Source organism: Molossus molossus, unplaced genomic scaffold (assembly GCF_014108415.1).
Source record: "Molossus molossus isolate mMolMol1 unplaced genomic scaffold, mMolMol1.p scaffold_m16_p_20, whole genome shotgun sequence".
Lineage (NCBI taxonomy): Eukaryota > Metazoa > Chordata > Mammalia > Chiroptera > Molossidae > Molossus > Molossus molossus.
In genome coordinates, this window is record NW_023425356.1 from 19,921,047 (window position 1) to 20,065,225 (window position 144,179).

At 41.0% G+C, this 144,179-nt stretch overlaps 2 protein-coding genes and 1 long non-coding RNA gene across 3 annotated transcripts in view; 2 read left to right on the top strand and 1 right to left on the bottom strand.

Annotated features, from left to right (window-relative positions):
* LOC118637440 overlaps positions 1–1,755 on the bottom strand; it is a 7,217-nt gene extending 5,462 nt beyond the window's left edge. The window contains exon 1 of the long non-coding RNA XR_004960944.1: positions 1,415–1,755. This is a non-coding gene — a long non-coding RNA (uncharacterized LOC118637440). The remainder of the gene's footprint in view (positions 1–1,414) is intronic.
* A 15,946-nt stretch (positions 1,756–17,701) lies between these two features.
* FLG (filaggrin) lies at positions 17,702–98,828 on the top strand. Its single transcript, XM_036273234.1, has 5 exons — positions 17,702–17,839; positions 18,659–19,808; positions 19,848–21,329; positions 86,508–97,142; positions 97,429–98,828. Exons 1-5 carry the CDS (start codon positions 17,702–17,704, stop codon positions 98,826–98,828), a joined length of 14,805 nt encoding a protein of 4,934 aa, XP_036129127.1.
* Positions 98,829–133,346: 34,518 nt separating this feature from the next.
* On the top strand, positions 133,347–138,265 carry LOC118637677 (hornerin-like). The gene is made up of 6 exons (XM_036273235.1): positions 133,347–133,484; positions 135,067–135,543; positions 135,812–135,903; positions 137,046–137,666; positions 137,739–138,031; positions 138,138–138,265. Exons 1-6 carry the CDS (start codon positions 133,347–133,349, stop codon positions 138,263–138,265), a joined length of 1,749 nt encoding a protein of 582 aa, XP_036129128.1.
* The last annotated feature ends 5,914 nt before the right edge of the window (positions 138,266–144,179 follow it).

Here is a 144,179-nt window from a genome sequence, read left to right on the forward strand (position 1 = left end):
TTAGCAGGGACAGTCCTGTGATCTAGGAAACCCCTCAGTCCTGGGCAAACAAGGATGGTTGATGACCCTGTGAGAGACATGATTTGATCAGCTTACTTCCCATACAATTTGCTGGGGCTGACATGAGGAGGGTGGGCTACAAGTCAGCAGGATGGACGAGAAGAAACTGATAGGAGGCCATTGCTATACTCTTGGGGAGAGATTATGAAGACCTAATCTGAAGCAGAGACCACAGTGGGGATGATAAAGTCGAGAAGAAGAACTCACAAGGTGTTTAGAAATCAAAATCTACACAACTTGTTGAATGATTGGATGTGGAAAATGAAGAAATAGGAGAAATCTAGGATAACACACAGGATTATGAGCAACTGAATGAGTGATTTTCTTGCTGACAGACAGAAGAAGTACAGGAGGCTAAGTGAGTATATTGGAATAGGGAATTTCTGTCTGGGACAATTTGATTTGGGTTTGATGTTTCCGTAAGAGATGCAGATGAAGCTCTCCAGGACAATGTCCAGAACTTGGGGGCAGATCAGAATCACAGAGATAGTGACATTCTGCACAAAAAGTATAGGGGGAGGGATGAAAGAAATATGGGAAGTTGCATGTTTCTGAACAGTAATTATAAAAACTACCACTTTTTCAGTGCCTTCTGTGTGTCGGAACTAGTTGGGACTAACTAAAGCTAATTTAAGCAAAATTACAACGCAGATAAAGGATACAGGTGTGTGTCAAAAGGTATTCAAAGGTTGGGGTACAAGGTACTGGAGCCAGGGAGGACCGTACCATCCGAACTCTTGTCATCTCTTGTCTCCAACCTTCTTTGTGCCTCTGCTCCCTGGTTCATTATTCTCTCTCATTTGAGATTGTTTTTTCCTGCTTCCCATACCTGACTCTTCATACTTCTGGAGTTCATATTGCCTCCATTCAAAGCAGAGACTAAGAATGGAATCATAAAATGCTAATATTGAATTCCAGGGGAAGGTATTCAATGGCCTCACTTGAATCACGCAGATAACCTGAACCAACTAACTGTGGAGAGGGCCTGGAAGAAAATGAGCATCTCCCAGGAAGGGTAGGAGTAGGGGAGATGACCCACGGTATCCACTACACACTTACTTTCTTATTTATCCTTATGAGGTATTTATTATTATTATCTCTCAAAGACCATGAACTCATTCATCATTTTATTCCCAGAATCTAGCACAATGCCTAGTTTACGCTTAATAAATACATTCTGTGTGAGTGACCACTTGAATAAAAGAACCTCAATTTTACATTTGAGGAAACTCGAAGTCAGGGAGGTTCAATCACTTTCCCAGGGGACACAGCCAAGTAGCAGAAAGGAGAATCAAATCCACATCTAGTCCCCTTCAGACTTTAGACCGAGTGCTCTTAACTGAACAAAACTCACCTGCGGTGAGGCCCTCACTACTGCCCTGGAAGCCTGAATTTCCTTGGTCAATAAAATTTTCCAGACACTGAAAATAAATCAATAGTGGAGAAGCCAGCTGTGTCGCAGGCAGCCGGTGGGAGTGCGGGCCAGGGCCTGGCCAGTGCTGCGGCCCGATGAGCACTCCATTGGCAGCAGTGTCTGTGTGCTGAGCCAAGAGCTCGTGACCGTGTTAGCAACCAGGCACAGCACACTGGAACGCTGGGTGGGGGCGTTTGCGGTGCAGCAGCCCCAGGCGGCGCGTCACACATCTCCACCATCTCACAGCTAAAACATCCAGCTGGAAAAGGTCCCAGGTGCATCTCTGCCTACAGGCCCAAGGAGAAAAATGAGATGAACTTAGACTCTTCAAAAAGGCTGTGCAACTTTTAGTCCTCCCAATACAAGAATTCAAGCCGACCAACTAACTCTTCAGCACTGATGTCTACCATGTTAGTTAGGCAACAAGGGAAAATGACCATATTTTCTAAGCCTGTCAACACAAGATTTGACAAAGGACTTTTCTTTTGTTTATTTATATAAGGAAAGATACATGTTCTCAAACTTAATTATATATTTAACAAATCATCTCTTGCTTGCATTAATTATTGCAACTGCTTCATAACTGGTCTCTCTGATTCTTCCTTTGCCCCCTCATAGTCTGTTATAAACAAAAGTGCATAGAAACTTTTAAAAGGAAGTTAGATCACCAATCTGTTCTAAACCTGACAATAATCCCCCATCTTACTTAAAGTAAAAACCAAAATCTACGACCTAAAGATGTGGACCACATGTTCTGAGCACTCTGTCCCTCATTCCCGCTGCTGCAGGCACACTGCCCTCCGGGCGCCTCCGGAACCTGCCACGCACATCACCCAGGGGCCCTTGCACCGGCTGGTTCTTGATTAGATTAAGCAAAAGAACAAAATCATTTTACCAGGAAGAATTTAAAATATATGATATAGAACTATAGTTTCCACTCTCTGAACTTATGATCTAGTTAGGTTAACAAAACATTTCACATTTTAGATAATTAGATCAATGTAAGACACTGCTTAGTTGTATTATGAGATTATCGACGTTATATAAGCGGAGAAAAGAGAAAAGTTGAGTAAACAAAACAATTCAAGGTTGTGTGGATTTAAAAAAGTAATAATAAGGGCCCTTGCTGGTTTGGCTCAGCAGTCACAGCATTGGCCCGTGGACCAAAGAGCTGTGGGTTTGATTCTAGTCAAGGGCATGTACCTCAGTTGCAATTCAATCCCCGGCCCTAGCTGGGGTCGTGTGGGAGGCAACCAATCGAGGTATCTCTCTCACATTGATGTGTTTCTCTCTCTCTCTCTCTCTCTCTCTCTCTCTCTCTCTCTCTCTCTCTCTCTCCTTCCCTCCCACTCTATCTGAAAATCAATGGAAAAATATCCTTGGGTGAGCATTAATTTTAAAAAACTAATAATAATATTAATTCATAAATTATAGAGTTTATAACAAGCTTTTATTTTTTTATCTTTTGCATTGTATCCTCACAATAGCCCTCTGAGATAAATAAGGCACATATTATCCAGGGAACACAAAGAGGGAGTAGAGGTAAAACACAGATCTCCTGATACCACATCCTTCATTCATTTATTTATTCACCTATTCAACAAACATTTGAGTATCTAACGATGTGCCAGGCACTGTGTTAGGTATTTGAAATACAGCAGCAAATAAAACAGATAAAGCTCAACCCTCATAGAACTTATATACCAGTGTGGAGGAGAGACAATTATCATAACAGGTATGTAAGTTATATAGTATATTGGATGGTGATAAGTACTATGGGGAAAATGAAGCAAAGTGAAATGGAAATAGGAGTGCAGACAAGGAGAGGTGATTTTAAATAGTGGTCAGGAAGGGTCTTCTATAAGGTGGTATTTTAAATTTTATTTTAAAAATTTTTAAGATGTAATTTAGATAGATTAATCTTTTAGTATACAATTCTGAAAGCTTTGACAAATGCAAATAGCTGTATAACTACCACCACAATCAAGATATAGAATACTTCCATTATCCAAAAAATACTTCCTGTCTCTTTGTAGTAAGCCTCTCCCTTCAACCCCAGGCTTTGGCAACAAATGATCAGATTTCTGCCCCTAGAACTTTGCCTTTTCCAGAATGTCATACAAGTGTAATTATACAGAATCCAGCCTTCTGAGCCTGGCTTCTTTCACTTAGAAAAATGGATTTATGATTTAGTGATTTTGTTGCATGTAAGTGTGACTATATCACAGTTTTGTTTGAATGGATAATTCACCAGGTGAAGGACATTTTCAGTTGTTCCCAGTCTTTGGCTATCACAAGTAAAGCTGCTATAAACATTTGAGTGCAGTTGTGGCACAAATATAAATTTTCACTTTGCTTGGGTAAGTATCTAGGAATGGGATTGCTAGATCAGATGGTGAATGTACAGTTATCCTTATAAGGAACTGTTAGTTTTCCAAAGTAGCTATTTCTTTTATTCCAGGAGTTGCAGTTGCTCTGCATCCCAGCAGCACGTGGTATTATCAGACTTTAAAAACAATTTTTCTTATGGAAGTGTAAGTGTGACATCACTGCAGTTTTAATTTGTATTACTCTAATGACTGATGGTGTTGAACATCTTTTCACATGATTATTCCCCACTAGTGTATCTTTTTAAATAAAATGTCCATTCAAATTTTTTTCCAGTTCTTCCATTGACTTGTCTTGTTCTTATGACTGGGTTTGGGAAGTTATTTATGTATTCTGGATACAAGTCTTTTATCAAAAATATGATTTGTATATACTTTCTCCCAGTCTGTGTCTTGTTTTATCATTTTCTTAAGGAGTATCTTTTGAATAAAAGTTCTAAATTTGATGAAGCCCAATTTATCTTTATTTCTTTCAAGAATTATGCTTTCATTGTCATATCTTTTAAAAAATAAATCTAAAAAACCTTGCCTAATCCAAAGTCATAAAGATTTTTTCCTGTTTTCTTATGTATTTAGGTTTAATATTTAGGTTTATGATTCATTTTCAGATAATTTTGTATATGGTATAAAATATAAATCATAGCTTTTTTCTTTCTTTCTTTCTTTGTTTTTGGTATATCTTTTCACCTCTATTGAAAATTAATTGACCATATAAGGATGGGTCAATTTCTAGACTTTTTACACTAATGCATTGTTCTATATAACGATCTCTTTCACAATAAGACACTTGGAAGTCAACCAATATGAGTCCTCCAATTTTGTTTTTTCAAGTTGTTTGCCTATTTTAGTTAGTTTTTTTTTTCTTTTCTCTATAAATTTTTAAAATAAGCTTGCTTCTTCCTTAAAAAAAAAAAAAAAACAAGCCTATTCATATTATTATTAGGATCTTATTGAATCTATACAACAATTTGAAGAAAATTGACAACTATATTGAATCTCAAAAGATTAGAATTCATGAATATGAATAACTATTTATTCAGGTTTTTCTTTATTTCTTTAATCAGTGTTTTATAGTTTTCAATACACATATCTTTTTTTCTTCATTATACTTATGCACTTCATGATTTTGGTACTCTTATAAATAGTACTTTTAATTTATTTTTTTGTTCGTTTGTTTTTGTTTTGTTTTTATCCTCACCCGAGGACATTTTTCGATATTTTGTTCAGATAGAGTGGGAGGGAGAGAGAGAAAGAGAGAGGGATAGAGAAATATCGACGTGAAAGAGATACATCGAGTGGCTGCCACCCGCACGACCCATCCAGGGCCGGGGACAAACTGCAACCAAGGTACGCACCCTCAGCGGGAACCAAACCCAGGTCTCTCCGGACCGCAGGCCGACGCTCTAACCACTGAACCAAACCGGCCAGGGCTGTGCTTTTAATTTCTATTGTTTATTAATAGTATATAGAGCCCTGGCCGGTTTGGCTCAGCGGTTGGAGCATCAGCCTGCGGACCAGAGAGTCTTGAGTTCGGTTCCCGCTAGGGGCATGTACCAAAAAAAAAAGTATATAGAACTACAATTGATTTTTGTATACTGACTTTATCATGGGAATTTGATAAACTCACCTATTAGTTCTAGTAGGGTTTTGTTGTTGTTGTTGTTTCTTTGAGATTTTCTATATTGGCAATTATGGCATCTGCAAATAAATAAAGTTTTACTTTCTCCTTTCCCAGCAGAGTATTGCACTGACAAGGGTCTTCACCATGATGCTGAATCTGAGTAGTGAGATCCATGCTCCCAATTTTAAAGGGAAAGCATTGAGTCTTTTACCATTAGGTAAGATGTTAGGTATAGACATTTTCTAGATGCCTGCTATCAGGCTAAGAAAGTTCCCTCGATTCTAATTTACTTGAAAGACTTTTATCACAAATGGATGATGAATTTCATCAAATGCTTTTTATTCATCTACTGAGACGATAATATAGCTTGTCTTCTTTTGTATATTGATACATTACCTTGATCAAGTTTTGAATGTTGAATAAGCATGGCATGCCCATAAAAAATAAAAACCCACTTGGCCATAACATATTATAGTTTTTATACATTGTTAAATGATTGCCAAATTATCTTAAGAATTTTGGTATGTATGTTCATGAAGGATATTAGTCTGTATTTTTCTTTTCTTATAATGTCTTTGTCTGGATTTGGTATCATAGATATTCTGGAAGAGTTTATGTAGAATTGGTATTATTTCTTCCTTAAATGTTTGGTAGAATTCACCAACGAAGCCATCTGGGCCTAGAGTTTTCTTTGTGGGTTTTAAACTACATATTTAACTTATTAAATAGGCATAGGCTATTCAGGTTAATCATTTATTATATAGTGAGCTTTAGTAGTTGGTATCTTTTAGGAATTTGTCCATTTTATCTAAATTGTTGAAATTACTGGCTAGTTGTTCTTTTTTTTTTTTTTTTTTTTTTTTTTTTTTTTTTGGTACATGCCCCTAGTGGGAACCAAACCTGGGACTCTCTGATCCGCAGGCCAATGCTCCAACCGCTGAGCCAAACTGGCCAGGGCTCCTTATTATCTTTTAAGGTCTGTAGACTCTTTGTGACATCCCTCTCTCATTTCTAATATTAAAATTCTGTGTCATCTTTCTCTCTTGTTTTCTCCAAATTAATCTGGCTAAAGGTTTTTCAATTCTTTTGATCTTCTCTAAGAGCCAATTCTGTTTTCATTGATTTTTCTCTATTATTTTTCTGTTCACTATTTCATTGACTTATTCTCTTATCTTTATTATCTTGTTTCTTATTTTTACTTTTGGGTGTATTTTGTTCTTCTTTATTTCTAGTTTTTTTTTGTTTTGTTTTTTTTTATCCTCACCCTAGGACATTTTTCCATTTTTTGTTCAGATAGAGGGGGAGGGAGGGAGGGAGGGAGAGAGAAACACTGACCTAAAAGGGACACATCGAGTGGCTGCCACCCGCACAACCAACCAGGGCTGGGGACAAACTGCAACAGAGGTATGCACCCTTAGTGGGATCTGAACCCGGGTCTCTCTGGACCGCAGGCCGATGCTCTAACTGCTGAGCCAAACCGGCCAGGACTGTTTCTAGTTTCTTAATGTAGAAGCTTAGGTCATTGATTTGAGACCTTTCTTCTTTATAATTTAGGCGTTTTTAGTGCTATAGATTTTTCTCTAAGCACTGTTTTAGTTGCAACTCACAAATTTTAATATATTGGTTTTTTTCATTTATATTTATTTCAAAGTAGTTTCTAATTTCCTCTTTGATTTGTTCTTCGACTCATAAGTTATTTTAAAGTGTGCTTTTGTTTCTGAATATTTGAGAGTTTCCAGATACCTTTCTGTTAGTTTCTAATTTAATTCCACTGTGATCAGAGAACATACCTTGTAGGATTTGAATCATTTTAATGTATTGGGATTTGTTTTATGGTCCAGAATTTAATCTATCTTGATAAATATTCTATATGTACTTTAAAAGACTGTATTCTGCTGTTGTTGAGTGTTCTATACATGTCATTTAGGTCAAGTCAATTGACAGTGATCTTTAAGATTTTGTCTACTTGTTTTATCAATTATTGAGGGAGGAGTTTTGAAATCTCTTAACTATAAATGACTATTCTTGCAGTTCTGTTTTTTGGTTCATATAACACTTAGAATCATAATGTCCTTTTGATTAATTGACTCTACCTAGGTTTCCTCTCTTGTGCTGCAGCCTAGAAACTCTATCCAGGCTTTAAACAGGGGCAATTGTAGTTCTCCTTAATTACCCCTGTGTTGCCTATTGTCCCATAATGAATGAAAACATTTGTTTCCTTTTTCTTTTCTTACTAGATTTAAGTTGATGAAACTGGGAGGGTAAGTGTGATCCGTATTACTGCATCTTGGCCAGCAGTGCAAATCCTGAAAGCAGTAACTGAGCAGAGACTTAAAGGAGATGAGGGAACAGTAACTGGGAAGCATTCCAGAGAGGAAACTCTGAGGTGGGAGTGTACCTGGCAAGTTCATAAAACATCAAGGAGGCCAGTGTGGATAAAGCAAAAATGTGAGGGGAATAGTAAGAGATGAGATCAGAGATCTTTTAAGTCCTCTCAGGCCTCTAGCTTACTCTGATCAAGAAGGAAGTCACTCTAGGATGTTAAGCAGAGGAGTGTCATGATCAAACTTCAGTTTTAAAATGTTCGCTCTGTCTACTATGTTGGCATAGATTGTAGAGGGTTAAGAGTAGAAGCAGGCATGTCAGCTAGAAGCCCAAGAGTATCAATCAAAAAATGATGGCAGTTGGACCAAGATGGTAGTAATGGAGATGGTGAGAATTATGCAGTTTCTGGTTATTATCAAGGAAGAATAAATGGGACTTGCTAGCAATTTACCTTTGAGGTATAAGAAAAAGAATTCAAGAATAATCTAGTGTTCTTTGCCTTACTATATTTATCTTTTATATTTTCACCAAAAATAGTTTGGAGGTTAGCTCTTATATTATTGATACTGTGTCTAGAGAATGATCACTGGATGTTACTTGATACTTTTCCTCCTACTCCTTTTCCAGTGGTCCAGCACAAATCCGCTCTTGTGAATATTTCTTGGGTATAAGAATTAAAGCATATAAGACTCTCTTTTCAAATTGGCTAAAAGTTGAAGTGCAGTCCTCTCCCATGGGCTTGGTGCAGATATGGATCAGAGTACCCAATCTCTGGATTTCCTAGGATAATGGATATAGAATCTATATTTAAATGAATATCAAAGGGCCCTACCTCACTACCATTCTCAAAAGTAGAGATCCAGCCTGCCTTATCTTCACAATGCCTTTTGATAAGTAGCTCAGCTTAGCCCCCACATTGCTGGGTTGTAGTACTAATAGGAAGGGAACCAGTCCTACAGCAAGTAGGATCTGAATTTGGCTGGCATGTACTTGACTCAACTTGCCTCTGGCTTTATATAAAGACATAAATTGGGTTGGGCTTTGCTCAGCCTGCAGGAGAAAGAAGCAGTTAAACTTGATAGTTCAGCTTTACATGTACATAGAAGCAGGTTCTCAAGCTGCAGAATATACTTCAATCAGCAAATGTCACTTAGACCAATTTGAACTACTCAGTACTACCTTGTCCATCAGAATTCAATGGGATAGGAAGGTAGCAGGCAGAAAGTAGAGAAATCCATAAATCTATAATCCATTAGAGATTTCTGGGACTCTGGCTTCTTCATGAAAAAGAAGAAGCAGAAAGATTTTTCTATATATAAAACCCTAAAAGAATCCATTATCTCAAGATTTAGGAAGAGTAACCCTTCCTGGTGAGGATGAGGTAGCTAAGAAACAGACAACTAGGAAGGGGCTTCCAGGAGCTAGAAAATAACCAGGAGAAGAAAGGTTACAGATCAGAAAAACAAGACAAGTGCACTCTAGAACTCCTCTCCCCAATAGGTCAGTCATAGAGTGAATGGAAGAAAAAGAATGAGATAATCTGTGTATACTGCAAGCAGATTTAGAGCCTATGCTTTGCCCTGCTGCTGCAAAATTAAATGTTTGACCTGAGGATTCTACCTCTATTATGAACAGAGTTTGTGTCATCACTCTTATTAAGATTACTGGCATCTGTAACCACCTTTCATCAATGTGGCCTACCAGCCAACTGAGCCAGAACCAAGACCCTTTTTCAATCAGACCAATTACAAGCCACTTTGTACAGTATCAGATGCCCAGAGATGTTGATTAAACCTGAGCACAACATCTGACACATTTCAGCTCTCAGAATAAAACTGGCATGAGTCATCTTCACAATGATATCCACAAAAAGACAGAAAAAAATGTAATATTTCAATCAAATGTAAAAAATAGTATTTTCTTATTTGAGTAAAACATTTCTATCTCTTATTGAATGGCAGTTTTGTTCCAGGCACTTGACTCGACCCTTTTAAGCTTTATAACAACTCTATGAAGAAAATTCCCCATCTTTACAGATATTAATTCACATAACTAGTGGTGGCAGGGGCAGAATTCCAACCCAGATTGTCAGATTCCAAGGCTTATGTTCTTAATCACTGGGCTAAACAAGTTTCCTATCAATTTTCTTTAATTTTTAGGGAGAAGTCAAGAAACATATTCTTTTAAGAGTTTTATCCTGTGTGTACCCGAGTTCTTGTATGTGGACCAGACTTAGGAAACAGGTACGAGAAAGACCCTGGCAGAAATCTAGGCTAATTAAGACTCTCTTCTTGTAGCCAAAGCCCCAAAGGCCCCACCCCCCATCAGTACACCTGCCTCTCAAACCATATACATCTCAGAAACGAGTGGATGTCATCTTGGAAATCTTAAGGAGCTTTATATTAGTCTCCCTAGACCAGAGGCCCTGGAGCCTCAGGGATCAGATTCTGTCCAAGTGTCTTTGACCTGCACAAAACTGGGGACAGAGGGTGGGGCAACTGGATTAAAAACACAGTCAATCCCTGAGACCTTAGTCACCCTATAATAGTGACATAAAATAATGACTCTGTCTTTTGCAATTATTTTGCTAAGATGGTAATCTAGTGTCCCTATTTCAAGAATTAGTCTCTAAGGAAAAAAACTCCCACTTAAGAAAAAGTGCAGCACTGCAGATGTGGCTTTTCACACATCCCACTTTTCTATCCTTCCTTTGAGAGTCCAAATGCTCAGAGGTGATTTAAACCTAATAGTCCCCAGAGACCAGAGCTCTGGAGCATAATTAGTGCCAGAGGCGAGGAATTAGCACATGGGTGGAGTGGCTTTATTTATAATAAGTAAAGTAAACATAATTAATTTTTAAAGGGAAAACAAATGAAATTATCATAGATAATGGCAACAATTAATAAAGTTAATTGATCTAAAATTGAATCCAAGCCTGAGACCTACAACTCATAGAGATCCTAGATTTGTTTCTCTGTAGTCCTATTCAAAGATGTCATCCCAGGCAGCCTAAGATATACTTTTTGCCAATTTTCTCTTCATCCAGAAGGCAAGAAAAATCAGTCTTATTGGGTATTGTAGAGCACGTTAGTCCCTAGTTAAAATTTATGATGATTTAGGGATGAGTAGATGTATATTCACATGTATATTTGTGTATGTGTGTGCACATATATGCACAATGTATCCTGGGCAACCCCAAATGACAAGACCTTAATACCCTTCAAATGGGAGAGTACCAAGGTCATTGAAAGGGAGCTATGGAAAATTCTAAGCTTGTAAATGATCCTAAACCAATGTAATTTCATTGAAGACATTGTGCTTAGCACAGGCCCTTGCATATTACAGATCTTCAATAATATATATTATCTGTATGTGGAAGTATGTGTAGAGGTGTGTTTGTATGTGTGACACACATAAATCGTCAACAGTTTCTCTGATGCCCAAACCCCAGCCAAGCTTCAGTCCTGATCTGCTTCAGTATGCTGTTTCACACAACCTTGAACTGCCTTAACTGGAAGCACATTCCCACAATGAGAAAGATCATGGGATCGCAGAAAGCATTCGTGTAAAATTTGCTTCAGAACTGCTGAGAGCCACTGGACTGGAAAAATTAGTCTAGTTACTTTAATACTTAACACTGGACTCCCTCACCCCACCCCCCGCAACTTTTTTTTAGCCTTCTGAGTTATTCTCTTTATTTATTAAATCTGGTTCCAAATGCTTATAAATGATTCAAAAAAATTAAGTTTGAGCTTAAATGCCAATATTTTCGTCTAAAAAATGATATTCAAAAGCATGAAATGCTTTGAAAAAAGAGATTCCCCCAACATTTTGAAAATATATTCATGGCCTTTCAAGGAAATTACTTTGATTGTACAGGTCCTAGACCATTTTTAAAAATAATCAGCTGCCTTAATTAATATTCACACGTTGCAAATTGTCTAGGTCAAGTTCTGGATCATCTTGGTGAATCCTAGAGTTCCAGTGCTAATCCGAGTGCCTCTCCCTTCACTCAGGTTTATCAAGGGAGCGAGTTTCCAAATCCATCAGGAGTAATCTCTCCTCTATCCTGTTGTCACAGGTTATTGATATTGTGCCCACAAAGACCATTTGAGCTTCTGAGATTTAGTCTGCAGTTACCCTGAGTAGATTTCAGCAAGTGTCTGAAGGTCCCAAATGGTCCTTCTCATTAGATCTGAACCGAACAAGTCTCTGATGCCCCATATTACATACAGCTTGAAAGCCTTGGTGTGTCAGCGGGCATCTCTTCATGAGACTCCGTTGCTTGGATCTTGAGATATCAACAATGATGTGACAAAATAAAAATCTCGGATGGGGGCATTCTCAGCTGGTCTAGCTTGTGGTTTCATCTTCCTCATGAACTTTTTATAATAGAAATGTTAAGTTCCTATGAAGGCCAGGTTCCAACAGTTTAACCCAATTTGCCTCTGATTTCACTTAGGAAGAGAAACTACCAGGAAGGAACAGTGTTAAGAATCATCTCTAGGAACCATCCCCCCTGAAACCTATTGATAACCTTCTCCTAATAAGATTAAAGTTGAGAATAAGGAAATAAAATATACTGAATCCTTATCACGTGCTCAGCATTATCCTAATATTATCTCATCTAATTCTCACATATCTAACATTAGCTTCATTGTACAGGTGTAGAAACAGAGACTCGGATTTAGAAACTCGCCCCAGGTGTTACAGGTGGTTATGTTGGAGCTGTGATACAAAGACTATCTGTCTTACTGCAAACTCAGCATTTCTTCCCGCTTCATCATGGTCAGGGCCAAGAACAGCTTCCTAAACTGCTTTTAGAGAAAAGAGACATTTAATCCATACCAGTGTCCCTGGATCAGCTCTCACATATACGCTCTAAGTTGAGTTTACTGAGAAACCTCAATATAGGGGGGTCCAGCACAGAGAGAATGTTTGGTTTTTATAACACGCACAGACCTTAACTTGAAGAAGGCCCCGCTTGAATAGAATGTGACATGAAAACAAAATTCAGCTGATGTTCTGTGGAAAAAACAAAATCTGGGACTTCCATAGGTACAAAGTGATTTTTAACATTCTAAAATTTTAGCTTCCCCCTCAAGACAATCCAGTAACCAATAATGTACAAGCTTCACCAACTGGGTGTAAAATCAAAGTCTGGTCGTTCCTGAAAACCCAGAGCAGTGTGGATGTGGAATGAGCAGAGGATCATGAGATGAGAACGAGACCCACATCCAGAGAAATGGTGTAGCTGAGACTAGCTCTGGACTCTAGGCCTCTGCTTCATTGGACCAAATGACCTTTCAGAACCCAGGCAGGCTAAAACCTCTGCAGGTGTCATTAAGTTGATCCTTAGAAACCATCACTTTGGTTTCTCTGCAAATGGTGCATAGGTTTCTGGTAGGACCATCACTGTTCTCCAGAATTGCAGCTGAAATGATCTGACATGTGTCCACTTGTACCCTGGCATTAATAACACCTTATATTTATTATAGAGGGAAATGGAAGCATTGAGAAGTGAGGAAACTTACTTAAGGACACAGACACCATAATAACAGTAACTTAATTGCACAGCTCTGTGAATATACTAAAAACCACTAAACTGCATACTTTAAAAAGTTGAATTTCCCCTGGATGGTGTGGCTCAGTTGGTTGGAGTGTTGTCCTATGCACTGGAAGGTCACGGGTTCGAGTCCCAATCAGGGCACATACCTAGGTTTCGGAATCCCAGTAGAGCCACATGGGAGGCAACTGATTGATGTTTCTCTATCACATCAATGTCTCTCTCTATGTGTGTCTATCTGTCTCTCTCTTTCCATTCCTCCCTCTAAAAATCAGTAATTTTTTTAAAAGGTTGAATTTTATGGTATGTAAATTACATCTCAATAAACGTGTTAATAAAAAAAAACAACAAAAAACCAGCCCTGGCTGGTTTGGCTCAGCAGTTAGCACATCAGCCTGCAGACCAAAGAGCCATGGGTTCGATTCCAGTCACAGGCACATACCTCAGTTTTGGTTTGTTCCTGGCCCTGGTTGGGGTCATGCAGGAGGCAACCAGTCCATGTGTCTCTCTCACATCAATGTTTCTCTCTCTCTCTCTCTCTCTCCCCGTCCCTCCCTCCCTCCCACTCTATCTCAATGTTTCTCTCTCTCTCTCTCCCCTCCTTCCCTCCCACTCTATCTGAAGATAAATGAAAAAAATATCCTTGGGTGAGGATTAAAAAAATAAAAACAGAATCGTGACTTACCTTCTGGAGCAATGATTTTGACAGAGAAGTAGTATTTTGCCTTTAAAGGCTTCCTGTTGGATCCTAATTTATTTTTATCAAACATGATTGAACATGTGTAAGGCACTGTGTTAGATGCTAAGTAAGTATTTTTTACAAGGAGCTTATAATAATTATATACTTTATTAAGCATTTGTTATGCCAGGTAGGTACTAAGCAATTTCACATATTATCTTAAGTAATCTCAACCAGTGAGACAAGTATTATTATTTCTATTATAAAAGTTAGGAAACTGAAGTTCAGAGGATTCGATAATTGCCCAAGGAACACAGATAAAAAATACGGCTTAGATTTGAGCTAAAATCTTTCTAACTCCCAAGTTTATACTTTTATTTATTATGCTAAGCAAGTTAGAAGAAGCAGCGAAGTATCAACACAAAGAATACAAGAGCGTGAATGGTAGAGCTCTGTGAATAAACTGTGGAACTACGTTCAAAGTTCTGGCCTAGAACCCTGGGCCTGCTGTGCGAGGATGGTTTTGAAATCTCAGCGTGGAGACTGGGGGTCTGAAAGTCCCCCTGGCACAGCAGTCATTGCAACAGAAACAAGTATAATTCCAAAAAATGCATTCAATGAAAATGACCATAACATCCAAGGGACAACATAACTTTTTGTGTGGTCACTTTGGTCTAGGACACCCTGGCTATGAGAGCAATGGATATACCTCAGTGGTGTGGCCATAAGCATTTTTTTTTTAAATTTTTTTTTTAAGCCATTAGCATTTTCTGAACAAACACTCACCCAAAGTGTTTATTAAGCCCTAGGCATTGTCCAGATAGTGGGGTGAATATGCTGATGGCTCCCCTGAAGGAGTATCCAGACAGGAGCGGATGGATCCCGTGTATGAGGTATACATGTAGTCAAGTGCAGGGCTCTCCCTCAGACAGCATGGGTTTCTATCTCAGTGCAGCTGTGATTTGAGATGAATTACTACATTTCTCTATGCTTTCATTTCCTTATTTGTAAAATGAAAATAGTACTGACTTTAAGGGTTCTTTTGAGGAATAAAAAGACAAGCTTATAAAACCTTCTCGTCTAGAAGACAGTAAGTACTTAATTAATGATCCCCGCTAAATTCACCGTTCATCTCATCATCATCACCTGGTGGCAAAGTACAGAAAAGCTGGTTCTTCATGCCTAATACAGCTTTCTGACTACGCTTGCTTCCCTTGGATATTATATTTGACATACTTTATGTATACAAGTAACACTTTCCCAAAGCTGCCAGATTACCAATGGATAGCAGAAAGCCCTCTCTAAATTCACCCTGAACACTTCTGAAAACATTATGTCTGCATTTAGCCCATTAGCTCACACTTTTATAGTCTAGAAAAGAGCCTTCAAAGGGCCAGAGAATGTGTTTCTTCTCTTCCTGGCTGCCAGCATCTTTATATTATTTTTTCATATATTTTTTTGTGTGTTTGGATAGACCTGACACACCTAAAACAGAGTTTAATTTTTGTGTAATAAGTGGTTAAGAGCAAGGGCATTATAATAAAGTAGATATAGGTTCAAACCCTGCTTCCTCCACCTATTAGCTGTGTAAACTTGGAAATGACTCTTATTCTCTCTGAACCTATTCTTCATCTGTAAAACGAGAAGAAGAAAAAACAATACATATCTTGTAGAAATGTGGTGAAGATTAAATGAGATGATATGTGAAAAGTATTCAGCATAATATCTTGCACATAGTAAATTCTCAATAAATGGCAATTATTACTACAAAAAGACATGACTTAGGTGAGCCTAATGGGCTAAGTTCATTTTCTTTTCTTCTTCTTTTTATTTTTTTAATCCTTATCGATCTTTAGAGAGAGGAAGGGAGACAGAGAAAAACATTGATGTAAAAGAGAAACAAGGATTTGTTTCCTCCCAAACACACCCTGATGGGGGATCTAACCCACAACCTAGGTATGTGCCTTGACTGGGAATCAAACTCACAACCTTTTGGTGTATGGGACAACTCTCCAACCAACTGAGCCACCTGGCCAGGGCACCCACATTTGTTTTCAATTAAATAAGCATTTATTGCATACCTGCCAAGTACCTTACAGTTTGTTCATTTTTGTGGGTACTAGATAAAAAAAATGAATTGCACATCTCCTCTAAAATACAAGTATCTGCTTTTTACAGGTGTATGGTGCTGTATGATGCTGAAAAAAAGTGGCCTGCAACATGTCCTCATACTGGAAGGTGCGTCGATACCAGCCTTTCTGCAATCATCTCAAAGATGAGAATGCAAAGAAGTAGGAAGGTAAACATGGACAGAGGTGGAGTTAGGTTTGATTGGAAATGAATCAGTCCATCCCACAGAGGGAAGGCAGCACCCACATATAGCTATATAAGGGCCACTATTTCAATCATTGTCACCCTGCAAGCTTCATCAGGCTTTTTTCCTACTTGTTCCTTTGGTGAACCAGGTGAGAGAAAATTTATCCAGCTATATCAATAGTTATTTGGTTTGTCATTGTTCACAGCAGAAATCCAAGAGTTTGAGCTAGGGCAAAGTTAATATATATTTGGCCTTTCTTTCCATTGTTGTTTTCCTTTTCTTTTCTTTTCTTTTTATTTGCTTATTGTTTTGTTAGTTTAACTTATTCTGGAACCTTTTTAGAATAAATTTGTCATTGTGAAGAGGAAGAATTCAAATAGAAGTTTGTGTTGTTACAGGCCACTCCACACTCTCCACCTGGTCTTTTTGCATGCCATCTTGTCTGGGCTGCCCAGCTCAAACAGAGCTGTTAGTTCTCAGAGCTCCTAGATCAAATCATTTACGAGCCAAACTGCTGCCTGCATTTCTGAGCCTTTCTCCCTGATTAATGAAAGAGAACAGTGTTAGGCCAAGGCCTAAGATTAGGCTAGTTCCTAAGTTCTCATGAGGGCTATCTCAGGCCTCTGGAAAACCAGGAGAGCATTGGCCCACTTTGCCCATTTTTTATTTCCTGAAAGTCTTGAGGGTCCAGTTTAGCTTTGGTGCCTGAGGTATGCAGGGTAGAAGGTCTGTCAATTTTGACTCTAGAAAAATCAGTAAAACTAGCAAGAAAGACTGGGGAAATATGTCTGGGTGGTTCTGGAAACTTTGGAAGCCCCAGGACAACACCCAAGACACCAAAGTACACAAAGTTTAGAGACATTAAGAAAAGAATTTATTCATCCAGAGCATGGAGACCTGACATGTAGTCCCAGTTTGGCCAGTAACACGCCATGACTAATGTTAACAAAGTTATTTTTCACTGTGTTGAAAGGTTTGGTATCGTCCTGACCATCTTTACTTTTTGAGGTGTTTTCAGTTTTAAAGAGACAAGAGATTTGAAAAATCATGATGATGATGATTAAAATCAGAACCGCTTGTAAAATAAAAGGAAAGAAAATGAGAGGGTGGTGGGCATGGGAAGAGATAAACCACAGAACTTATATGCATGTATGCATAACCAAAGGGCATGGACAACAAAGCTGGGGATGGGGCGGGGGGGGGGGTGCCAATGGGGTAAAAAAGGAGAAACATCTATAACAAAAAAAATAAAAAATTTTTAAAAAAGGAAAAAGAAAATGAATGATAGAGTCTTTTGTTTTTCTCCCTAGGTTCACTTAAACGTGCAGAAAGATGACCAACCTCTTGAGAAGTGTTGTCACCGTCATTGATGTTTTCTACAAATATACCAACCAAGATGGGGAATGTGGCACACTGAGCAAGGATGACCTAAAGGAACTTCTGGAGAAAGAATTTCGGCCAATTCTGAAGGTAAGGACCATGTGCTAGAACTGAAGGCTCCTACAGTCCTGTACATTTTGTGATATAACCAAATATTAGCTAAAAAGTGCATAGTTCCAGGGGTCTTTGAGAAAACTCTATGAGCAGTACCTTTCTGGTACATCAGAAAGTCTGTTGAGGCAGTGTTTACTTTCAGAAAAGTGAATGATTTTTCATTTTTTCTGTGCATTCCCACTATGTAGACCCTCAGACATCTTCATGCCCCCAGGCTTCCCATTCTGAAAAAGTGAAAAATAAAATTTGAAAAATAAAATTTGTACTAAGACATGAATTAATAAATTACCCTATCAAATGGGGAAGAAAAACTATAGAAAGGAAAATCATCTATAGTGGGAGTTGACCAAGTAGCCAGGATAACTAAAAACCAAAAACAAAATACAGGCATTTTTTTCCATCTACTTGGAAAGGACTCATTTATTAACTTCAAAATTATAGAACCTAACATGGAACATATTAACATATAATGTTTAAAATGTATGTAAAACTAAAACTCACAAGGTACCGAACTTAGTTTATTCAAGTCCTTCCTGCATACCGTACTTGAGTACTTAGTTCTCTACCTTAGGTCCTTGGGCTGTATTCTTTTGAGGATCCCAACAGTCTTTATGTTTTCTGTCACTTCTTCACATCTGCTGGGTCCTATTAGGCTGCCTCAGCTTAAAGTAATCCTTGATTGGATTAAAATGTTTAGTGTTGAACATCTACAATTCCATAGTCTTGTCTAAATATTTTAGCTGAGTATGTGGGTTAGCCTGACCAAGACTCCTTTGGTGTGTTGCTTATGTACAGAACCCTGATGATCCAGACACAGTGGATGTCATTATGCATATGCTGGATCGAGATCATGACCGAAGACTGGACTTTACTGAGTTTCTTCTGATGGTATTCAAGCTGGCTATGGCCTGCAACAAGGTTCTCAGCAAAGAATACTGCAAAGCTTCAGGGTCAAAGAAGCAGAAGCATATGCATGGTCACCAACACCAAGAGGAAGAAAGTGAAACAGAAGAAGATGAGAATATATCAAGACACAAATCAGGTTATAGAAATCCAAGTGTGAGTGAGGGAGAGGAGCATGGTTTTCATTCTGAGGGTTCGGGGAGAACTCGGAAATATAGACATGGGTCCCATTCCAGGAGGCTGGGGAGGCAAAGTGGTTTATCTAGCTCAGAAAACCAAGAGGGATTTGAAAAAAAGCGCCGCGGGTCTAGCTCTGGTGACTCACAGAGTAGTGGCAAAGAAAGACGCGGTTCCAGCTCTGGAGAGCTAGAGAAACGAAGAAACAAGCCACATGTTAGCCCCTCCAGGGAATCTGGGGAGGAATACACATCTGGATCTGGGTCTAAGAGTGGGGGAAGAAAAGGTCATGGTGGTCTGTCAGGTGGACTAGAGGCAAGTGGGCATGAATCAAACTCTACTCAGTCAGGAAAGAATGGAGGACAAAATCTTGAATCTAGCTCTAAAGGTTCAGGAGAGTATGGAAGACAGAGCTATGCATGTGGTTCCAGCAACTCAAGTGGGTGTGGAGGAACACAAAATGCTTCTAGCTCCTGTCAGGCAGGCAGATTTGGAGGGCAAGGAAATAAATCTAGCTGTATTCAGTCAGGTTGTCAATCAGGAAATAGTGGAAGACAAAGTCATAAATGTATCTCAGGTCAATCCTCTGGATATGGTCAATGCAAGCCTAGCTACTGTAGCGAACCTTCTTGTCATAGAAGAAGATATGGATCCGGGGCATGTTGTCAACCACAGAACTGTGGAGGACAACATGGAATGAGATCAAGTCAGTCCTCTTGCTGTGGACAATATGGGTCTGGAGCAAGTCAGTCTTCTAATTGTGGTCAACAAGGATCTGGTTCCTGTAGACACTCTATGAACTCTAATCAAAAAGGGTGTGCATCAAATGAATATTCTCAATGTGGTGAATATGGATCTGGCTCAGGTCAGTCTTCTGGCCATGGCCAATATGGATGTGGCTCAGGTCAGTCCTCAGGCTTTGAACAACACGGGTCGGGTTCAGGTCAGTCCTCGGGCTTTGAACAACATGGATCTGGCTCAGGACAGTCCTCAGGTCATGGCCAACATGGATCTGGCTCAGGACAGTCCTCAGGCTTTGGACAACATGGGTCTAGCTCAGGTCAGTCCTCTGGTCATGGCCAACACGGATCTGGCTCAGGACAGTCCTCAGGCTTTGGACAACATGGATCTAGCTCAGGTCAGTCCTCTGGTCATGGCCAACATGGATCTGGCTCAGGTCAGTCCTCAGGCTTTGGACAACATGGATCTAGCTCAGGTCAGTCCTCTGGTCATGGCCAACACGGATCTGGCTCAGGTCAGTCCTCAGGCTTTGGACAACACGGGTCTAGCTCAGGTCAGTCCTCTGGTCATGGCCAACAAGGATCTGGCTCAGGTCAGTCCTCAGGCTTTGGACAACATGGATCTAGCTCAGGTCAGTCCTCTGGTCATGGTCAACACGGATCTGGCTCAGGTCAGTCCTCAGGCTTTGGACAACACGGGTCTAGCTCAGGTCAGTCCTCTGGTCATGGCCAACACGGATCTGGCTCAGGTCAGTCCTCAGGCTTTGGACAACACGGGTCTAGCTCAGGTCAGTCCTCTGGTCATGGCCAACACGGATCTGGCTCAGGACAGTCCTCAGGCTTTGGACAACATGGATCTAGCTCAGGTCAGTCCTCTAGTCATGGCCAACACGGATCTGGCTCAGGTCAGTCCTCAGGCTTTGGACAACACGGATCTAGCTCAGGTCAGTCCTCTAGTCATGGCCAACACGGATCTGGCTCAGGACAGTCCTCAGGATTTGGACAACATGGGTCCAGCTCAGGTCAGTCCTCTGGTCATGCCCAACACAGATCTGGCTCAGGACAGTCCTCAGGCTTTGGACAACACGGATCTAGCTCAGGTCAGTCCTCTAGTCATGGCCAACACGGATCTGGCTCAGGACAGTCCTCAGGATTTGGACAACATGGGTCCAGCTCAGGTCAGTCCTCTAGTCATGCCCAACACAGATCTGGCTCAGGACAGTCCTCAGGCTTTGGACAACACGGATCTAGCTCAGGTCAGTCCGCTGGTCATGGCCAACACAGATCTGGCTCAGGTCAGTCCTCAGGCTTTGGACAACACGAATCTAGCTCAGGTCAGTCCTCTAGTCATGGCCAACACGGATCTGGCTCAGGACAGTACTCAGGATTTGGACAACATGGGTCTAGCTCAGGTCAGTCCTCTGGTCATGCCCAACACAGATCTGGCTCAGCTCAGTCCTCAGGATTTGGACAACATGGATCTAGCTCAGGTCAGTACTCTGGTCATGGCCAACACGGATCTGGCTCAGCTCAGTCCTCAGGATTAGGACAACATGGGTCTAGCTCAGGTCAGTCCTCTGGTCATGGCCAACACAGATCTGGCTCAAGTCAGTCCGCAGGCTTTGGACAACACAGATCTGGGTCAGGTCAGTCCTCAGGCTTTGGACAGCAGGGGTCTGGCTCAAGTCAGTCCTCAGGCTTTGGAAAATATGGGTCTAGCTCAAGTCAGTCCTCAGGCTTTGGAAAATATGGGTCTAGCTCAGGTCAGGGAACTACTCGTGGACACTCAGGAGTCACCAGTGAACATGCACAGGCTGGTCGTGGGCAATCCGGATTGCAAGGGTCTGGCCTAAGTGGAAGAAGGGGATCTAGTCACAGTGAGGCCAGTCAGAGTGAACTTCATTCAGGAAGCTCACAGAGACATTCAGGGTCCCGACAGGGCCAGGCTGGGTCTCAACATGGAGAGTCCGGATCCTCTCTTAGAGGGAGACAGGGAAGTACTCATGGACACTCAGGAGTCACCAGCGAACATGCGCAGGCTAGTCATGGGCAATCCGGATTGGAAGGGTCTGGCCTAAGTGGAAGAAGGGGATCTAGTCACAGTGAGTCCAGTGACAGTGAACTTCATTCAGGAAGCTCACAGAGACATTCAGGGACCCTACAGGACCAGGCTGGGTCTCAACATGGAGAGTCCGGATCTTCTCTTAGAGGGAGACAGGGAAGTACTCATGGACACTCAGGAGTCACCAGTGAACATGCGCAGGCTGGTCATGGGCAATCCGGATTGGAAGGGTCTGGTCTAAGTGGAAGAAGGGGATCTAGTCACAGTGAGGCCAGTCACAGTGAACTTCATTCAGGAGGCTCACAGAGACATTCAGGGTACCGACAGGGCCAGGCTGGGTCTCAACATGGAGAGTCCAGATCCGATCTTAGAGGGAGACAGGGAACAACTCATGGACACTCAGGAGTCACCAGTGAACATGCGCAGGCTGGTCGTGGGCAATCTGGATTGGAAGGGTCTGGCCTAAGTGGAAGAAGGAGATCTAGTCACAGCGAGTCCAGTGACAGTGAACTTCCTTCAGGAGGCTCACAGAGACACCCTGGGTCCCTACAAGGACAAGCTGGGTCTCAACATGGAGAGTCTGGATCCTCTCTTAGAGGGAGGCAGGGAAGTACTCATGGACACTCAGGAGTCACCAGTGAACATGCGCAGGCTAGTCATGGGCAATCCGGATTGGAAGGGTCTGGCCTAAGTGGAAGAAGGGGATCTAGTCACAGTGAGTCCAGTCACAGTGAACTTCATTCAGGAGGCTCACAGAGACATTCAGGGTCCCGACAGGGCCAGGCTGGGTCTCAGCATGGAGAGTCCGGATCCTCTCTTAGAGGGAGACAGGGAAGTACTCATGGACACTCAGGAGTCACCAGTGAACATGCGCAGGCTAGTCATGGGCAATCCGGATTGGAAGGGTCTGGCCTAAGTGAAAGAAGGGGATGTTGTCACAGCGAGTCCAGTGACAGTGAACTTCATTCAGGAGGCTCACAGAGACACCCTGGGTCCCTACAGGGCCAAGCTGGGTCTCAACATGGAGAGTCCGGATCCTCTCTTAGAGGGAGACAGGGAAGTACTCATGGACACTCAGGAGTCACCAGTGAACATGCGCAGGCTGGTCATGGGCAATCCGGATTGGAAGGGTCTGGCCTAAGTGGAAGAAGGGGATCTAGTCACAGTGAGGCCAGTCACAGTGAACTTCATTCAGGAGGCTCACAGAGACATTCAGGGTCCCGACAGGGCCAGGCTGGGTCTCAACATGGAGAGTCCGGATCCTCTCTTAGAGGGAGACAGGGAAGTACTCATGGACACTCAGGAGTCACCAGTGAACATGCGCAGGCTGGTCATGGGCAATCCGGATTGGAAGGGTCTGGCCTAAGTGGAAGAAGGGGATGTTGTCACAGCGAGTCCAGTGACAGTGAACTTCATTCAGGAGGCTCACAGAGACACCCTGGGTCCCTACAGGGCCAAGCTGGGTCTCAACATGGAGAGTCCGGATCCTCTCTTAGAGGGAGACAGGGAAGTACTCATGGACACTCAGGAGTCACCAGTGAACATGCGCAGGCTGGTCATGGGCAATCCGGATCGGAAGGGTCTGGCCTAAGTGGAAGAAGGGGATCTAGTCACAGTGAGGCCAGTCACAGTGAACTTCATTCAGGAGGCTCACAGAGACATTCAGGGTCCCGACAGGGCCAGGCTGGGTCTCAACATGGAGAGTCCGGATCCTCTCTTAGAGGGAGACAGGGAAGTACTCATGGACACTCAGGAGTCACCAGTGAACATGCACAGGCTAGTCATGGGCAATCTGGATTGGAAGGGTCTGGCCTAAGTGGAAGAAGGGGATCTAGTCACAGTGAGTCCAGTGACAGTGAACTTCATTCAGGAGGCTCACAGAGACACCCAGGGTCCCTACAGGGCCAAGCTGGGTCTCAACATGGAGAGTCCAGATCCTCTGTTAGAGGGAGACAGGGAAGTACTCATGGACACTCAGGAGTCACCAGTGAACATGCGCAGGCTGGTCATGGGCAATCCAGATTGGAAGGGTCTGGCCTAAGTGGAAGAAGGGGATGTTGTCACAGCGAGTCCAGTGACAGTGAACTTCATTCAGGAGGCTCACAGAGACACCCTGGGTCCCTACAGGGCCAAGCTGGGTCTCAACATGGAGAGTCCGGATCCTCTCTTAGAGGGAGACAGGGAAGTACTCATGGACACTCAGGAGTCACCAGTGAACATGCGCAGGCTGGTCATGGGCAATCCGGATCGGAAGGGTCTGGCCTAAGTGGAAGAAGGGGATCTAGTCACAGTGAGTCCAGTCACAGTGAACGTCATTCAGGAGGCTCACAGAGACATTCAGGGTCCCGACAGGGCCAAGCTGGGTCTCAACATGGAGAGTCCGGATCCTCTCTTAGAGGGAGGCAGGGAAGTACTCATGGACACTCAGGAGTCACCAGTGAACATGCACAGGCTAGTCATGGGCAATCTGGATTGGAAGGGTCTGGCCTAAGTGGAAGAAGGGGATCTAGTCACAGTGAGTCCAGTGACAGTGAACTTCATTCAGGAGGCTCACAGAGACACCCAGGGTCCCTACAGGGCCAGACTGGGTCTCAACATGGAGAGTCCAGATCCTCTGTTAGAGGGAGACAGGGAAGTACTCATGGACACTCAGGAGTCACCAGTGAACATGCGCAGGCTGGTCATGGGCAATCCAGATTGGAAGGGTCTGGCCTAAGTGGAAGAAGGGGATGTTGTCACAGCGAGTCCAGTGACAGTGAACTTCATTCAGGAGGCTCACAGAGACACCCTGGGTCCCTACAGGGCCAAGCTGGGTCTCAACATGGAGAGTCTGGATCCTCTCTTAGAGGGAGACAGGGAAGTACTCATGGACACTCAGGAGTCACCAGTGAACATGCGCAGGCTGCTCGTGGGCAATCCGGATCGGAAGGGTCTGGCCTAAGTGGAAGAAGGGGATCTAGTCACAGTGAGGCCAGTCACAGTGAACTTCATTCAGGAAGCTCACAGAGACATTCAGGGTCCCGACAGGGCCAGGCTGGGTCTCAACATGGAGAGTCCGGATCCTCTCTTAGAGGGAGACAGGGAAGTACTCATGGACACTCAGGAGTCACCAGTGAACATGCGCAGGCTAGTCATGGGCAATCCGGATTGGAAGGGTCTGGCCTAAGTGGAAGAAGGGGATCTAGTCACAGTGAGTCCAGTGACAGTGAACTTCATTCAGGAGGCTCACAGAGACACCCTGGGTCCCTACAGGGCCAGTCTGGTTCTCAACATGGAGAGTCCAGATCCTCTGTTAGAGGGAGACAGGGAAGTACTCATGGACACTCAGGAGTCACCAGTGAACATGCGCAGGCTGGTCGTGGGCAATCCGGATTGGAAGGGTCTGGCCTAAGTGGACGAAGGGGATCTAGTCACAGTGAGACCAGTCACAGTGAACTTCATTCAGGAGGCTCACAGAGACACCCTGGGTCCCGACAGGGCCAAGCTGGGTCTCAACATGGAGAGTCCGGATCCTCTCTTAGAGGGAGACAGGGAAGCACTCATGGACACTCAGGAGTCACCAGTGAACATGCGCAGGCTGGTCGTGGGCAATCCGGATTGGAAGGGTCTGGCCTAAGTGGAAGAAGGGGATCTAGTCACAGTGAGTCCAGTCACAGTGAACTTCATTCAGGAGGCTCACAGAGACATTCAGGGTCCCGACAGCGCCAGGCTGGGTCTCAGCATGGAGAGTCTGGATCCTCTCTTAGAGGGAGACAGGGAAGTACTCATGGACACTCAGGAGTCACCAGTGAACATGCGCAGGCTAGTCATGGGCAATCCGGATTGGAAGGGTCTGGCCTAAGTGGAAGAAGGGGATCTAGTCACAGTGAGTCCAGTGACAGTGAACTTCATTCAGGAGGCTCACAGAGAAACCCTGGGTCCCTACAGGGCCAGTCTGGTTCTCAACATGGAGAGTCCAGATCCTCTCTTAGAGGGAGACAGGGAAGTACTCATGGACACTCAGGAGTCACCAGTGAACATGCGCAGGCTAGTCATGGGCAATCCGGATTGGAAGGGTCTGGCCTAAGTGGAAGAAGGGGATCTAGTCACAGTGAGTCCAGTGACAGTGAACTTCATTCAGGAGGCTCACAGAGACACCCTGGGTCCCTACAGGGCCAGTCTGGTTCTCAACATGGAGAGTCCAGATCCTCTCATAGAGGGAGACAGGGAAGTACTCATGGACACTCAGGAGTCACCAGTGAACATGCGCAGGCTGGTCATGGGCAATCCGGATTGGAAGGGTCTGGCCTAAGTGGAAGAAGGGGATCTAGTCACAGTGAGTCCAGTGACAGTGAACTTCATTCAGGAGGCTCACAGAGACACCCTGGGTCCCTACAGGGCCAGTCTGGGTCTCAACATGGAGAGTCCAGATCCTCTCTTAGAGGGAGACAGAGAAGTACTCATGGACACTCAGGTGTCACCAGTGAGCATGCACAGGCTGGTCTTGGGCAATCCGGATTGGAAGGGTCTGGCCTAAGCGGAAGAAGGGGATCTAGTCACAGTGAGGCCAGTGACATTGGAGAACATAGGACACAATCAAGTAGCCATCATTACCATTCTGGAAGTAGTCACTCTCATTCACAAATTAGTGGAAGACAAAATCATGCCTGCGGTCAAGGCTGTACACATGGCAGCTTTGGAAGTGCAGAATATGACTATGGGCATTCTGGGTATGGACCTTCTGGTGGCAGTAGAACAAACAGCAGCCATTCTAGCCCTGTTAGGTCAAGGGATAGTGCTGTAAACAATCAAGGATCAGCCCATGGCCATTCAGAATCTAGTTTAACTAGTAGGCAGCAATCCCACAATAACAGTATAGTGCATACAAAATATTCAGGGAAACAGATATATGAACAATCAGGATCTAGGCATGGAAAATCAGAGTTCAACACAGTAGGTATACATGGATCCAGTCACCAGCAGTTTGGAGATATATCTTCTGAAGCTCAAGTGAAATCTAGCATAAGTGTAGCAAGACAAGGATCAAGTCATGGACAATCAGGAAATTCCCAGGATCAATCTGCACTCAACACCAATGAAATACAAGTCTATAGCCATGACCAATCAAGTGACAGTTATGGGCTGTCAAGTGACAGCAGAAGTAGAAGTCAAAGATCCATTTCTAGTCACTCTCTTTATAGTCAAGATCATACAGGACCTGGGGAGTATAGATATAAGTGCTCATCAAGCAGTACAACTGCATGGAATGGGGGAAGGCAAAAGCAAGAGTCTGGATCAAGTATGTTAGGGAGCATCAGAAGATATAGTCTGCAGATAGATGATGAGCAGGCAAGAGACTCTGAGGCCAGAGGTTACCATGGAAGGGAAAGAACAGGCTCAGGTTCCTTTTACTTAGATAGCAACACCCCACTCTATCAATATATCCAAGAACAAAAGTACTATTACTTTGAATAATTAATTAAAGATAATAGAAAACTAACTTAAGATAAGAATTAACCTAAAGAAGAAATGAGACACACGCATGGAATTAAGATATTTAACATGATCCCTTCTTTTGGTAGTGGGGGCATAAGGACTTTAACTGTGGTACTCTTTTGTTTTGTGTAAGGTGTTTTTTTTATAAAGCTCCTTAACCATTGAGCTCTTTCATTGAAAAACAGTAAATGAAAGAAATAAATGTCATTTGGAACTATATTTAATACTATAGGACAAAAGTGATTTGGGTGCTTTGGGATAAAATGGGTATTTTTTAAATTATCTGAAATTCAAGTTTTAGATTTTCCGGTTTTGTTTTAACTATTTACTGACAACCCTATCCAGGAAGCTAAGAGACATGATTCAGGAGCCAAAATTTCTCTAATAACATTGTAACACATTCCATGTTCTGAGCAAAAAATGTTATGATATTGATGATTCAGAAGAATTGCTTCTTTTGTGCCACCACTGGAATTCTGTATGACTACCTTTGAATTTATTGTCATGACCTCCTGGATATAGGATCCAGAAAATTGTATTGCATAAAAATTAACAATAAACTTTTCATCAAGGTGTAGTTTTACTTCTCTTTCATCCTCACAAACACAAACAGTGCTCCCTATCATGAGCTCAGATGCACATTTCCTTCTACCTTTGAACACCTAGATGGCAGTATAGCATACCAATAATAGAGAAACAAAAGAAGGCAAAACTCAATCACATCTGATCTTTTCCTCAATGTAATTACTGTCCAAAGCATTTACAGAAAGAAATGCTTTATATTGATGGGTTGACCTCAGATGCTTGATTAATAATGATCATCACAGCAATCATCGAACATGATCCCAAGCACTATACCCCAAGACAACCCAAGCTCTAGAAATGAGATGCATCATGAACCTGCTCTGTCAAACATATTAATTGAAATACCCTTCCCAATGGAGGCTAATAGCAGGGGAGACTAATGGGGTCCTGAGTTTTCCAGTAGAAAGAGAATGATTCAAAATATACTTCTTGCCCTGACCAGTGTGGCTCAGTTGGTGGGCATCAGCCAGTGCACTGAAAGGTTGTCTGTTCAATTCCTGGTCAGGGAACATGCCTGCACTGTGGGCTTGATTCCTGGTAGGGGGTGTGCAGGAGGCAGCTGATCAGTCTCTCATATTGATGTTTCTATCTCTCCCTCTACCTTCCTCTCGCTCTAAAATTCAATAAAATGATGGGTGGAATATAGTGGCCGGCAGGACCAGAGGGAGAGTGAGTGTGTGAGAGAGTGAGTGAGTGTGTGAGTGTGTAAGAGAGTGTGAGTGGATGTGAGGGTGGACGACCAAACCCGAGACATGGAGAAGAAGGTTCCTGTGCTGTGGACAGGAGCAGCCAGCTACCCCGGTAAGTGGCCCTTCAGGGCCCTTCTCCCAGTGCCAAGGGGAGGTTCCACCATTTTGGAAGATCCCAGGTCTTCCCTGGGAGAAGGCAGTGGGAGCGACTAGAGCCCAGCAACCTGAGCCCACCAGCGCACCTGGCACCATCAAACCAGTGAACACTCTGTGTCAAAACAGACCAGTGCACAGCAGTGGAGCTGCCAAGGTGCTGGTTGCAGAAGCCACAAACGGCCAGGAACCCAGCACCATCCTCCACAGTAGCAGCCCAATCAGAGTTGAGATATACCCCCAGCAACAGAGGCTGGGGAACAGACATCCATTCCCAGGCAACAGAAGCACAGACCAGCAGCTGAGACCCATCCCCAAGAACTACAACAAAAGCTGAGCAGGAGTTGAGCCCCATGGGGCAGCAGCACTCCCCAGCTGCCAGCAGCGGGACCTAGGGCTACACAGAGGCCTATGCAGTCCAGTAGCCCACAAGAGCAGTGAGAAGCCAGAGCCCAAGAGAGAGAGACTGGTGCAATCCAGCTGCCTGCCCACAGAACCTGCCCACAGGACCTGCAGAGAGGCCTGTTCAACCCAGCAGGGACTGTGCCATCCAGTTGCCCACAGGACCTGCAGGGTGCTGAAGCACCAGAGAGGCCTGTGAGACCCAGGAGGTACTGTGCAATCTAGATACCCACGAGGCCTGTGGGGTGCTGAAGCACCAGAGAGGCCTGTGCAACCTAGCAGCCCATAACATAGGCATAGAGCCAGGTTCCCAAAGGGACTGTGAGATCCAGTTACCCTCGGGACCTGCAGGGTGCGTGAGCACCAGAAAGGCCTATTAGACCCTGCTGCACATAAGATAGGCATAGAGGATGTGAAAAATGGAGGCGAACTGAATAGAAGCTAAGTAGACGATCTCCCAGGACCAAAATAAAGATAAATCCTTAGAAAAAAGCAACAGAAAAGCAACAGGACAGGACCATATAACCAGGGACACTGGTAGGATCTATGGAGGCACAAGACGGTGGCAGGCTGGGAGCCCACGGACAGCAGCAGTCTTAGCTGTGAGCAGCGCCGTTGGGGAATAAAGACCAAGCCCACTCCACAGTGCAGAGAGCCGAGACAGAGTGCTAAAATAGCCACAGCCACTCACCTGGGGGCTACAGCAGAGGGAGGGCAGACTGGGCTGGAACTCTGTGGGGACACCCTGTATTTTGAGGACACTCAGAGTTTTTGCTGACTTGCAGCCACAAAGAACGGTGGCCAGTGTGTTCCTTCCCAGAGCTGTAGGGAAAAGCAGCAGTGGCCCCCTTAGAGATTTAGCCTTTCCCAGGTGAAGCAAAGAAATGCAAATTGAGGCTCATTAATAACCAGCATCTATTCCACCCTCTGGAGATCCTCTTATGCAGAACACCAAGACTATATTCCAAGGCACGGAGTAACTGAGACTACTAGCCACCAGGAAAAAGCTAGAGGATAACTGAACCTTTCCTGGGTTTACAAATCTACCCAGGAAAGTAAGACAACAGTGGTGTTTAACGTGGGCCCACCCAGGCTCATGCAAATGCAGCAGAGGGAGCCATGAACAACAGAACATCAACACCCACAGGAAAAATTTGGTAGGCTCCAAAACCCACTAGATAACCATAATGGTGAAACAAGGAAACAAATCCCAAATGAAAGAACAAGAGAACTCTATCAAAGATGAGAGCCATAAAAAGCAGCTAAGCAAATTATCAGAGGTAGAGTTCAGAGCCATGATCTTGAGGAAGCTCAACAGCATGAGTAAGGACATCAGCCCCATGAGTAAAGATATAGAAACATTGAAAACCAACCAAGTGGAAATGAAGAATGACATAGCAGAAATTAAGAACACATTGGAAGAACTAACCAGCAGAGTAGAGGAAGCTGAGGACCGGATCAGTGAATTAGAAGACAGGGTAGAAAAAAATCAACCAATAAAAAAAACAAAGGAAAAAAATAATTTAAAAACAGGAAGACAGCTGAAGAGAACTGTGGGACAACTGGAAACGTAATAACATTTGTATCATAGTAGGCCCCAAAGAGGAAGAAAATGGGCAAGGGTTAGAGAATATATTTGAAGAAATAGTGACAGAAAATTTTCCTAACTTGGTGAAGGAAGAAGGCATTCAAGTTCAAGAAGCACAGAGAGCCCCAAGTAAGAAGAACCCAAACAGGCCCACACCAAGACACATAGTAATTAAAATGCCAAAAATTAAAGACAAAGAAAGAATCCTAAAGGCAGCAAGAGATAAGCAACAGGTTACCTGCAAAGGAAACCCAATAAGCCTCTCAGCTGACTTCTCAACAGAAACACTACAGGCCAGAAGGGAGTGGCATGAAGTAATCAAGGTCATGAAAAACAAGGATCAGAATCCAAAACTACTCTACCCAGTAAGGCTATCATTCAAAATAGAAGATCAAATAAAGAGCTTTCCAGACAAAAAAAAAAAAAAAAGGGCTAAGGGAATATATTAACATCAAACCAGCACTGCAAGATATGCTAAAAGGACTGCTATAACTAGTAGAAGAATAGGAAGAAAAATAGAACTACACTAAACAAAAATGGCAATAAATAAGTACACATCAATTATCACCTTAAATGTGAATGGTTTGAATGCTCCGATAAAAAGACAGAGAGTAGCTGACTGGATAAGAAAGCATGACTCACATATATGTTGTTTACAAGAAACCCAACCACAACAAAAGACTCACATAGGTTGAAAGTGAAGGGATGGAAAAAAATCTTCCAAGCAAATGGAAAGGGAAAAAAAAGCTGGGGTAGCAATACTCATATCTGAAAAAGTAGATTTCAAAATGAAGACCATAACTAGAAACAAAGAAGGCCACTGCAAAATACTGAAAGGATCTATCCAACAGGAAGATATAACCTTGGTAAACATATATGCATCCAATTGAGGAGCACCAATATATATTAAAAATCTTTTGGAGGACTTCAAAGCTTGGCAATCTAATCATAGCAGGGGACTTCAATACCCTGCTGATATCACTGGATAGATCTTCTAGACAAAAAATTAACAAGGAAACACACATTCTAAATGAAGCACTACATCAAATGAATTTATTACTTTTTCTTTCTTTCTTTTTTTTTAAAAAAAATCTTTATTGTTGGATGTAAAATGTATTACAGATGCTCCACATTTTTCCCCCATTGACCCCCTCCTCCCCACTCCCGCCCCCCTCCCACCTTTTCCCACACTATTGTCTGTGTCCATTGGTTATGCATATAAGTTCTTTGGTTTATTTCTTCCCACCCCCCCCCCCCCAAGTCCTTTCCCTTTGAGGTTTGTCAGTCTAGCAATGAATTTGTGCTTCTTAATCCCTTCACCTTTTTCATCCATTCCCCCAACCCCCTTCCCAACTGGCAACCAACAAAATGTTCTCTGTATCTATGAGAATGTTTCTGTTCTACCTGTTCATTTTGCTTGTAGATTCCATTGTTGATAGATATCTATTCATTGCCATTTTGTTTGTTATCTTTTTCTTCAAAAAGACCCTATATCATTTCATATAATAACGGTTTGGTAGTGATGAACTCCTTTAGCTTTTTCTTGTCTGGGAAAGTTTTTATATGTCCATCGATTCTAAATGACAGCTCTGCAGGATAGAGTAATTTTGGTTGTAGATTCTTGCTTTTCTTCACTCTGAATATTTCTTGCCACTCCCTTCCAGCCTGCAAAGTTTCTTTTGAGAAATCAGCTGACAGCCTAATGGGAACTCCCTTGTAGGTAACTAGCTGCCTTTCTCTTGCTGCTTTTAAGATTCTCTCTTTGTCTTGAACCTTTTGCATTTTGATGATGATGTGTCTTGGTGTGGGCCTCTTGGGGTTCATCTTGTTTGGGACTCTCTGTGCTTCCTGGACTTGTATGTCTGTTTCCTTCACCAAGTTAGGAAAGTTTTCTGCCATTATTGTTTCAAACAGGCTTTCGATTTCTTGTTCTCACTCTTCTCCTTCTGGCACCCTCAAGATGCGAATGTTGGCACGCTTGAAGTTGTCCCAGAGGCTCCTTACACTATCCTCATTTTTTTGGATTCTTTTTTCTTTTTGCTGTTCTGATTGGGGATTTTTTGCTTCCTTATATTCCAAATCGATGGTTTGCTCCTTGGATTTACATACTCTATTATTGAAGCTGTGTAAATTATTCTTTATTTCAGTTAATGCCTCCTTCAATTCTAACTGTGTATCCATGGTTTCTAACTGGTCCTTTTTTATGCTCTTGAGGTCCTCCCTAAGTTCACTGAGGTTCTCACTAAGTTCATTGAGCATCCTTATAAGCAGTATTTTGAACTCAGTATCTGTTAGGTTGCTTATCTCCATTTCACTTAGTTATTTTCTTGGGGTTTTGTTCTGTTCTTTCATTTGGGACCTGTTTCTTTGTCTCCTCATTTTGGCTGCCTCCCTGTGTTTGTTTCAGTGTACAGTATTACTTAATGAGAGGTATGGGGCTCGCTGAGACCAGATGCTGCTCATTTGAAAGAATTTAGGAAAAACCTGAAGCAGGATCCAAGACTGGCCAATCGTACGGTTAAGCAAGCGGCAACAGCTTGGGTGGGCTTGAAAGTTGGGTGGGGTGGGGTGGGGCCTCAGGGAGTCACCAGGGCAGGGCTACCAGTGTGAGCCCTGGAGTCCCAGATATGGCGACTGTCTGCCACCCCCAAGAAGGGCTCACCAAAGGAATAAAGGCCTCTTACAGCACGTTTGTCCTGAGAAAGCCCCCTCTCCAGCCCTCGCTCCAGTGCCAAACAGCTCAGTTCTTCCCTGTATGTCTCTGGCGCCCCTGGAGCTGCCTCCCCTCCAAGCTTAGGGGGAGTGAGTCTGATAAGTCCATGCTCGGGCCCTTTAAGAGGAGCTGCCTGGGGCTCCAGCCACCTCAGCCTCCCTGAGCCTCAGTTCCCGCTGGTTTTTCCAGCCAGAAGTTATGGGGACCTCTTTTCCTGGCACTGGAATGCTGAGCGGGGCACCTGGTGTTGGACGGGGACCCCTTAGTCCTCAGAAAGGACCTTCCCAGTCACGGGAGCCTCCTGATTTTTATCCGCCACATGTGGGTGTGGGACCAGCCCGTCGCACCGCCGCTGCCGCCCCTCGTGCCTCCGCCCCTCCTACCAGTCTGGATGTGGCTGCTGCTTTAATTTCGTAGTTGTAGGACTTCCATTCAGCTTGATTTCAGGCAGTTTTGAATGATGGTTGTTCTGTAGTTTAGTTGTAACTTTGATGTGGTTGTGGGAGGATGCGATACCGCGTTTACCTACGCCGCCATCTTGACCAGAAATTTCAAATAAATTTAATAGATATCTACAGAGAATTACACCCCAAAACTGTAGAATTCACATTCTTCTCAAGTGCACATGGGACATTCTTTTTTTTTTTTTTTTTTTTTTTTTTTTTTTTTTTTTTTTTTATTATGAATTTTTATTTATTTTTTTGTTACAGATATTTTACCTTTTTACCCCATTGGCACCCCCCACCCCACCCCCTCCACCCTGTCCCCGGCTTAGTTGTCCATGTCCATTGGTCATGCATACATGCATATAAGTTCTGTGGTTTATCTCTTCCCACCCCCCCACCCCCCATCCCCTCTTCTGAGGGATGTCAGTCTGTGCCCTACTTCCATGTGTCTGGGTCTACTGTATTCCTCAGACTGTTATGTTCATTATATTCCGTATATAAGTGAGATCATGTGGTATTTGTCTTTTTCTGCTTGGCTTCTTTCACTTAGGATAATACTTTCCAGGTCCCTCCATGTCGTCTCAAAGGATAAGAGATCTTTCTTTCTTACCGCTGCATAGTACTCCATTGTGTATATGTACCACAGCTTTTTGATCCATTCGTCTACTGGTGGACACTTGGGCTGTTTCCAGATCTTAGCTATTGTAAATAGTGCTGCTATGAACATGGGGGTACATATATTCTTCCTGATTGGTGTTTCAGGCTTCTTAGGGTATATTCCCAGCAGTGGGATCACTGGGTCAAATGGAAGTTCAATTTTTAATTTTTTGAGGTAGCACCATATTGTTTTCCATAGCGGCTGCACCAGTCTGCATTCCCACCAGCAGTGTATTAGAGTTCCCTTTTCTCCACACCCTCGCCAACACTTGTTGTTTGATGATTTGTTGATGGCGGCCATTCTGACAGGTGTGAGGTGATACCTCATTGTTGTTTTAATTTGCATCTCTCGGATGATTAGTGATGTTGAGCATTTCTTCATATGTCTCTTGGCCATTTGTATGTCCTGTTTGGAGAGGTGTCTATTCAGCTCCTCTGCCCATTTTTTAATTGGGTTCTTTGTCTTCCTTTTGTGGAGTTGTGTGAGCTCTCTGTATATATTGGAAATTAACCCCTTATCTGATACATCATTGGCAATGATGTTCTCCCATACAGTGGCTTGCCTTTCCATTTTGATGATCGTTTCTTTTGCTGTGCAGAAGCTTTTTAGTTTGATGTAGTCCCATGTGTTCATTTTCTCCTTTATTTCTGTTGCCTTAGGTGATGTATCAGTGAAAATTCTGCTCCGTATGATGTCCGAAATTTTGTTGCCTACATTTTCTTCTAGAATTTTTATGGATTCACGGGTCACATTTAAGTCTTTTATCCATTTTGAGTTTATTTTTGTGTATGGTGTAAGTTGATGGTCGAGTTTCATTTTTTTGCATGTAGCTGTCCAATTTTCCCAACACCATTTATTAAAGAGGCTGTCTTTACTCCACTGTATGCTCTTGCCACCTTTGTCAAATATTAATTGAGCGTATTGCCTTGGGTCCATTTCTGGGTTTTCAGTTCTGTTCCACTGGTCTATATGCCTGTTCTTGTGCCAGTACCAGGCTGTTTTGGTTACAGTCGCTTTGTAGTATAACCTGATATCTGGTAATGTGATCCCTCCAACTTTGTTCTTCTTTTTCAAGATTGCTGTGGCTATTCGGGGTCTTTTTTGGTTCCATATGAACTTTTGAAGTATTTGTTCTAGTTCTATGAAATATGTCGTTGGTATTTTGATGGGGATTGCATTGAATCTATAGATTGCTTTGGGTAGTATGGACATTTTAATTATGTTAATTCTTCCAATCCATGAACAGGGTATGTTCTTCCACTTTTTTATATCTTCCTCTATTTCTTTTTTCAATGACCTGTAGTTTTCTGCAAATAGGTCCTTTACTTCTTTGGTTAAGTTTATTCCTAGGTATCGTAATTTTTTTGGAGAGATGGTAAATGGGATTGTTTTTTCAGTTTCTCTTTCTGTGAGTTCATCATTGATGTACAAGAATGCCGTCGATTTCTTGACGTTAATTTTGTATCCTGCTACTTTGCCAAATTCATTTATTAAGTCTAATAGATTTTTGATGGAGTCTTTAGGGTTTTCTATGTACAATATCATGTCATCTGCAAATAATGACAGTTTCACTTCCTCCTTTCCAATTTGGATCCCTTTTATTTTTTCTTCCTGTCTGATTGCTGTGGCTAAGACTTCCAGTACAATGTTAAACAAGAGTGGCGAAAGTGGACATCCCTGTCTTGTTCCTGTTCTTAATGGAAATGTTTTTAGTTTCTGTCCATTGAGTATGATGTTGGCTGTAGGTCTTTCATATATGGCCTTTATTATGTCGAGATATGATCCCTCTATTCCTACATTGCTGAGCGTTTTTATCAGAAATGGATGCTGGATTTTGTCGAATGCTTTTTCAGCATCTATTGATATGATCATGTGGTTTTTATTCTTCATTTTGTTTATGTGGTGTATCACGTTTATTGATTTGCGAATATTGTACCAGCCTTGCATCCCTGGAATGAATCCCACTTGGTCATGATGAATAATTTTTTTGATGTATTTCTGGATCCGATTTGCTAGTATTTTGTTCAGGATTTTGGCATCTATGTTCATCAGGGATATTGGCCTGTAGTTTTCTTTCTTCGTAGTGTCTTTTTCTGGTTTTGGAATTAGAATTATGCTGGCCTCATAGAACGTGTTTGGAAGTCTTCCTTCTTCTTGAATTTTTTGAAATAGTTTGAGGAGAATGGGTGTTAGTTCTTTTTTGAATGTTCGGTAAAACTCCCCCGTGAAACCATCTGGGCCTGGGCTTTTGTTTGCTGGGAGAGTCTTGATTACCTCTTCAATTTCCTTAGTTGTTATTGGTCTGTTCAAGTTTTCTATCTCTTCCGGGAATAGTTTTGGGAGACTGTGTGTTTCTAGAAATTTGTCCATTTCGCTGAGATTGTCGAATTTGTTGCCATATAGTTGTTCATAGTAGTTGTTAACGATCTTTTGTATTTCCGTGGTGTTGGTTGTTACTTCTCCTCTTTCATTTCTGATTTTGTGTATTTGGGTTCTCTCTCTTTGTTTCTTGGTGAGTCTAGCTAAGGGTCCATCAATCTTGTTTATCTTTTCGAAAAACCAGCTCTTTGTTTCATTGATCCTTTGAATTGTTTTTTGGTCTCTATGTCATTTATTTCTGCTCTGATCTTTACTATTTCCTTCCTTCTACTTGCTCTGGGGTTTTCTTTTTGTTTGCTTTCTAATTCTTTAAGTTGTGAGGTTAGACAGTCAATTAGAAATTTTTCTTGTTTTTTGAGGTAGGCCTGTAGTGCTATGAACTTCCCTCTCAGAACTGCTTTCGCTGCATCCCATAGATTTTGTGTTGTTGTGTGTTCATTTTCATTGGTTTCCAGGAAGTTTTTGATTTCTTCCTTGATCTCCTCGGTGACCCATTCATTGTTTAATAACATGCTATTTAGCCTCCATGTGTTGAAATGTCTTTGCATGTTCTTGTTGCAGTTGATTTCTAGTTTCATGCCATTGTGATCTGAGAAGATGCTTGATATGATTTCAATCTTCTTGAACTTGTAGAGATTTAGTTTGTGTCCTATCATGTGGTCTATCTTTCAGAATGTCGCACATGGGACATTCTTAAAGACAGACCACATGTTAGGGCACAAACTAAGTCTCTACAGGTTCAAGAAGATGGAAATCATATCAAGCATCTTCTCAGATCATAATGGCATGTAACTAGAAATCAATTGCAACAAGAACCAAGAACATGCAAAGACATTTGAAAACATGGAGGCTAAATAGCATGTTATTGAACAATGAGTGGGTTACCATGGAGATCAAGGAAGAAATAAAAAACTTCCCGGAAACCAAAGAAAATGAACAAACAACAACACAAAATCTATGGGAAGCAGTGAAAGCAGTTCTGAGAGGGAAGTTCATAGCACTACAGGCCGACCTCAGGAAGCAAGAAAAATTTCTAATAGACTATCTAACCTCACAACTTAAAGAACTAGAAAGCACACAGAAAGAAAACCACAGAGCAAATAGAAGGAAAGAAATAGTAAAGATCAGAGCAGAAATAAATGACATGGAGACCAAAAAAACAATCCAAAGGATCAATGAAACAAAGAGCTGGTTTTTCAAAATGATAAATAAGATTGATGGACCCTTAGCTAGAGTCACCAAGAAACAAAGAGAGAGAACCCAAATATACAAAATCAGAAATGAAAGAGGAGAAATAATAACTGACACCACAGAAATACAAAGGATTGTTAACAGATATTATGAACAATTATACGGCAAGAAATTCGACAATCTAAGCGAAATGGACAGATTTCTAGAAACACATAGTCTCCAAAAACTGAACCAGGAAGAGATAGATAACTTGAACAGATCAATAACAATAAAATAAATTGAAGATGTAATCAAGACTCTCCCAGCAAATGAAAGCCCAGGTCTGGACACCTTCATGGGGGAATTTTACTAAACATTCAAAGAAAAACTAATACTCATTCTGCTCAAACTATTTCAAAAAATTCAAGAAGGAAGACTTCCAAACTCATTTTATGAGGCCAGCATAATTCTAATTCCAAAACCAGAAAAAGACATTACAAAGAAATAAAACTACAGGTCAATATCCTTAATGAACACAGATGCCAAAATCCTGAACAAAATACTAGCAAATCCGATCCAGCAATACATCAAAAAAATTATTCACCATGACCCAGTGGGATTCATCCCAGGGATGCAAGGCTGGTACAATATTCACAAATCAATAAATGTGATACACCACATAAACAAAAAGAAAGATAAAAATCATATGATCATATCAACAGAAGCTGAAAAATCCTTCGACAAAATCCAGCACCCATTTCTGCTAAAAATGCTCAGCAATGTGGGAATAGAGGGATCATATCTCGACATAATAAAGGCCATATATGCAAGACCTACAGCGAACATCATACTCAATAGGCAAAAATTAAAAGCATTTCCCTTAAGAACAGGAACAAGACAAGGATGCCCACTTTCACCACTCTTATTTAACATAGTACTGGAAGTCTTAGCCACAGCAATCAGACAGGAAGAAAAAATAAAAGGGATCCAAATTGGAAAGGAGGAAGTGAAACTGTCATTATTTGCAGATGACATGATATTATATGTAGAAAACTCCAAAGACTCCATCAAAAATTTACTAGACTTAATAAATGAATTTGGCAAAGTAGCAGGATGCAAAATTAATGTCAAGAAATCTATGACATTCTTATACACCAATGATGAACTCACAGAAAGAAAAACTAAAAACAAATTCCATTTACCATTGCAGCAAAAAAATTAAGATACCTAGAAATAAACTTAACCAAAGAAATAAAGGACCTATTCACAGAAAACTACAAGACATTGAAAAAAGAAATAGAGGAAGATATAAAAAACTGGAAGCACATACCTTGTTCATGGATTGGAAGAATTAACATCATTCAAATGTCCATACTACCGAAAGCAATCTATAGATTCAATGCCATCCCCATCAAAATACCAATGACATACTTCACAGAACTAGAACAAATACTTCAAAAGTTCATATGGAACCAAAAAAGACCACAGCCACAGCAATCTTGAAAAAGAAGAACAAAGTTGGAGGAATCATATTACCGGATTTCAGGTTATACTCCAAACCACTTTAATCAAAACAGCCTAGTACTGGCACAAGAACAGGCATATAGACCAGTGGAACAGAACAGAAGACCCAGAAATGGACCCAAGGCAATATGCTTAATAAGTATTTGACAAAGGTGGCAAGAGCATACAGTGGAGTAAAGAGAGCCTCTTTAATTAATGGTGTTGGGAAAATTGAACAGCTACATGCAAAAAAAAAAAAAAAAAATGAAACTAGACCATCAACTTACACCATACACAAGAATAAACTCAAAATGGATAAAAAAAAACTTAAATGTGACTCATGAATCCATAACAATCCTAGAAGAAACTGTAGGCAACAAAATTTCAGACATCATATGCAGCAGAATTTTCACTGATACATCACCTAAAGCAACAGAAACAAAGGAGAAAATGAACACATGGGACTACATCAAACTCAAAAGCTTCTGCACAGCAATAGATACAATCATCAAAATGGAAAGGCAACTCACTGTATGGGAGAGCATAATTGCCAATGATATATCAGATAAGGGGTTCATTTCCAATATATAGAGAGTGCTCATACAACTCAATAAAAGGAAGACAAAGAACCCAATTAAAAAATGGGCAGAGGAACTAAATAGACACCTCTCCAAACAGGACATACAAATGGCTAAGAGACATGAAGAAATACTCAACGTCACTAATCATCAGAGAGATGCAAATTAAAACAACAGTGAGGTATCATCTCACACCTGTCAAAATGGCCACCATCAGCAAATCATCAAACAACAAGTGTTGGCGAGGGTGTGGAGAAAAGGGGACTCTAATACACTGCTGGTGGGAATGCAGACGGTGCAGCCACTATGGAAAACAATATAGTGTTACCTCAAAAAATTAAAAATTGATCTTCCATTTGACCCAGTGATCCCACTTCTAGGAATATACCCTAAGAAGCCTGAAACACCAATCAGAAAGACTATATGTACCCCCATGTTCGTGGCAGCACTATTTACAATAGCTAAGATCTGGAAACAACCCAAATGTCCATCAGTAGATGAATGGATAAAAAAGCTTGGTCCATATACACAAGGGAGTACTATGCACTCATAACAAAGGACGATCTCTTATCCTTTGAAACAACATGGAGGTACCTGGAAAGTATTATCCTAAGCGAAACAAGCCAAGCAGAGAAAGACAAGTATCATATGATCTCACTTATTTGTGGAATATAATGAACATAACAGTCTGAGCAATGGGGTAGTTCCAGAGACATGGAAATGGGGTAAAGGCTGACAGTCCCCAGAAGAGGGGGTGGTGGGAGAGAGATAATCCACAGAACTTATATGCATGTATGCATAAACAATGGACATGGACAACAAAGCAGGGGACAGGGTCGGGAGGGATAAGGAGGGGGGAATCAGTGGGTGGAAAAGGAGAAACAGCTGTAAAAAAAATAAATTAATAAAAAAATAAAAATCAATTAAAAAATCTTTACAAAAATTATATATATATTGCTCTCTAGGAGGAAAAATACATGAATTTATTATGAATAGCAAGAGAAGCAACAAAAAGTAGGAAAATATGTACAAAAGATACTTACTTCAGTAGAAAGTTTACTAGTATAAAATCCACAGAAAATGTCCAGAATGTCAGAGCTAGTAAGGACTTTAAAGATCATCCCCTCAAAGCACATTTAATCTAATCAAGAGAGTGATAATTCCCTGAATTTTGTGTTCCACCATCTTCACCTCCCCCAAAACTCAAGCTATTTTTCTTTCACCATAATTTTTGGAATTCAGAGTAAAGTGAAATTTATTGATGTGTATTCAAGATCACATGCTCCCATTGGGGGAAAAAGGTATATGAAAAAACAAAAAATAGGCTCATTCTTCTGATTAGACTCAGAACTTATTCTATTTAGTTTTTAATATTTTATTTTAAGGACTATATGAGCTTTAAATCATGCTATGTGATGAACTAAACACTAGTCATATTAGTTTATTAGTAAAATAAAATAAAATTATCATTACTATTAATGATAAACATAAAAAAGCTGAGTATATAGTAATTGACCCTAAATATAACCACTCACCATTCATTAACTGAATAAAAGCTAATGATCAAAGAACCATTAGAAATTTAAATATTATATTTAATCTCATCCAATTTATAATGTATGTAAAGTAAACAAGGTTCAAAGACATTGACTTGCCCAAATCATGTAGTCAATTAGAAGGGCATAGGTTTCCTTATTCTCAGACCCTGCCAGTGGGTCCACACTCATTCTATACATCTGTAATTCCATATTATTTAATCTCTAACTATAAATTTAAGAGTGTCTAAAATTTTACCAGTCCCCTGAATCAATGTGAACTTGCTTTTATTATATGTATGCTTGTGTGTGTATATATAAATAAGGGGTGGGCAAAAGTAGGTTTATAGTACATGAAACATAGTTTATCCTTGAATTATTTTGTATTAATCATTGTATTATTTATTTGTATTATTTGTCTTATTATTGTTGTTATTATTTTGTATCCTTACCTATGTTTTATCTTTCAGGTAATGATGGCTGGTAATTTAACGTACTTTTGCCCATGCCTATATATAGGTGAAATATTTATGAGTGATTCCCATAATCACTTGACCACACTCATGTGAAGTTTAAATGCAATGAGAAAATTATGTATTCCAGACTGCTAAGACCCTCATTAATTTGTTTTAATGAAGTTGAAGATTATACATTCCCCTTCTAAGATAAAAGGAAAGATAAAAATGAGAGAGCACGTGTGGTCTACAAGGAAAAAGATCAGCAACTGGAGTGCCCCCATGTGGAACCTCTATGAACAGTTGAATTTCTTAGATGCTATTCTGCTGAGAAGAGAGGGTCACAGGGTAAGTACAGTTAGAGATTTCCCCTCTATCACCACCAAGAGCCAGGATCCTATAGATAAAGCAAAGAATACCAAGTAATGTCAAAGCATTCTTCAGAGCACGGTTGTACTGTCAGGGAGGAACACGAGACACTGAGAAGGAACCCTCAGTGGCCAAATTGGGAGAAACAAAGATAAAATTCTTCTTTTTCCAAATTTTCTAGATAAAAATGACCTTTGAATGTAGGAAATTGAAGGTCAATATGTACTAAACACTTTGCATGTATCAGTTGCTTTTTGGAGTGTAAGTGATCCAAGACTTTTTGATAACCAGATAGGACCTTCAAAAATAATACTACATACTGATTGAAACCTGTGTTGAGCACTCTTATGCAATCAAAGGTGAGTGAGTATATGTATAAGCTGTAGAGGCAATGAGCAAGAGAATGTGAAAAAACAAAGGATGAAGTTTCAGACAACATTGGGTTTGATTGAAAATGAATCAAGCCAGAAGAGGGCACCTTCCTCTCTAATAATAAACTTGGGACACTTCAGAAGGGCATTCATACAGACTCTGAAACCTATTTTAAGCAACATTTTGTCTGATCGTTGGAAAGCATGGTAAGTGAAGGTGAGTGAAGCTCTGCTTACAAGTACATTAAGTTACCAGTAGGAGAAGTTTACAAGTAGAAGTTTACAAGTTGCCTTGCACAAGAAAGTATGGAATTTGCAAGGAAAACATGTCCATTTCCTACAGATTATTTAAATATATTAAATTGTCTCTTCTATTGCTGATTTTTTTCATCTCTCCATATGTACACTGACAAAAATACTGTGTCCTCCTACTGTCTATAAATGAACTACAACAATTAGGAAAAGTGTAAAATGCAGAATCACTCTCTGATTCCCAATCACTTAGATGTGTTTCTAGCTTTACCTAGTTTCTCTAGGATTAAGGCTTTAAGGGTTGACTGGTTGCCAGTCCTTCATTAAAATATTACATGAAAGGCAGGAGAAGTAGTTTCCCACTGGGAGGCTATAAGAGAAGAGGAAATACAGAGCGACTTTGAAATATACAAATGGGATGATCTGCTTGGGCTTAAAAAAAAAAACACAAGATCACTCAGATACCAATGTAGGCAGATGACCCTCAGCTTAAATTCATTATTACTTCTAGGTTCCTCTAGGGCTTGTAATAGTAAAAATAAATAAATAAACAAACAAAACAAAACAAAAAAACGCAGTTCCAGTCTACTTCTATTACTTAATACAAAATATTAAATGTGCGTGTTATTTATTCCACTGTGGATTAAAGGAAGAAAACTAAAATGTATTCAATGCTACTTACTATGTTTCAGACACTTTCCTACAACAACCTTGCAAAATTGAGGGTTAGAGTAGTTTGAAAAACTTCCTGAAATACACATAGGTGGTGACCAGCAAAGTGGCAATTCCAAGTCAGATCCGACTAACTCAAAGCTCAGGTGTCTTCTACTCCACCAGGCTACCCAACACAAACTCTAACACCGAGAGAGCATATATCAAATGTTGGTTTCCCTTACTTTCTTTCCTCTTAAAATTAGTTAATGTCTCTTCTTTTAGATAGGTAGGTAGGTAGAAGACAGACAGATAGATTTAAAAAAATTTTTAAATATTAAAAACTCTAAAAATTTTTAATTTAAATTTCTAATGTTAAAAAATTCTCTGCCTGGACAGTGTGGGTCAGTGGACTGAGCATTGTCCCATGCGCCAAGAGGTCACTGGTTCCATTCCTAGTCAGGGCACATGCCCAGGTTGGGGCCTCAATCCCCAGCAGCGGTGTGGAGGAGGCAGCCAATAAATGTTTCTCTCTCATCGATGTTTCTTTTTTTATTTTATTTTTCTTTATTGTTTAGAGAGAGAGGAAGGGAGAGAGGGAGAGAGAGAGATGGGAACATCGATAAAAGAACATCGACTGGCCGCCTCCTGCATGTTCCCCACTGGGGATTTGGCCCTTGTACAACCTGGACATGTGCCCCAATCGAGAATTGAACTGGCGACCCCTTGGTGCATGGGTCAGTGCTCAACCACTGAGCCAAACTGGCCGGGCTCATCAATGTTTCTATCTCTCTCTCTCTCTCCCTTCCTATCTCTCTAAAAAAATCAATAAAAACCTATTTTAAAAAATAAATAAATATGTGTTTTGTTTTTGTTTTTTTAATTCTCCACACCTTACTCAGCAGCATCTTTCTTTCCCTTTTGTCAAGAGGACTTTTTTTTTTTAATCCTCACCTGAGGACATTTTTCATTTTTTGTTCAGATAGAGTGGAAGGGAGAGAGAGGGAGAAAGAGCGAAACATCGACGTGAAAGGGACACATCAAGTGGCTGCCACCCGCACAACCCAACCAGGGCCGGGAACAAACTGTAACCTCAGTACATGCCCTTAGCAGGAACCGAACCCAGGTCTCTCCGGACCGCAGGCCAACGCTCTAACTGCTGAGCCAAACTGGCCAGGGCTCAAGAGGACTTTAAAAAGACAATTCAATCCTTTTTCTTCCTAAAATTCTCAAGGCAAATTTTGTCAACTCTGATGTTATTGAATTGCTCTGCAGGCTGGGTGTTTTAAAAACCAATCAACCACTAAACAAACAAAAATCACATCTTATTCAAACTAATTTATTTCAAGTAGCATTAAAAAATGCATTAGAGCCCTGGCCGGTTTGGCTCAGCAGTTAGAGCAGCGACCTGCGGTCCAGAGAGACCCAGGTTCAGTTCCCGCTAAAGGCACGTACCTCGGCTGCAGTTTGTCCCTGGCCCTGGTTGGGTCGTGCGGGTGGCAGCCACTCGATGTGTCCCTTTCACGTCGATTTCTCTCTCTCTCTCTCTCTCTCTCTCTCTCTCTCTCTCACACACACACACACACACACACTCTATCTGAACAAAAAATGAAACAATGTTCTCCAGTGAGGATTGAAAAAAAAAAAATGCATTAGAGTCTGCAACTATTTTCAATTGGTGCAATTTCAGGGTCTGAACAAGGGTTATGTTGCCTCCCAACACATACTACATAAGCTCTAGATTTGAATATTTTGGGGAGTACCCAATAGCCTTTATTTTCCAGGAACATTATTATCAACCTCCTATTGCTCTTTCCTTCCAAACCCTTGTCTCACTCCTCCTAATGCCTTTCCTGGTATGTTTTGTCAGTCTGTTAGCCAAACCTGTACGAATAGATGGCTGAACGCCACCTATGACTGACAAAATATTCACATTTCTATAGCTCTCCTTTATCAAGTAATCTGAGAATGTGGGCTAGGCTGATTAATCCCTTTCTGATTAGCTTGATGACAGAATCCAGATGATCCAGATAATGAGGGTGTTGTCAATGGAATATCAGGTCACTCATTCACTCATTTATTCATTTGAGAGTTAATTGACAGACACTGTACTTAGTGCTGAAGTTGCAAATATGAGAAAGATGTCATTCCTGTCCTTTAATAGTTTACATGTTCATTAGGGAAATCAACATAAGAGAAAGCAACACACATAAATACCCTGGCAAGTGCTAGAACAGATATGATCAAGGGATTGTGTTTGCAGCGAAGTGATCAACTAACCGATAAAAAGTAAAGAAACAAGATTTTTAAAAAATCTTTAGAAAAAAAGAGAATTTTGTAGTGGATCTCCAGAAATAGCCAGGAGTTATCCAGATTTACTTGGGAGACTACTCCAGGCTTCCATGTTTTTCAAGTATGTGTAAAGTAAGCACGAAAGGCCATAATGAGCTCAGGGAACCTGAAGTAATTCAGAATAGCTAAGACAGCATCCATGTGGCAGCATGGCCAGAAATGATGTCACAACAATAGGCAGAGGGTGGATCACATGAACCTTATAAGCCTTGCTAAGAACGTTAGTCTTTATATGTAAGCAATTAAGAATCAACAAAGTGGTTTTTTGTTTGTTTTTAAATTTACAGTGCCCAGGCCACATACCTCATTACAATTAAGCCAGGGGTGGGACTGAGGCAGCAGAATTTTTTCTTTATTTTATTGATTTTTAGAGAGAGAAAGAAACATCGATGAGAGAGAACATTGATTGGCCGCCTCCTGCATGCCCTCCCACTGGGGATCAGGCCACCAACCTGGGCATGTGCCCTGACCGGGAATCGAACTGGCGACCTCTTGGTACATGGGTCAATGCTCAACCACTGAGCCACACCAGCCGGGCAGCAAAGTGTTTTTTAAGTCACATAATAATATATTCATTTCAGAAAGAGTATATGTGGGTGGATGGGTGGGTGGAAGAAGGGAAATACTAGAGGTGTGGAGACTAATTCAGAGATTACTACAATAATCTATGTAAGAGATGACAGAGGTTTCATAAAGTACAGAAGAAGGGCTAGATACAAAACATATTTCCGAAAAGATTTGTGGTTACATCATATAGTGCCCGAGTAAGAAGAAGGTGCCTAAGATGACCTAGTTTGTGGTTTGAGTCATCAAGTAGACAGAGCCAGTTTGTAGGAAGGAAAAAGAGAGAGATTTTGAGGAGAGAGTGAACTTTGTTGGTACTTTCTTTATATGGTATAAAATTTGGGTCAGGCCATTTGTCATATACAGAAACCTAGAAGTTCAAAGTGACTAGCAGGGCATAGCTAGTCTACTGATGTGTTTCATTTGTCCAGCATACTACTGGTTCACATTGCTTTGTTTGTTTGTTTCTTTCTTTCTTTCTTTATTGATTTGAGAGAGAGAGAAAAGGAGAGGAAGAGAGATAGAAACATTGATGAGAAAGAAAATTGATTGGCTGCCTCCTGCACACCCTCCACTGGGGATTTGGCTCACAACCTAGGCTTGTGTCCTGACTAGGAATCAAACCAGCAACCTCTTGGTGCATGGGTCACCGCTCAACCACTGAGCCACCCCAGCTGGGCTGGTTCACATTGTTTAAAATATGAATCAGTTAAAATGTTTAGAAACTGGGAGATGACACCAAAAAGAAAAAAAGTCCCTGGATGCTGTTTTCTCTTAAGCCAAATATCCATCAACCCTGGGCCAGCATCCCCTCTGAACAACCAGCCAGATGTGAGTGGTTGTGATCTCACTTTGGACTGGACATGTGTGAGCCAGTTTATCAGAGTTTTCATCATTTTTGAATGCCTCCCCCACACTGAAGCTGACTTCATTCACTTAGATCTGTGGACAGACAAGGATAGTCTTAACAAAATCACTTCCCCAAATCCTCAACTTCTACATGTGTTCTTTCCTAAAATTTTTCTAAGGATGTGTGCTATGCTTACAGGAAGCCCTTCTTTCAGTTAAACACAAGAAAACCACACCAATTACCACCCCAAATGGGTTCACTGTACTTTGCCTGAGGCCATAAAATCCTCTCCAATACTAAAGGGATCGCTTAAATATTAGTTTTACAGATGCCTCCTTTAATTATTGATCAAGGTATTTCCCTGTTTTGTACCCATTTCTGTTAGAATAAAGCAGGACATTAAAATGGAGTATTTTAGGCCTCTATTGAGAGACTCTGAATTTATATATATTTTAGAACAGCATAGAAAATAAAATAAACATTTTTATTTAACTTCCTCACAAGGATCTGAAGAGCCCTCAGAAGATAAAGCAAAAAAAAAGCATCAGTATGATATTCTGAATGTTAAAATGTCTTTTTCCAAGTACTTAGATGTAAGTAATGCTTGCTAATGGTTCTCATTACTCATTCACAGGCTGTGTCATTTACTGAAAAGAAAAGCACCTTTGAACAGCCAAAACTGTAAAAGTTACTGGTGATGAAGCTGTTATATTTAACTGAAATGTATTTGAGGAGTACCAAAACTTCTTAAACATGAAATATAGGTAATTCAGACATTCATTAAAATAAAGTACTCAGAAATGGAGGCAACATGGTTAAAAATCTGAGGTAAGTTTGAATATAGAAAATAATAAAAATACTTTTTAAAAAAACTCCTAAAAAAGTGAAAATATCCATCAAAGATGGGGAAGAGTATTGTATGTCAACTATAATTACAAATAAATTTTAAATGATAAATAAAATAAAATAAATGAGAAAGAGGAGGAAGGGAAAAGAAGTATAAAGCTATTAACCTTTTCATTTTTTACCACAGAGAGTCCATTAATATGGCCTACAACTGTAAATCTAATTTTTAAAAACTCATTTATTATAATCCCTATATGTTCATGCTCTTTTTCTCCTAGCCTTAAAGAGTCTTATAGACATTATTAGTATGGCAAAGAAATGAAGTACCTCATGTTCACACTCACAGAAAGACAAAGTATAGACAGAAAGAGACTTTGGAACAACTACAGGATATGAGAGAACTGAAAAGTGGAAGAAAGGGAATTTTTAAGAGGTGTTATGGTAGAGTCATTATTTAACCCTTTTTAAGTACTTTGAGAGACCCATACAGAGATAAGAAATGCTTTTAAATAATTTTTGTTACACTTTGCTTCTTTAAGTGACTCCATACAGAAAATAGACCAAGTGAGGCAGGGCAATGGATAAGTTTGAGAGATTCAGAACCATGATCTTGGCCAATTTTAAAGAGATAGCACAAGCTTGTAACACATTGCTAAAAAAGAATACTGCCAAGTTTCATAATCAAAACAAATTAGTCATCTTAAATGATGAGGGTGGGGGGAGCAAAATGAAAGAAACAGGTAGAAGGTCACATTCATTTAAGTGAGAGTGCAGAAAAACATCATCCAAATGGACAAAGAAAAAGAACAATTCTTGCTTCAGGGACCTGAGAAATCAAGATCTTTCAAGAGAACAAAGAGAGGTCAGATCAAGAAGGATCTGTGGAGTCAACTTCATATACCAGAGAGGGAGGAAGGGATTGAGAGAGAAAGAGAGAAAGAGAGAGAGAGAGACTGACTCAAGTCAAGTTTAGGTAGTTTTGCTAGAAGGAGGCACGGTGTTAACTCTTTAATCCCCTTGAGGATTTAGAGGTGAAAAGCATTATCTGACTATAAGCTTTCAGAGACTATAGGAAAGAAAGTTCTCTGGTGATCTTGAGCACTGGGAATCAGGAACCATGGGACAAACTTATTAAGTCAGGATAATTTTGAAGACAACGGTTTGAATATAATACCTACAGGTGAAAAGGACACAATCAGGGAATATAGGAAAAGATCTAACTTGGAAGAAAATACAAGCATTGATGAATTACCCTAAAATGGACCTATTTTGTATGGCAGGTCTCCATGCTTTAGTCAACAATTGTTTGTAGGGTTACTTCTCTAGTATGGATTAGGCTCTTGTCTGCCTTCTATTTAGAGAATATGATTGCAAGGAAATCTACTTCACTTACTGAGTGAAAAATATTTTTAAGTTCTTCACAGTACATAGAACCTAGCGATTGAGCACAATGACTATGTTTAGGATGAAGGCTAACTATAGCTCTCTCCTTATATACTTTATAAATGATTTTTTAATCTATTTAATGAACAATTATTACCATAAAAAAGTGATTCTCAGAGTTTTCTGTCTCAGGTCCTCTTTTTGCTCTCAAAAATTACTGAGGTCCCTAAAGAGCTTTTGTTTATATGGATTTTATCTATCAAAAAAAGAGATGTTAAAAATATTTATTTAATAATAATCTAATATATATTAACATATATTTTTTAAAATAACTATTTCTCGCCCTGGCCGGTTTGGCTCAGCAGTTGAAGCTTTGGCCAGCGGACCAGAGCACCATGGGTCCGGTTCCCGCTAAGGGCACGTACCTCGGTTGCAGCTTGTCCCCAGCCCCAGTAGGGGTTGTGTGAGTGGCAACCAGTCGATGTGTCTCTCTCATATTGATGTTTCTCTCTCTCTCTCTTCCCCCTTCTCTCCCTCCCACTCTATCTAAAGATAAATGCAAAAATGTCCTCAGGTGAGGATTAAAAAAAAAAAAAAAACTATTTCTCTGCTCTGGCCGGTGGTTCAGTTGGTTGCAGCATCATTCTATACACCAAAAGGTTGTGGTTCGATTCCCAGTCAGGGCACATACCTAGGTTGCAGTTTCCATCCCCATTTGGGGCACATATAAGAAGCAACTGATTGCCTGACCGGTGTGGCTCCGTGGTTGAGCATTGACCCATACACCAGGTCACCTGTTCAATTCCCAGTCAGGGCACTTGCCCAGGTTGTGAGCCCGATCCCAAGTAGGGGGTACGCAGGAGGCAGCCAATCAATATTCTCTGTCATCAATGTTTCTATCTCTCTCCCCCTATCCCTTCCTCTCTCTAAAAATCAATACAGAAAAAAAATATTTTAAGAATCAATTGATCGATGTTTCTCTCTCACGTTTCTCTTTCCCTTCCTCTCTCTCTAGAAATCAATAAAAACATATCCTCAAATGAGAATTAAAAAAATAATAACTATTTTTCTAAAATAAAAAAATTAATAGAGTATTACTGTTTCACATTTTTGCAAATCTCACTAATGTAAACAGCTACATTCTTGTATCTGCTTCCACATTCAATCTGTTGAAATAGCAACCATCTGAAAAACTCTACTATTCACTTGTGAGAGAATGAGACTGGGGGAAAAAATCAATGTTTTGGTATTATGATGAAAATAATAATATATTTTGACTTGGCATGCACCCCAAAAACACATTTTGAGAACTACTGCCATAGAAATTCTTTTTTTATCCTCACCCAAGGACATTTTTTCATTTTTTATTCAGATAGAGTGGGAGGGAGAGAGAGGAAGAGAAAGAGAAACATCGATGTGAAAGGGACACATCAAGTGGCTGCCACCCACACAACCAGCCAGGGCCGGGGACAAACTGCAACAGAGGTACACGCCCTTAGCGGGAACAGAACCCAAGTCTCTCTGGACCACAGGCCGACGCTCTAACAGCTAAGCCAAACCGGCCAGGGCTGCCATAGAAAATTTTAATGATCAGCTCTATTTTTTTATCTTTATTGTTGAAAGTACTACAGATGCCCCCCCTCTTATCCCCCATTGACCCCCTCCTCCCTGCTCCCACCCCCCTCTTGTGCTCCTCTAACTATTGTCTGTGCCTATTGGTTATGCATATATGCATATGTTCTTTGGTTTATCTTTTCCCAACACCATCCCCCCCCAACCCCGAGGTTTGTCTGTCTGTTCCCTACTTCTATGTCTCTGGATCTATTTTGATTGACAACTTATTTTGTTCATAATATTCCATACATAAGTGAGATCATGTGGTACTTGTCTTTCTCTGGCTGACTTTTATTTTTGTTATTATATTTTTAAGAAGTTTTCTAGGCCTTGGATTTTCTTTTTTTTCTCTCTCTCTCTCTCTCCTTTATTGATTTTAGAGCGTAAGGAAGGGAGAAGGAGAGAGAGATAGAAACATTGATGAGAGAGAACATCGATTGGCCGCCTCCTGCATGCCCCCCACTGGGGATTTGGCCCACACCCTGGGCATGTGCCCTGGCTGGGAATCAAACCGGCGACATCTTGGTGCATGGGTTGATGCTCAGCCACTGAGCCACACCTGCCGGGTAGGCCTTGGATTTTCTAGATGACAAGAAAGAGGAAATATGTGGAATGCAGGGCCAAATATTTTTTGGGGGGACTAACACTGATTGAGTGCCTGTCATTTTCCAGGTTGTGAACAGAGCTAAATCTCTCATTTCATTGAGTTTCAACTGGTTTTCCTAATCTCAGAGGTCAACTTTAGAGCTTTTTCAGCTCTAACCATTAACTATTTCATAGTTGATCACAGTTTTCCAAGGAGCTGAAAAACCACAGGGCAAATTTATTTCTTGGCTTAGGGATTCAAAGTTGCTGTTGTAACAACTTCTATTACATCTCTCTTTTTCCATTACATTCCATTACATCTCTCTTTTTTTAATATCTGATTTTAATAAATTCCATTACATCTCTCTTTTTTTAATATCAGATTTTGGTTCTATGTGCAAACAGTGAAAAAGAGTTTTACATGAATTAGTCCATTTAATAATCATGTTAAAGCCCAGCCAGTGTGGCTCAGTGGATTGAGCGTCATCCCATGGACTGAGAAGTCTCGGTTTGATTCCCAGTCAGGGCACTTGCCCAGGTTGCGGGCTCCATCCCCAGTAGGGGGCGTGCAGGAGGCAGCTGATTCATATATCTCACATCAATGTTTCTCTCACTCCCTTCCTCTCTCAAAAAAAAAATCAATAAAAACATATTAAAAAAATAATCATATTAACTTTGAAAATTAGATATTATTATCATCATTTAATTGTTAATGAAACTTGTTAATTATTTTGTCTTCGTGTTTGTTTTGGGAGTTTGATGAGTGGAAAGAGAAGAAAAAACAGTATAAAAGAGTCTCAATGATTACCTTTAACAAATTTTCACAGTTGAAAGGGACACTGAAGATCATCTAGGTTCAAATTTTTGTTATTTTTGTTGTTCCAGAACCATTTAAGCATCTCTCTCCCAACGCCCTCCCCCTCAAAAAATGCACCTACCTTCCTGCACACACATTTTTTCTATCATTGCAGGGACTGCGCAGACCTGCTGAAGTCCACTCACAGATATTGCCAGGTTAGGAACCTCATGATAATCTCTATTTTTCATTTGAGGAAAGTGAATCTGAATCTCAACTGTTTAATCAGAACAAAGCTGCAAAGCATATCTCAGCCCAATGTTTTTTCTACCATATTCTGTTGTTCTTTTTGGAAACAGAATCAAAGAAAAATGGATTCATGTCAGTGTAGGCCAAGTTTAAGGAGAACTTGGAGCCCCATTTTTAAGTAGTCTCAATGTTTTCTCTTATTTCTTATAAGCATGTTACAAAAACATGCAAGCCTCCTTGTGCAATGAGTCGATTTACCACCATAAATAAAGAAAACTCACATCAAAATTATCCTCACCTCTATTAATCTTATGCACAAAAGTTATTGCGCACGTCATTATCAGTTCACGTGATGCATTCTTTCAACATGGCTATTGTGAAAAATGCTGCTGTGGACATGGGTGTATAAATCTTTTCAAGACCCTTCTTTCAATTCTCTTGGGTATCTACCTAGAAGTGGACTTGCTATCTCTTTTCTTTTTTTAATACGTTTTTATTGATTTGAGAGAGAGAGAGAGAGAGAGAGAGAGAGAGAGAGGACAGGAGAGGGAGAGAAAGATAGAAACATCAATGAGAGAGAAACATCAACATCAATCAGCTGCCTCCAGCACATCTCCCCATTGGGGATCGAGCCCGCAACTTGGACATGTGCCTTGACAGGGAGTCAAACTGGAGACCTTTTGGTGCATGAATACATGCTCAACCACTGAGCCACACTGGCTGGGTTTTTTAATTTTTTTTAATATGTTTGTGTTGATTTTAGAGAAAGAGGAAGGGGGAGAGAGAGAAAGATGGAAAGAGCTACTTCATTTCTTATTGGTTAGAACTATGAAATATTGGTATTGATAGCAGGCATCCTTGTCTTATTCCCAACCTCAATAGTATATTTCTGTAATATTCCAGTATAATAGTTTTTGTTTTTTCAATTTTTTAAAATTAATTTTAGAGAGAGAAGAAGAGAGAGGGAGAGAGAGATAGAAACATTGATGGGAGAGAACATTGATTGGCCGCCTCCTGCATGTCCCCCACTGAGGATTTGGCCCACAACCTGGGCATGTGCCTTGACCAGGAATTGAACTAGCGACCTCTTGGTGTATGGGTCAATGCTCAACACTGAACTACACCAGGTGGGCTCAGTATAATGTTTCCTATAGGTTTCTGTTAGTGCTTTTTTTCAATCTAGTAAGATGATTATAGGAATGTATTCCTTTATTTGTTTTATAAATTATATCTATTGATTTTTAAAGGTTGAAGTGATTCTTCAATCTTATGGTAAGTTTTATTTGGTCCTTATGAAATACATTTGACAGTTTCCTTGATTTGATGTACTAATATTCTATTAGGATATTTGCACCTCTGTGTTCATAAATGAAACTGATCTATAGTTTTCTTTTCTTGGGCTTTCATTATCTAACTTTCATGTCACGGTTATACTAACCTGATAAAACTGGTTGGGAAATTTTCTTTCTTCTCAGTACACTGAAATAGTTCACACAAAACGTGAATTTCTTGAAGGTTTAGCAGCTCTAGCTTAAAAAGTACTGAGCCTCTGCCCTGGCCGGTTTGGTTCAGCAGTAAGAGCGTTGGCCTTTGGACCAGAAATTCCTGGGTTCAGTTCCCTCTAAGGGCATGTACCTCGGTTGCAGTTTGTCTCCATGTGGGTGGCAACCAGTCAATGTGTCTCTCTCACATCAATAGTTATCTCTCTCTCCTCCTCCCTCTCTCTCCCACTCTGTCTGAAGATAAATGCAGAAATATCCTTGGGTTAGGATAAAAAAAAAAGTACTGAGCCTCCTGCCTTTAAAGTCTTTATTGATTGAAACAGAAAGCATCAGAAACAGATTTCTTGGGCTAATTTTGTAGTTTACATTTTCTTAGAAAATTATCTATTTTATGTAGTTTTCAGCTTTATTAGTATTTAGTTGGTAATAATATTATATTTCAAAATATTATTTTATATGCATTTATTCCTATTAACATTTTTTACTGTTTTGAAAATCATTTTATGTTTATATTTCTCATTATGTTATTATTATGTTATTATTCTTTTAAAAGAATCTTCATAATTTTTCTATACCAATTTCTACTTCTATCTTTATTATTTTCCTTGTTCTATTTCTTTTGAGTTTGCTTTGCCATTCTTTTTCTACTTGGAAGCTTAGTCTATGGTTTTACATTTTCTTTGTAGTTAATACATGTATTTAAGGCTATAACTTTTCCTCTGAGTACTTTATTTGTATCTTATGGATTTTAAATATACTGTTTCAGTTGTCATTTCCTCTGTATATCATTTACCTAGAATTACCGAGAATTGTGTTGTTTTCTGTGTGTGATTTCAATATTTCTAGATATGTGGATTATTTGGATTTTACCTTTTAAATTTATCCTTTATTGTTGATTTCCATTTTTTTTTATCGTACTCAGTTACTATATTATGTTTGATATCCAATTTTTGCACTTTGTTGACACTTCCTTAGCAACCTAGTCACGTGGTCAATTTTTATTAATTTTGCATGTGCTATTGAAAACAATATGCATTCTCCATTGAAAGCGGAGTTTGAAACATATTAATCAAAAAATGCTTGTTATCTGTATTATTCAAGTCTTCTATATCTTTTTTACCTGATCATTTTGACTTCTAATAAAGTGTGAAAGTCACCTATCATAATTGTAGATTTGTCCACTTTTTCTTTTTTCAATTAGTTCTTACTTTATATACCTCAAAACAAAGTATTAGGTGCTAGAAGTTACTGGTAGATTTTTCTTTGTGAATTCTTCCCTTTACCAATGTTTTGCCTTTAATTACAGTTTCACCTTTAATACTATTTTATCTGATATGAGTTTTATTAGTGTTTGACTGACATATATTTTCCATCTCTCTCACTCCATCCTTTCTTTGTAATTTTGTTTTAGATATGACTCTAATAAACAATATATAAGTAAATATGGGTAATTTATTTTCTCAATATGAGTTTATATCTGTTAATTGATAAGTTTAATCATTCATTTTATCATGGAAATAAAAACCTACAGTCAAGGGAAAGTATGAAATAAGATGGTATAAATAAGTCTTAATATTATATAATTTCAAAAATGTAAATAGTGCCTGGCCAGTGTGGCTCAGTGGTGGAGTATCGACCCATGTACCAAGAGGTTGCTGGTTCAATTCCCTGTCAGGGTATATGCCCAGGTTGTGGGCACAATCCCCAGTGGGGGGCATACAGGAGGCGGCCAACTGATGTTCTCTCTCATCAATGTTTCTATCTCTCTCTCCCTCTCTCTTCCTTTCTCTCTAAAATCAATAATGAAAAAAACCAAAATGTAAATGATCTAAACTAACCAATGAAATTACAGATAACTGCAAATTTGATAACAGTAAAGATTCAACAACATGTAGACTACAAAAGATATGCTTAAGACAAAAGGCATAGAATGACTGAAAATAATTGAGATAAAAAATTAATCAAATATGAATCAAAATAAAGCTGGAGTAGAGCTCTTAATATCTGAAAATATCTTTGAAAAAGTAAGGTGCAATGGAGATATAACTATCTAAATATATGTGAACTTAATAATTCAGTCTCAAAATAGATCAGACAATGAACAGAACTACAGAAAGAAATAGATAAGTCAATAAGTGTGATTTTAAATTTTAACGTGCCCACTCAGAAACTGATAGCTCAAGCAGGCAAAAAAGAAAGCAGAGATAACAATTATGTAAAAAATATTTTAACAACTCAAGTGTCCATAAACAGATAAAGGAATAAAGAAAATGTGATATGTATACGGGGTGGGGGAAAAGTACATTACAGTTGTCAATATGCAAAACAATTTATTCTTGTACTATTATTTATTAATTCCTGTATTATGTTCCATATGAACAACTGTAAACCTACTTTTGCCCCACCACGTATATACCAACAATGGAATATTTATTATTCAGTCTTTAAAAAGAAATCCTGTCCTGGCCGGTTTGGATCAGCGGTTAGAGCATCGGCCTGCGGTCCGGAGAGACCCGGGTTCGGTTCCCGCTAAGGGCATGTACCTCGGTTGCAGTTTGTCCCCGGCCCAGGTTGGTCGTGCGGGTGGCAGCCACTCGATGTGTCCCTTTCATGTCGATGTTTCTCTCTCTCTCTCTCTCTTCCTCTCCCTCCCTCCCACTCTATCTGTGCAAAAAATGGAAAAAAATGTCCTCAGGTGAGGATAAAAAGAAATCCTGCCATTTGCAACAACATGGATGAAACCAGAGGACATTATACTAATTTAAATAAGTGAGTCGCAGAAGGGGAAATACCATATACTCCACTTACGTGAAGTATCTAAAATAGTTAAACTTAATCTTGCCGGTCGGCTTAGTGGATTTAGTGTCATCCTGTGCATGGAAAGGTTGCTGGTTCAATTCCCAATCAAGGCACATACCTAGGTTTCAGGTTTGATCCCTGTACGGAAGACAACCAGTTGATATTTCTCTTTAACACTGATGTTTCTCTCCCTTTCTCCCTTCCTCTCTCTAAGCATATCCTCAGGTAAGAATTTTTAAAAATAGTCATACTTGCAGAAGCAGAGAACAGAATCACAGTTGCCAAGGGAAGGAAAAGCAGGAAATGGAGAGTTGTTTAATAGATTATATAAAGTTTGTTAATCTAGATGTTTAAGTTCTAGATATCTGCTGTATACATAGTGTCTATAGTTAACAATACGATATTGTGCACTTCAATGTTTGTTAAGAGGGAAGATGACATCACACACACACACACACACACACACACACACACACACAACCAAAGGGACAAAGGAAACTGAGAGATTTTGGATATGTCTATTACCTTGATTGTGGTGATGGTATTACAGGTGTTTGCATATGTCCAAACTCATTAAATTACAGTATATACATTAAATATGTCCAGTTCCTAGTATATCAATTATACTTCAATAAAGCTGTTTTAAAAAACTAAAAGTCATTATCTAGCTCAAGCTATTACAAACATATAGAACTCTTTATTCACTAAACTGAGAATATGCATTCTTCTAGGATACATTATGCAGTCAGAAAATTAGATCATTCAGGCTATAAAGGAATACATTCTGGAAGATCAACATCATATAGCCTATAGTTTCTGACCATAACATAGCAAATATTTAATAGCAAATAAATAGCTTAAAAACCCCTAATTTCTTTGGAAACCAAGTATTCTTTGGGTTAAAAAGAAATAAAGATAATTGAGAAATAGTTAGAACTAAATTATGATAAAAATAATGCATGTCAAAATTTATGGGACAGAGATCAAACAATTTGTAGAGGGAAATGGGTGTGGTATTAAGTACATTTATCAAGAAACAAAAAGGGTAAACACAAATGTGCTAAACATTCAATGGAAGTAATGGGAAAAGTGCAAGAAATAACAAAAGAATAAAGTCAAATATCAGTGAAATAAGGAACAAAACTAATGAGGATTAATAAAAACAAAGCTATTTCTTTGAAATCATTAATAAGATAGACTTCAGCCAAGACTGTTCCAAGAACAAAAATTATATATATGTAAATACATAACAAAGAGGAGGCATGATCACAGAACATAAGCTAACACATTTAAAAACTTAGATTAAAATGATATATATATATGTATATATGTGTGTGTAAACATATGTGTGTGTGTGTGTGTGTGTGTGTGTGTGTATACTACAAAAATATAAATTGCCAAAACTGATGTAAGAACAGAATAGATAAATTCATTAGGTCAATAAGTATTGAAAAATTTAAGTAACAATACGGGCTTCTTACCTTGAAAAAAAAAAAAAAAGCACAAACTACATCATTAGCAAATTCTACTAGACTTCCAAGGAACAGTTACTTCTTATTTTATACAAATTCTTCCAGAAAAGAGAAAGAGTGATAACTACCTAGCTAATTTTTTTGTTGTTGTTGTTAATCCTCACCCAAGGATATCTTTTTCTACTGGCTTTTAGAGAGAGTGGGAGGAAGGAAGGGAGGGGGAAAGATAAACCAATAATGGACTAATATCTAGAACACATAAGGTGCTCCTTCCAGTCAAATAAATTTTTTAAATGGGAAAATTATTTGAATAGGCTATTTATGGAATAAATAATCAAAATGGCTTAGAAATATACATAGAGATACTAAAATTTATTATTATTTTATTATTATTATTTCCTGTAGGGAATTTTTATGAATTTATTTGAGCCAAACTGATGACATAAGCCAGGAAGCAAGAACTTAAATGCTCCTAAAACTTATTATTAATTAGGTAAATGTAAATGTAAATACCCGTGAAATAGCCTAAATAATGCTAGGTACTGGCGAGATGGATGTGGGTTTAGGAAACCATGTGCACTTCTGGTAGGAAAGTAAGGCAGTGCAGCTGGAGGACTTCTGGTCAAGATGGCGGCGTAGGTAAACATGGTACTCACCTCCTCCCACAACCACATCAAAATTACAACTAACCTACAGAACAACCATCACTCATAACCGCCTGAAATCATGCTGAATGGAAGTCCTACAACTATGAAATTAAAGAAGAAGCCACATTGAGACTGGTAGGAGGGCAGAGGCATGGATGGGCTGGTCCCTCACCCACATGTGGCAGATAAAAATCAAGAGGGTACCTCAGCTAGGAAGGTCCTCCCCGAAGACTGAGGGGTCCCCGTCCCACACCAGGTGCCCCGCTCAGGGTTCCAGTGCCAGGAAGAGAAGTCCCCATAACTCCTAGCTATATAAACCAGTGGGAACTGAGGCTGAGGGAGGCTGAGGCTTCTGGAGCCCCAGGCAGTTCCTCTTAAAGGGCCCATGCATGGACTTACTCAGACTCACACCTTCCAGGCTCCGGGGGGGGGGGGGGGGGGGCTTCAAAGGCACCAGAGGCATATAGTGAAGAAATGAGTTGTTTGGCAATGGGGCAAAAGCTGGAGGGGCAGCTTTCTCCCAGACAGACGTGCTGGCAGAGGCCATTGTTCCTTTGGTGAGCCCTTCCCCCAGGGTGGCAGACAGCCACCATATCTGGAACTCCAGCAGCCTGGCTCACACTGTTTGCCCTGCCCTGGTGATTCCCTAAGGCCCTGCCCCACCCAACTTTCAGGCCCACCCACTTCATATTTTCCTAAAATCTCTCAAACAAGCAGCATCTGGCCTCAGCGAGCCCATACCTCTCTTTAAGAGGCCCCAGGCCTGCCACTAGAAGCAGCCAGCCTTGGTTCACAACTTGGCTTTTTCTGGGCACCTCCAAGCCCAGCACAAGAAGCAACTTTGGGTGGGCCCAGGTAGAACACCCAAGATTACTCTGTAGCTTATGCCGGGTGGGCCCAGGTAGAACACAGGCAGTGGCTGACCTTGCCCCAGAGCCAGCACACCCAGTGGACTGCTTCAGACCACATCGAAGCACCACCACCCAACCACCTCCACAAGTGATACATTCAATGAGTGGACTCAGTGGGTACCAAGACCCTGCTGAAGTAAGTCTTGCTCTGTGTGGTGGACTCCCACACAGCTGATCCTCCAAGGTAGTCAGAGACCAGTGGTCACTGGGCATAGCTAGTCCTTGCAGCTGATCAGCTTAAGTAAATCCCTTCCATTGATGTGCCAACAGCAATCAAGACTCAACTACAACAGAAGGATGTAAAGTTCACACAAGGGGTGCACCTCAAGGGCCTAGCTGGGAGATCAGGGAGGCTGTGCCACTGTATCCTACAGGACACCTACAATAATAGGCCACCCTATGAAGCCTAGGAGACATAGCAACTCTACCTAATACATAGAAACAAACACAGGGAAGCAGCCAAAATGAGGAGACAAAGAAACATGTCCCAAATGAAAGAAAAGAACAAAACTCCAGGAAAAGAACTAAACAAACTAGAAATAAGCAATCAATCAGATGCAGAGTTCAAAACACATGTTATAAGGATGCTCAAGGCCCTGGCCAGTTTGGCTCAGCGGTTAGAGCGTCGGCCTGCGGTCCGCAGAGACCCGGATTCGGTTCCCGCTAAGGGCACGTACTTCGGTTGCAGTTTGTCCCCGGCCCTGGTTGGTCGTGCGGGTGGCAGCCACTCGATGTGTCCCTTCACATCGATGTTTCTCTCTCTCTCTCCCTTCCTCTCTCTCCCTCCCACTCTATCTGTACAAAAAATGGAAAAATGTCCTCGGGTGAGGATAAAAAAAAAAAAAAAAAAAAAGGATGCTCAAGGAACTTAGTGAGACCTTCAAGGAACTTAAGGAGAACTCTAAGGAACTTAGTGAGAACATCAACAACATAAAAAAGGACCAGTCAGAAATGAAGGATGCACTAACTGAAATAAAGAATAATTTACGGAGAGTCAATAGTAGAGCAGGTAAAGCCAAGACACAAACCATCAATTTGAAATATATGGAAGCAAAAAACACCCAATCAGAACAGCAAAAAGAAAAAAGAATCCAAAAAAATGAGGATAGTGTAAGGAGCCTCTGGGACAACTTGAAGTGTGCCAACATTCACATGATGGGGTGCCTGAAGGAGAAAAGAGAAAACAAGAAATTGAAAACCAATTTAAAACAATGATGATATAAAACTTCCCAAAATTGGTGAAGGAAACAGACATAAAAGTCCAAGAAGCACAGAGTCCCAAACAAGATGAACCCAAAGAGGTCTGTACCAAGACACATCATCATTAAAATGTCAAAGGTTAAAGACAAAGAGAGAATCTTAAAAGCAGCAAGAGAAAGCAGTTTGCTACCTACAAAGGAACTCCCATAAGACTGTCAGCTGATTTATCAAAAGAAACTTTGCAAGCCAGAAAGGAGTGGCAAGAGATATTCAAGCTGATGAAAAGCAACGACCCACAACCAAGATTACTCTATCCTGCTAAGCTATCATTTAGAATCGATGAACATATAAAGAGCTTCCCAGATAAGAAAAAGCTAAAGGAGTTCATCACCAGTATTATATGAAATGTTGAAGGGTCTTCTTGAAAGAGAAGATAAAAAACATGAAGAATAAAATGGCAATACATACATATCTATCAACAATTGAATCTACAAACAAAATGAGCAAGCAGAATAAAAACAGACTCATAGATACAGAGAACTTTTTGTTGCTTGCCAGATGGGAGGGGGATGGGAGATGGGTGAAAAAGATAGTGGAATTAAGAAGTACAAATTGGTTGTTAGACTGATGAACCTCAACGGGAAAAGGGGAAGGAGGGCGGGATGAGATAAATCATAGAACTTCTGTGAATATATGCATAACCAATGGATACTGACAACAGTATGAGGAAGGCGGGATTGGGGAGGAGAGGAGCAATGGGGGAAAAAGGGGGAGGGACATCTGTAATGCATTCAACAATAAAGGTACATAAAAAAAAATAAAATAAAGCAATGCAGCTGTTTCAAAGAATGATCTCAGTATTTAGTCAAGTTAAGTATACTCATACCCTATTATCCAGCAATTCTACTTCTGTGTTTATAACCACCCAAAAAAAAACTTCTCAGAAGTCAATAATAGACATCTATAAGAGGATGTTCATCATGGCATTATTTTAAGTGCAGGGAAGTTGGAAGCAATCTGAGTGCCCATCACTGGGAAGTACATAGCTATGCTGAGTAGATGCATGACAATGGCACAGTAACAAGCAATGGACTACATAGATATCCATAGAGCAGGATAGAGGCCCTGTGAAAAAATGTAAGAAACAGATTGAGACCTACCACATAATAGTACTTACCTAAAAGCAAACTATACACATGCAAAAATAACAATACATGTTTTAAAGAATCTATACAAATTAAGAGATACACAATAAACTCATTAGAACAATTGGTGGTAGAGAGACAGTAGAATGGGAGTGAAGGGGAATAAAAATTAATCAATGAATCATTTCAAAAGAGAATCTGCACAGTCCAATAATGATAATATGTCATAAAGTAGGAATATGATTAATTCAAATCTCTACAACAAACTTTGATGTTCTGGGCGTTGATAGTCTCCAGTCAGCAAAAAGTCTGGAGCCAAAGTCTATCAGTGGTTCATTTTATAAGATCACAAAGCCATCTGTGAGAAGTAGAGAACATCGTTGGGAAGGGTGAAGACATAAGAAAGGATAGAAGACCTAAGAAAAAATGGGTCTGGATCACTGAATTGAGAAAATAAAAGGAAAAGAAGACAAGAAAAATTGAATAATTTTCTAAAGAAGGAATCATGCTTCAACTGCCAGGTAGTTTCCAATGCTGAACAGGGCTGGGCCCTAAGACACACAATCCTCTTTCTGCAGAAGTTCCTAGAAGCAGGCCTCCAACATCCTCAGACAGGGCCTGCTCTTACCCACCAAAGAACTTATCCCCAAAGAACTTATATTGGCTCAGTCCTTGATTTGGAGGGAAAAGGGAGCCATGGAAAAATTGGAAGGAGGGCTCCCCTTTCTCTATCACCACTTTTTCCTTAACAGTCCCCTAGTTATCTTGCTGTGTTTTCATATGTGTTATAAATGCAGAAGACAGTAAAAAGCAAATAGATATACACAATGGAGTACTGTGCTGCTTTAAGAAAGAAAGATCTCTTATCCTTTGAGACAACATGGAGGGACCTGGAAAGTATTATCCTAAGTGAAAAAGGCCAAGCAGAGAAAGACAAATATCATGTGATCTCACTTATTTGTGGATTATAATGAACAAAACAGTCTGGGGAATTGGTTAGAACCAGAGACATGGAAGTAGGGTACAGACTGACAACCCACAGAAGAGGGGGTGGGCGGGAGATAACCACAGAACTTACATGCATGTATGCATAACCGATGGACACAGACAACAAAGCCGGGTATGTGGGGGGGGAGAGGGGGGAGGTATCAATGGGGAAAAAAAGGAGAAACATCTGTAACAAAAATAAATTAATAAAAAAAAATTTTTAAAGCAAATACAAATCATATCAGTTAGTTCTACTTCCATTTGAAGTAACAGAAAAACTCAACTCAAACTTTATTAAATGAAAAGGAAAATTTATTGCTTCATGTAATTGCAGTCCTGGATGGATCTTGCAGTCAGTATTCAAAGTGTATTATTGGGATTGAGTGAGTCTCTCAATCCTTCAGCTCTACTTTCCTCTCTGCTGGCTCTATTCTGAGGAGACTTTTGACAGACTTTTTGACATTTCAGGTGTACAGTTGTAAGATGGCTGCAGCAGCTCAGCCTACATGCCTCCGGGTTCAGATCTCAAGGTGTAGGGGTAGGGGAACATGGAATGGTGTCCATATACTGGTGGTTCCAACAAGGGTCCTGAGATTCATTCTGCCTTAGCCCAGGTTACCCACTCCTGCTTAGTAACATCCAAGTGACATTCTTCACTCTCAGAGTCAAAGGTAGACCCTCCACCCCACTCTCACCACACAAAGTAAGAATGGGCAGTGGGTGAGTTTCCACATGAAAATCAGAAACTGTTGGAGAAGACAGTATATAGACATGGGAGGCAAACAATGAATATACCTAGAATAATTTTTACTATTTTAGTATTTACATTGATCATTCACCAGCCCCCTAAAGTTACTCTTTTCCTAAAACAGATAAAAACCTTTTCCCTCATCTCCTAGAATTAGTCAAGAAATCTAGCAAACCATACTATACCCTAAAGGACCTCCAACAATTTCTATAATCTCAGAGAGAGGTGGTCAACACTTGAAGAAAAAATCCTTAAAAAGAAAGAGATATATATTTCTACTTAACTCTCTTGATGGAAATACATATGTAAAAATTAAATCAAAATAAGAGTGCCTCATATTGGGTTAAGAATGCTGTAATTTAATAATTACACAACACTAATAAACACTAATAGTTAACATGTATTAAACACCTGCTATAATGCCAGGAAAAGTGCCGGACCATTGACATAGAATTTATTTAATATACTCTATAACCATGCACAGTATATATTATTATCCTTACTTTAAAGGTAATAAAACAGAATCATGGATGTTAAGAAAATTGCTCAAAGTCACAGAGCTGGTAACTAGAGGAGCCAGTAGTCAAAGGCAAGTCTGAAACTTCTGAGACTGTGCTGTCAACACCATACCATGGATTTTGTGATCCTGGCTCCAATTAAAGCACTAATATTGTGACCATAGGGCTATTTCAGTTCAACCATTTCATATACCTCATCTAATAAGTTCATCATGGAAAAAATAAAAAGATTAGTTGAGGATTGCTAAATCCATTCAGTAAAAAGAACTGCAAATAATCTTCTATGACTTGCTTTAGGCATAAATATATATAAAATACTGCCAGAGCCCAGCCGGTATGGCTCAGTGGTTGAGCGTCAACCCATGCACCAAGAGGTCACTGGTTTGATTCCCTGTCAGGGCACATGCCCGGGCTGTGGGTGAAATCCCCAGTGGGGGGCATGCAGGAGGCAGCTAATCAATGTTCCCTCTCTCTCTGATGTTCTTTCTCTCTCCCCATCTCCCTTCTTCTCTCACTAAAAACCAATAAAGAAAAAAAATTAAAATACTGCCAGAGTACACTTTGTAAGAGTAACCAATAGCCTGATTAGAAAATTTATAAAATAAATCAAAAAGGAAGAATCAGAGAAATAGGAATTAAAATGATTAGACAAATACTGAGGACACAACCACCTCAATTTCTCAAGGACTGCCACAGAAGAGCAGAGCAGTCATCCTGAAAAAGCAGAAGACAAAAGATGTTGGCTCCAGATGAACACACTGGTTTAAAAGACAACACTATGGGATGCCACAAAACGTCCTTTCCCAGCCCTGAAGGCCTTTACCCCAACTTGTCTGAACATCCTAAAATAAGATAAACCCTCTGAAATAAATGCTCTAAGAAACAAAGAAAAGTAGGTCATACTTTAAGAGATGGTGACAAAACAAGTAGAAATGATCATGAGGCAAGAATGTGCCTCTATCTCAACAAAATCACCATGACATAAACAACTCTGAGGTAAACAAAAAGAGCATCATTAGACTCATGAAGACACACTTTAAGGACTTGGGAGCCTTGGATCTCAGTGATTCTTCTGGACCTATGGTTCTTTAGAGTCCTGAATGATTGTTCCTAAATTTTTTTATAAGCAGACGTTGTCAGTAATATGCCACTTTAACTCCAGAGTGGTTCTGATATTCACCTTGTGAACCCATCAGTTCCCAGGCTATGCAACCCTTGTGGCCACACAACTAAGTCATGCATGCTACTTTGGGCCCTCTCTGATTATGCTGTGGTAGCAGGGGTGTGGTGTATTCAAAGTCTGATGCTAGGCTATATGAATAATCATGAATATTATCACTCAAACACCTGCCTAATCTACAGATGTAGGTGGTGAATTATGATGAATAAGCAACCAGAAGGCTGTAGAAGAAGACTACAGTCAAAGTTAATAAAAAGTAGGAGCAGAACAGAGAGCAGTCCTCAGGCTCTGGAAGTTTAGTGAGATAACCTTCAGCAGGAGGAATTTAAGGATGGAAGTTCCCCCAAACTCAGGAATCAGGATCCAGTCACCTGTGCTGCTGACTTAGCTTTGATCTCTCTCATTTGGGACAACAAGGTCTCTGCCTGGTTCCTTGTGCCCAAGTGTCTCATGTTAGGAAGTATTTTTGGGTTTTCAGTTCTTCCTACTTCCCAAGTTAAAGTTCTGGTCTGAAAGATGACCCTAAGGACCTGATCCCCACTAACTGATATTGTTGATATCAACTCCCCATCACCTGCCCATCTAAACTCCTTTCCTGGCTTCCCTATTATTTTCTTCTATCCTCCTGCCACATCCTATTTTATTGATCTTGACCCTCTCAAAGCTACCTGCCAAGACCCTAAGGTATTGCCTCCTGTTCTTCGCCCTCCCTCCGCCCCCATATCCAGTGTATCTGCGAGCTCTGCTCCTGAAATGTCTGCTCCCTTCAATCTCACTAAAACACTTTTGTTTGAAACCCCATTCTCTCTCCTCTTTTTCCAAAGTGTCTGCAACCTTGCCTGTATTATTAGTAAAGCTATTTTAACTAAAAATAATCTGATCCTGTCACTTTTCTACTTAAAAACTCTCCAGCTACTAACCAATGTAAATAAGATAACTTCCACTTCACCTACCATGGCTTTTAAGTCCTTTCCAAAAGGCCTTTCTACTTTCTAGTCCATCTCCCCGTCTTCTTTCCCACACAACCCAATACGTGCATTGTTTAGACCTCAGCTCAAATACCACCTTTCTGTGATCTGTCTAAAAAAAAATGAATTAGAATTTAAAAAGTGGGACTATATTAAACTAAATAGCTTGTGCACAGCAAAGGAAACAATCAATAAATCGAAAAGGCAACCTACAAAATAAGAGAAAATATTTACAAGCCATATATCTGATAAGGGGCTAATATCAAAAATACATAAAGAACTTATACAAGTCAGCCAAAAAAAAGAGAGAGAGAGAGAATCCAATTACAGACAGGCAAAGAATCTAAATAGACATTTTTGGAAAACAGTACGAGGTTCTTCAAATACTTAAAAATTGAGCGGCCATACAATCCAGCAATCTCACTCCTGGGTATATATCTAAGAAAATGAAATCAATTATCTCAAAGAGATATCTGCATTCCTGTGTTCATTGAAGCATTATTCACAATTGGTAAGATATAGAACAATCAAAATGTTCTTCAATGGATAAATGGATATAAATATTGTAGATATATTTTAAAAATGGAATGTTATTCAACCATTTAAAAAAAAATCCTGCTTTTGTAACAACATGGATGAGCCTGGAGAGCATTATTTCAAATAAATTAAGTCAAACAGGAAAAGACAAATACTGTATGGTATCACTTACATGTGGGATCTGGAAAAAAAAAAAAAAAAATTCCATAGAAACAAAAAATAGAAAACATGGTTTCCAGGAGCTGGGGAGTAGGGAATAGGAAAATGTAGGTCAAAGAGTATCAGTTTTCAGTTATAAGCAAAATAAGTTCTGAGGACCTAATGTTAAGCATGGTGACTTTGGTCAATAATACAATACTGTATTTAAAAGATGCTAGCAGTATATTTTAAGCATTCCCACCACACACCAAAAAAAGAGTTAATTATATGAAGTGATTAATTATCTTTTTTTCCTCCAATTTTTATTAATTTATTTTTGTTACAGATTATCTTAATGGTGGTAATCATTCTACAATGTATATGTGTATCAAATTATCACATTGTGTGTGTGTGTGTGTGTGTGTGTGTATACACATACGTGTATATATATATACATATATATATTTGCATTCGTCAATTATTCCTCTATAAAATTGGGGAGAAATTTTTAAATGCAAGTGAATAAGTTGCTCCCTCATTTGTCCCTGCATAATAATTTATAAAAGCCTTTATTATAACACACACATCACATTGTTCACATGTCTTTTTTTTTTTTGAACTCTTTGAGGACAGGAAGCATGTCTTCTTCCCTGATAGCTCTCTGACAAACATGGTGACTGGTGAGAAGTCAGCTGAAAACAAATGCTTATTGAATGAATAAATGATTCAGTCACCTCTTTATACCCTTGACCTATCTCTTAGTTGGAACTTCCTTAAGATACCTGCAGAATATGTCCCCCCAGAATACATTCTAAACTATGTATCTATAGTGTCCCTAAAAACAAGGGAGCAGGTAAGAAAGAGGGACAGAAACTTATTTCAAGTTCCAAGCCCTCCTTATCTTACACATTCTCCTGAAATTACTGGCCTATTCTAGACCCTGTCTGAAGGATGACATTGGTAAAATCTGGTCAGAATGACTATAATGTCTCTGCCCTGGCTTGTTCTTGAATTATTTTTCCCCCCCGTTTCCTAATGCTACACCACTCTGTGACCAAAATTCAATGTTCCTAAGGGACACAGAATGATAACTGGTCCATCTTTTACTACTGATACTAGTCATTGCTAATATGGACACTCTAAAAGTCTCACAACCCCTCTGTTCATAACCATTCAAAAGTAAGTCATGAAGGCTTTTTCCTTAACTACATGGAGTGATCTGTTGCTTTCCATTATTCCTTTTATTATTATTATTTTGTTATTACTTTTGTTTCTAAGTATTAGAAAAAACTGTATACCACACTTACTGCATAGATACAACTCCCTTCACACCCTAGGATGCTTGTATCTCTGCAATTATACTTGAGGAATTCAACAAACCACCATCATTTTTAGAAAAAAGAGTAATAGCTTATTGATATAAGTTATTTCCTTGAGAATGTCTTCACTATTCAAAAGGTTTCTCTTTCATGGTAATTTTCTCTGTCTGTCTCACAGAAGTTCTCATTGTGTGTATGTGTGTATACTCACTTCTGCATCTGCAGAAGTTGGAATAACATGTATTAGAGAAAGAGAGAGAGAGAGAGAGAGAAGAGGCTGAAGAAAGCAGAATCTCATTAAAAAGAACTGAAAAGAAAAAAGTATAGTCACTAAAACACAATAGAGAAGTGGCTTCTGAAACCCAAAGAAGGCATACAGTATTGTGTTTTGAAATGGAGGGTACAAAGAATATCAGAGAGTGAAGTTGTAATGCCATTAAAACTTGACTTGTAAACAGGTATTAGGTGATTAAACTATGTTTTTTAAAAAAAAGCAGAATCTGAGGTCACTATAGGCAACTAGAAAAATTCTATTGGGATCAGTATTACTCTCTTTCACTGCTGTCCAGTCAAATACAAGCTCCTAGTAGACATGTCCTTGCTGGATACTGCTCCACCACTGTATGACTATGCAGGAGCATCATCTACAACTATGCCAAGGAATCCATGAGAATATTCAACCTGGAAAAATTTCAACCCCCAAACAGCACCTCCCAGGAGATGACTACAACTCTTTTAGGAAATCATTTAACCACAAAGTCCAACTCCCCTTCACTCCTACAGCCTCAGTCACACATCTCAAAGGGCTGTTCCCTAAAACTAGGACGACCTGACCCACATCAGCAGCCTGGAGGCATTATGGCAACACAATGCCTTTTGAGCCAATTAGAAGAAAAAAAAGGACAAACAACTGAGTGATTGTAATTGAAATGCTATAATTTGTGATTTGTCAATAACTTCTGACTTTGTAGAGGTTTCTTCACTCCTTAACCAATCCTAGAAGCCACATTATGTAATTGCAAACATCAAAACACAGCTGAAACTATTTCATTGTCTTGTACCAATGAAATGAAGAATAGATTATCTCTGCCCAGCCGGTGGGCTCAGTGGTTGGGCGTCAATCCATGCACCTAGAGGTCACTGGTTCAATTCCAGGTCAGACCACATGCCCAGGTTGTGGGCTAAATCCCCAGTGGGGAGCATGCAGGAGGCAGCCAATTGATGTTCTCTCTCATGAATGTTTCTATCTCTCTCTCCCTCTCCCTTCCTCTCTCTCTAAAATCAATAAAGAAATAAAGTTTAAAAAAAAAGAATAGATTCTCTCTGAGGATAGAGAAGATGTATCTCCACATTCACTATTCAATAAACACTAATTTCAAAGGCTTAAAGAAAAAAGTCCTTTGAGATGCTGAATGTAAAAAGCTAATATGCCACAGGGATCAGCTCCTGTGTTGGTAAGAAGTAGGGCACTGAAACCCAAAGGCTATCCTGTTCACACTACGAAATGGAATTGATAGTCCTGTTAAACAGAACTGATAGTCCTGTTACCCCTACAGTGACTACAGCGACTAACCTGCACTGATCAAATACATAGCCATCTGAGCTGAGCTGAATCAAGTCAGGTAAGACATTTACTTGAGGTGTGCTGAACACACAATACAATATACAGATGCTGTACTATAGAACTGTACACCTGAAACCTATATAATTTTATTAACCAATGTTATCCCAATAAATTCGATTTAGACAAAGAAATGTACTTAAATCATAGAATCACAGCTATCAGGTTGAAACAAGGATTTATCAGACATCCACCCAATATCCCTCAACTTAACTCCCCTTCAAAATATTCTATCTCATGCTCATCTCCTAGTAACTGGTGTAAGCTGGTGCTGTGCAAAGAGGATTTACAATGAAAAGGCCTGGGTTGGAGGCCTGGGTCCCGACTCCTTCATGTATCAGTCATGCAATACTAGATCTACTTGTCTTCAACTACTGTATGAGGAGGCTGGACTAGCTGATTGCTGACATCTCAACCAGTTCAAGATTCTCTAGGCAGTAATAGAACACACTAGCCCCAAAGATAATGATTTCCATGTCTAGAAAATTCTGATATTAAAAAGATCTTTCTTGTACAAAGCCAAAATGTGCTTCCAACAGCTTCTATCCATTTATATGAGTTTTTTTTTTATAACCCAAGTATAATCCCTCTTCTATATAACAGCCACCCACCTGTTTCTCATTCAGTCCCCTTTACCACCCATCTACCCAATCATCCTACTTACTTTACTCAGAACACATAACAGTTGTCCACATCCCTAATGAAAAGTGGTCATCAAAATTGAACAGTCACGGAAACAATCTAACAAATGCCAAGAGAAGAACACCGCCACTTATTTTGTTCTAGCTGATGTACTTTTTTAAATGCAGTCCAAAATGCTATTACCTTTCAGCTAGTACATCACACTGTCACTGTCCCAAGACCCTTCTTTTACTCATGAATTCTTCTAAATCTTTATGAAGTTCAATTTAGCAAAGTCAGAATTTTATATTTATTTCTATAAGACTCATGTTATTAGATTTGAGCTATTTGGTGCAGCAGGTTGAAACCTTATCAAATCCTGTCTATCCTAAGAAATTTTGCTATCTGCTGACATTTTCATCCAAGTTACTGATAAAATATAATGATCATAAAATGGTCAAGAAAGCAGTCCTGCCCAGCCTGTGTAGCTCAGTGGTTGAGCATCGACCCATGCACCAAGAGGTCACCGGTTCAATTCCAGGTCAGGGTACATGCCCAGGTTGTGGGCTAATTCCCCAGTGGAGAGCATGCAGGAGGCAGCTAATCGATGTTCTCTCTCATCAATGTTTCTATCTCTCCCTCTCCCTTCCTCTCTGTCTAAAATCAATAAAGAAAAAAATTTATTAAAAAAGAAAAGAAAGCAGACCTGGGGCAGACTATTAGAGACTGCCCTCCTTAGTGACAAAACTCTGTAAGATTTGGGTCATTGGGCCATCAAAAGGTCAGAGCCCAGATTACCCTATCCTTGCCACTCTCTGGATTCCACTCTCTGGATTCCACCTTTCTCAGATCACTCATATTCCATAGTCTTTTCTTTCTGTTGCTCCTGCAATAATACCCACAGATAAGAACACCAGGACTTCAGGTATTTTGAGAAACCACTGTTTTAAACAGTAAAAATATGAAGAAAATTAACAAAAAAGTAGAAAAGTTCATACCCAGTGCAACGTGGTGTAGTGGAAATAATGTGGGAGTTGGAGTCTGAAGACCTGGATTGATCCTAGTTTTGTAATTTACCCACTGGGTAACCTTGGCATTATATTCCTATCAGTTCACTCATCTTGAAAAATAAGAATAATAATGATGACCTCATGGCATTGTTTTAAGAATGAGAAGCAATACAAGCAAAATCTTAGTACATTATTGGCACACAATGGGCATGCAACATAGTACTATTATTATAGCTTGGTGAGAGAGAGACAAAAACACAATTAACTACATGCACACAAAGACAATTAAACCCAAGAAGAAAAGAGGAGAAAATAAAGATTTGCGTTTTGTGAATGTTAATTCATGTTCCACAAAAGAAAGAAGTCATGGCCTAGTAATGTTAGAAATTAGAATATTAAACAAAGTTTTTAAAACCTCAAACATTTTTCTATCTGATTGTTTCTAAAATAATATATGCTATACTCTTGAATTTCTTATTTGACCATGTCCCAAGAACTGTTATAGGGTCCAAGCACACTAAAGATGACTGAAATCCAGTCAATACAGAGTAAGAAGAAACAAAATTTGGGAGGTAGAGTGCAGACACATGAGAAAATAATTAAAATAATATATTACCAGTGCTACAAGAGAGAAAAATACAGAATATATGAGGGAATAGAGATCTATCTGTAGATGTCAGGTAATTCTTTATGAAGGAAGTAAATTACTTTATGGGGAAGTAAGATGATTATCAAGGGTCTTAAAATATGAAAAAAGGTAAGGTTCAGGGACTGCCCAGGTAGTAAGGACAGCAAATAGAGATTTTAAACAGCAGTGGACCACAGACGGTTCATCCAAGGAATTTTAATCAGCCTAGAGTGACTTGCACATATAATAGAGGTGACAAGAGAAGCAGCTAGAAAGATACAGATTTGTACCTATTGTGAAGGTAATGTCAGTAAAGGGGTTTGGGATTCTACACACAAGGAGAAGCCAGTGGAGGGAATGAACGATAGGATAACTTTATAAGATGACTCAGGAAGCCTACTAGTAGAGGGGCTACTAGTTGTGACACTGGTTATAAATACTCAATGGAAAGATAGTGAGCGAGGTCCAGAACTAAAATTGTAGCACTAGAGATAGAGAATAGGCCAACATACAAAGAATATAAGGCTAGGTACAATTTACATGATATGGCATGGTTTCAGAGATAAAGAATGGGGAGAGGTGAAAAATTACTTTGTGTAGCTTGAGCAAGTCATTGGATGGGGAAGTAATTGACCAATAGGTGGACATCTGTAAGACAGTACATTTTGTTATAGGGAACAATAATGACTTCAGATTTGAACAGTATGGACAGAGTTAACTAAGACACATTCAAATAGAGATGTTGGGTTTGACAGTCTGGAAACTAAGGAATAGGTCAAAAGTAAGTCTCCTGAATACATTTGAGAATAAATGAAAAAACTCATGCTTTAACCTGCAGGAAGAGTTTGTGAAACATGTCTCTGATAGACCAATGTAATAATCTTAAAAACAATGTAAAAACTACTAATAATTCATGCCTAATAAACTCATGTTAGCTCCTAGTGATTACTGCTTAGAACCCAAGAGCTCATTTTCTTACTCTTTTGAAAAGGCAAAATTAGCCCTGGCCGGTTTGGCTTAGCGGTTAGAGCGCCGGCCTGCGGTCCGGAGAGACCCGGGTTCAGATCCCGCTGGGGGCACGTACTTTGGTTGCAGTTTGTCCCCTGCCCTGGTTGGTCGTGCGGGTGGCAGCCACTCGATGTGTCCCTTCACGTCGATGTTTCTCTCTCTCTCTCCCTTCCTCTCTCTCCCTCCCACTCTATCTGTACAAAAAATGGAAAAATATCCTCGGGTGAGGATAAAAAAAAAAAAAGAAAAAAAAGGCAAAATTAAATTTGCTTGTTTTCTCTCCATTATCATGACATTCATCTCATGGCCAGTTCTCTCAGTACCCAGCAGTGGAATTCATAGATAAAAGGGACATGCAGGTAGGTGCTTATGATGTCTTCCTACCATAAATTAAAGTTGTCCATAATGCATATGCTACCCCTCTAGAGAAAAGAGTAAGATAGTGTATTTAGCTCTGACCGGTTTGGCTCAACAGTAAGAGTGTTGGCCCATGGACCGAAGGGTCTCAGGTTCAATTTCTGGTCAAGGACATGTACCTAGGTTGCAGGTTCGACTCCAGCCCTGGTCAGGGTTGTCGATGTGTCTCTCTCATATCGATGTTTCTCTCTCTCTCTCTCTCTCTCTCTCTCTCTCTCTCTCTCTCTCTCGTCTCTGTCTCTCTCTGTCTCTCTGTCTCTCTCTCTCTCTCTCTCCCATCCTCCCTCCCTCCCTCTCTTACTCCCAACCACTCTAAAAATAATGGAAAAATGTCCTCAGGTGAGGATTACCAACAACAACAAAAAGATACTGTAATTATCAAGATATTTATCAAGCACCTACCAAATCAAATGGGGGGGTGGGTTAATTATAAAAAGTAGAAGGTATGAACCCTGCACACAAAGAACCTATGATAGCCAAAAGAAACCTTCCATAAAATCTTCAATATATGGGGTTCATATAATTTTAGAACTTAGGCAAGTACAGGTGAGTACGTGAGGAAGGTAAGAAGTAAACACAGGTCACTAGAGAAATAGAGGTGGAGATGTGGGTGGATCTGGGTTTGGTTAGAAATGAATCAGACCAGCCTACAGAGAATAGTTCCTCCTTAGACAGACCTGCTATAAAAAGGTCATTATGGCAGATTTCTGCACCCAGCAAGCTCCTTCAGGCTACATTCTACGTGCTCTTCTGGTGAAGGAAGTAAGTAAGAGGGAATACATCTAACTTGGCCTATTTGGTGTTAAGCAAGGTGGAAATCTGGATGTGTGTGTACTTTAAGACAAAACATTCTGGATGTATGGGGTTCTTTATTTTTGGTGAAACTGTTACTAAAAGTTTATTTCAGTATAGAGGGAAAATGAAGGCATACATTTTTTTCTACAATGTTACTCAATACTCTCGTTATATTGCTGTATTTTCCATTTATTCATTCATTCAACAAATATATATTAACTACCTTATATTGGGCCAAGTGCTGCCTTTGGCTGATTATGTGACAGTGAACAAGATAAACTCCTTACTTAGAAGGTTACATTTTAGTAGGGGAAGACTTTCAGTAAATGATAAATGAATAAAATTTCAAACAGTAGTAAGAACAATGAAGAAAATAAGTTAGTGATGCAGTAGAGTAATAGGAGCAGAGAACTTTAGATGTAGAAAAAGAATGACTAGGAAAGACCTCTCTGGGGAATTATCTTTTGAGCTGAGGTCTTAATGACAAAAGAAACCATTCAAGGCAAAGGGCAATATTCTAAAGCAAAGAACAAAAAGAAGCTAGTGTGCCTAAAGCATATTGAACAAGAAGAACAGGGGTGTATGATGATGTCAGAAAGATAGACTGGGATAGATCGTGTAAGAAGGGGCATAGCAGAGTTTGTACATCATTTTAAGTACATTAGAAGTCATTGGCTAAGGCAGTAAGATCATTGAATGTATGTTTTTAAAACATCATTCTGGGCTGCTATGTGGAAAAAAGGAAAATAAGACCACAAGAGTCAGAGCAAATAGATGTATGGGCTGCAGTTTTAGATAAGAGATGATAGTAATAATAGAAATTATGAGAAATAACTCTTTGCTGAAGGCAGAATCTAGATGTTATCCATGATTCCTATCCTTTTCCCCATCTACCCACCTCGCCCCTTTGGCAACTATCAGTTTGTCCTCTGTTATCTATGGATCTGTTTCTGTTTGGTTTGGATTACTTATTTGTTACATTTGGGAGAGGGGTTTAGATTCTACATATAAGTGAAATCACATGGTATTTGTCCTTCTCTGTCTGACATATATCACTTGGCATAATACCCTCTAGATCTATTCCTATTGTTGTGAATGGCAATATCTCATTCCTTTTTATTGCTGAGTAATATTGCATTATATATATGTACCACACAGTCTATATCCATTCATCTATCAATGGACAGCTTGGTTACTTCCACGTCTTCTTGGCTATTGTAAATAATGCTTCAATGAACAGAAGCATGCATATATCTTTTAGAATTTGTGTTTTTGTTTTCTTCAGGTAAATATCTAAAAGTGGTATTGCTATGTCATATGGGAGTTCTATTTTTAATTTTTTGAGTAATCTCCATATTGTTGGCCATAGTGGGTGCATTAATTTACAATCCCACCAACAGGCTTCTCTTTTCTCCACATCCTTGCCAGTGCTTCTTGTTTGTTGAGTTTCTTTTTATTAATTAATTATTTTTGTTACAGATGTTTCTCCTTTTCTCCCCACTGATTTCCTCCTCCCCCTCCCTCCCTGCCCTGTCCCCAGCTTTGTTGTCCATTGCTCACACATACATGCATATACGTTCTGTGGTTTATCTCTCCCCCACCACCCCCTCTTCTGGGGATTGTCAGTCTGTACCCCATTTCCATGTCTCTGGGACTACCCCATTCCTCAGACTGTTATGTTCATTATATTCCACAAATAAGTGAGATCATATGATACTTGTCTTTCTCTGTTTGGCTTGTTTCGCTTAGGATAATACTTTCCAGGTCCCTCCATGTCGTCTCAAAGGATAAGAGATCTTTCTTTCTTACAGCCGCATAGTACTCCGTTGTGTATAAGTGCCACAGCTTTTTTATTCATTTGTTTACTGATGGACATTTGGGCTGTTTCCAGATCTTAGCTATTGTGAATAGTGCTGCTACAAACATGGGGGTACATATATTCTTTCTGATTGGTGTTTCAGGCTTCTTAGGGTATATTCCTAGAAGTGAGATCACTGGGTCAAATGGAAGTTCAATTTTTAATTTTTTGTTTTTAATTTGAGTTTTTGATGATAGTCATTCTGACAGGAATTGGGTGATAGATCTCTCATTGTGATTTTGATTTGCATTTCCCTGATGATAAGTGAGGTTGAGCATCTTTTTATATGTCTGTTAGCTGTCTGTATATGCTCTTTAAAGAAATGTCTATTCACATCTACTTTTTTTTTTTTTTTGCTTGGCTTATTTTTGATGTTAAGCTGTATGAGTTCTTTATATATTTTGAATATTAACTCCCCCCCCCCCACTGAATATATTATAAGTGAATATCTTCTCCCATTCAGTAAGTTATCATTTTGTTGATAGCTTCCTTTGCTGTGCAAAAACTTTCTAGTTTAATGTAGCCCAATTTGTTTATTTTTGCTTCTGTTTTTCTTGCCCAAGGAGACAGATCCAAGGAAATAATACTAAAATTGATGTCAAAGAGCCCTTTTTTGGTTAAATGTGCTACTTATATGCTTCCACTCTGGATTTCTCTTCCCTCCTTTAATAGGGTCCTTAAATGGCCCTGGTTGGTTTGGCTCAGCGGTTAGAGCATCGGCCCGTGGACCAGAGAGTCCCGGGTTCGGTTCCCGCTAAGGGCATGTACCTTGGTTGCAATTTGTCCCCAGCCCCGGTTGAGGTCGTGTGGGTGGCAACCAGTTGATGTGTCTCTCTTGCATCGATGTTTCTCTCTCTCTCTCTTCCTTCCTCTCTCCCTCCCGCTCTATCTGAAGATGAATGCAAAAAAATGTCCTTGGGTGAGGATTAAAAAAAATATATATATAGGGTCCTTAAATGAAAAGGCATTCTTATTTTCAAAGCAGTCCAATTCTTCTCTTTATGACTAATAGTTTTTTAGTTTTGTTTAAGAAGTATTTCTCTACCTACCCTGGCCAGTTTGACTCAGCCATCAGAGCATCAGCCCACAGACCAGAGAGTCCCAGTTTCAGTTCCTGCTAAGGGCACGAACCTCAGTTGCAGTTTGTCTCCGGCCCCGGTTGGGGTCGTGTGGGTGGCAACCACTCCATGTGTCTCTCTCATGTCGATGTCTCTCTCTCTCTCTTCCTCCTTCTCTCCCTTCTGCTCTATCTGAAGATAAATGCAAAAATGTCCTCAGGTGAGGATAAAAAAAGAAGTATTTCTTTACCCAAGGTCTTGAAGATAGTCTCCAATGTTATCTTCTTTTACTTTTACATGTATAATCCACCTGAGAATTAATTTGTTTTTCCTTATGGAAATCCAATGAACCCAGCACAATGTCTCAAACTATCCTTTCCTCACTGAATTGTACCTTTGTCATAAGTCAAATGTTCTTAGTGATATATGTCTGATTTTGGACTTACATTGATCCATTTGTTCAAAATGTTCTTAGTGATATATGTCTGATTTTGGACTTACATTGATCCATTTGTTCAACTTTGCATCAATACCACGCTGTCATCCTTTATAATACACTTTGACATCTAGTATGTCCACAAAGTCTGTTTTCATCAAGGTTGTCTTGGTTAATCTTGGCCCTCCATATTTTCATATATAATTTAGAATTATTTTATAACCTTTACTTTTAAAGCTTCAAACTTTCTTAGTGGGATTTTATTACATTTATAAATGAATTTGCAGTGATACTTTAACAATACTGAGACTTTCAACTCATGAATACAGCATAATCTTCCATTTATTTAAATCTTCTTCAATTAATCTCAATAACATTTATAATTGTCTGAGTACAGATCTTTTATGTCTTTCACTAGATTTATTCCTAGGTAATTCCTGATTTTTTTTTTTTTTTTTTTTATCCTCACCCGAGGACATTTTTCCATTTTTTGTTCAGATAGAGCGGGAGGGAGAGAGAGGAAGAGAGAGAGAGAGAGAAACATCGATGTGAAAGGGACACATCGAGTGGCTGCCACTCGCACGACCAACCAGGGCCGGGGACAAACTGCAACCGAGGTACGTGCCCTTAGCGGGTACGTGCCCGGGTCTCTCTGTACCGCAGGCCGACGCTCCAACCGCTGAGCCAAACCGGCCAGGGCTAATTCCTGATTTTTTAATGCTTCTGTAAATACTACCATTCCTTATTTCACTTTCTAATTGTTTATTTCTTTTGTATAGAAATAGAATTGGTTTCTGTGTCTATCTTATACCCAGAAACATCGTTAATTTTTTTTTAGTTTAATGGTACATTTGCTTATTTTCCACATACAAAAATCATATCATTCTGTGAGTAACAACAGTTTTGTTACTTCCTTCCCAATTATTTTGTTTTAAATTCTTTTTCTTAACTTGTTGCTCTGGTAGTACCTTCAAACTCAGAGATGAAAGCTTTCAACATTTTACCTTAAAGTATGACGTTTGCCAGAACATCTTTATATATATAATTGATGTCATTTTATTTATAAATCAAAATTAATGTTGAATTTTATCAAATGGTTTTTTTGTACCTATTAAGTGGTTTATATAATTTCCCTCCATTATTCTGTTAGTAGTTAATTGGTCAGTCCTCAAATGTTAAATCAAACTTGAATTTTTGAAGTAAAACTTATTAGGTACTATGCATATTCTTTTATGCAACACTGGTTCAGTTTACTATTATTTTCTATCACATTTTGGCATCTATCGTTACAAAAGAATTATCCTACAAATTTTGTTTCTTGCAATATCCTTATGAGGCTATGGTACTGAAGTTATGCTAGATTCATAAAATGAATGTTTCCTTTTCACTTCTCTGAAACATTATGTGATGTTAAGGTTATTTCTTTCTAGCACATTAAATGAAATTCAGCAGTAAAGTAATCTGATCTGCATATTCTCTTCTGATTTAGAAATTTATTCATTTAAGATTCAGTTTCTTACCCTGACAGAGTGGCTCGGTTGGTTGGCGCCTCACCCCATACACCAAAAGGTTGTAGGCTCTATTCCCAGTAAGAACACGTGCCTAGGTTGCAGTTTTGATCCCCAGTCAGGGAGCATATGGGAAGCAACTGATCAATGTTTCTCTTTCACATCGATGTTTCTTTCTCACGTTGATGTTTTTCTCTCTCAAATCAATAAAAACACATCCTTGGGTGAGGATTAAAAAAAAAGATTTAATTTCTTTAATAAATATAAGAGGACTATTTATGTTTTCTATTTCTTGTGTTTCTGTTTTGGTAAGAAGCACTTTTTTAGAAATGTGTTCATTAATTTAAATTTTCAAATTGATTTCTGTAGACTTTTGAACAATATGCTCTTATCTTTCTAATGTCTGAAAAATCTGTAGCAATGTCACCTTTTACTATCCTGGTATTCATTACTTATGCCTTTGCTCTTCTTTGCTTGATTAACCCTTCAGGATTTATCAATTTTATTAGATTTTTCAAACAACTTGGCTTTGTTGATTCTCTAAATTTGTATTCTATTTCAGTAATATCAGTTCTTGTTTTTATTATTTCCTTAATTATACTTTCTTATTTATTATTCTTTTAAAAACATCTTAAGGTATATGATTAGGTTATTGATTTTTTGGACTCCTTTTCTAATATATGCAGTTAAGATATAATTTTTTCATTAGGCATGAAATTTAAGCATCCCAGAAGTTTCATTACTTTATATTTTTCTCATTTTCATTTAGCTCAAAATTTTCTAATTTCCATTGTAATTTATTCTCTGACCCATTGGTTTTAAAATTATTGCTTAATTTCCAAATATTTGGAGGTTTTTCTCTGGGTATCTTTTTATTATTGAATTATAGCTTCATTCCAGTTGGTAGATAACAAATTGTACATGATTTCAATGCTTTAAAATTTGTTGAAACTTGCTTTATGAACCAGCATACAGTGAATTTTAAAATGTTTTATGCTTATTTCAAAAGGACATGTATTCTAGAGTTGTTAGGCACAGTGTTCAATGTGTTAGTAAAAGTTTTTAATTAATAATTTTGTGGAAATTATTTATATCTTTACAATTTTTGTCCTTTTGTTCTATCAGTTGCTGAGAGAGGTGTGTATACTCACTTTGATTATAGATTTGTCTAGTTCTCCTTATAATTCCATCATTTTTGTTTTATCTCTTTTGAGGCTATTATTAGGTGCATATCAACTAAGATTTTTTTATATCTTCCTGATAAATTGACCTTTGATTGGTATGAAATATTCTTCTAGTAATTCTTTTTGCCTTAAAGCCTTCTCTACAAATATTAATATAACAACAGCATTATTTTAATGTTTAATACTATTTTTTCTATCCTCTTACTTTCAACCCTTGTTGTATATGTGTCTATTGTCAGCAGCATTCTTTTAAAAAAAATCTAGTCTGACAATATTTTTTAAATTAGAGTATTTAGTCTATTTATATTAACTGTTATCGCTGTACTATCAGATTTAAATCTACCATATTACTACTTGGTTTCTATCATCGTACCTGTTTTACATTTCTTTTTTTTCTCTTGACATTTTTAATTAATTAAATATTTGTTTAATTAATATTAGGTTATTAATTATGTATTTCCTTACTCTTATTTTTATGCTTACCCTAGAGAGAACTACATCTGTCCTTGACATACTGAGTATATTTTAAAAATACCTTAACCAAACTCAAACATACAAGTATCCTACATTACTTGAACTCCATTTAAACCCTCCAGCCTTATCTGATATTGCTGTGTATCTTAATTCTATCAATCCTAAATCCTGAAAGACACGATGATAATAATGATGATGGTGATGATAATGATGCCTAAGTGTTCAATATTTGTTAAATAAGTTAAAACATAATTAAATGAGCATAGAGCTCAAGGGAAAGGACATGACTGGAGGTGTCAATTTAAAAGTCACCAGGAGATGATATCTGAAATCGAGGTATTCAATGACACTGACTAGGAAAGGTAAGAAGAGAGGAAGAGAAGGAGGTGTAGGAGGAAGAGAGGGGGAGAGGAGGAGAAGGGGTTTCAAGAACATAGCCATGGGGATTTTCAACCTTTTGAAATTGAGCAGAAAATGACAGAATAGTGAAGAATACTAGGAAGAATAGCAACATGTAAAAAGAATGTCAGGAGAATGTGGTGTCATGAGACCCAAGAAACAAACAGATTCCATGCAGAAAGGAATGGCTATGTTATACTACCAAGAAGATGAGTAAGATGAGGAGGAGAAAATGTCCACTGTATTCAGCAACTTAGAGAACATTGGTTATCTTGTGATAATCAGTTTTAATAAAATTTTAAAGACAGAAAAATTAGAGAGCTGGGCAAAAAATGGTGGGTGGTAAACATTTTAAGAGCTAAAACACAGAATACTCTTTACAAGTACTGTGATTTATGTTAAAATTATATGTAATCTACTCCTTTATTTTACACTTTACCTTGCATTTTCTATGCCTGCTATTTTTTTTTCCTGTCCTCTATAATGGTTTAGAAGTTATAAATTATATTCTGTTAGTGATTACCCATTAACTTATCAAAATACATTTTTCACTAGGTTAAAAATTAATCAATACCTATTTACTCTAAACAATCCAACGTCCATAAATGCTTTAGCTCTCATTACTAGTCATGTGTTTCACATTAGTACTTCCTACAGTATTTTACCTATGTCTAGTTTTAGAACTCCTAAAGTAGTCTTTAAAATGTTTTTATACAACAAATGTTCATTTAGATTTATTAACATGCTTACTAATTTTTTTGGTCACCAATGAGATGAATTAAACATTCCTTACATGCACTATTATACTTACATTACACTATTTTTTAACAAAAAAAGGTTATATTTCTGATATTCATAGAATATGGATTACTCAGTTACTGGTGTTAGACAAATGCCTTAGCCATATGAAAAAAAGTTAAGGTTGGATCTTTATCTCATGTCTTATGCCAAAATGAGTCATTAAATATAGAGCCATAAAAACACTGAAAGAGCCCTGTCCAGTTTGGCTCAGAATTTAGAGTGTCAGCCTGCAGTCCAGAGAGACCTAGGTTCGGTTCCCACTAAGGGCACATACCTCGGTTGCAGTTTGTCCCCAGCCCTGGTTGGGGTTGTGTGGGTGGCAGCCAGTCAATGTGTCTCTCTCACATTGATGTTTCTCTCTCTCTCTTCCTCCTTCTTTCCCTCTCACTCTATCTGAAGATGAATGCAACAATGTCCTCAGGTGAGAATTAAAAAAAAATCTTAAGAACACTGGAATAAAATTTAGATGATTATTTCTATAAACTTGGCTTTTACAAAGCATTTTGGAGCCTGATAGCAAAGCTGGAAACCATAAAGAAAAAAAAAAATGTGACTATAAAAAAATCTATACCTTCTCAGCAAAACAATAGTATAAACAAAGTAAAAAGACAATAGTAACTTTCACTTTCAGCTATGAAAAACTAGCTTCAATCACATCTACTCTTCCACTGAAAACAAGAAAGACTGAATGATTTTTTTTATTAATCTATTTGGAGGCACCAAATAGAAAACCAAGACTTGCAGGTCTACTATACAGTTGGCCCTCGTTTATTGCGGTAAATCAGTTCCAGACTCTACCACGATAAATTAATTTCCACGAAGTAGGATGCTTTATTTACTGTACACTCATCCCTTGCCACTTCGTGCTTTGACTTTTGCGGCTTCACTCTATCGCGGTTTAAGTAGCGATGGAAAACCGTGATAAAGTGAAGCTGCGAAAGTTGAAGTGCGAAGTGGCGAGAGACGACTGTGCGGGATAAAAGTTTAAAGCCCTGAATGTGCCTCTAGTCATATCATTTTCCTCCTCATAGTATTTGCTGATTCATAAGGCTGAAAGACTGAGCAACCAAGCAGAGCACAGTTGATAAAGGTCAGAGGCATTAAGCAGTCTATCATACTCTCAGGGTTAAGGAGATAAAATTGAAGTTCATGGCCTGCCAAGGCCTATTAAATAATCATGCCACATTTTCTGAAGAAAACCCAAAGGGCTAACTCCTATGAGTAAGGCAGAAATAGACCAGACCTTACAGAGACTACAGCCTACCTACTATCATCTGCCCGACTGTCTGCCAGAAGCAAATTAAATCCTCTCTGGAAGAAGACAGCACCATCCAGAGCTATTTTGATTTTTCATAAACAATTACATTGCACTACTACACTTTCTTTTTTTTAAAATTAATTAATTTATTTTTGTTACAGATGTTTCTCCTTTTTCCCCCACTGATTCCCCCACTACTACGCTTTTCTTTAAGTGGCAAAATAAAAGCCTGTCAACAAAAAAGTTTTTATACTGTTGGAAGAGTTATTGAAGTCATCCTATCCAATTAAAATTACTGCAACCATCATGAATTGTTAGGGGCTGGGCGGGGGGAGCAAGCAAATTGAGTTCATTCAGTCTCAATAATTTGGCTTTCAGAAAATGATCTGTCAACAAATTGATCACTTATCAAATTTGCTTGTAGAGATCTGATTTTCAGCAAATTGGTATGAGTAAACTTTTTTTGCATTTGACCAGTGGGCCTTTCTACTATCCTGCAATAAGCAATAGCCAGATCAGCAAGAACGATGATCTTATCTGAAGTACACTATGGTCTATGACACTATCTAAATCTTGCTATGAATGAGTTCATGACAAAAAAACTGGCAGTCAAATTCTGTGTTGATTTTCACTATGTACATGGTAAAGAGAAGTCTTCATGGCCAACTTCCATTTTAAAGATGCACTACTTTGGAGATGTATGTTTAAAACATGAAAATTAATAATAATAATTGAGCCCTGGCCGGTTTGGCTCAGCGGTTAGAGCATCAGCCTGTGGTCCCGAGAGACCCGGGTTCGGTTCCCGCTAAGGGCGTGTACCTTGGTTGTGGTTTGTCCCCGGCCCTGGTCGGTCGTGCGGGTGGCAGCCACTCGATGTGTCCCTTTCACATCGATGTTTCTCTCTCTCTCTCTTCCTCTCTCTCCCTCCCACTCTACCTGAACAAAAAATGTCCTCAGGTGAGGATAAAAAAAAAAAAAAGGAAAAAATAATAATAATTGATATGACCTAGAAAAACAATACAAGAAAAGTACATTTTTATTTCTTCTTTCTAGGTTCACCTATATTTTCAAAAGATGACTTCTCTTTTGGAAAACATCACTGCCATCATTGACTTATTCCAACAATATTCAAAAAAAGACAAAGAAACTGACACACTGAGTAAAGAAGAGCTGAAGGAACTTCTGGAAATGGAGTTTTACCCAATCCTGAAGGTAAAGACATTTGCCAGGATAAACAAGTATAGCACTTAGGGATGCATTAATAATCTCACAAAGGATTATTGTGAATTTTTATGAACTCTGTCTTCGGGAATAAAAATGGACTTAATCTTATTTCAAAACAGATATAAACTTGATCCCCCATTCACATATTTCTATCCACTATACAAACATGTGGGGTGCACATGCACACATACACCCTCTATAAAGGATAATAATATGAATATTTATGACAAAGAAACAAATATCAATTAGCTAGTCATTCATAATATTCTTCCTATATCATGAATATTAAGACAGTATGTTTAAAGGATAATGCAATTATGGGCATTATAATACATTGATATTTGAAGTTAGAAAAAAAGGAACTTGGCCATCAAATCTTGCCATGTCGGCACATGCATTTAAGATTTCATTCATTTACTCTATTACCATTGACTTTTATCTGAACAACAATAAGCTAAACTATATTATGGAGAAAACACCAGATTTGGTTCTAATTTAAGTACCAGAAATTCACATTCCCTAAGTTGACTTTAAATTATTTAATTGACCATTTAAGGCTGCCTAACAGACGCTCCCTTTCTGTACCCTTCTATACAGAATCCAGATGACCCAGAAACTGCTGATGTCTTCATGGATTTCCTTGACATAGACCACAACCAGCAAATAGACTTTGGAGAATTTTTTCTGATGGTATTCAAGGTGGCTAAAGCATACTATAAGTCTAAAAAGAGACAGAATGTCCAAGCATCAGGACAAAAGCAGAAAAAAAAGGCACACCAAAAGAAACATGTAGAACATGATATAAAAGAGAAAGAAAAAGAGGAAGAAGATAGAAAAAGAAAATTCAGACATTCAGAGAGTGATGGAAGAGGAAAAAGAGCAAGATCCAAGAGCCCAAGAAGGCAAGGAGAAAAAAGACATGGGACAAGTACTGAAAGAAAAACTAAAAAAGGTGGTACATCTCCTTGTACACACAGACACACAGATGGGAAAAACAATCATGAAACAACGAGAAAAGAGAAAAGCAGGTCAAGCACTCTTGAATTACAAGGAGGAAGACAAATTCCAAGGGTAAGCCCAATTAGAAAAAATGAAAGCACACACTATACAACTGATAATGAAAATATAGGAAAAAGCTACACACATGAAACATCATCATCCAAATTGACACCCAACACAGATCAGCAACCGAGTAGTAGTCAGGACACCTCATCCCATGGACACTCAGGATCCCGTTCAAGTGGAAGACTAGAATCCCAGCACCAGCAGTCACCAGACAGGTCCAGACACTCGCGCACTGAACATGGACAATCGTCTTCCAGATCCAGAGGCACCACTCATCGGGAGCCCAGTAGTAGTCAGGCCAGTGACAGCGAAGGACAGGGTGAAGATTCAGGTAGACAAACTGCCTCCACTCATGGGAGGACTGCGTCCAGTACTCAGCACCACCATGGTTCTACTCATGAGCAGTCTGGAGACAGTGCTAGAAACTCTGCCACCCACCGAGGGCAGACAGGCCACCACAGTCACACTGAGCATGCCCAGGGACACTCCAACTCTGGTGAACGAAGAAGACAAGGACTGAGTGATGGGTACTCCGGAGACAGCTCCAGACAATCGGGGTCTCCTCAAGCAGAGACATCCTCTCGAGGACACAACACCTCATCCCATGGACACTCAGGATCCCGTTCAAGTGGAAGACTAGAATCCCGGCACCAGCAGTCACCAGACAGGTCCAGACACTCGCGCACTGAACATGGACAATCGTCTTCCAGATCCAGAGGCACCACTCATCGGGAGCCCAGTAGTAGTCAGGCCAGTGACAGCGAAGGACAGGGTGAAGATTCAGGTAGACAAACTGCCTCCACTCATGGGAGGACTGCGTCCAGTACTCAGCACCACCATGGTTCTACTCATGAGCAGTCTGGAGACAGTGCTAGAAACTCTGCCACCCACCGAGGGCAGACAGGCCACCACAGTCACACTGAGCATGCCCAGGGACACTCCAACTCTGGTGAACGAAGAAGACAAGGACTGAGTGATGGGTACTCCGGAGACAGCTCCAGACAATCGGGGTCTCCTCAAGCAGAGACATCCTCTCGAGGACACAACACCTCATCCCATGGACACTCAGGATCCCGTTCAAGTGGAAGACTAGAATCCCGGCACCAGCAGTCACCAGACAGGTCCAGACACTCGCGCACTGAACATGGACAATCGTCTTCCAGATCCAGAGGCACCACTCATCGGGAGCCCAGTAGTAGTCAGGCCAGTGACAGCGAAGGACAGGGTGAAGATTCAGGTAGACAAACTGCCTCCACTCATGGGAGGACTGCGTCCAGTACTCAGCACCACCATGGTTCTACTCATGAGCAGTCTGGAGACAGTGCTAGAAACTCTGCCACCCACCGAGGGCAGACAGGCCACCACAGTCACACTGAGCATGCCCAGGGACACTCCAACTCTGGTGAACGAAGAAGACAAGGACTGAGTGATGGGTACTCCGGAGACAGCTCCAGACAATCGGGGTCTCCTCAAGCAGAGACATCCTCTCGAGGACACAACACCTCATCCCATGGACACTCAGGATCCCGTTCAAGTGGAAGACTAGAATCCCGGCACCAGCAGTCACCAGACAGGTCCAGACACTCGCGCACTGAACATGGACAATCGTCTTCCAGATCCAGAGGCACCACTCATCGGGAGCCCAGTAGTAGTCAGGCCAGTGACAGCGAAGGACAGGGTGAAGATTCAGGTAGACAAACTGCCTCCACTCATGGGAGGACTGCGTCCAGTACTCAGCACCACCATGGTTCTACTCATGAGCAGTCTGGAGACAGTGCTAGAAACTCTGCCACCCACCGAGGGCAGACAGGCCACCACAGTCACACTGAGCATGCCCAGGGACACTCCAACTCTGGTGAACGAAGAAGACAAGGACTGAGTGATGGGTACTCCGGAGACAGCTCCAGACAATCGGGGTCTCCTCAAGCAGAGACATCCTCTCGAGGACACAACACCTCATCCCATGGACACTCAGGATCCCGTTCAAGTGGAAGACTAGAATCCCGGCACCAGCAGTCACCAGACAGGTCCAGACACTCGCGCACTGAACATGGACAATCGTCTTCCAGATCCAGAGGCACCACTCATCGGGAGCCCAGTAGTAGTCAGGCCAGTGACAGCGAAGGACAGGGTGAAGATTCAGGTAGACAAACTGCCTCCACTCATGGGAGGACTGCGTCCAGTACTCAGCACCACCATGGTTCTACTCATGAGCAGTCTGGAGACAGTGCTAGAAACTCTGCCACCCACCGAGGGCAGACAGGCCACCACAGTCACACTGAGCATGCCCAGGGACACTCCAACTCTGGTGAACGAAGAAGACAAGGACTGAGTGATGGGTACTCCGGAGACAGCTCCAGACAATCGGGGTCTCCTCAAGCAGAGACATCCTCTCGAGGACACAACACCTCATCCCATGGACACTCAGGATCCCGTTCAAGTGGAAGACTAGAATCCCGGCACCAGCAGTCACCAGACAGGTCCAGACACTCGCGCACTGAACATGGACAATCGTCTTCCAGATCCAGAGGCACCACTCACCGGGAGCCCAGTAGTAGTCAGGCCAGTGACAGCGAAGGACAGGGTGAAGATTCAGGTAGACAAACTGCCTCCACTCATGGGAGGACTGCGTCCAGTACTCAGCACCACCATGGTTCTACTCATGAGCAGTCTGGAGACAGTGCTAGAAACTCTGCCACCCACCGAGGGCAGACAGGCCACCACAGTCACACTGAGCATGCCCAGGGACACTCCAACTCTGGTGAACGAAGAAGACAAGGACTGAGTGATGGGTACTCCGGAGACAGCTCCAGACAATCGGGGTCTCCTCAAGCAGAGACATCCTCTCGAGGACACAACACCTCATCCCATGGACACTCAGGATCCCGTTCAAGTGGAAGACTAGAATCCCGGCACCAGCAGTCACCAGACAGGTCCAGACACTCGCGCACTGAACATGGACAATCGTCTTCCAGATCCAGAGGCACCACTCATCGGGAGCCCAGTAGTAGTCAGGCCAGTGACAGCGAAGGACAGGGTGAAGATTCAGGTAGACAAACTGCCTCCACTCATGGGAGGACTGCGTCCAGTACTCAGCACCACCATGGTTCTACTCATGAGCAGTCCGGAGACAGTGCTAGAAACTCTGCCACCCACCGAGGGCAGACAGGCCACCACAGTCACACTGAGCATGCCCAGGGACACTCCAACTCTGGTGAACGAAGAAGACAAGGACTGAGTGATGGGTACTCCGGAGACAGCTCCAGACAATCGGGGTCTCCTCAAGCAGAGACATCCTCTCGAGGACACAACACCTCATCCCATGGACACTCAGGATCCCGTTCAAGTGGAAGACTAGAATCCCGGCACCAGCAGTCACCAGACAGGTCCAGACACTCGCGCACTGAACATGGACAATCGTCTTCCAGATCCAGAGGCACCACTCATCGGGAGCCCAGTAGTAGTCAGGCCAGTGACAGCGAAGGACAGGGTGAAGATTCAGGTAGACAAACTGCCTCCACTCATGGGAGGACTGCGTCCAGTACTCAGCACCACCATGGTTCTACTCATGAGCAGTCTGGAGACAGTGCTAGAAACTCTGCCACCCACCGAGGGCAGACAGGCCACCACAGTCACACTGAGCATGCCCAGGGACACTCCAACTCTGGTGAACGAAGAAGACAAGGACTGAGTGATGGGTACTCCGGAGACAGCTCCAGACAATCGGGGTCTCCTCAAGCAGAGACATCCTCTCGAGGACACAACACCTCATCCCATGGACACTCAGGATCCCGTTCAAGTGGAAGACTAGAATCCCGGCACCAGCAGTCACCAGACAGGTCCAGACACTCGCGCACTGAACATGGACAATCGTCTTCCAGATCCAGAGGCACCACTCATCGGGAGCCCAGTAGTAGTCAGGCCAGTGACAGCGAAGGACAGGGTGAAGATTCAGGTAGACAAACTGCCTCCACTCATGGGAGGACTGCGTCCAGTACTCAGCACCACCATGGTTCTACTCATGAGCAGTCTGGAGACAGTGCTAGAAACTCTGCCACCCACCGAGGGCAGACAGGCCACCACAGTCACACTGAGCATGCCCAGGGACACTCCAACTCTGGTGAACGAAGAAGACAAGGACTGAGTGATGGGTACTCCAGAGACAGCTCCAGACAATCGGGGTCTCCTCAAGCAGAGACATCCTCTCGAGGACACAACACCTCATCCCATGGACACTCAGGATCCCGTTCAAGTGGAAGACTAGAATCCCGGCACCAGCAGTCACCAGACAGGTCCAGACACTCGCGCACTGAACATGGACAATCGTCTTCCAGATCCAGAGGCACCACTCATCGGGAGCCCAGTAGTAGTCAGGCCAGTGACAGCGAAGGACAGGGTGAAGATTCAGGTAGACAAACTGCCTCCACTCATGGGAGGACTGCGTCCAGTACTCAGCACCACCATGGTTCTACTCATGAGCAGTCTGGAGACAGTGCTAGAAACTCTGCCACCCACCGAGGGCAGACAGGCCACCACAGTCACACTGAGCATGCCCAGGGACACTCCAACTCTGGTGAACGAAGAAGACAAGGACTGAGTGATGGGTACTCCGGAGACAGCTCCAGACAATCGGGGTCTCCTCAAGCAGAGACATCCTCTCGAAGACACAACACCTCATCCCATGGACACTCAGGATCCCGTTCAAGTGGAAGACTAGAATCCCGGCACCAGCAGTCACCAGACAGGTCCAGACACTCGCGCACTGAACATGGACAATCGTCTTCCAGATCCAGAGGCACCACTCACCGGGAGCCCAGTAGTAGTCAGGCCAGTGACAGCGAAGGACAGGGTGAAGATTCAGGTAGACAAACTGCCTCCACTCATGGGAGGACTGCGTCCAGTACTCAGCACCACCATGGTTCTACTCATGAGCAGTCTGGACACAGTGCTAGAAACTCTGCCACCCACCGAGGGCAGACAGGCCACCACAGTCACACTGAGCATGCCCAGGGACACTCCAACTCTGGTGAACGAAGAAGACAAGGACTGAGTGATGGGTACTCCGGAGACAGCTCCAGACAATCGGGGTCTCCTCAAGCAGAGACATCCTCTCGAGGACACAACACCTCATCCCATGGACACTCAGGATCCCGTTCAAGTGGAAGACTAGAATCCCGGCACCAGCAGTCACCAGACAGGTCCAGACACTCGCGCACTGAACATGGACAATCGTCTTCCAGATCCAGAGGCACCACTCATCGGGAGCCCAGTAGTAGTCAGGCCAGTGACAGCGAAGGACAGGGTGAAGATTCAGGTAGACAAACTGCCTCCACTCATGGGAGGACTGCGTCCAGTACTCAGCACCACCATGGTTCTACTCATGAGCAGTCTGGAGACAGTGCTAGAAACTCTGCCACCCACCGAGGGCAGACAGGCCACCACAGTCACACTGAGCATGCCCAGGGACACTCCAACTCTGGTGAACGAAGAAGACAAGGACTGAGTGATGGGTACTCCGGAGACAGCTCCAGACCATCGGGGTCTCCTCAAGCAGAGACATCCTCTCGAGGACACAACACCTCATCCCATGGACACTCAGGATCCCGTTCAAGTGGAAGACTAGAATCCCGGCACCAGCAGTCACCAGACAGGTCCAGACACTCGCGCACTGAACATGGACAATCGTCTTCCAGATCCAGAGGCACCACTCATCGGGAGCCCAGTAGTAGTCAGGCCAGTGACAGCGAAGGACAGCGTGAAGATTCAGGTAGACAAACTGCCTCCACTCATGGGAGGACTGCGTCCAGTACTCAGCACCACCATGGTTCTACTCATGAGCAGTCTGGAGACAGTGCTAGAAACTCTGCCACCCACCGAGGGCAGACAGGCCACCACAGTCACACTGAGCATGCCCAGGGACACTCCAACTCTGGTGAACGAAGAAGACAAGGACTGAGTGATGGGTACTCCGGAGACAGCTCCAGACAATCGGGGTCTCCTCAAGCAGAGACATCCTCTCGAGGACACAACACCTCATCCCATGGACACTCAGGATCCCGTTCAAGTGGAAGACTAGAATCCCGGCACCAGCAGTCACCAGACAGGTCCAGACACTCGCGCACTGAACATGGACAATCGTCTTCCAGATCCAGAGGCACCACTCATCGGGAGCCCAGTAGTAGTCAGGCCAGTGACAGCGAAGGACAGGGTGAAGATTCAGGTAGACAAACTGCCTCCACTCATGGGAGGACTGCGTCCAGTACTCAGCACCACCATGGTTCTACTCATGAGCAGTCTGGAGACAGTGCTAGAAACTCTGCCACCCACCGAGGGCAGACAGGCCACCACAGTCACACTGAGCATGCCCAGGGACACTCCAACTCTGGTGAACGAAGAAGACAAGGACTGAGTGATGGGTACTCCGGAGACAGCTCCAGACAATCGGGGTCTCCTCAAGCAGAGACATCCTCTCGAGGACACAACACCTCATCCCATGGACACTCAGGATCCCGTTCAAGTGGAAGACTAGAATCCCGGCACCAGCAGTCACCAGACAGGTCCAGACACTCGCGCACTGAACATGGACAATCGTCTTCCAGATCCAGAGGCACCACTCATCGGGAGCCCAGTAGTAGTCAGGCCAGTGACAGCGAAGGACAGGGTGAAGATTCAGGTAGACAAACTGCCTCCACTCATGGGAGGACTGCGTCCAGTACTCAGCACCACCATGGTTCTACTCATGAGCAGTCTGGAGACAGTGCTAGAAACTCTGCCACCCACCGAGGGCAGACAGGCCACCACAGTCACACTGAGCATGCCCAGGGACACTCCAACTCTGGTGAACGAAGAAGACAAGGACTGAGTGATGGGTACTCCGGAGACAGCTCCAGACCATCGGGGTCTCCTCAAGCAGAGACATCCTCTCGAGGACACAACACCTCATCCCATGGACACTCAGGATCCCGTTCAAGTGGAAGACTAGAATCCCGGCACCAGCAGTCACCAGACAGGTCCAGACACTCGCGCACTGAACATGGACAATCGTCTTCCAGATCCAGAGGCACCACTCATCGGGAGCCCAGTAGTAGTCAGGCCAGTGACAGCGAAGGACAGCGTGAAGATTCAGGTAGACAAACTGCCTCCACTCATGGGAGGACTGCGTCCAGTACTCAGCACCACCATGGTTCTACTCATGAGCAGTCCGGAGACAGTGCTAGAAACTCTGCCACCCACCGAGGGCAGACAGGCCACCACAGTCACACTGAGCATGCCCAGGGACACTCCAACTCTGGTGAACGAAGAAGACAAGGACTGAGTGATGGGTACTCCGGAGACAGCTCCAGACAATCGGGGTCTCCTCAAGCAGAGACATCCTCTCGAGGACACAACACCTCATCCCATGGACACTCAGGATCCCGTTCAAGTGGAAGACTAGAATCCCGGCACCAGCAGTCACCAGACAGGTCCAGACACTCGCGCACTGAACATGGACAATCGTCTTCCAGATCCAGAGGCACCACTCATCGGGAGCCCAGTAGTAGTCAGGCCAGTGACAGCGAAGGACAGGGTGAAGATTCAGGTAGACAAACTGCCTCCACTCATGGGAGGACTGCGTCCAGTACTCAGCACCACCATGGTTCTACTCATGAGCAGTCTGGAGACAGTGCTAGAAACTCTGCCACCCACCGAGGGCAGACAGGCCACCACAGTCACACTGAGCATGCCCAGGGACACTCCAACTCTGGTGAACGAAGAAGACAAGGACTGAGTGATGGGTACTCCGGAGACAGCTCCAGACCATCGGGGTCTCCTCAAGCAGAGACATCCTCTCGAGGACACAACACCTCATCCCATGGACACTCAGGATCCCGTTCAAGTGGAAGACTAGAATCCCGGCACCAGCAGTCACCAGACAGGTCCAGACACTCGCGCACTGAACATGGACAATCGTCTTCCAGATCCAGAGGCACCACTCATCGGGAGCCCAGTAGTAGTCAGGCCAGTGACAGCGAAGGACAGCGTGAAGATTCAGGTAGACAAACTGCCTCCACTCATGGGAGGACTGCGTCCAGTACTCAGCACCACCATGGTTCTACTCATGAGCAGTCTGGAGACAGTGCTAGAAACTCTGCCACCCACCGAGGGCAGACAGGCCACCACAGTCACACTGAGCATGCCCAGGGACACTCCAACTCTGGTGAACGAAGAAGACAAGGACTGAGTGATGGGTACTCCGGAGACAGCTCCAGACCATCGGGGTCTCCTCAAGCAGAGACATCCTCTCGAGGACACAACACCTCATCCCATGGACACTCAGGATCCCGTTCAAGTGGAAGACTAGAATCCCGGCACCAGCAGTCACCAGACAGGTCCAGACACTCGCGCACTGAACATGGACAATCGTCTTCCAGATCCAGAGGCACCACTCATCGGGAGCCCAGTAGTAGTCAGGCCAGTGACAGCGAAGGACAGGGTGAAGATTCAGGTAGACAAACTGCCTCCACTCATGGGAGGACTGCGTCCAGTACTCAGCACCACCATGGTTCTACTCATGAGCAGTCTGGAGACAGTGCTAGAAACTCTGCCACCCACCGAGGGCAGACAGGCCACCACAGTCACACTGAGCATGCCCAGGGACACTCCAACTCTGGTGAACGAAGAAGACAAGGAGTGAGTGATGGGTACTCCGGAGACAGCTCCAGACAATCGGGGTCTCCTCAAGCAGAGACATCCTCTCGAGGACACAACACCTCATCCCATGGACACTCAGGATCCCGTTCAAGTGGAAGACTAGAATCCCGGCACCAGCAGTCACCAGACAGGTCCAGACACTCGCGCACTGAACATGGACAATCGTCTTCCAGATCCAGAGGCACCACTCACCGGGAGCCCAGTAGTAGTCAGGCCAGTGACAGCGAAGGACAGGGTGAAGATTCAGGTAGACAAACTGCCTCCACTCATGGGAGGACTGCGTCCAGTACTCAGCACCACCATGGTTCTACTCATGAGCAGTCTGGACACAGTGCTAGAAACTCTGCCACCCACCGAGGGCAGACAGGCCACCACAGTCACACTGAGCATGCCCAGGGACACTCCAACTCTGGTGAACGAAGAAGACAAGGACTGAGTGATGGGTACTCCGGAGACAGCTCCAGACCATCGGGGTCTCCTCAAGCAGAGACATCCTCTCGAGGACACAACACCTCATCCCATGGACACTCAGGATCCCGTTCAAGTGGAAGACTAGAATCCCGGCACCAGCAGTCACCAGACAGGTCCAGACACTCGCGCACTGAACATGGACAATCGTCTTCCAGATCCAGAGGCACCACTCATCGGGAGCCCAGTAGTAGTCAGGCCAGTGACAGCGAAGGACAGGGTGAAGATTCAGGTAGACAAACTGCCTCCACTCATGGGAGGACTGCGTCCAGTACTCAGCACCACCATGGTTCTACTCATGAGCAGTCTGGAGACAGTGCTAGAAACTCTGCCACCCACCGAGGGCAGACAGGCCACCACAGTCACACTGAGCATGCCCAGGGACACTCCAACTCTGGTGAACGAAGAAGACAAGGACTGAGTGATGGGTACTCCGGAGACAGCTCCAGACCATCGGGGTCTCCTCAAGCAGAGACATCCTCTCGAGGACACAACACCTCATCCCATGGACACTCAGGATCCCGTTCAAGTGGAAGACTAGAATCCCGGCACCAGCAGTCACCAGACAGGTCCAGACACTCGCGCACTGAACATGGACAATCGTCTTCCAGATCCAGAGGCACCACTCATCGGGAGCCCAGTAGTAGTCAGGCCAGTGACAGCGAAGGACAGGGTGAAGATTCAGGTAGACAAACTGCCTCCACTCATGGGAGGACTGCGTCCAGTACTCAGCACCACCATGGTTCTACTCATGAGCAGTCTGGAGACAGTGCTAGAAACTCTGCCACCCACCGAGGGCAGACAGGCCACCACAGTCACACTGAGCATGCCCAGGGACACTCCAACTCTGGTGAACGAAGAAGACAAGGACTGAGTGATGGGTACTCCGGAGACAGCTCCAGACCATCGGGGTCTCCTCAAGCAGAGACATCCTCTCGAGGACACAACACCTCATCCCATGGACACTCAGGATCCCGTTCAAGTGGAAGACTAGAATCCCGGCACCAGCAGTCACCAGACAGGTCCAGACACTCGCGCACTGAACATGGACAATCGTCTTCCAGATCCAGAGGCACCACTCATCGGGAGCCCAGTAGTAGTCAGGCCAGTGACAGCGAAGGACAGCGTGAAGATTCAGGTAGACAAACTGCCTCCACTCATGGGAGGACTGCGTCCAGTACTCAGCACCACCATGGTTCTACTCATGAGCAGTCTGGAGACAGTGCTAGAAACTCTGCCACCCACCGAGGGCAGACAGGCCACCACAGTCACACTGAGCATGCCCAGGGACACTCCAACTCTGGTGAACGAAGAAGACAAGGAGTGAGTGATGGGTACTCCGGAGACAGCTCCAGACCATCGGGGTCTCCTCAAGCAGAGACATCCTCTCGAGGACACAACACCTCATCCCATGGACACTCAGGATCCCGTTCAAGTGGAAGACTAGAATCCCGGCACCAGCAGTCACCAGACAGGTCCAGACACTCGCGCACTGAACATGGACAATCGTCTTCCAGATCCAGAGGCACCACTCATCGGGAGCCCAGTAGTAGTCAGGCCAGTGACAGCGAAGGACAGCGTGAAGATTCAGGTAGACAAACTGCCTCCACTCATGGGAGGACTGCGTCCAGTACTCAGCACCACCATGGTTCTACTCATGAGCAGTCCTGGAGACAGTGCTAGAAACTCTGCCACCCACCGAGGGCAGACAGGCCACCACAGTCACACTGAGCATGCCCAGGGACACTCCAACTCTGGTGAACGAAGAAGACAAGGAGTGAGTGATGGGTACTCCGGAGACAGCTCCAGACCATCGGGGTCTCCTCAAGCAGAGACATCCTCTCGAGGACACAACACCTCATCCCATGGACACTCAGGATCCCGTTCAAGTGGAAGACTAGAATCCCGGCACCAGCAGTCACCAGACAGGTCCAGACACTCGCGCACTGAACATGGACAATCGTCTTCCAGATCCAGAGGCACCACTCATCGGGAGCCCAGTAGTAGTCAGGCCAGTGACAGCGAAGGACAGGGTGAAGATTCAGGTAGACAAACTGCCTCCACTCATGGGAGGACTGCGTCCAGTACTCAGCACCACCATGGTTCTACTCATGAGCAGTCTGGAGACAGTGCTAGAAACTCTGCCACCCACCGAGGGCAGACAGGCCACCACAGTCACACTGAGCATGCCCAGGGACACTCCAACTCTGGTGAACGAAGAAGACAAGGAGTGAGTGATGGGTACTCCGGAGACAGCTCCAGACAATCGGGGTCTCCTCAAGCAGAGACATCCTCTCGAAGACACAACACCTCATCCCATGGACACTCAGGATCCCGTTCAAGTGGAAGACTAGAATCCCGGCACCAGCAGTCACCAGACAGGTCCAGACACTCGCGCACTGAACATGGACAATCGTCTTCCAGATCCAGAGGCACCACTCACCGGGAGCCCAGTAGTAGTCAGGCCAGTGACAGCGAAGGACAGGGTGAAGATTCAGGTAGACAAACTGCCTCCACTCATGGGAGGACTGCGTCCAGTACTCAGCACCACCATGGTTCTACTCATGAGCAGTCTGGAGACAGTGCTAGAAACTCTGCCACCCACCGAGGGCAGACAGGCCACCACAGTCACACTGAGCATGCCCAGGGACACTCCAACTCTGGTGAACGAAGAAGACAAGGACTGAGTGATGGGTACTCCGGAGACAGCTCCAGACAATCGGGGTCTCCTCAAGCAGAGACATCCTCTCGAGGACACAACACCTCATCCCATGGACACTCAGGATCCCGTTCAAGTGGAAGACTAGAATCCCGGCACCAGCAGTCACCAGACAGGTCCAGACACTCGCGCACTGAACATGGACAATCGTCTTCCAGATCCAGAGGCACCACTCATCGGGAGCCCAGTAGTAGTCAGGCCAGTGACAGCGAAGGACAGGGTGAAGATTCAGGTAGACAAACTGCCTCCACTCATGGGAGGACTGCGTCCAGTACTCAGCACCACCATGGTTCTACTCATGAGCAGTCTGGAGACAGTGCTAGAAACTCTGCCACCCACCGAGGGCAGACAGGCCACCACAGTCACACTGAGCATGCCCAGGGACACTCCAACTCTGGTGAACGAAGAAGACAAGGACTGAGTGATGGGTACTCCGGAGACAGCTCCAGACAATCGGGGTCTCCTCAAGCAGAGACATCCTCTCGAGGACACAACACCTCATCCCATGGACACTCAGGATCCCGTTCAAGTGGAAGACTAGAATCCCCGCACCAGTAGTTGCCGGACAGCTACACACACTCAGGCACTGGACATGGACTCTCATCCTCCAGATCCAGAGGCACCACTTATCGGGAACCCAGTAGTTGTCAGATCAGGAACAGTCAGGTACCATCTGAACTTTCATGTAAACCCTCTACCTTGACTCATACAGGGACTGGTTCTATTTCTAGCCACCAGAATATGTTTACCCAGGTTCTGTCAGGAGACAGTTTTAGGCATTCAGGTTTGGAACAAATTCAGGCAGCCATCCAAATGCAGTGTGACTCTTCCCACAGTCAGTGTATTTCCAACATTACACAAAGACAAAAGTGGCACCATGAACAGGAAGGAAATATCTCTAGAACCGCAAGAAATGTACTTGGAGTAATCTCCCAAACTGGTCACAGTTCTCAGTGTGGATCTAATATTAGTGAGTCTAGTGATACGAGGCTGGAAGTGTCAGACCTAAATCTAGCCTTTTGGGATGCAGATACACATAAACATATGAAGAAGACTTATGAAGACACAATTGATCAGGCAGTATGTACAACCTGTGACATATGGTCATTTGAGTGAGAATTTAAAACAGCTGGGATTTTGTCCATCCCTAAAATACTATTAATTATTGGTAAGAGACATAGAAATGTAATCCAAAAGGTAGGAGAATAAGCCAAGAACACAAATTTGAATCAAGAAAGTTTCATTATACTTTTCCAGAGATTATCTTTTCTTAACCTTCTGTTTTATCACGTAATAGCATTTCTTTGCTTTGGTGACAGTTTCTTTTGTTTCTCTAGGTAGCTTTGATCTTTATACGTATAAAATGGTGAATGGAAGAAAATCATTGTTATAGACAGATAAATTGAGAAAACTGTGTATTTTGGTAGACTGGAGTCCATGTAATGATTTTTATTGAGGGGTTAAAATATAGAACTTCTCCAATTTTATAAAATAATCTTTGCCAAAAATAAAGAAAAGGAATCAAGATGATAAAATCGCTTTTCCAGAGCCCATTGCTGATATGCCACTATTATGGCTCAGTACATATTCCTCATTATGCTTCCATTGGAACTATGCATTATTCTACATTCATTAAAATCACCTTTTAGCATATAGAATTTGTAAAAGTAAGCTGCATGAAAACGGAAAATAAACCATTGATCATATACCATCATTTGTGTCTTCTTTGCTTATTTCTCATAAACACCACAATACTTTCTTCCCAATGGCCTGTATTATATCTTTTTCCTCTATCACTAGACACCCACATGACCATATACCAGTAATACAACATGCGAAAATAATGAGGAATCCAAAGAAGAAAGTATCTAATCAAATCCTATGTTCTTTCTGGAACATAATCATTGTTCCACATTGCCACCTGCAGGATAGAAAAGGCTTATCTCAATTGTGACTAGAACCATGTTTATTATCAAAACATCAACCCATGTGGCTATTAGCCAAGTCAAACCAAGATCAGGAAACACAAATTGCTGACCATGAGACCTTCTTCCAAAGACACTAGGAGATGTTTTCCACTGGAGATGATGAGAGCAGAGAAATTATGCTGAATAGAATATGTTTACAAAGGGAAAACAATAAAGTAACGCTCTCCTGCCTAGAATGAAAACTCATATACTTCATGAATTAGCCCAGTGGATGAAGAGATTTAAAAAAAAGAAGAAGAAGAATAGAAACTATGAACAAGGTTCTACCATTAGAAGGGATAGCCCTTTGTGTGAATTGAACCCAACATTCCTTTTTATAATAGGAGAGCAGTTGGGAATTAGAGAATAGTTAGACCAATGTTCACATTTTGCAAATGAGTCCATTATACAAATAATCACACCAAATAGGAACTATAGCTCAAATCACATTGTCACCTGCAGGACAAGCCTTTTCTATCCTGCAGGTGGCAATGTGGAACAATGATTATGTTCCAGAAAAAAACATAGGATTTGATTAGATACTTTCTTCTTTGGATTCCTCATTATTTTCGCATGCTGTATTACTGGTATCTGGTCATGTGGGTGCTTAGTGGTTTTATAAGCACACTTACAAACGCTGTCTTTTTTTTTTTTTACTATTACTTAAATAAATCAAGCTAAAGTGAAATTAATTATCAAAGTTTAAATGATCGCCAATGTGCCCGGCCACTGTGGCTCAGTGGTTGAGCGTCGACCCATGCACCAAGAGGTCACAGGTTGGATTCCCGTTCAGGACACATGCCCAGGTTGTGGGCCAAATCCCCAGTGCAGGGCATGCAGGAGGCAGCCAATCAATGATCTCTCTCATCAAAGTTTCTATCTCTCTCTCCCACTCCATTCCTCTCTCTCTAAAATCAATTTAAAAAATGTTTTAAATAATTTTTTTTTAAATAAATGATCCCTAATGTGGATAGGTAGTAAATAAAAAGCAACAAACAACATCATTTTTCTCATTAGCCTCAAACAATGTCATGTCTATGTTTGTGCTCCATAAGCCACTCAAAGGGAATCTAATCTACCTACTAGTCTAGTCTTCTGCTTCCCTGCTTAAAGTGCTGTCCCTAAATTCCATACAAGCTGCAAAACCCAGAAGGTGCCAAACCTGCAGGCCTTATTGAATTGCCACAGACAGATATGGAGACAACGCCTCTCTCATTTCTGAGTCACTATTTGTCACCTTGCCTACAGTCTCACAACCAGCTACTTCAGTTACCACCTGAGGCCCTTCTTTCTCTAGAGGAGTCAGACCTAACTGACAGGCTGAAGAATTAAACATTGGCATGAGAGAGACAGCTAACTAAGGTGGAGGTGTTGATGGAAGGACACTGACTGACCTTACAACAGAGATGGCCAGATGTGTACACCTCTAGGCAAAACTCTCAATGTTTTGTGAAGAACCCATAAACAAACAACTGAAAGTGTTTTCTTTTATATCCCTGTCCACTCGAGAATAGAGTTACCAAACACTCCTCTTGTCTAGCTGACAGAAAATCATTTGCCCAAAAATGTCCATACATGATTCACTGGAAACATCCCAGACTATGATTTTTCTCTGTCCTCTCTTATTCCATTACAAAACTTGTTTTTGACTCTGTTCCTTAATTAAGTCAACCAACTCCCTCACATGTGAATCAACTATTTTTATGCAAAAAAAACTAAATTCCACTAAGTTATTCTTTGACTGAGACAATCTTAAAGGGCAGACTCCATGTTCCTGTTTCTCCTGAACTTCTACAAAACTTTCCTCCAGCCCTGACTGGTGTTTCTCAGTGGTTAGAACATCAGCCAGAGGGTCGCAGGTTCAACCCTGGTTAAGCACTCATACCTGGGTTGCAGGCTCGATCCCTGGCCCCAGTCGGGCTCATGGAGGAGGCAACCAGTCTATGTGTCTCTCACTTTGATGTTTCTCTCTCTCTCTCTCCCTTCCTCTCTCCCCCCCCCCCTTCCATTCTCTCTACAAATCAATAGGAAAAAAACAACTTTCTCCAAAGCATATCAATCTCTGACAACCTTATGAGGTGGGTAAAAGATACAAAGCAGTAGAATAGGGAGAAAAAACTGACCAGCAGTATCATTCATAATCGGACTTTGAAATCCTATTTAACAAGACGTCTTAAGTATGGGTCTGGCTCTGGCCAGTGTGGCTCAGTTGGTTGAGCATCCTCCCATACACCAAGAGATCACTGGTTGTATTTCCAGTCAGTACACATGCCCAGGTTCTCGGCTCAGTCCTCAGTAGGGGCTGTGCAGGAGGCAGCTGATCAATGTTTCTCTGTCCATTTCCCTTACTATCTATCTAAAATCAAAAACATATTTAATAAATAAATAAATTGTAGATCCACATTGCATTTTTGGTCTGCAAACTTTTACTGATACATAACAAAACAAGCACAGAAATTGAGGGCAAAGGTTAGAAACTTTTCATAACAATTAGGTGCAATATCCAAGTGTGTGACCACTTTTATTTTATTTTGACTGGAGTTAAAGAACTCTGATCTTTTACTGCAGAGAGTTTGAAAAATACTGTTCTATTGCTCTCATTACAAATGGCTGTTTATATTTTGCCCATATATAATATATATGGTACAGATGTTTCTCCTTTTTTACCCCATTGACACCCTCCTCCCCATCCACTCCCCGCCCTCCCAGTCCCTGGCTTTGTTGTCCATGTCCATTGGTTATGTATACATGCATATAAGTTCTGTGGTTTATCTCTTCCCACCCCCTTAACCCCCTCTAATGAGGGATGTCAGTCTGCACCCTACTTCCATGTTTCTCGGTCTACCATATTCCTCAGACTGTTATGTTCATTATATTCCATATATAAGTGAGATCATGTGGTATTTGTCTTTTTCTGCTTGGCTTATTTCACTTAGGATAATACTTTCCAGGTCCATTCATGTCGTCTCAAAGTATAAGAACTCTTTCTTTCTTACAGTTGCATAGTACTCCATTGTGTATATGTACTACAGCTTTATTTTATCCATTCGTCTACTGATGGACACTTGGGCTGTTTCCAGATCTTAGCTATTGTAAATAGTGCTGCTACGAACATGGGGGTACATGTGTTCTTCCTGATTGGTGTTTCAGGCTTCTTAGGGTATATTCCTAGAAGCGGGATCACTGGGTCAAATGGAAGATCAATTTTTAATTTTTTGAGGTAACACCATACTGTTTTCCATAGTGGCTGCACCAGTCTGCATTCCCACCAGCAGTGTACTAGAGTCCCCTTTTCTCCACACCCTCGCCAACACTTGTTTGATGATTTGTTGATGGTGGCCATTCTGACAGGTGTGAGGTGATACCTCATTGTCATTTTAATTTGCATCTCTCTGATGATTAGTGATGTTGAGCATTTCTTCACATGTCTCTTGGCTATTTGTATGTCCTGTCTGGAGAGGTGTCTATTTAGTTCCTCTACCCATTTTTTGATTGGGTTCTTTGTCTTCCTTTTGTTGAGTTGTATGAGCACTGTATATATTGGAAATTAACCCTTATCTGACATATCATTGGCAATGATGTTCTCCGATACAGTGGGTTGCCTTTTCATTTTAATGATTGTTTCTTTTGCTGTGCAGAAGATTCTGAGTTTGATGTAGTCCCAAGTGTTCATTTTTTCCTTTGTTTCTGTTGCCTTAGGTGATGTATCAGTGAAAATTCTACTGCGTATGATGTCTGAAATTTTGATACCCACATTTTCTTTTAGAATTTTTATGGATTCATGGGTCACATTTAAGTCTTTTATCCATTTTGAATTTATTTTTGTGTATGGTGTAAGTTGGTGGTCTAGTTTCATTTTTTTTTTTTGCATAGAGCTGTCCAATTTTCCCAACACCATTTAATAAAGAGGCTTTCTTTACTCCACTGTATGCTCTAACCACCTTTATCAAATATTAATTGAGCATATTGCCTTGGGTCCATTTCTGGGTTCTCAGTTCTGTTCCACTGGTCCATATGCCTGTTCTGGTGCCAGTACCAGGCTGTTTTGATTACAGTCACATTGTAGTATAACCTGATATCTAGTATTGTGATCCCACCTACTTTGTCCTTCTTTTTCAAAATTGCTGTGGTTATTCGGAGACTTTTTTGGCTCCATAAGAACTTTTGAAGTATTTGTTCCAGTTCTGTGAACTATGTCGTTGGTATTTTGATGGGGATTGCATTGAATCTATAGATTGCTTTGGGTAGTATGGACATTTTAATGATGTTAATTCTTCCAATCCATGAACAAGGTATGGGCTTCCACTTTTTTATATCTTCCTCTATTTCTTTTTTCAATGCCCTGTAGTTTTCTGCAACTAGGTCCTTTACTTCTTTGGTTAAGTTTATTCCTAGGTATCTTAATTTTTCTGCTGCAATGGTAAACGGGATTTGTTTTTTAAGTTTCTCTTTCTGTGAGTTCATCATTGGTGTATATGAATGCCGTTGATTTCTTGACGTCAATTTTGTATCCTGCTACTTTCCCAAATTCATTTATTAAGTCTAGTAGATTTTTGATGGAGTGTATAGGGTTTTCTATGTATAATATCATGTCATCTGCAAATAATGACAGTTTCACTTCCTCCTTTCCAATTTGGATCCCTTTTATTTTTTGCTCATGTCTGATTGCTGTGGCTAAGACTTCCAGTACTATGTTAAATAAGAGTGGCAATAGTGGTTATTTCTGTCTTGTTCCTGTTCTTAAGGGAAATGTTTTTAGTTTCTGCCCATTGAGTATGATGTAGGCTGTAGGTCTTTCATATATGGCCTTTATTATGTCGAGATATGATTCCTCTATTCCCACATTGCTTGGCATTTTTAACAGAAATGGATGCTGGATTTTGCCAAATGCTTTTTCAGCATCTATTGATATGATCATGTGGTTTTTATTCTTCATTTTGATTATGTGGTGTATCACATTTATTGATTTGCGAATATTGTACCAGCCTTGCATCCCTGGGATAAATCCCACTTGGTCATGGTGAATCATTTTTTTTGATGTATTTCTGGATCCGATTTGCTAGTATTTGTTCAGGATTTTGGCATCTATGTTCTCAGGGATATTGGCCTGTAGTTTTCTTTCTTTGTAGCGTCTTTTTCTGGTTTTGGAATTAGAATTATGCTGGCCTCATAGAACAAGTTTGGAAGTCTTCCTTCTTCTTGAAATTTTTGAAATAGTTTGAGGAGAATGGGTGTTAGTTCTTTTTTGAATGTTCGGTAAAACTCTCCTGTGAAGCCATCTGGGCCTGGGCTTTTGTTTGCTGGGAGAGTCTTGATTACCTCTTCAATTTCCTTAGTTGTTATTGGTCTGTTCAAGTTTTCTATCTCTTCCGGGAATAGTTTTGGGAGACTGTGTGTTTCTAGAAATTTGTCCATTTCGCTTAGGTTGTCGAATTTGTTGCCATATAGTTGTTCATAGTAGCTGTTAACGATCTTTTGTATTTCTGTGGTGTTGGTTGTTACTTCTCCTCTTTCATTTCTGATTTTGTGTATTTGGGTTCTCTCTCTTTGTTTCTTGGTGACTCTACCTAAGGGTCCATCAATCTTGTTTATCTTTTCAAAAAAACAGCTCTTTGTTTCATCTTTGTTTCATTGATCTTTTGAATTGTTTTTTTGGTCTCTATGTCATTTATTTCTGCTCTGATCTTTACTATTTCCTTCCTTCTACTTGCTCTGGGGTTTTCTTTCTGTTTGCTTTCTAATTCTTTAAGTTGTGATATTAGACAGTCAATTAGAAATTTTTCTTGTATCTTGAGGTAGGCCCGTAGTGCTATGAACTTCCCTCTCAGAACTGCTTTTGCTGCATCCCATAGATTTTGTGTTGTTGTGTGTTCATTTTCATTGGTTTCCAGGAAGTTTTTAATTTCTTCCTTGATTTCCTCGGTAACCCATTCATTGTTTAATAACATGCTATTTAGCCTCCATGTGTTCAAATGTCTTTGCATGGTCTTGTTGCAATTGATTTCTAGTTTCATGCCATTGTGATCTGAGAAGATGCTTGATATGATTTCAATCTTCTTGAACCTGTAGAGATTTAGTTTGTATCCTATCATGTGGTTTATCTTTGAGAATGTCCCATGTGCACTTGAGAAGAATATGAATTTTGTAGTTTGGGGGTATAATTCTCTGTAGATATCTATTAAATCCATTTGGTCTAGTGCTTCATTTAGAGTTTCTGTTTCCTTGCTAACTTTTTGTCTAGAGGATCTATCCAGTGATCTCAACGGGGTGTTGAAGTCCCCTGCTATGATTGTATTGCTGTCGATTTCTCCTTGGAAGTCATCCAGAAGATTTTTAATATATTTTGTGCTCCTATATTGAGTGCATATATGTTTATCAAGGTTATATCTTCCAGTTGGGTAGATCCTTTCAATATTATGTAGAAGGTAGTGACCTCCTTTGTTTCTAGTTATGGCCTTCATTTTGAAATCTTTTGTATCAGATATGAGTATTGCTACCACAGTTTTTTTCCCCTTTTTGTTTGCTTGAAAAAATTTTTCCATTCCTTCACTTTCAACCTATGTGAGTCTTTTGTTGTGAGGTGGGTCTCTTGTAAACAACATATAGATGAGTCATGCTTTCTTATCCAATGAGCTACTCTGTGTCTTTTTATCAGAGCATTCAGTCCATTTACATTTAAGGTGATTATTGATATGTACTTATTTATTGCCATTTTCGTTTAGTGTGGTTATATTTTTCTTCCTATTTCTCCTGTTAATTACAGCAACCCTTTTAACATTTCTTGCAGTGCTGGTTTGGTGCTAATGTATTCCCTTAGCCTTCTGTTGTCTGGGAAGCTCTTTATTTGACCTTCTATTTTGAATGATAGCCTTGCTGGGTAGAGTAGTCTTGGATTCAGATCCTTGTTTTTCATGACCTTGATTACTTCATGCCATTTCCTTCTGGCCTGTGGTGTTTCTTGTGAGAACTGAGCTGAGAGTCTTATGGGGTTTTCTTTGTAGGCAACCTGTTGCTTATCTCTTGCTGCTTTTAGGATTCTCTCTTTGTCTTTAATTTTTGGCATTTTGATTACTACGTGTCTTGGTGTGGGCCTGTTTGGGTTCTTCTCTACTTGGGGCTCTCTGTGCTTCTTGAACTTGAATGCCTTCTTCCTTCACCAAATGAGGGAAGTTTTCTGTCACTATTTTTGTGAATATATTCTCTATCCCTTGCTCATTTTATTCTTCTTCGGGGACTCCTATGATGCGAATATTAATATGTTTCCAGTTGTCTCACAGTTCTGTTTTTTTTAATTGTTTTTTCCTTTTGGTTTTCTGATTCGTTGATTTTTTTCTACCCTGTCTTCTAATTCACTGACCCGGTCCTCAGCTTCCTCTACTCTGCTTTTTAGACCTTCCAATGTGTTTTTCATTTCTGATATGTCATTTTTTTTTATCTCTTCTTGGTGGTTTTTAATTTTCAATTGGTTTATTTTCAGCATCTCTATGTCCTTACTCATGCTGTTGAGCTTCCTCAAGATCATGGTTCTGAATTCTAGCTCTGTTAACATGCCCTACTGCTCCACATTGACCTTATCTTCGGTGGAGGTCTCTTGTCCTTTCATTTGGCTTTTGTTTCTGTGTTTCACCATTTTGGCTATCTAGTGGATTTTGGAGCCTGCCAAATGTTCCCTGTGGGTGTTGGTGTTCTGCTGTTTGTGGCTCACTCTGCTGGGTTTTGATAAGCCTGGATGGGCCCACGTTAAACACCACTGTCAAGTCTTACTTTCCTGATAGATTTGTAAGCCCAGGAAAGGTTCAGTTATCCTCTAGCTTTTTCCTGGTGGCTAGTAGTCTCAGTTACTCAGTGCCTTGGAATGTAGCCCTGGTGTTCTGCATAAGAGGATTTCCAGAGGGTGGGATAGATGCTGGTTGTTAATGGGCCTCAATTTGCATTTCTTTGCCTCACCTGGGAAAGGCTGAATCTCTGAGGGGTGGGGAGCACTGCTGCTTTTCCCCACAGGTCTGGGAAGGAGCACACTGGCCACTGTCCTTTGTGGGCACGACCCAGCAAAAACTCTGAGTGCCCTCCAAATCTCGGGTGTCCCCACAGTGTTCCAGCCCTGTCTGCCTTCCCTCTGCCATAGCCCCCAGTGAGTGGCTGTGGATATATTAGCACTCTGTTCTGGCTCTTGGCACTGTGGAGCAGGCTTGGTCTTTATACCCCAAGGGCACTGCTCACAGCTAAGACTGCTGCTATCTGTGGGCTCCCAGCCCACTACCCTCTCATGCCTCTGCAGACCCTACCAGTGTCCCTGGTTATATGGTCCTGTCCTGCTACTCTTCTGTTGCTTTTTTCCGAGGATTTGTTCTTATTTTATTTGTAATTCCCTTTTGGTCCTGGGAGATCATCTGCATAGCTTCTATTCACTACACCTCTGTTTTCACATCCTCTATGCCTACCTTATGCGCAGCTGGGTCACATAGGCCTTCCTGGTGCCCCAGCACCCTGCAGGTCCCGTGGGTAACTGGATGGCACAGTCCCTGCTGGGTTGCACAGGCCCCTCTGGTGCTTCAGCACCCCACAAGTCCTTCCAGTAGTTGAACGGCTCAGTCCCTTCTGGGTCGCACAGGCCTCTCTGGTGCTTCTGCACTCCGCAGGTCCTATGGGTAACTGGATCGCACAGTCCCTGATGGGTCACACAGGCCTCTTTGGTGCCCCCACACCCTGCAGTTCCTGCAGGTAGGCAGCTGGACTGCACCAGTCTCTCTCAGGCTCTGGTTTCTTACCACTCTTGTTAGCTGCTGGATCGCACAGGCCGCTGTGGAGCCCCAGGTCCCTCCGCTGGTGACTGGGAAGTGCTGCTGTCCTGTGTGGCTCAACTCCTGCTCAGCTTTTGCTGTAGTTTTTGGGGATGAGTCTGAGCTGCTGGTCTGTGCTTCTGTTGCCTGGGGATGGATATCTGCTCCCCAGCCTCTGTTGCTGGGGCTATATCTGGATTCTGATCAAGCTGCTACTGTGGGGGATGGTGCTGGGCTCCCAGCTGTCCTGGGCTTCCGCAACTGGAAGCTTGGCAGCTCCACTACTCTGCTGGTCTGTGTTGACACAGAGTGTCCATTGGTCCGATGGTGCTAGGTGTGCTGGTGGGCTCAAGTTGCTGGGCCCTTACGGTTCCCACTGCCTCCTCCCAGGGAAGACCCGGGATCTTTCAAAATGGTGGAACCTCCCCGCAGCACAGGGAAGAGTGCCCTGAAGGGCCGCTTACCGGGGTGCCAGCTGCTCCAGTCCACAGCACAGGAACCTTCTGCTCTGTCTCTGCACTGCTCAGGTTTGGTCATCCACCTTCACGTCCACTCACACTCTCTCACACACTCACCCTCCCTCCGGTCCTGCCCGCTGCCATCTTCTTGGTTCACAGCTTGGTTTTGCCTGTGCACCTCCAAGACTAGCACAAGAAGCAGCTATCTGTAAATCACTTTTATCTTATGCCAGGTGGCCCTGAATAGAACACAGGCAGTGGCTGACCTTGCTGCAGAGCCAGCACACCCAGTGGACAGCTTCAGACCACATCAAAGCACCACCACTTAACTTCCTCCACAAGTGACACATTAATGAGGGGACTCAGTGGGCACCAAGACCCTGCTGAAGTAAGTCTTGCTCTGTGTGAAGGACCCTCACAGCTGATCCTCCAAGGTAATCAGAGACCAGTGGTCAGTGGGCAGAGCCAGTCCTTGCAGCTGATCAGCCTGAGTAAATCCCTTCCATTGATGCGCCAACAAAAATCAAAAATACTTAATTACAACAGAAGGTTATACAGTCCACACTAGTGGTGCACCCCAAGAGCCAAGCTGGGGTGATAACAGAGGCTGTGCCACTGGATCCTACAGAAAATCTACAATAATAGGCCCCCCTACAAAGCCTAGGAGACATAGCAGTTCTACCTAATACATAGAAACAAACACAGGGAAGCAGCCAAAATGAGGAGACAGAGAAACATGTCCCAAATGAAAGAACAGAACAAAACTTCAGAAAAGGAACTCAACAAAACAGATAAGCAATCTAACAGATGCAAAGTTAAAACACTGGCTATAAAGATGCTCAAGGAACTTAGTGAGAATTTCAAGGAACTTAGTGAGAACATCAAGGAACTTAGTGAGGACCTCAAGAGCATAAAAAAAAACAAACCCAAAAACGGTCAGATATGAAGGATGCACTAACTGAAAAAAAAAAAAAACAATAATTTATAGGGGGAAGTTCATAGCACTACAGGTCTACTTCAAAAAACAAGAAAATTTTCTAATTGACACTCTAACTCTACAACTTACAGAACTAGCAAGTAAACAAACAAACAAACAAAAAAAGCCCAGAAAAAGTAGAAGGAAATAGTAAAGATCAGAGCAGAAATAAATGACATAGAAACTAAAAAAAAAAATTCAAAAGATCAATGAAACAAAGAGCTGGTTCTTTGAAAAGATAAACAAGATTGATGGACCCTTAGGCAGACTCCTGAAGAAACAAAAAAAGAGGACCCAAATAATATCAGAAATGAAAGAGGAGAAGTAACAATTGACACCACAGAAACACAAAGGATCATTTAAAAATACTAGAAACAATTATATGCCAACAAATTGAACAATCTAGGTGAAATGGACAAATTACTAGAAACACACAATCTCCCCAAACTGAACTGTGAAGAGATAGAAAACTTGAACAGGCCAATAACAACTAAGGAAATTGAAGGTGTGATCAAGAAACTCCCAGCAAACAAAAGGCCAGGCCCAGACGGCTTCACGGGAGAGTGTTACTGAATATTCAGAGATCTAACATCCATTTTCCTCAAACTATTCCAAAAAAATACAAGATGAAGGAAGACTTCCAAACTCATTTTATGAGGCCAGCATAATTCTAATTCCAAAACCAGATAAAGACAGTACAAAAAAAAAACTATTTTCCTGATGAGCATAGATGCCAAAATCATTAACAAAATATTAGAAAATCAGATCCAGCAATACATCAAAAAAATTATTCACCATGAAAAAGTAGGTGTCATCCCAGGGATACAAGTCTGGTACAATACTCACAAATCAATAACTGTGATACAACATATAAAAAAATGAAAGATAAAAAACATATGATTATATCAATAGATGCTGAAAAGGCATTTGACAAAATCCAGCACCTATTTCTGATAAAAATGCTCAGCAATGTGGGAATAGAGGGATCATATCTCAACATAATAAAGGCCATATATGACAAACCTACAGTGAACATCATACTCAATGGGCAAAAACTAAAAACATTTCCCTTAAGAATAGGAACAAAACAGGGATGCCCACTTTGGTCACTCTTATTATTATTATTTTTTTTATCCTCACCCGAGGACATTTTTGCATCTATCTTCAGACAGAGCAGGAGGGAGAAAGAGAGGAAGAGAGAGAAAATGTCGATGTGAGAGACTCAGATCTAGTGGTTGCAACCCACACAATCCCAACCAGGGCCGGGGATGAACCACAACTGAGGTACGTGCCCTTAGCAGGAACTGAACCCAGATTCTCCGGTCTGCAGGCCAATGCTCAAACCACTGAGCCAAACCAGCCAGGGCTCATCTCTCTTATTTAACATAGTACTGGAAGTCTTAGCCTCAGCAATTAGATAAAAACGAAAAATAAAGGGGATCCAAATTGGAACGGAGGAAGTGAAACTGCCATTATTTATAGATGGCATGATATTATACACAGAAAACCCTAAAAATTCCATCAAAAATTGACTAGAGCTAATAAATAAATTTAGCAAAGTAGCAGGATACAAAATTAACATAAAAAAATTGACAGCATTCTTATACACCAATAATGAACTCACAAAAAGAGAAACTAAAAAAATAATCTCATTTACCATTGCAGCAAAAAAATTAAGATACCTAGAAATAAACTTAACCAAAGAAGCAAAGGACCTATTTACAGAAAACTATAGGACATTGAAAAAAGAAATAGAGGAAGATATAAAAAACTGGAAGCACATACCTTGTTCATGGATTGGAATAATTAACATCATTAAAATGTCCATACTATCCAAAGCAATATATAGATTCAAGCAATCATCTTCAAAATACGAATGACATATTTCACCGAACTAGAACAAATACTTCAAATGTTCATATGGAACCAAAAAAGACCCTGAACAGCCACAGTAATCTTGAAAAAGAGGGACAAAGTAGGAGGGATCACAATACTGGATATCAGGTTATACTACAAAGCCACTGTAATCAAAACTGCCTGGTACTTGCATAGGAACAGGTATATAGATCAATGGAACAGAATAGACAGCCCAGAAATTGACCCAAGACATTATGCTCAACTAATATTTGACAAAGGTGGCAAGAGCATACAATGGAGTAAAGACAGCCTCTTTAATAAATGGTGTTGGGAAAATTGGACAGCTACATGCAAAAGAAAAAAGGAAGGGAGGAAGGGAGGGAGGGAGGGAGGGAGGGAGGGAGGGAGGGAGGGAGGCTACATCAACAACTTACACCACACACAAGAATAAACTCAAAATGATAAAAGACTTAAATGTGACTCATAAATCCATAAAAATCCTAGAAGAAAATGTAGGCAACAAAATTTCAGACATCATTATGCAGCAGAATTTTTACTGATAACAATGCCTAAGACAAGAGAAGGAAAGGAAAAAATGAACACATGGGACTACATCAAACTCAAAAGCTTCTGCACAGCAAAAGAAACAACTATCAAAATAAAAAGGGAACCCACTATATGGGAGAGCATAATTGCCAACGATACATCAGATAAGGAGTTAGTTTCCAAAATATATAGAGTGCTCAGACAACTCAACAAAAGGAAAACAATGAACCCAATTAAAAAATGGGCAGAGGACCTAAATAGACACCTCTCCAATAAGGACATACAAATGGCCAAGAGACATATGAAGAAATGCTCAATGTCACTAATCATCAGAGAGATGCAAATTAAAACAACTATAAGGTATCACCTCACACCTGCAAGAATGGCTACCATCAACAAATCATCAAACAACAAGTGCTGGTGAGGGTGTGGAGAAAAGGGACTCTAGTATACTGTTGGTGGTAATGCAGACTGGTGCAGCCACTATGGAAAACAATATGGTGTATTCTCAAAAAATCAAAAATTGAACTGCCATTTGACCCAGTGATCCCACTACTAGGAATATATCCTAAGAAGCCTGAAACACCATTCAGAAAGAATGTGTGTACCCCTGTGTTCATAGCAGCATTATTTACAATTGCTAAGATCTGGAAACAGCCCAAGTGTCCATCAGTAGTGAGTGGATAAAAAAGCTGTGGTACATATACACAATGGAATACTATGCAGCTATAAGAAAGAAAGATCTCTTGTCCTTTGAGACAACATGGAGGGACCTGGAGAGCATTATGCTAAGCAAAATAAGCCAATAAGAGAAAGACAAATACCACATGATCTCACTTACTTGTGGAATATAATGAACAAAATAAGCTGATAAACAAAATAGACCCAGAGACATAAAAAGGAGTACAATTCAGATTGACAGACCTCGGGGGGGGGGGGGGGCGGATGTGTGAGATAAACCAAATAACTTATATGCATGTATGTGTAACCAATGGACATAGACAACAAAGCTGGGGATGGGGCCAGAGGTGAATGGGGAGGAGGGTGTCAATGGGGGGAAGAGGAGAAACATCTGTAACAAAAAGTAATAAAAATTGAAAAAATAAATAAAAACATAAAAAGTTATTGACAAAGGAGGAAATAGCATACAATCAGGTATAGATAGTCTATTCAATAAACAGTATTGAAATAATTGGACAAAATTATGCAAAAAAATGAAATTAGACCACCTTCTTACACTAGACACAAGAATAAACTCAAATGGATTAAAGACTTAAATGTAAAATTCAAAACCATAAAACTCCTAGAAGAAAACATAGGCAGTAAAATCTCAGACATTTCTCATGGCACTATTTTTTCTGATATATCTCAAGCAAGGGAAATTAAAGAAAAAATAAACAAATAAGTCTATATCAAACTAAAAAGGTTTCATACAGCAAAGGAAACCATCAACAAAAAGAAAAGACAGCCTACTGAATGGGAGAACATATTCACCAATGATATATCTGACAAGGGGTTAATATTCAAAATTTATAAAAAAGTTATTAAAACTCAACACCAACAAAAAAACAAAAACAAAACAATTCAATTACAAAATTGGGGACTACTGAAAATGGCGGCAGAGTTAATGGAAGCTACACAGACAATCTCCCAGAACCAAATTGGAATTACAACAAAAATAAAGACAAATCATCAGGAAAGAGCAACAGAAAAGCAGTTTGCGAGGACCATATAACCAGGGACCCTGACTCAATCCTGGTAGGTTTGTGAAAGCACAAGAGGGGTGCTGGGAGCCCAGAGACTGCAGCAGCCATAGCTGTGAGCAGCACCCTTGGGTTAAACTCCCAAGCTGCTCCACAGCACAGAGACCGGACAGACGCTAAAATAGCCACAGCCACTCACCTTGGGCTCCGGCAGAGGGAGGGCAGACTGGACTGGAACTGTGTGAAGACACTCAAGATTTGGAGGGTGCTCAGAAGTTTTGCTGAGTTGCAGCCACACAAAACTGTGGTCATCTAACTCCTTCCCAGGGCTCTGGGGAGAGGCAGCAGCCCCTCCCCCAGAGATTCAACCTCACCATGTGGCCATTGAAATGCAAATTGAGGCCCATTAACAACCAGCATCTGTCCCACCCTCGGGAATCCCCTTATTCTGAACACCTGAGGGAGCTTTTCACTCAACTGAGAAGCCAAGGCTCTTTAAGTAACTGCTACTGATAGCCTCCAGGCAAAAAGCTAGAGGATAACTGTACCATTCCTGAACTAGCAACTCTAACCAGGAAAGTAAGACTTGACAGTGGTGTTGAACATGGGTCCTCCCTGCTTCATCCAAACCCAGGAGAGGGAGCCACAAATAGCAGAACAACAACATCTACAGGGAAAATTTGGCAGGCTCCAAAGCCCATTCTGATAGCCAAAATGGTGAAACACAGAAAAAAGCCAAATGAAAGAACAAGAGACCTCTACTGAAGATGAGATAAATGAGGTGCTGTTAAACAAGTTAACAGAACTAGAATTCAGAGCAATGATCTTGAGGAAGCTCAACAGCATGAGTAAGGACATAGAGATGCTGAAAATAAACTAATTGAAAATTAAAAACCACCAAGAAGAGATAAAAAAAAAAATGACATATCAGAAATGAAAAACACATTGGAAGGTCTAAAAAGCAGAGTAGAGGAAGCTGAGGACCGGGTCAGTGAATTAGAAGACAGGGTAGAAAAAAATCAACGAATCAGAAAACCAAAAGGAAAAAACAATTAAAAAAAAAGGAAGACAGCTTAAGAGAACTGTGAGACAACTGGAAACATAATAATATTCGCATCATAGGAGTCCCCGAAGAAGAATAAAATGAGCAAGGGATAGAGAATATATTCACAAAAATAGTGACAGAAAACTTCCCTCATTTGGTGAAGGAAGAAGGCATTCAAGTTCAAGAAGCACAGAGAGCCCCAAGTAAGAAGAACCCAAACAGGCCCACACCAAGACACATAGTAATCAAAATGCCAAAAATTAAAGACAAAGAGAGAATCCTAAAAGCAGCAAGAGATAAGCAACAGGTTGCCTACAAAGAAAACCCCATAAGACTCTCAGCTCAGTTCTCACAAGAAACACCACAGGCCAGAAGGAAATGGCATGAAGTAATCAAGGTCATGAAAAACAAGGATCTGAATCCAAGACTACTCTACCCAGCAAGGCTATCATTCAAAATAGAAGGTCAAATAAAGAGCTTCCCAGACAACAGAAGGCTAAGGGAATACATTAGCACCAAACCAGCACTGCAAGAAATGTTAAAAAGGGCTGCTGTAATTAACAAGAGAAATAGGAAGAAAAATATAACCACACTAAACGAAAATGGCAATAAATAAATACATATCAATAATCACCTTAAATGTAAGTGGACTGAATGCTCTGATAAAAAGACACAGAGTAGCTCATTGGATAAGAAAGTATGACTCATCTATATGTTTTTACAAGCGACCCACCTCACAACAAAAGATTCACATAGGTTAAAATTGAAGGGATGAAAAAAAAGTCTTCCAAGAAAATGAAAAGGGGGAAAAAAAGCGGTGGTAGCAATACTCATATCTGATACAAAAGATTTCAAAATGAAGGCCATAACTTGAGACAAAGAAGGCCTCTACATAATACTGAAAGGATTTATCCAACAGGATGATATAACCATGATAAACATATATGCACCCAATATAGGAGCACCAAAATATATTAAAAATCTTCTGGAAGTCTTCAAAGGAGAAATCAATAGCAATACAATCATAGCAGGGGAATTCAACACCCCGCTGACATCACTGGATAGATCCTCTAGACAAAAAATTAGCAAGGAAACAGAGACTCGAAATGAAGCACTAGACCACATGGATTTAATACATATCTACAGAGAATTACACCCTAAAACTAGGGAATTCACATTTTTCTCAAGGGCACATGGGACATTCTCAAATATAGACCACATCTTAGGAAACAAACTAAGTCTCTATAAGTTCAACAAGATTGAAATCATATCAAGCATATTCTCAGATCACAATGGCATGAAACTAGAAATCAATAACAACAAATACATGAAAGAAATTCAAAAAAGCTAAATAGCATGTTATTGAACAATGAATGGGTTACCATGGAGATCAAGGAAGAAATTAAAAACTTCCTGGAAACCAATGAAAATGAACACACAACAACACAAAATCTATGGGATTCAGCAAAAAGAGTTCTGAGAGGGAGTTCATACCACTACAGGCCTACCTCAATAAACAAGAAAAAATTCTAATACACTATCTAACCTCACAACTTAAAGAACTAGAAAGAAAACCCCAGAGCAAGTAGAAAGAAGGAAATAGTAAAGATCAGAGCAGAAATAAATGACATGAAGACCAAAAACACAATTAAAAGGATCAATGAAACAAAGAGCTGGTTTTTCGAAAAGATAAACAGGATTGATGGACCCTTAGCTAGACTCACCAAGAAACAAAGAGAGAGAACCCAAATACACAAAATCAGAAATGAAAAAGGAGAAGTAACAACTGGTACCACAGAAATACAGAAGATTGTTAACAACTACTATGAACAATTATATGGCAACAAATCTGACAATCTAAGTGAAATGGTCAAATTTCTAGAAACACATAGTCGCCAAAAACTGGACCAGGAAGAGATAGAAAACTTGAACAGACCAATGACAACAGATGAAATTGAAGATGTAATCAAGACTCTCCCATCACAACTTAAAGAACTAGAGAGTAAACAAAAAGAAAACCCCAGAGCAAGTAGAAGAAAGGAAATAGTAAGGATCAGAGCAGAAATAAACGACATAGAGACCAAAAAAACAATCCAGAGGATCAATAAAACAAAGAGCTGGTTTTTCGAAAAGATAAACAAGATTGATGGACCCTTAGCTAGACTCATCAAGAAACAAAGAGAGAGAACCCAAATACATAAAATCAGAAATGAAACAGGAGAGATAACAACTGACACCACAGAAATACAAAAGATCATTAACAACTACTATGAACAATTATACGGCAATAAATTCGAAAATCTAAGCGAAATGGACAAATTTCTAGAAACACATAGTCTCCCAAAACTGGATCAGGAGGAGATTGAAAACTTGAACAGAACAATAACAACAGAAGAAACTGAAGATGTAATCAAGACTCTTCCAGCAAACAAAAGCCCAGGCCCGGATGGCTTCACGGGGGAGTTTTACCGAACATTCAAAGAAGAACTAATACCCATTCTCCTCAAACTATTTCAAAAAATTCAAGAAGAAGAAAGACTTCCAAACTCGTTTTATGAAGCCAGCATAATTCTAATTCCAAAACCAGAAAAAGACACAACAAAGAAAGAAAACTACAGGCCAATATCCCTGATGAACATAGATGCCAAAATCCTGAACAAAATACTAGCAAATCGAATCCAGCAATACACCAGAAAAATTATCCACCATGACCAAGTGGGATTCATCCCAGGGATGCAAGGCTGGTACAATATTTGCAAATCCATAAATGTGATACACCACATAAATAAATTGAAGAATAAAAACCACATGATCATATCAATAGATGCTGAAAAAGCCTTCGACAAAATCCAGCATCCATTTCTGATAAAAACGCTCAGCAGTGTGGGAATAGAGGGATCATATCTAGACATAATAAAAGCCATATATGAAAGACCTACAGCCAACATCACACTCAATGGGCAAAAACTAAAAGCATTTCCCTTAAGAACAGGAACAAGGCAAGGATGCCCACTTTCGCCACTCCTATTTAACATAGTACTGGAAGTCTTAGCCACAGCAATCAGACAGGAAGAAAAAATAAAAGGAATCCAAATTGGAAAGGAGGAAGTGAAATTGTCATTATTTGCAGATGACATGATACTGTACATAGAAAACCCCAAAGACTCCACCAAAAGCTTACTAGACTTAATAAATGAATTTGGGAAAGTAGCAGGATACAAAATTAACGTCAAGAAATCGATGGCATTCTTATACACCAATGATGAACTCACAGAAAGAGAAACTAAGCAAATAATCCCATTTACCATTGCGGCAAAAAAATTAAGATACCGAGGAATAAACTTAACCAAAGAAATAAAGGACCTATTCTCAGAAAACTACAGGACTTTAAAAAAAGAAATAGAGCAAGATGTAAAAAAGTGGAAGCACATACCGTGTTCATGGATTGGGAGAATTAACATCATTAAAATGTCCATATTACCCAAAGCAATCTATAGATTCAACGCAATCCCCATCAAAATACCAACGGCATACTTCACAGAATTAGAACAATTACTTCAAAAGTTCATATGGAACCAAAAAAGGCCTCGAATAGCCACAGCAATCTTGAAAAGAAAGAACAAAGTTGGAGGGATCACAATACCAGATTTCAGGTTATACTACAAAGCCACCATAATCAAAACAGCCTGGTACTGGCACAAGAACAGGTACATAGACCAGTGGAACAGAATAGAGAACCCAGAAATGGACCTAAGGCAATTTGCTCAATTAATATTTGACAAAGGTGGCAAGAGCATACAGTGGAGTAAGGACAGCCTCTTTAATAAATGGTGCTGGGAAAATTGGAGAGCTACTTGCCGAAAAATTAAACTAGACCATCAACTTACACCCTACACCAAAATAAACTCAAAATGGATAAAAGACTTAAATGTAACTCATGAATCCATAAAAATCCTAGAGGAGACTGTGGGCAACAAAATCTCAGACATCATACGCAGCAGAATTTTTATTGACACATCACCTAAGGCAATAGAAACAAAGGAGAAAATGAACACATGGGACTACATCAAACTCAAAAGCTTCTGCACAGCGAAAGATACAATCATCAAAACGAAAAGGCTACCCACTGTATGGGAGAGCATAATTGCCAATGATATATCAGATAAGGGGTTAATTTCCAATACATATAGAGTGCTCATACAACTCCACAAAAGGAAGACAAAGAATCCAATTAAAAAATGGGCAGAGGAACTAAATAGACACCTCTCCAAACAGGACATACAAATGGCTAAGAGACATATGAAGAAATGTTCATCATCACTAATCATCAGAGAGATGCAAATCAAAACAACAATGAGGTATCACCTCACACCTGTCAGAATGGCCGCCATCAACAAATCATCAAACAACAAGTGTTGGCGAGGGTGTGGAGAAAAGGGGACTCTAGTACACTGCTGGTGGGAATGCAGACTGGTGCAGCCACTATGGAAAACAATATGGTGTCACCTCAAAAAATTAAAAATTGATCTTCCATTTGACCCAGTGACCCCACTTCTAGGAATATATCCTAAGAAGCCTGATACACCAATCAGAAAGAATATATGTACACCTATGTTCATAGCAGCACTATTTACAATCGCTAAGACCTGGAAACAGCCCAAATGCCCATCAGTAGACGAATGGATCAAAAAGCTGTGGTACATATACACAATGGAGTACTACGCAGCGGTAAGAACGAAAGATCTCTTATCCTTTGAGACTACATGGAGGGACCTGGAAAGTATCATCCTAAGTGAAACAAGCCAAACAGAGAAAGACAAATTTCATATGATCTCATTGATTTGTGGAATATAATGAACATAACGGTTTGAGGAATGGGGTAGTCCCAGAGACGCGGAAGCGGGGTACAGACTGACAATCCCCTAAGGAGTGGGGAGGTGGGGAGGGATGAACTACAGAACTTATACGCATGTATGCATGAACAGTGGACATGGACAACAATCTGAGGAAGGGGCAGGGAGGGAAGGGGGAGGGGGGAATCAGTGGGGGAAAAAAGGAGAATCATCTGTAACAAAAATTAATCAATTAAAAAAAAAAAAAGACTCTCCCAGCAAACAAAAGCCCAGGCCCAGATGGCTTCATGGGGGAGTTTTACCGAACATTCAAAAAAGAACTAACAACCCTTCTTAAACTATTTCAAAAAATTTAAGAAGAAGGAAGATTTCCAAGCTCGTTTTATGAGGCCAGCATAATTCTAATTTCAAAACCAGAAAAAGACATTACCAAGAAATAAAACTACAAGTCAATATCCCTGATGAACATAGACGCCAAAATCCTGAACAAAATAGTAGCAAATAGGATCCAGCAACACAGCAAAACTTGGTATTCACCATGACCAAGTGGGATTCATCCTTGGGATGCAAGGCTGGTACAATATTGGCAAATCAATAAATGTGATACACCACATAAACAAAATGAAGAATAAAAACCACATGATCATATCAATAGATGCCAAAAAAGCCTTCAACAAAATCCAGCATCCATTTCTGTTAAAAATGCCAAGCAATGTGGGAATAGAGGGATCATATCTCGACATAATAAAGACCATATATGCAAGACCTACAGCCAACATCATATTCAATGGGCAGAAACTAAAAACATTTCCCTTAAGAACAGGAACAAGAAAAGGATGCCCACTTTCGCCAATCTTATTTGACATAGTACTGGAAGTCCTAGCCACAGCAATTAGACAGGATGAAAAAATAAAAGGGATCCAAATTGGAAAGAAGGAAGTGAAACTGTCATTATTCACAGATGACATGATACTATATGTAGATAACCCTAAAGACTCCATCAAAAATTCACTAGACTTAATAAATGAATTTGGCAAAGTAGCAGGATATAAAATTAATGTCAAGAAATCGATGGCATTCTTATACACCAATGATGAACTCACAGAAAGAGAAACTAAGAAAACAATCCCATTTACCGTTGTGGCCAAAAAAATAAGATACCTCGGAATAAACTTAACCAAAGAAATAAAGGACCTATTCGCAGAAAACTACAGGTCATTGAAAAAGGAAATACAGGAAGATATATAAAAGTGGAAGCACATACCTTGTTCATGGATTGGAAGAATTAACATCATTAAAATGTCCATACTACCCAAAGCAATCTATAGATTCAATGCAATCCCTATCAAAATACCAACGACATACTTCACAGAACTAGAACAAATACTTCAAAAGTTCATATGGAACCAAAAAAGACCTTGAATAGCCACAGCAATCTTGAAAAAGAAGAACAAAGTAGGAGGGGTCACATTACCAGATTGCAGGTTATACTACAAAGCCACTGTAATCAAAACAGCCTGGTACTGGAACAAGAACAGGCATATGGACCAGTGGAACAGAACAAAGAATCCAGAAATGGACCCAAGACAATATGCTCAATTAATATTTGACAAAGGTGGCAAGAACATACAGTGGAGTAAAGACAGCCTCTTTAATAAATGGGGTTGGGAAAATTGGACAGCTACATGCAGAGAAATTAAACTAGACCATCAACTCACACCATACACAAGAATAAACTCAAAATGGATAAAAGCCTTAAATATGACTCATGAATCTATAAAAATCCTAGAAGAAACTATAGACAACAAAATTTCAGACATCATACGCAGCAGAATTTTCACTGATACATCACCTAAGGCAACAGAAACAAAGGAGAAAATGAACACATGGGACTACATCAAACTCAAAAGCTTCTTGCACAGCAAAATAAATAACCACCAAATTGGAAAGGTAACCTACTGTATGGAAGAGCATAATTGCCAATGATATATCAGATAAGGGGTTAATTTCCAATATATATAGAGTGCTCATACAACTCAACAAAAGGAAGACAAAGAACCCAATTAAAAAATGGGCAGAGGAACTAAATAGACACCTCTCCAAATAGGACATACAAATGGCTAAGAGACATATGAAGAAATGCTCAACATCACTAATCATCAGAGAGATGCAAATTAAAACAACAATGAGCTATCACCTGTCAGAATGGCCACCATCAACAAATCATCAAACAATAAATGTTGGCGAGGGTGTGGAGAAAAGGGGACTCTAGTACACTGCTGCTGGGAATGCAGACTGGTGCTGCCACTATGGAAAACAGTATGGTGTTACCTCAAAAAATTAAAAATTGAACTTCTATTTGACCCAGTGATCCCACTTCTTGGAATATACCCCAAGAGGCCTGAAACACCAATCAGAAAGAATATATGTACCTCCATGTTCATAGCAGCACTATTTACAATAGCTAAGATCTGGAAACAGCCTAAATGTCCATCAGTATACGAATGGATAAAATAAAGCTGTGGTACATATACACAATGGAGTACTATGCAGCTGTAAGAAAGAAAGATCTCTTATCCTTTGAGACGACATGGCGGGACCTGGAAAGTATCATCCTATGCGAAACAAGCCAAACAGAGAAAGAGAAGTATCATGATCTCGCTTATTTATGCAATATAATGAACATAACAGTCTGGGGAATAGGGTAGTCCCAGAGACATGAAAGTGGGGTACAGACCGACAATCCCCAGAAGAGGGAGTGGTGGGGGAGAGGAGATTAACCATAAAACTTAAATGCATGTATGCATGAACAATGGACATGTTCAACAAAGCTAGGGACAGGGTGGGCAAGGAGGGGGAGGGTGGAGTTATTGGGGGAAAAGGAGTAACATCTGTAACAAAAATAAATACATTAATTTAAAAAAAATGGCAGAGGACAAGAGCAGAAGGGGTGTGGAAGAAGGGCAAAGAACATAAAAAGGTCAGATACATAGTAAAATAATGAGACTAGACTTTGGGTGGTAAGCCCACAAGAAATGTCATATTATAAAGTTATACACCTGAAATTTATATAATGTTATTGACCAATGTTACCTCAATAAATATAAAAATAAGACATGGATCCAGCCATAGTCACTCTGAAGAGTTCTGGAGACTTCTCAAAGACAATCGTCACCTGTTCAGTCTAGAACTAGTACTAACAGAGAGCAAAGATCTAGTTTTACTCAGTCCAGTGTTAACAAAGGACAATCAGGAGACTGGGATAGACAATCACTCTGTTCCCATGGTCCAAATGAATGTGAGCATGGGCAGTCTGTATCTAACATAAGAAAAAGAGATGGCTCTAACCATGAAAAATCAAAATATAGGCCAGGAATTCATCAAGGATGGTCATCCACTAATAAGCAATCTGGGTCTTCCAAAGAAGAATCTGTGTTCAAGGAAAAGAAATGTGTTTTAAAAGGCAGCACAGACTTGTCAACTCACAGAGAAGCATCATTAACATATTCTGGATCCACTATAATCAGACATTAAGGATGCAGTTATACTCAGGCCAGTGATAATAAAATACAATCTGGAGGTAAAGAGTCAAATCAACCAGACAGTCTGAGTGTGGACAAAGACAACTGAACTCCAGCATAAGAGGAAAACAAAGATTCATTCACAGAAATTCAAGAGATAGCTCTATAAACATTACAAACTCAAGATTTGTCAGACTCAGACATCCACTAATGGTCAGTCTGAATCTACAAATTGATGGTTAGGATCCAACACTAGAAACAGACAGACAGACAGCAACATGATACAACTCTGGGTAATTAGTGTTTCATCATGGCCAGACATAAATACATGGACAGTTCGGGTCTAGTCATGGAGAAGCTGAGACCAGTAAAGTAGGAAGACCCAAAACACCATGAACATTTGGAATATAGTGCCAGATGCCTTAAGACTGATCATAAACATAAATAATCATCACCAACAGAGTCTGGAATAAGTATAGACAGACAATAATCTGGTTATATCAGGCTGGCGATGGTGAAGAACAATCAAAAGATTCAGATGGAGAATAAGCATTAAACCGTAAAAAGTCTACGTCCAGCAGAAGAAAAAGCCAAGAACCTAGCCATAGATAGTCAAGAGATAGCAGTGGACATTCAGAATCTACATTCACACAATCTGCTATCATTGTAAACAGAAAATAGGCATCCAGTTATAGTTAATCTAGTGATAGTGAATGATAATCAGGAGATTGCAATAGATAGTCTGCTCCCACCCATGGCCAGTCTAAATGGGGTCATAAGCAATCTTGGTCCAGCACAAGAAAAAACAAAGTTTCTAGCCATGGAGAGTTAACAGACAGGTCTAGACATTCAGGATGTCAACATGACCAGGCAGCAAGTCTCCACCCAAGGAGACTCTGAACAGGCAGACATGAATCTGGTTATGACAATCAGGAGATAGACCTAGATACTCTAGGTCTGCTTATAGACAATCTCCATATACAAGGTCTGTATCAACTATAAGCAAACATTAAATATTCAGTTATAGTAGTGATAACATATAATCAGGAGACTCATAAAAAGTCAGTATCAGTCCAAGGACAATCTGAGTAAGATTATGGATAGTTAAGACACAAGCAATGAAAAGACAGTTCTAGATACTCAGTCTCACCACTAAAAGACACACACTAGAAGGCAGTCTGGACCAACCCATGAATAGCCAAAACCCAGCATGAAAAGCATACAAATTTAGCTATAAACAAACAAGAGATACCTGTGGACACTCAGATCTACTCATATGCAATCATTTACTCAGTCTGGGTCTGGTATCAGTAGACAAGAAGGATCCAATAGCCCCAGCTGGTTTGGCTCAGCGGTTAGAGTGTTGGCCTGTGGTCCAGAGAGACCCGGGTTCGGTTCCCGCTAAGGGCATGTACCTTGGTTGCAGTTTGTCACCGTCTCTGGTTGGGTCATGTGGGTGGCAACCACTTGATGTGTCCCTTTCACGTCGATGTTTCTCTCTCTCTGTTCCTCTCTCTCCCTCCCACTCTATCTGAACAAAAAATGGAAAAATGTCCTCGGGTGAGGATTAAAAAAAAAAGAAGAATCCAATAATCCCAATAATCCAGTGATACTGAAGAACAATCAGAAGACAGGAAAAGATAGTCTTTCTCTTCCCATGATACATCTGAGTATGACCAGAGGGAGTCTGGATATAGCAAAAGCAGAAGAGATCACTCTAGCCATGGGAATCTGAGATAGGCCAGGGTTCTATCAAGGGTGAACATTTATTTGTAGATAAGCTAGCTCTGTTCATGGAGAATTAGGATCCAATACAAGAGAAAGATGTGGGTCTATTTATATACAACCTGGGTCATCTCATAGGCAAGCATCATCTATATGGACTGGACCCGGAACAAGCAAACACCAGGGATCCAGTATTGGTCAGGTCAGTGATAGCGAAGGACAATCAGAAGATTCAAAATTATAGTCAGAATAAACCCATGGGTAGTCTAAGTTCAGTTCAAGAAACCAATATGAATCCACTCATGGCCAGTCACTTGGGAGGTCCAGACCCTCCATGTCTCATCAAGGCCAAAGAGCTCAATGGAAGACAGACAGGAATCTGCACATAGTCAGCTGAAGGACAGTGGAAGGTACAGGCAGGATAAATATCCTCATGTTTATCAAAAGGGTATCTCTGAGACAACAAATAACAATAGAAGCAAGCAAAAAAAACAAGTTTTTACTATTTTTTGTACCAATATTCCACTCTATAAAGATAGCCACAAGTAAAGGAACCATTATCATAATTGAGACACTAAGAGGAGAGGAACTAAAAAACTAAATGAAGACATGAGAAGAAAAACAAAAAGCACAAGAACTTATTGTGAAAACTTCTTTTTGAGGCTAGTTATCTGTCTCTATCCTTTTCTTTAATCATGTCATTCTACTTTAATTCTTCCACTTAGCATTAATTTTCTTTGAAAGGACAGTATATAATTGTCCTCCTCAGATAGCATGTTAGTGGTATAAGTTTAAAACTTAATAATATTATAGAAAAATTTAGTGATTGTCCGATAGCTTGGGAACTGGTGCCAGGCAAACTATTCAGCCATTACCTCGCTTACCCAGCCTAAACTCCCACCCTGTTTCAGGAACTGTTTGCCCTAGACTTACAGATCAACTCCTGCCCTAGTCCAGGGACAATAGATTCACATTCCAGAGGCTCCCATGCGTAGCCCCGCAGGACCTAACCCTAATGAACAAATTCCAGCTGCCACAGGCAGATATAAAAATCACAAACCCCAGCATCGGGCGCAGCTTCTAGGACTCAACCCCCGGAGTCTGTGAACCCGCCCAGAGTGTACCCAATAAAGCCTGAATTCTGCTTATTTGGCTGTTTGGCTCTTCGGTTTCTTTCCACCTCCCACCGGCGGTGCCTGGCTACCTTACAGTTATGTGGGATTCATTTAAAACTAAATGAATGCTCAAGTTTTGACGTTTCTTCCAGACTTCATATTATATGTGACTCTGATGTAATAGATCTTACAACATCATCAGATCACTGTGACTACAATACCCTTGGAGTTTATAGACAGAGCTTACAAGTCTCTGGTTTCAGACTACCTAGTTACATAAAATTGCCATTAAAAATTTATGAACAGCTCAGTGATTAGGGCATCAGCCTGCACACCAAAGGGCTGCAGGTTCTATTTCAGTCAAGGGCATGTATCTGGGTTGCAGGTTTGATCCCCAGCCCTGGTCACAGTTGTGTGGGAGGCAACGAATCAATGTGTCTCTCTCACATCCACGTGTCTCTCTCTCTCCCTCTCTCTCTCTCCTTCCCTCCTTTCCACTCTACCTATTAAAAAAAAAAAGTATGGACAGTATGTCTTGCCTCTTTCCTGCTCCATTATCCTACTATATTAATGGTAAAAACTTATCCAGTCAGAGAACTAAGGATGGAACTTTGGAGAACAAAAACAAGAACAGGTCATGGAAGAGGAGTCCTTGAATAAGCTGGAAAGAAAGTGAAAATCAGATTGTAAAGGGTTGAAGAGTAAATGGAAGATAAGGGAATCAGAGTCAGGGCATGCTCACTGCTCTTTTAATAGGTTAGGTTATAAAGGGATGGAAAGAATTAGGTTATGAAGGGATAAAAAGAGTTAGATAATGGGGATAATTTAGATGACAGTAATTCATCAGTCTCCTATCTCAAGCCTTCTCTTTCTCATTTATTGCTTTTCACAGTGAATGACACCACCACATACACAATCATAGAGCCCAGAAAACCTGATTACTTCCATTCCCTCATCTCTCACCTGACTGATCTTCCTTATTCTACCTCATCTCTCCACGGTTTCATATCAACATATCAGTGGGTCAGATCATGTCACTCCCCTGCTCAAAACCCTACATAATAAATAAGCCAACTATATAGAATGTTAGAAGTATGCATCAAATAGAGTGATCAGGATAGGCCTATTCAGAAGGTCTTGACAAAGACTTGAAGAACATCCAGAACAAAGCCAAATGGATACAGGAAGAATATTCGTGAAAAAAAAATGTCCTAAGGAAGGAGTGTGCCTGCAGGATTTAGAGAACAGCAAGACATATGGATTCATCAGAGTCTATGAGGAGACAGAAAGTAGGAGAGAAGTTCAGTGAGGAAAGAGGTCCAATCAGTTTGATATTCATATACTCACACTGAACTAACTCTCTCTCTCTCTCTCTCTCTCTCTCTCTCTCTCTCTCTCTCTCTCTCTCTCTGTCTCTCTATTCCTCCTCCTTTCTCTCCCCCCGTACACACACACACTAAAAGACAAAGGTTCTAGATTTTATTTCAAACAACCTAGGTCTCTATGTCTTGCCTATTGCCCTCCTATCTCTATAATATTTGATGGGTGCCTGGGGAACACTTCCAATCACTCTCCTCCATCTCCCCACTTTGGTGGACCACACCTGAATGCAGAAAGCGTCAATAAGGTAGAAGCAGGGGATACAGGCTGTGATTGGCCATGCTAATGCTAACAAGAGCATCAAGTAGCAAGTTAAGGAGATGGAAAGAGAAAGATGTTGACAAAATAAGCAAGAGAATACAAATAAGAATGGGCTCTGGCTTCCAAACATCTGGGCATTTTTGAGGTCTTAGAAGAGAAAGGGAAGAATACTAAGAGGAGAAAGAGAAACAAGTGAATAGGAAGACCATTAATCAAGCAGAGTTTATTCCAGGGCCTGGGTCTGGAGCTGAAAGATATATTACCATGCCTGCCACATATCCCCTACTCCAAATACATGCTAAGCTGTAAAATTATATCAGATTTTTTTTGAGATAAGAGAAAAAATGACCCTTGTACCTGAGGAGAAGAATATGGAGGGAAATATTTGCTGACCAGTTTTATATTATAGATAACTTCTTTTAACTCCAGTCACCCCAAAATCATCACCATCAATATTCTTTGTTTGTTATGTCCCTATTTTTTTGACATAGTCTCATCATTCAAGGAGACTAAAAACTGTCAGAAATTGCATGGGGAAGTGAGGGAAAAGAGAAAAGACAAGGAGAAACACTTTCTGTGGGATTTCCCTACAACCCAGCAGATGGCACCATAGAAACAGAGGTGGAAGGGAATGCCACAGTTTATCCTTACCAGTTTTGGTTGGTTGGTTGGTTGGTTGGTTGGTTGGTTGGTTGGTTGGTTGGTTGGTTGGCTGTTTTTGTCTTTAGGTTAAACACTCCATCCCTGCCCTGGCCAGTTTTGCTCAGTGGTTAGAGCGTCGCCTCACGGACCAGAGAGTCCTGGGTTCAGTTCCCACTAAGTATCTCGGTTGCAGTTTGTCCAACCATTCGATGTGTCTCTCTCACATCGATGTTTCTCTCTCTCTCTTCCTCCCACTAAAAATAAATAAATAAACAAGCAAACACTCCATTCCTCAAGAACTGTCTCCCAACCCTGCCTTTTGCAAGACATAGTCTCCACTCCCTGGCTACCCCTAGGCAGAAGAAGACTTGAGTTTGAATCTTGTCTTCTCCACTTCCTAGCTAAATGACTTGAAAGTTACATCATTTCTCTAGGCCTCAGTCTCCTCATCTTAAAAACAGAGGCAATAATGCCTATAACATATGACAGTTGTGAGAATCAATAAAATGATACACTTAAGCCCACAGAGCATTGTGTTTGGCATAATAAAGCAAGTAATTTCCTTTTTTCTGCCAACACATGGAGGCACTAAAAAAAAACTAAAACATAACACATAGCATAAGAAATCTCTTCTCCTATACCCTGTTCCCTCCAAGGGGGAACCCACTGATCAAATGTGTGAAGGGGGGTCTTCACATCCATCCTGTGACTGTGGAATACACATTCTGGTAAAATCATGATTCCCAGTTTTGGAAAGGACCTTTGTGATAATCGACTCCAACTTTTACATTAGTAATTCTCAAAAGGGAGAGAAGAGGCCAAAATGCACATTAAATATGCTTCTTGTTTTCATAACACAAACCAAGAAATAAAGCTCAACAAAACTTTGGATGGTGACATTGGAGGATATTCAGGAAATAAAGCACTGAAAGGATTCTAACTGCTTACAAGATACATAAACATTTCTATAATATTTCTGACAATAAACTCACTTTGCAAAGAGCTCGTGTTAAAATTTTCTTCCTTACATCAAGTCAAAATTTACCTCACTTTTATGAGCACCCAAAGATCCTTTGTTCTGTTCTCTTTATCTACCACCTCAGACACGCTGACATTCACAGACATGCACATTTTCTCTCTCACAAGAATTAGTGGTTCTGGTCTAACACTTCCCAGCACTGCTCTTCCCTCAGATTCTCCTTTCCTGGCAAATATTCCTGACAAGCAAATACAGAAGAGGGCCAGGGGTGGCAAACTATAGCCCACAGGCCATGCCTAGCTCATCGCCAATTTTTGGATGGCTCACAAGCTATGAATGTTTTCTACAGCCTGAAGTGGTTGAAAAAATCATGACATGAAGTTATATGAAATTTAAAGGTCAGTGTCAATAAATAAGTTTTATTGAAACATAGCCATGCTCATTTGTTTACATATTACCTATGGCTGCTTTCATGCTACAAGAGTAGAGTTCAATAGTTGCAACTAAGTCCAGCTGGTCCGCAAAGCCCATAATATTTTCTATCTGGCCTTTTGCAGAAAAAGTTTGCTGACGCCTAGTTTAGGAGAACACTGGCCCCAAGGACATGTCCACCTGGAACTGTCTTCACCCTCAACCCTCTCTTCCCTCTTTGGCAAGAGCCAACTCCTGCAAGAAATTAGTCTTCACTCAGCAAATTCCACCTCCCACAGTCTCAGTCACACCTTTAAAAAGCTCATTCCTCTGATGAAGCATGATGACCTGACCCAAATCAGCAATTACAGAGGAAACATAGCCACAGTATGGATACTGACTCTGCAGCCCTCTGGGTAGTTCTTAGAAGAAAACATATAGCTTCATAATGGTTGAATTTTGAATCATGTGATTTGTCATTTGGCAATAATTGCTACCACTTCTCCCAAACTCCTGAAATCATGTTGCACAAGTTTTGAGTCTATGTAACTTTAGTCAGCATCAGTGAAATTTGTGTTACATGTTCACAATGGATGAAGTACAGAGTAAGGACCTCAGAGATAAGCAGAAAGGCACTTGTGGATTCCAATGCTAAGATACAGTCTGTAGTCAGGTGAAATCATGTCTTCTGAGGTAACAGTGGCAAGATAGAGGGCAGACCCTAGTCCTACTGTGAAAATGTAGAAGCTGGTCAATGAAGAGCAATAGAGTCATGACTCTTTCTCCTCTTTCAATTCAATTCAATTTGACAAACATTTATTAGGGACCATGATGTGCTAAGCAATTTGCTGAATCTTCAAATAACATAGGGATTAATGACACACATTCCCTGTTCTCAAGCTCATAAGCCAGAAATGATTAGGTACATAGACAAATATGTGTGTGTGTGTGTGTGTGTGTGTGTGTGTGTGTGGTTTTTTCTTAAGAATATAAATCAAATAATTAACAGTAGCTATTTCTGGGTAGTAGAATTATAGGTATTTTCACTTTTTTCTTTGCTCTTCTATATGTTTCAATTTTTTATATTAAACATTAATTTCATAGTAAGACAATTTTAGATTATAATATAGTATGATTAATACTACAATAAAATTATGAATAAGGTACATAATTATAACTCTTGAATAATTCAAGACAGAGTTCCTACAGAGTGTCGAATGTGGGTTTTGAAGAATGAATAGGAGTTCACTAGGCGGATAATGAAAAAACATATTCCAAGAAAAAACATAAAATAGTATGGCATTTTCAGGAAATTTAAGTAGTTGATCACTGGTGGAACAGTAAGAGGAAGGGGGAGAGAAAAGATGAAGCCAGATCATAAGGGACTTTGAATACTATGTTACAGAGCATGGATTTCTTCCTAAGGTTATATTGTGGCTAAAAAGGAAGCTACATTGACAAATGGTCACTAAAGTCTGATAAACAGAGTTAGGTAAAGAGACAAGAGGGCCTGTGCAGGCATTATCCATTTCAAGAGGTAATATCATGGATGACATCTTGGCTGGAATCCTGCATAAGAAAATTTAGCTTAGAATAAAAAAGACTTTGATTAGATGATCTTTCAGATTCCATGACACTCTGACATTTGTTGCAATATCCCCGCATACACTCCACTCAACTTTAGTTAAAGTCCACATAATCTGTTATCAATGCATTATACTAGATTCTTCATTGAATATGCAAAAGTCTTTCTGCAGTGTCCAGAGACTCTGACAGGTGGAGTTGATACTTGCTCAGATTTGGGAACTGCTAATGCAATCTCAGGTGAACAAGGAAGTGAGAAGGTAAACACTAGGTGGAGCTGGGCTTATTTGGGAGTAAACTAGGACATCTCAAAGAGAGCAGCTCCTCCCTAAGATGGACCATTTTCCCCTTATATAAAGGCCACTATCCCCAACTAGAAGCACCCTGTAAGCTGCTTTGGTCTTCATCCTACTTGTTCCTCTGGTGAAGTAGGTAAGTGAGCAGAAGTATTTAGAGCTGTAAGTTATGAGAATCTGGGATGTGCTCTAAGGGGAAGAGGCACCGGATATCAGGCTTCTTTTTAATATACTTTGGAGAACTTTGGTATAACTTTAATTTTATTGAGAAGAAAAGTGAAGAGATAACTGGGACTGATAGTACCTCCTTTCTTTGGGGTCATTTCCTTAAAGATCATGGGCTCAAACTGTCCAGTAGGCAGGTTGCTTCCTTTACTACTGAGCTTTTTCTGTTGTCTAATCAGTAAAGCATGAGGGCCAGTCCCCACTTGAAGAATGAAAACAGAAGCTGAGCCTGACAGCAGCTGCCGCAGCTCCATATCACCTACGCCTATTGTCTTTGACCACTTTGTTTACTTGAGAGTCTAGTTTAGACACTGGTACCCCTTAGTTGGAGTCAGGCATGCCATGTAGATAATAGACTTGTCCCTCCCTAGTGTGATGGTTGAGACCTAGAAAGGAACTGAGGAAATGGATGGACTGACACCCAGAATTTCTACAGATCCAGAACAAAGCTCATAAAATTATTCCTGGTAGAGAGACCAAAAAAGAAAGGCATTGCTCCTATGTTCATTCAGGAATGGAAATATGAGATATAGTTTCTGTTCCTAATTTCATCACTTTCTCGCTACATGACTTGAACAAGTCATTCAACTCTCGATTGGCTCTTGATTATAAAAATAAAATTATTCAACCCTCATTAATTCTGAATAATTTTTACAAATAATTGAAACTATTTATGTATTTAAGCAAGAAAAGGGAACAATAAGAGGTGGGTCTCTCTTTTTTCCTCCTTAGGTTAATTAAATCTACAAAAAATGCCTAAACTCCTACAAAGCGTCGTCACTATGATCGAAATATTCTACCAATATGCCACCCAGGATGAAGAGTGTCACATGCTGAACAAGGCAAAATTGAAAAAATTTTTGGAAAATGAATTTCATCCAATTATGAAGGTAAGAGCTACATATCACAACTGAAAACAATTTCAATTCCCTTCTCCTCCCTTCCTATCTTTTGTCACATGTATCAAACTCCCAAAGGACTCTCCCTACTCGGTGATAGAGAACAGGGTTTGGTAAAGGCTTGAAATAAGGTCAAAAGTTAACTGGTAATGGTTTCCATAACATGACCAAGAGAAGTTATCCTACAAAAAGAACAGACAAAAATCCACAGATTAAATAACGTCCTATGTGAGCAATTTTGCTGGAACAGCAACTGAGATGGTCCTCAGAAAAAACTGAAAAGTAGTTAAAATGCATTTTCTTCCTTTTCTTTGTCTTTCTTCAGCCTAAAACATCCTGACCACTGCCCATATCTGAGATTCTGGCATTATAAAGCCTCTGAGTCCAGAAAATTAGCATCTTATTCCTAAATCATAAAAGAGAGTGACTACCACCTTAAAATGTCAGTTCTGGAAATAAATATTTGGGAGCTTAGATCTAGCTCTTGATCTTCAACTCAAACCAGCTGCATACTCAATATTTTTAATTAGATTCCTATCAATGTCTTAAATTCAATATGTCAAACAAAAAATTAAACTATCCTTCTTCTATGTGCCCAAAGCAGAAAGCTGGTGCCATTCCTAACTTCCTCTCTCAGCATGCTCCTTCATCCTCCAACCTCTATCAAATTCATCAATTTCAAAACAGCCTATTTCTCCCCATCACTACTGCTGTCCTCTGGTTCAAGCCACTTCTTACTTCCAATCTCAGTATTAGATACAAATCTAATAATTTCACACTCAGTTCAAATCCTTCAACAGCTCCCAGTTCTTAAAATAAAGTCCAAAGTTATTTAACATGCCTTCAAAGGCATGATTTGGTCCATATTTATCTCTATAGCCACATCTCTTGACTGCTGAGACGAAATTTAGCAATCCTGAATTTACTTCTGTTCCTTGTACATGAGCCAAGGCTTCTTCACCTCCAGCTCTCTGTTCATATTGTGCCCTCTGCCCCCAACCCATCCCTCAAAAGACATCACTTCCTCTCATTAACCTTCCTTGATCCCCCAGTGGCTCCCCTCTGGTGTACTCTCAGAAATATTATTACAGTAACTTGTAATTTTATGTTTGTGTGTCTGGCCCACTAAATGTTAAGTTCCATTTTGTCAAGAACCAAACTTGTTCACTGCACCTAACTCAATGTGAGGCAGATAGTAGGTGCACAATAAATCTTTGTTGAATGACTAAATGAATTAATGAATTAAGCTGGACAAATAAAAAAGACATAGATAATTAATATAGGTATCTAAAATTATTATTTATAAATAGCTAATTATTGATATTTGATTCATTCCTTACAAAAAATAATCTTCCAGTTACAAATTCTTCTAGCTATTTCTCACTGCATTATTCATTGCATATTCCCTTCTCTCTTTGTGCTCAGGATAGGGCAGTTGGGCCTAAAGGACCACGTGATTAAACTCCACCTATGTAAGCCAAGCATTCACATTTTTACAGCCTTCCTTCAATTGGTTAGCTGGTTGTGTGGTCCATACTGACAGAGCTGCCCTGTGTACCTTGTTCCTATGCAGAAGCCAGACGGTCCAGACACTGTAGATACCATCATGCAAATTCTGGATCGAGACCATAACGAGAAAGTGGATTTCAATGAGTATCTTCTGATGATATTCCAGCTGGCTCAGGCTTGTAATAAAGTAATTGGTAAAGATTACTGCCAAGCTTCAGGGTCAAAACAAAGAGATCATAATCACCAGCACCAAGAGGAACATAGTGAAACAGAAGAGAAGAACAATGGACAAGAATCATCTTCCAGCAATTTAAGATGGAGTGCAGGATCAAATGAGTCCTATTCTAGGGGCTTCAGAGGAAGCATTAAACATAGGCCTCAATCCAGCTCCAGAAGAATGGGGCATCAAGAGGGTTTGTCTAGTTTGCAGCACAGGCAAAGTTCTGGGGAAAGATGGAGAGAGTCAAGTTCAGGCCACTTTAAGGATAATAAGAAAAATAAGCATGGCTCTCATCAGCAAGAAGGGTCTAGGAGTGAAGAAGTTGGTTATACTCATTTAAGTAACTCTATAGAAAGATCACATTCAGCAAATCAGTCAAGTGATTGTGAAGAACAAGGGCATGTTTGCCACTCAGAGGATCAGTCTTTCAGTTCTGACCATCATTTGTCTGATTCAAATGAATCTTTAAGAAACAGACAATATAAGTCAAAGTCAAGCCAGCATCATGGATTCAGCTCAGGGAGTTGTGGAGGACAAGAACACTGGTCAAATTATGACCCCACTGATTGTGGTTGTGAATCTGGCTCAGGTCAGTCCTCTCAACAGAGATGGCATGAATCAAATGCAGGATCTCAATCAGGAAACTGTGAAGAACAAGGATACTGTTCTAGTTCAAGTGGGGTAACCAATTATGAAAAACATGGGTCAAGCTCAGGCCAGTCCTCTAGTCAAAGAAAACATGGATTCAACTCAAGTGGTCAGTCAGGGAGCTATAAAAGACAAAAGCATGGCTCTGGATCAGGGCAATCCTCTAATTACGGAAAATATGGATCTGGCTCTAATCAATCTTCTAGTCAGAGATACCATGAGTCTAGTTCAGAATCCAGTTTAGGTAAGTCATCAAGCTGTGGACAACATGGATCTGGATTTGGTCAGTCTTCTGGCTTTGGTCAACATGGGTCTACATCAGGACAGACTTCCAGTTATGGAAAACATGGTTCAAGTTCAGGTCATTCTTCAAGATATGGTGGATATGAATCTGGATCACATCAATCTTCTGGTTTTGGACAACGTGGTTCTGCCTCAAGAGAGTCTTCTGGCTTTGAAGAGCATGGAACTGGCTTAGGTCAGCCATCAAAAAAACACGACTCTAGATATGGTCAATCTTCTAGCTATGAAAAGCACGGTTCTACTGCAGGACAATCCTCTGGCTTCGGACAGCAAAGGGCAGAAACAGGTCAGTCTTCTGGCTTTGGGCAATCATCTACCTATGGACAACATAGTTCTACTTCAGGACAGTCATCAAGTCATCATGGAACTAGCTCAGGTCAGTCTTCCTGCTCTGGTCAACACGGGTCTGGCTCAGGTCAATCTCCTAGCTATGGCCAACATGGGTCAGGAATAGGCCAGTCTTCCAGCTATGAACATGGGTCTGAATCAGGTCAATCCTCAGGCTATGGTCGACACAGGTCTGGCTCAAGTCAATCTTCTAGCCATAGCCATTATGAGTCTCGATCAGGTCAATCTTCTGGCTATGGACAACACAGATCTGGTTCTGGTCAGTCTTCCAGCTTTGGGCAACATGGGTCTGGCTTAGGTCAATCTTCTGGCTATGGACAACACAGATCTGGTTCAAGACAGTCTTCTAGCCACAGCCAACATGGGTCTGGCTCAGGTCAGTCTTCTAGCTATGGCAACCATGGATCAGGATTAGGCCAGTCATCCAGGTATGAACAACATGGGTCTGAATCAGGTCAGTCCTCTTGCTGTAGCCCACACAAGTCTGGCTCAGGTCAGTCTTCTGGCTTTGGGCAATCCTCTAGCTATGGACAACATGGTTCTACTTCAGGACAGTCATCAAGCTTTGGACATCATGGAACTAGCTCAGGTCAGTCTTCTAGCTGTGGCCAACATGGGTCAGGATCAGGCCAGTCTTCCAGCTATGAAAAACATGGGTCTGAATCTGGTCAATCCTCTGGCTATGGCCAACACAGGTCTGGCTCAAGTCAATCTTCTAGCCATAGTCATTATGGGTCTCGATCAGGTCAGTCTTCTAGGTATGGACAACACAGATCTGGTTCTGGTCAGTCTTCCAGCTTTGGGCAACATGGGTCTGGCTTAGGTCAATCCTCTGGTTATGGACAACACAGTTCTACTTCAGGACAGTCATCAAGTCATCATGGAACTAGCTCAGGTCAGTCTTCCTGCTCTGGTCAACACGGGTCTGGCTCAGGTCAATCTCCTAGCTATGGCCAACATGGGTCAGGAATAGGCCAGTCTTCCAGCTATGAACATGGGTCTGAATCAGGTCAAACCTCAGGCTATGGCCAACACAGGTCTGGCTCAAGTCAATCTTCTAGCCATAGCCATTATGGGTCTCGATCAGGTCAATCTTCTGGCTATGGACAACACAGATCTGGTTCTGGTCAGTCTTCCAGCTTTGGGCAACATGGGTCTGGCTTAGGTCAATCCTCTGGTTATGGACAACACAGTTCTACTTCAGGACAGTCATCAAGTCATCATGGAACTAGCTCAGGTCAGTCTTCCTGCTCTGGTCAACACGGGTCTGGCTCAGGTCAATCTCCTAGCTATGGCCAACATGGGTCAGGAATAGGCCAGTCTTCCAGCTATGAAAAACATGGGTCTGAATCAGGTCAATCCTCAGGCTATGGTCAACACAGGTCTGGCTCAAGTCAATCTTCTAGCCATAAGCAACATGGGTCTGGCTTTGGGCAATCCTCTAGCTATGGACAACATGGTTCTACTTCAGGACAGTCATCAAGCTTTGGACATCATGGAACTAGCTCAGGTCAGTCTTCTAGCTGTGGCCAACATGGGTCAGGATCAGGCCAGTCTTCCAGCTATGAAAAACATGGGTCTGAATCTGGTCAATCCTCTGGCTATGGCCAACACAGGTCTGGCTCAAGTCAATCTTCTAGCCATAGCCATTATGGGTCTCGATCAGGTCAATCTTCTGGCTATGGACAACACAGATCTGGTTCTGGTCAGTCTTCCAGCTTTGGGCAACATGGCTCTGGCTTAGGTCAATCCTCTGGTTATGGACAACACAGTTCTACTTCAGGACAGTCATCAAGTCACCATGGAACTAGCTCAGGTCAGTCTTCCTGCTCTGGTCAACACGGGTCTGGCTCAGGTCAATCTCCTAGCTATGGCCAACATGGGTCAGGAATAGGCCAGTCTTCCAGCTATGAAAAACATGGGTCTGAATCAGGTCAATCCTCAGGCTATGGTCAACACAGGTCTGGCTCAAGTCAATCTTCTAGCCATAAGCAACATGGGTCTGGCTTGGGTCAATCTTCTGGCTATGGACAACATAGTTCTACTTCTGGACAGTCATCAAGCTTTGGACAACATGGAAGTAGCTCAGGTCAGTCTTCCAGCTGTGGTCAACATGGGTCTGGCTCAGGTCAGTCTTCTGGCTATGGACAACATAGATCTGGCTCAGGTCAATCTTCTGGCTTTGGGCAACATGAGTCTGGCTTAGGTCAATCTTCTGGCTTTGGGCAACATGGGTCTGGTTTAGGTCAATCCTCTGGTTATGGACAACACAGTTCTACTTCAGGGCAGTCATCAAGCTTTGGACATCATGGAAGTAGCTCAGGTCAGTCTTCCAGCTGTGGTCAACATGGGTCTGGCTCATGTCAGTCTCCTAGCTATAGCCAACATGGGTCAGGAATAGGCCAGTCTTCCAGCTATGAACAACATGGGTCTGAATCAGGTCAATCCTCTGGCTATGGTCAACACAGGTCTGGCTCAAGTCAATCTTCTGGCTTTGGGCAACACGGGTCTGGTTCAGGTCAATCTTCTGGCTTTGGGCCACACGGGTCTGGTTCAGGTCAATCTTCTGGCTTTGGGCAACATGGGTCTGGCTTAGGTCAATCCTCTGGTTATGGACAACACAGTTCTACTTCAGAACAGTCATCAAGCTTTGGACACCATGGAAGTAGCTCAGGTCAGTCTTCCAGCTGTGGTCAACATGGGTCTGGCTCAGGTCAATCTCCTAGCTATGGCCAACATGGGTCTGGCTTAGGTCAATCTTCTGGCTGTGGACAACACAACCGACATAGCTCTGGTTCAAGTCAGTCTTCCAGCTTTAGTCAGCATGGGTCTGGATCAGGTCAGTCACCTGCTTTTGGTCAGAATGAATCTGGTTTAGGTCAGTCATCAAGCTCTGGACAACATGAATCTAGATATGGTCAATCTTCTAGTTATGGACAGCATGGTTCTGTTTCAGGACAGTTATCAAACTGTGATCAGCATGCATCTAGATCAGGTCAGTCTTCTAGCTATGGCCAACACAGGTATGGATCAGGTCAGTCTTATACCCATAGCCAATCTGGGTCTGAATGGAGTCAGCCTTCTAGCTGTGGCCAACACAGTTCTGCCTGTCACCATAATCATCAAGGGTCTGGTTCAGGTCAGTGTTCTAGTGCTGAACAATATGGGTCTGGCTCATGTCACTCATCTAGCTCTAGACAATGTGGTTTGGGATCTGATCAGTATTACGGCACTGAACAATATGGGTCTGGTTCATGTCACTCATCTAATTCCAGACAATGTGGTTTGGGATCTGATCAGTATTATGGCACTGAACAATATGGGTCTGGTTCATGTCACTCATCTAGCTCTAGACAATGTGGTTTGGGATCTGATCAGTATTATGGCACTGAACAATATGGGTCTGGTTCATGTCACTCATCTAGTTCTAGACAATGTGGTTTGGGATCTGATCAGTATTATGGCACTGAACAATATGGGTCTGGTTCATGTCACTCATCTAGTTCTAGACAATGTGGTTTGGGATCTGGTTGGTGTTCTAGCTATGAGCAATATAAATTACAAGGGAGATGTGGGTCAATTTCAAGTGGTACTCATGATGAGTATAGTAAACCCAAAATAGTCTCAACCCCCAATCAGTCAAGAAGAAATAGCCAGGAATGGTCGGAGAATAACCAAATAGAAAGAAGCAGTGAGTCTGATACATATGAGAGTATTCATGGACAAAGACAAGTAGAAAGCTCCCCGAGTTGTGGCTTGGGACAATTTACAACTTCCTATAGACAGTCTATTTCCAACACAACCAAGGAGGATAATGAACAAGATGGTTATTATTGTCAGAGAAAAGGAGATAACTATGGAGGTGGAAGCACTATCTCAAATTCCCACAGTTTTAGTAGCAGCACTCCACTCTATGAATATATCCAAGAGCAGAGGTGTTAATTCTAGTGATGAATAATAGAAGTGAAATTAACTCAAGCAGCAATTTAAAAAATAAAAAACTATAACAGACAAGCAATTACTATAAATCTTCTTTCCAGAAGTGAATGTATTTGTTTATTTTTCATTTAACTGTACTCTATTCCTTGTTATTGGGTTCCTTCCAAAGAATACAGGGTGTGTGGACTACATTGTTAGAAAATTCTGAGTTGAATAAATAATGTGTGGGACGAAATTTGGAAGAATAATGCAAAACATTTATGGAACTTGGGGTTTATGTCTTTTTAAGAGTTCATTATTCATTATTTATAACAACTAAGCCTGCATCTCTAAAAAGCAAAATATTATACTAAATGCATTACCAGTTGTCGGGCCAAAGCTTCTCTTACAGCAATGTGGACCATGATTTTTGTTGTGCCTCATTGAATGGTAGCAGAAAGAAGATCCTAAAAGCAAAGATGTAATGTTGAAAGTTTCTTAGTTTATAAAAACCAAGTCCTTACTTTGGGATGCATCTTTCATCAGTAAGCTACAGAGGCATTAAAGAGTGGCACCAGGTGTTTCTTTCTCCCTAGCTAGTGAGTGAGAGTATTATTTCTTAAACAGCAGGGATGGACAAGTTCAGGATTAACAGAGCCAAATGAGGGCTCTGACTTGGTTTCAGCAAGAAAGATGTTGCTCCCTACTCCTAAGAATTTGCTCCAGGTTTTTTTGTTTGTTTGTTTGTTTGTTTGTTTGTTTGTTTGTTTGTTTTTTTAAAAAAAGCATTTGGAAGAGCAATAGCATGGAAATAAAATGGCTCCAACCTATTTCTGTAGTTCATTGGCCTTTCCACATAGAAAAATATCTTTTATACCCAGAGGGGAAGAAAGACAATCTGCCACTGCTGTATAGATCCTTGGTTTGACTATAACATATTTTTTTCAAATAACTGGATTGCATTAAAATTAACAATAAATAATAGTGATCAAACATTGAAGTTGTCTCATCTCTGCTTTATTTCACTCTCACACACAGGTGGTCAGACTAGAAACTAACTGAAATAGCTATTTTCAAGGTCCTGTCTCACAAATAACCCAGATTCTATAAGAATTTTTTCAAACTCAATAATAAGACAATTTAAAAAGGATCACAATATTTGAATGGGCACTTCACTGGAAAAGATGTACAAATGGCCAATAAGCATAAGAAAAGATGCTCAATGTCATTAGTCATCAGAGAAATGCAAGTTAAAACATAATGACAGCCTGGCCAGTGTGGCTCAGTGGTTGAGTGCCGACCCATGCACCAAGAGGTTGCCAGTTTGATTTCCAGTCAGGGCACGTACCCAGATTATGAACCAAATTCCCAGTGTGGGGCATGCAGGAGGTAGCCAATCAATGTTCTCTCTCATCATTGTTTCTATCTCTCTTTCCCTCTCCCTTCCTCTCTCTCTAAATTCAATAAAGGGGGGGAGGAGTAAAAAGTACAAACCACATACTAGGATAAAACTGCTGCAGTGGTTATAAACAACTGATTAATAGCCAGATTATACAAAGAACTTATAGATATCAAATTAGAAAAAAAACAGCAAAATGTATAAAAAGAAAATTCATCAAAATAGAAATCTGAATGAGCAAGTAGCATTTTTAAAACAATTCTCAGGGAAACAGAAAATAAAAATACAGCTCTGGCCAGTTTGGCTCAGCGGTTAGAACATCGGTCTGCGGTCCAGAGAGACCCGGGTTTGGTTCCCGCTAAGGGCGCGTACCTCGGTTGCAGTTTGTCCCCGGCCCTGGTTGGTTGTGCGGGTGGCAGCCACTCGATATGTCCCTTTTGCATCGATGTTTCTCTCTCTCTCTGTTCCTCTTCTCCCTTCCACTCTACCTGAAGAAAAAATGGAAAAATGTCCTCGGGTGAGGATAAAAAAAAAAAAATACAATAAAATACCATTTCATACTCATCACATAAGAAAAAACTAAATTCTAGCAATATCCAGTGTTGGAGAGGATAAGGAGCAATGAATGTCTAAATTGGTAACCACTTAGAAAGCAATATTGCAACAACACAAGAATCAGCAAAATGCTACAAACAACTTAGGAATTCAACAGAAGAATGAATAAATTGTGATATAGCCATATACTCTATCTAGCAGTTAAAATTAATGAACTAGAGGAAGATTAGATAGATGATATAGATAGATGATGATATAAATAAATATAGATATGTATATAGATATATAGATATAGATATATAGATATAGATATAGATATAGATATAGATATAGATATAGATATAGATATAGATATAGATATAGATATAGATATAGATATATAGTTGACACACACCTAGACATAAATATATATCAACTTGAACAATTCCCCAAAATATAGTATTGGGTGAAACATATAACCTACTCCTTTTTCTTCTCTTCTTTTAACTGCAACACGATGATTCTTAGATTCTGGAATCATAATAAGGAGAAGATGATGCCAAGGCACCTGGGGAAGCCCAGGAAGGCCTCAACCAGATACCAGGGTTCAGGTGCTTGACACAGAACAAAAAGAATTTAAGAGCATGACAGAAAAATTTAGCAAAGCACAATAAATTTATTAAAGCCATAGTATACACTTGAGAATTAAGAGTGGGCAACCTCAGAGAACAAGAGGCCCCAGTGAGGTCTGAGTGGAAGGTTTTTAGTAAATGTGGGTAAGGGGGGACAGGGTGGTCTTTAGCTTCTGACACCTGTTGGGTGACTGCCCAAGTGGCTCATCCTTGTCCTTCTTCTCCAGATACCAACTTTTTTGGTCCTCAAGGAACTATCATGGTGATTCACAGGTTGGGGGGTAGAGTCCTAAAATTGTAATGCAAATTTATTATAAAGCTATAATGGCCCTGTTGGTCACTTTTAGGTCTGTATGGTTGTCAAATCTGGTTAAGACCAGTTTCATTTCAATTACGAAAATTGGAGAGGGGGAAGTAGGAAACAGGGGTCAATAAAGGTCGTCTGTGATGTTCTAGCCGGAACAAAAAAGGGGAGGGGTAGAGCTTGAGACATTTGTTCCCTATTCTTTCCTGCCTTAAAGAGAAACACTATGTAAAAAAAAATAAAATAAATAAAAAGAGAAACACTATGAAAAACAGATTAGCTAAAGCTCAACATGGACAAATCCTCAAAATATAATATTGAGTGAAAAAGTTGTAAAACAGCCCTGGCCAGTTTGGCTCAGCGGTTAGAGCGTCGGCCTGCGGTCCAGAGAGACCCGGATTCGGTTCCTGCTAGGGGCGCATGCCTCGGTTGTAGTTTGTCCCCAGCCCTGGTTGGTCATGTGGGTGGCAGCCACTCGATGTGTCCCTTTCACATCGATGTTTCTCTCTCTCCCTCCCACTCTATCTAAACAAAGAATGGAAAAAATGTCCTCAGGTGAGGATAAAAAAAAAAAAAGTTGTAAAACATGTATATATGATGTAATATAATATATACATAATAATGTTGCCAGTAGAAATCGTGTTTTTTCATGGGACCATGAGGAAAGCATTCCAAGGACACACACACACACACACACACACACACACACACACACACACGAGAGGAGATTGTGGTGTGGCTGCTCCTGGGTTTCCAATCTCTGTTTCTCCCACCATGGAAAAAGTCTAATCTTGTCTCCATCGAGGCCAAAACAAAGGCCAGTGTCCGGAGTCTCTATTTCATATTAAAGCATAGTCCTCTGGAGTCTATG

Coding starts and splice junctions, on each gene's coding strand:
- FLG (XM_036273234.1), top strand. CDS start 17,702: ATGACCAACCTCTTGAGAAGTGTTGTCACCGTCATTGATGTTTTCTAC. Junction 17,840..18,658: donor AATTTCGGCCAATTCTGAAG/GTAAGGACCATG, acceptor GCTTATGTACAG/AACCCTGATGATCCAGACAC. Junction 19,809..19,847: donor TGAATATGGATCTGGCTCAG/GTCAGTCTTCTG, acceptor GATGTGGCTCAG/GTCAGTCCTCAGGCTTTGAA.
- LOC118637677 (XM_036273235.1), top strand. CDS start 133,347: ATGCCTAAACTCCTACAAAGCGTCGTCACTATGATCGAAATATTCTAC. Junction 137,667..137,738: donor GGTCAGTCTTCCAGCTTTGG/GCAACATGGGTC, acceptor ACAGTCATCAAG/TCATCATGGAACTAGCTCAG. Junction 138,032..138,137: donor ACATCATGGAACTAGCTCAG/GTCAGTCTTCTA, acceptor TGGCCAACACAG/GTCTGGCTCAAGTCAATCTT.